Here is a 144,179-nt window from a genome sequence, read left to right as displayed (position 1 = left end):
GATCAATTTTTACATTGTATAATTGAAGTCAAAATCGAAAACCCTCATCATTCAAGCCTTTTAATTATGAATTAACACAGTAGTCACCAAACTGAAGTATTTTTGTATCTAATAATTCATGACTAAGTGTTGTTAGTGAGCACACTTTATGTGTTTGTTAATTAGCTCCCTGTCTGCTGGCTGAGTTGTGTGCAAGGTGAGTTTTGGGCTTTAAGCGGTTTGGACGGACGCCGTGGTCCTTGTTTCCTGGTGTGGGTGTGACATGTGGGGTTGGGCATGGGGGCGAGCAGGGGCTTTGGGGCCTGGCTGGGGGGCAGCACGTGGACTCCTTTACGGGACAGGAGGCCAATCTCTCTCCTGAGGGCCTCAGCCTGCTGCGCTTGTATTTTCACCAGGCCCTGGAGCCTCCGGATCTCCTCCTGGTCCGCATGTCTCCTGTAATCCTGGAACTGTCTGCCCTGGATACACACAAACAGACATCTAGAAAGGCATGCAGTATACAGATGGGAACACACACATTTATGTTCATACACCTCAATATTCACAAATGCTACTTCATTCAGTTGTGTGCACATGAATAAAGGGAAGCAGGCTAAAGTGCTGACATCATATCATGTTTTAACATATTGTTGCTGGGTGCCTGGATAGCTCAATTGGTAGAGCGGGCGCCCATATATAGAGGTGTACTCCTCGACGCAGCGGGCCCGGGTTCGACTCCGACCTGCGGCCCTTTGCTGCATGTCATTCCCCCCTCTCTCTCCCCTTTCATTTCTTCAGCTGTCCTGTCAATAAAGGCCAAAAAATGCCCAAAAAAAAAAAAACATATCGTTGCTGCTGGGTAAACTCCCCCGTTGCTTTTCAGGAAATGAAAAAAGGCAAATTTAAAGATAATTCTTTTGGGGGCTTCTCCCTTTATTATATAGACAGGAAAGGGGGAGAGAGATGTGGGATGACACGCAGCAGGTTGGATTTGAACCCACGCCGCTGCAGAGGACTCAGCCTACGTGGGGCGATTACTGGGTGAGCAATAGGCCGCCCCGAAAAAAAGGCAAATTTAAAAACATTTTATTGAGCTATTTACCTCGGATAACGTCAGATGAAATCGCCTCGTCACTGTTTAAATATTTGTGTCATGTGAAAGGTGTCACATGTAGGACTGAACCTGCAGAGAATTCTCTCTTTTTTTTAAGATTTTTTTTTGGTTCAGTCCCAGCGTTGTCTTTAACCTCAACCAACAGAAGGCAGCTCTAAAAACACTGTACACTAACTGCTCAGCACCAAACAGCAGACACAGACACAGTTAGAGAAAAGCTGGTAAGGAAAATTGAACATTTTAGCAGCTAAGGAGCCAGACATTTTCCTCAGGAGTTGGTGGAGATCAAACTAGAGTTAGAAGAAAAACTTGTGCTCATAGTTATCAGATGGACACAAACACTATTCACATGGATGCTAACGTTGCCCTGTATCTGCTGGATGTGTAAATGGGTTTGCAATAACAACTTAATAAGGTGATATGTCAGAGTGTGTCTGTTGCAGTAGTTTGTCTACCCCATAGAGGCTAAATAATCCACTGTCGCCCTCTGCAGGTAACTGAGATTCTGTGTGAACAGAGGTTTAGCCCTGCTGCTTATCTGAATGAGATTAAAAAAAGATACCCATATACCAACCTGGACCCTATTTTTCCATGTTGTTTTGTCTAAGTACCTAATGGGAACAACATTTCTTTTAAATTAACAAGCTGTATACTTGCAAACTATGTGGGACTGGGGGGGGTGAGGGAGGGGGGAGGGGGGAAAAGGGAAAAAAAATAAGAAAAAAAAGAAAATATAAGCCCTTATATTTGTACTGACATTTCCTGTGAAAATCAATAAAAACAAAATAAAAAAAAATAAAAAAAATTAACAAGCTGCAATGTAACATTATTGGGCAAATGCACACCTTCAATTTACGTCTACTAAATTTCTTTTGCCACTGACATTATGGAAAGGATCCCTACAGAGATAGACCTTTTTGTTAAAGAGTAAGATCTTTTTTGTTTAACCAGAAACCGAAATCGCCAAACTCACCAGACTCCATGTAAATAAGCAATACTTTTTGCGTGTATCGAGGCAGCATATTTCCACAAGTAAATGGGTGTATTAACGGTTTATTTCAACCAAACCAGAGTGGTGATTGTTGGAACAGGGGAGAGACGAACCAAGACAGCTTTTGATGGTTTTATTTGCTTTTTGTCGACTTTAAATTAAGTGTGTTTTACGATGATAAAATTACCGTTTATTTACATGGAGTCTGGTGAGTTTGGCGACAGTGATCTTGGGGATGTTTCATATTAAACAAAAAGGATCTTACTCTTTAACAGAAAGCACAACCTCTGTAGGGATCCTTTCCATAATGTTGTCAGACACTTAGAATAATAATCTGAGCATGTCAGTGGTAAAAACAGCACTTATAGTGGATGGAAATTAAAATGTGCGCAACTGCCATACAACATAACAGCAGCTGTTTGTGCCGACAGCAGCACAACATGGGAAAATAAGGTCCAGTTTGAAAAATACTGAAGTTTCCTTTTAATGTGGATCCCAGCTTTGATCAATATTACATGTAAAATGTAACTGATGCACAGAAATTACCATTTTCTTTTGCCTAGCGTTGAGCTTATGCTCCAGTTCCTTTTTCTGGTCGAAGAGGGTCGTCATGCGGCGGAGACGCTCTGTGTTACACCTGGTCACCTCCATCAGAGCCTGGCGCGCCTCTTCTACCTTCGCCTGAATATCACACACACACACACACACACACACACACACACACACACACAACCACAAAAAGATCAATAATCATAACCAATCTAAATTGTTCTTAAAAATTACTTTTGACGTTTACAGGGAATCAGAACAAAACAAGGCAATGTCACGCCAAAGCGCACACAGATTTGCAAACACACACACACACACACACACACACACACACACAGGTCAGCGTACATCCCACTGTTTGATTTCCTTGGCGTACGCAGCTTCACGGAGGAGTTTTTCCTGCTTGAGCTCCTCCATGGTCCTGTTCCCTGACAGCGTCTGCAGAGCCTCCAGATCCACCGGCCTCCCGAACTTCATCATCATCTGCTCGTTGCACTGCTTCTCCAGCACTACAGCAACACACAGATCAGTATCTAAGAATGTTACCTCCTGGCAATAATCATTCCTGGGGAATTTCAACTTTTACTCTCTCTTCAACTCTCTTTTTACCTGTTTAAATTCCCACTCAGTCTCACAATTGCAACCTATTCGGAACTCAGCCAGATTAGTATATTAACTAAGTCTAGGAGGTTCTTTCATATAACTCCAATTTTAGCATCACTGCACTGGTTTATTTATTATTTATTTATTTCAGGTTTATTTGTCAGGGACAATGCCCACTAATAATAATACATAAAAGTAAAATGTGCCAGAATTAGCCTGGAGGCTATTTTACATCCGCTGCCCCTACGATCAGCTGATCAAAACCTCTTAGAGAGAAGACACACCAGCCCGATAATCGGGCGTCGGGCCGTCTGGCGAGGTCGGTGACTCGAGTCTGTTCTGTGTGTCCCGTGCCGTCGGCCGTCCGAGGAGACGTCGGCATTCATTTGGGCCGACCCGACATGTTCAGTCGGGGGCAGGGCAGTCGGGACTCACCCGGAAATGGGGAGCAGATGAGCCTCTCAAAATCTGACGCAAATCTTTTAAACTGACCTTTGTCAATCTGAAATGAAGACAGATTCAGCAACTGCATGGCCTATTTCTCGCTTAAAATGTTTTCAGAAACACGTTTCGGTGAACTATTTTAGTACAATATGAGATCGTATTCTGAACAAGCCGCCATGACAGTCTGGCTGTGAATTTCCGGAGAAAAAAGAACCACGTGACGAGTTCATCCAATCAGCTGCCGGTCTTCATTTTCTGGTAAATAATCAGACTGTTAATGGAAACAATACAGAGCAGCGCCGCCTGCTGCTATGGAGACGTATTACGTTTCGCGCACGCGCAGAGCGTACGCTCAAGTCGGCGTTGCCTCAGTGTGTTCTGAGGCATTTTTTGGACCTCGGGACCCGACTGATCAGTCCGACTGGCTTTTCTGCCGACGGTCGGCCCGTCTGGTTGGTGTGTCAGGCCCTTAGCTGTTCCACCAACCAGACTGAAAACTAAGGATGAACGGGTGTTTTTGGTTACGGCCCCCCTCGGCTTTGGAACAGCCTTCCTCTCAGTGTGACACCGTCTGACTCCACTGCAGCTTCTACACTAAGAGCCTCCTTAAAACTCATTTTCACAAGATGGCCTACACTTAACCATGTCTTGTATCCAGTGGTAAAATATAACTTAAGTACATTTACTCAACTACTATATATAAGTACACATTTGAGGTACTTGCACTTTGCTTGAGTCTTTTCTTTTCATGCCACTTTCTACTTTCTACTTCGCTACATTTCAGAGCGAAATATTGTGCTTTTTACTCCACTACATTCATCTTACAGCTTTAGTTACTAGTTACTTTACACATTGAGATTTTTGCACACAAAACACATGCAGTTTATAAAATACGATGTTTTATTATCAATTAAACTACCCAGCAATAGCTGATTAAACACTTAGTTGATTGACAGAACTGTTTGGATTGTTTCCAGTTTCTAAAATGTGAGGGTTTTTCTGCATTGAGTACTTTTAATACTTTAAGTACATTTTCCAGATGATAATTACATACTTTTACTTAAGTAACATTTTTGATGCAGGACTTTTACTTATAACAGTATAGTAACAGAGTATTTTGTGTGTATGTGGTATAAGTACTTTTTAAAAAGATTTTTTTAATGGCATTTTAGGCCTTTATTAGATAGAACAGCTTTAGACATGAAAGGGGAGAGAGAGTGGGAGCGACATGCAGCAAAGGGCCGCAGGCCGGAATCAAACCCGCGACCACTGCCTCGAGGACTAAGCCTCTGTACATGGACACACGCTCTACCAGATGAGCTACCCAGGCACACTGGTGTAAGTACTTTTACTTGAGTAAAGGATCAGAATACTTCTTCCACCACTGCTTTTATTCCATTCCATCGCAACACTGCATATTTCCTCTTTTTGCTACTTTTTATTTGAACTTCACTGCATTGGTGGCACCAGGGAGGGGCTAGGGGGTGCTGTAGCTACCCCTAGGATTGCCATAGCACCCCCTTAGCACCCCCAAGAAATTGCTGTGGTTGATTTATAAATAAATAAAAAATCGTTAATGTTTCAATAGTATAATTTATATTTGAAAAATGAATAAATACATTAATAAAACAAACCGATTATTTTTAAGTTAAAAAACACAGGTGATCGTATTCGGCCAAAGGGTGCAGCACACATTGAACTTTTGACCTTACTTCCTCAGTAACTTATTCACAAAGAAGAAGAAGAGCTCGATATTTGGAGCCGTTAGGATTAGAGAAGTGAGTCTAATGCTAGCAATGGATAGTTTTTTACTCCCTCAATGTCAAGGTGTGGAGACTTTATCAAAATCTGTAAATGAGACTGAGAGACATGGTAAACTTGTCACCAACCGGGATGAAGAAAAGCGGCCGGAGGAAGGTGATCGGACCACGGCTGTGATTGCTGCTGAGGATGCTTAACGTCACCCTCATGCACAGCCAGGCCACAGTGGGTGAGTCAGCTGACAGGGGTCCATGCAAGAACTTTACTCTTATCTCTGTCTCATAGAACAACATTACAGTGAACATGTGTTTTACAGAAATGTGAATAAATGGATCACCGTATCTAAAGTTATACATCGCACTGGACATCGGTTTATTTTTAGCCCAGAAAACACATTCGCCCTCAGTGGCTTATTTAGATATATTTAGTCACTACAGATATGACTACATTATTTTGACCATACGTGCAAGTGTGAAAACTGTGTGAGGATACATGCGCGTGTGTGTTTATGTGTGTGCTTGGCTGTGGGTGGTGTATTTGGCCTGCTGCATTAATCTTCTGAGCCACTGTATGAGAGCTGCAGTAATGATTGTTTGAACCCGGCTTGTTGGCTGGTATTTGAAATATGTTTGGTGCGCTAATCAGAGTTCTATGGTGCTGTTGTATCGGCAACTTTAAATCAATCTCTCTCGTTCGCTCGCTTAGTAAACCGAGGCGGAGGTGGGTGGGCATCTGCGCGAATGTGTGTAACGTTAGCCTATTTGTGTCAAGGGAAACAAAAAATTTCAGAGCACCCTCACTGAAACGTCCAGCAACCCCAAAGTACCGGCAAAAGAACATCTCTTGCGCCGTCACTGCTTCACTGGCATTGCGTATTTTCATTATGCTGAATTTGTATTATCATTTTAGTATTTTTAGATGCATTTTGCATACATGTTTCTTTTATTGGCATTCTATATTGCACTGTCACTATTTTATGAAGTGCTGCTTGAAATGTGTGCTCTCATGTTCTAATTTTTGTATGTCATGGGATAAACTTATATGGGTTTCTGATTCCTAATTAATATCCTGTAAATCTTTTAATCTGGAAAGCACTTTGTGCTTAATGCTTGAAAAGTGCTATATAAATAAAATTATTATTATTATAATAATTAATTTCACACGTATCTAACATATCGTCAGAGCTTTCAGGTTAAGCTGGACGGGAGCTGGAGTTCTTCTAGGCCCAGGTTTTGGCCTGTGTGGGTCTTACCCTGGATTTGGGCGTCCATGTCCTTGCGGTCATGGATGAGCCTGACGTGCTGCTGGCGGGCCTGAATGTACAGATCTCTCTGATGGCTCTTCTCCGCCTGCAGCTGCCTGATGCGCTCCTGCAGCCTGTTCAGCTCCTTCATGTCCAGCACCAACGCCGGGCTCAGGTCACACGGCACCGAGCCGTTAGTGATGAACTCAATCTGGTGGACCAATGGAGAGGGTGGAAGGAAGAGAAGACTAATTGCAGGAGAAGATCAAATGAGAGCATTTACCGAGTGACGTCAAACTCCTGTAGTACCTGATAACCCTTGTGTTGTCTTTGGGTCAAATTTGTCCCGTTTTAAAAATTTCTATATCAGAAAAATTAGTTTCTTGTTAACTACCTAATTTTAATTGACCAAAAATAACACGGATGATTCCATGCAACGCGTGTCACAAGTACAACAAATGAGCGGATCTCTACTCTCATTGAATTTTGGGTGTTTTATTCAATTTTTTAGTATTTGAAAAAATAAATTGAAATGTTTTGAAACTGTGTCCCAAATGAACATATACCCGTCCCTTAATATTAGTCTAAATAATTCATAATGTCTGCTTTTTTAACTAAAAAATTAGGGATAATTTCCTATAAATGAGGTTTATCGACCATAATTCCAAAAATAAGTGTAAAAAACTAGTAATAAGTTGGTTAGTGGTGTATATACACATGGTAGTGAAAAGAAGCGCAGATTTTCACCTGGGAGGACGACAAGCAGTACATAACTCTGCCATAATGATAATGAACTTTTTATTTTCAAATTGAAGAAAAAACTAAAGTTAAACTTGAAAATGAAATTGCAATAGAGCTGCGAAACGAACAACAGAAAATTAATTGGCAACTATTTTGATAATCACTTAATTGTTTAAATAATTTTTAAAACAAAAATGCCAAAAAATGACTATTTCCAGCTTCTCAGTTGTGTATATTCGTATATTTTCTTAGTACTCTATGTATTAAACTAAAAAAATCTTTGGCTTTTGGATAGTTTGTCAGGGAAAGCAAACTATTTGATTATGTCAAACTGGGCATATGGAAATTGCAATGGGGCATTTTTTTTAACTATTCTCTGGACCAAACAATTATTTCGTTGAAAACGAGAAAATATGAATCAAAAGTGAAACTAATTGTCAGTTGCAGCTCTAAATTGGAAAATGGAGTTTTATTTAGAATTTTAGTTCTGATTTTAGCTCATTTCTAATGAAAATCAAATGTTCTTCCTTATTGTCAATTTCATAATGGCAGAATTCTTCCAGGCCTCTTAATTGAAATGCTGGGTATTGGGCACCAATCAGAGAAGACAATTCCACCGCTCTTGTTTCTGGCCAGGGTTGCCATGTCTGCCTAATATTAGCAAATGTGGGCTTGTTTTGCTTGGGATATGCCTGAAAGTAAAGGTAGGGTGGTATGGTTGCATCATTTTTACTGTCAATTTACCATGCTTTCTTTGGGCTTGTACTTTGTGTCTGGCTCTCGCACAGGACCACCTCCAATGAAATATAGTGGCTGTTAATGAATGGCTGTTAACGAAATATAATGGCTAAGCAGTTGGTTCAACAACATGCACACTGTGCAAGAGGTTTTAAATGTTCTTAATGATTATAATGATATCAGCAAGTTAAATATTGCTTTATTTCACGTCGTGTTTATCTTGGTCATACTGCGCTGCCAACCCATCAAAGTTACCAAAAATGTGCTTACAAATCTGTTGACTTAGAACTTATTGTTTTGTCACCAGTCAACCTCCACAGTTTTGGTCTGTTTACCTGATGCTAGTCTCGCTTTGCCAGACCTTCCTCCACAGCGCTGCAAAGGAGAGTCTGGCTAGTCCACACAGCATTCCGGGATGGGAGAGAAACTGTGGTTTATTTTTATTTCTTTAAACCAATCACAATCGTCATGGGTGGTGCTAAGCACCGCACAGAGCCACGGTGCCTCTGCAAAATAGCCTCGGGAAGGAACTTGTTTTGGTGGAACGTGTGTACGTTCAAAGGTTGTTTTAGTCGTGCAACAGAAAACTCAGATTGATAGTCTAGCTAGCTGTCTGAATTTACCCTGCAGAGATCTGAGGAGAAGTTAACCATAGCCCTCAGAAATCCACCGGAGTTTAGAATTCCAACTCAAAGAAAGCGGAAGGAAACGGACATCTGGCTGAAAGAGGTGCATCCGGCGGAATTTACGGCAGCAACGGAGCAATCCCCGAAGTGGAACGTCGTGGATATAGACTAACCTGATGCAGTCTAATAGGAACCACCACATCCAGTTCATTCATTTTCTGCTGTTTCTCCCTGTTCACCAACTCCAAGTCGTCCTCTGCTGCCTTCCGACTGCTCTTCACCAACTTCTCCTGCAGAGCCAAGCAGAAACACACACGCACACACACCAGGATGTGAGTGACAAAAACAGCACACGACAGGAAAACAAGTCAGATGAGATGAGGCGAAGATGCAGAAAACAAAAGCAGAGTGTGACCTTCTTGACGAGGGTGTCACACTCTCTCTTCAGAGCTTCAGCACTCTTCTTCTCCTCCACTAGCAGTTCCTCCAGGTCCAGCCGACGCTCACGCAGCTGCACTGTGTTCTCAAACAACTCTGGCTCACAGCCTGAGACACACACACACACACACACACACACACACACACAGTTATAGCCAAAGCTAGAGTCGAAGCCTGTTAAACTTAAAGCACAGTGAAGCACCGCAAAATGCCTCACATCCAGTCTGTCCAGGTCCAAATTATATTCAGTCTATTCAAATAGCGATTTACCCTCTGTCCCAAAAGCTAGCGTAACCACTGTTTTGCGGTAGCTTGTTTCAAGCTAGAGACACATTCGATTAGCATGAAAACATGTCCCAGAGAACGTTTGATTTAAAAACGTCCACCAATCACTGCCTTGTACCCGCTTGGAATGAACCAATGATATGCCTCCTTGCCCCGGTGCTCATACTCTACCCCTCCCGTGTACGAGCCTGAGCTCAATGCGCGTCGTCGCTGCAGGAGTTACTGCAAGTCTACTGGAGAATGGAGGAAAAAACTAAATAAAAGTAACCACTGCCGGGGCGACCTCTAGCTCACCCAGTTAGAGCGTGCGCCCCGTGTAGGCTGAGTCCTCTGCAGCGGCCCAGGGTTCGAGTCCAACCTGTGGCTCTTTGCTGCGTGTCATCCCCCATCGCTCTCCCACCTTTCCTGTCTATCCACTGTCACTTTCAAATAAAGGGATAAGCCCCAAAAAAAGTAACCACTGCGTCATGGTTGACGTCTTCCTGTTGGACAGATACGGGGGAAGGGGGAGGGGGGGTGTATTTGCAGGTCTGTGTGTGGGCGGAGACTCAAGGTCAATGGGAGGGGTTAGACGGAGACCCGAGGAGATGCTACTATCAACTCTAGCTAGCTTTTCAACATTACCAACCCTGCCTTTAATGTAGGGCTGAACGATTTTTGAAAATAATCTAACTGCGATTTTTTTCCCAAATATTGCGATTGCGATTCGATATTCGATTATTTTTTTAAGCTCTTTGTCTTCTGTATTATTCAACAAAGAATAATATAATAATTTATAGTATGAACACACAATTACACACTAGACAGTTAAATAAGTCAAAATATAGTATATATCTATATATATATAGATATATACACACACACACACACACACACACACACACACACACACACACACACACACACACACACAACAGTGTAATTTTTTACAGTGCACAGAGAGGAGCTGCCTCCAGCCCCTCCCCCTCGTGAAGTTGCGTGCTGCCGTGTGCACTTGTTCAGAGAGGCTATCGTTACGTTAGCTAGTTGCTGGTGTTCTTGCCATGGGATTAACTGTACTAATAAAACTGTTGAAACGCCGTGGCCCCGCTGCTGTGAAAGCTCCCCGAACGTCATTTATTAGTCTGATTGTTACCCCTCTCAGTGGCAGCTCCTCCACTCATATCTTTATAACGGAGCTAACCGGAGCTAACCGCTAACCGGAGCTAACCGCTAATCAGAGCTAATCGTTGCCAACCGAGCCTTGAGTTCTGTGTGCCTGTATCCATTAACTGCATGTATAGACTCAAGCCCGAATAAAACCCTTCATTTTATTAAAATGGCTGTAAAAGTTTTAAACTACAACTCAGAGTTGTTTGAATGACAGAAATCAGCTCAAGGTACGTATGCTTTCTCTGCGGAGTGCAGACTGATTTGCATCAGATTTGCAGACTGATTTGGTCATGTGACCAAATCGCAGCCTTTGCGATTAGGAAATCGCGTTTTTCATATCGCGATATTATCGCAAAAGCAATTAATTGTTCAGCCCTACTTTAATGTGGCCAGTAATATATAAAGGTGGTTTTTCCCAAAACATTTATGTTCCAATAAAAAGTATTACTTGGAGAGCTGTCCAAATTAAAAAAGATCCCAGCACAAGACCTACCTGGAGGGCAAACATTGTTGTCCAGAGCAGCTCCTCCCTCCTCTGTGCTGTCATAGTCATCATCATCACCCCATTCATCGTCGTCATCAGAGTCTTCATCGCTGTCCTCCTCTTCTTCTGCAAACACACATTTAGATAATAAAGGAGACATTGATATACGCCCGCCACAGCATCACACAATCACACTTCCTGTCCCGCTCACCGCCACCTTCCGCCTGCTCCTTCTTCTTAACACGTTTGATCTTCTTCTTGAAGACTTTGGTCAGAAAGTCTTCAAACTTGTTTTCTTCGCCAAGCGAAGCGTGGAAGGCGGCGATCAGAGCCTTCTCTCTCTCCTGCAGCTTGGCGATGTCTCCCCGCTTCAGTTCCAGTTGTTCGTTATACTCCTCCAGCTTAGACTGTGAGGAGAGAAAGGGGATGAGGAACGAGTGAGCTCAGAAAGGATCTGTTACGATACGATACGATACGATACAATACGATTCGATACAATACGATACGATACGATACAATACGATTCGATACGATACGACTTTATCGTCAGCCAGGGCTGAAATTCTTTTTGGATGCTTGGGTAGCTCATATAAAAAAAGAGGACATACACATACATACAGACACACATAACATGAATAACACCAAAAAACATACATGAAACATTACCACAAATGACATAAACACCCAAGTAAGGAAACAAAGCATACATGTATAACAATTAATCCTGGACAAGAAACCAAGCATTTTTCATCACTGTCCAATATTACATAAACACAGATTACTCAACTGGGAAAACATGGTCAAATGTTCAAATCTATGTCTTGTCTATAAAATTATTCACGGCTTATCATCCCCTCCTCTCCACCAGTTTGTCAACATCCGAACAGCTGATCACAGCAGAACCAGAGGTGCAGCGAGGGGAGATTGTATCATTCCATTTAGGTGGAAGTGTACTTGGACAAACTGCCTTTTCTGTTCGAGCAGCTACTGAGTGGAACCTCACCCCCATAACCATCAGAAATCTAAACACATATAGTACATTCAAGATCCAGTTAAAGAAATGGCTCATTGATAATCAGAGCTGTCAACATTACCATTAACTTCTTGACCTGCTCTCGCTGCCCCCTGCTGGCTTCTTGCCTTGTGTGTGTGTGTATGTGTTCATGTCTTTGTCTGATGTTTGTCTGATTGTTGGTCTGCTTTGTTTCTATTGTACATTTTAGCTTAATAGTACTTTTTACTAAATGTATTGTAATTGTTATATTGTTATGTAAATATGTAATTTTACTTTCTTTTAGGGAGACTTTTACCATCTGTCTAGGGACTGCAGATGAAAAATAGCCTTCTGGCTAACTCTGGCATATTGACAGAAATGTTTATTAATATGCACTGTCTCTGTAATAAATAAATAAATTAAAAAAAAACACAGTTCATTCTATGTCTGCTTATGCCATGCAACTTCTTTATTGTAAAGCATTTCTTGTATGAAAGGCGCTGTACAAATATTGTTTATAAAAAGTATTATTACTGCTTTTTACACATCATAAATACCTGCAGCCTCTTTTAAATGAGGCTTGGTATTCAGCTGCATGAGTTTGTGATTTAGAAATGTTGTGGCCTGTATCATGATCATATTATTGCTTATATTTTGCAAAAACAGAATTTCTTCCATGCATTTACAGATAATGCTGGAAATAAAGAAATCACACATACTATCTATCTAGTAGATAAAAAGCATAAAGTAAATATTAACTGACATTAGTTTTATTACATTACAATAACAGGCACATAAACTCTCTCCCACCGTGATGCTTTTCTCCTCCTTGATGCGTGCGCTGAGATTCTCCTGCAGCATGTCCTCCCTCCTCTCGAACTCCTTGAGGAGCAGCAGCTCCTGGTAGAGCGTCATCTGGCGGAGGTCGGCCATCTTCAGCTGCCAGTCCAGACGCAGCTTCTGGTGACGCAGCAGCAGCAGCTCGGCGTCAAACTGACACACCCAACTCTCCATCTGAAGATTACAAAAAACACATCCACAGATTATGGGCCCTACGTTGCACCCGGCGCAGCGTAAAGCCCAACTCAAGTGTCTTTGTTAGTTTAAGACCGACGCAGTTGTCAATTTCCCGTCCAGCGCCCGCGTCGTTTAAATAGCAAATGCACCTGCGCCCATCTTTGCGCCCATGGGCGTGCTGGTCTTACAGGGAGGTGTGTTCAGGTGCATTCTTGGCGTATTGCTATCTTGAGGCAGCGGGAAGTGATCACGCCATTGACCAACAAAAACCTGGTCTAAAGTCAATAACGCAGCATTTCATTGTTATTTTAACAGCAAATTAGTAAAATGCGCCTAGGCTCGTGCACAGCACGCGCACACTGTGGTTGTTACACACACAAGGACACAAGCACACACACATGCAAAAGATTACAAATAAAAATATTACGGTGCAAATCTGCCATCATAACAGCAATGCGCCAAGATACAAACGCGCCTGGCTTTTAAAGATAATGGGAGATGACACTCTGATTGGTTTATTGCATGTTACGCCCAAAACACACCTATGAGTTAATGAAGTACAATCCTTCTGAACCATGCACCCGGTGCACGGACCCTTTTTTCCGCCGTAAAACTAGCAAAAGTAGATTTGGACATGCCCTAAACGCCCAAGACGATTGTGATTGGTTCAAAGAAATGTCAATAAACCAGAGCACGTTTTTTCTCCCATCCCGGAATGCTGTGTGGACTAGCCAGACCTTCCTTCGCAGCGCTGTGGAGGAAGGTCTGGCTATGTGAGGCTACCTTTTATTTAATCACAGAGTCATCATTCAATGGAAGACAGACCTGCTCCAGCAGAGAGTCCTGCTCGTGCAGCAGTCTGATCTCCTCCTCCCTCTGGAGCTCCTTCTCCAGCTTGCTCAGCTTTGCTTCTTCCTTCGCTGCGGTTTCTTTTTCTTCTCTGGTTAAATATGAAGCTGACAGATCTGGAGTCCCTTCCTCTCCTCTCTCCTCTTCTTCTTCCTCTTTCCCGTCCTCCCCTTCCATCTCTTTCTCCAGCTGCTCCAATAAACTCGTGGCTCCTTCCTCCTCCTCTTGCTCCATGTTCTTGAACCTGTTTGAAAATTTAAAAAAAGTCAATATATGTCTTTAAAAATATGCCATCAGCAGCTAATCAAAATATTCTGAGGTTCAAGTTTAGTATAAGAACACATTTTTACAGCTCCTTTTATTATTTTCTTAAATAAAATAAAACAGTAACAGTGCAGCAACACATGATGGTAACAATCAATGTCTTAACATTGCGCAGCAGTGTTTTCCCTAGCTTTGTGGAAGACTTAGGTGCATGTATTTGGCGCGGGGTTTAGGCAAGAAAATGTTAAGTTTTTCTTAGTTAGTAAATTGTGGGATTTTGCATCTCTTTTTCACATCATTTTGGACGTTATTATCACCATATCTGTGTCTAAAACGTTCGAAAAACTAGAGCACATAATAACTAAATAACTCTCAAAAAGCTTAAAGCTTTAGTGCGCATGTTTTTTAATCCTCCGTGTCCTCCTTGGCTACAAGCAACTGCGTGGAGGAGGGGTGGGGGTGGTGCGCGATCACGGAAGGCTTGTATCATGTGGACGCGCCAACAGTGTGGTTGTCATTACTTAGAATTCCTCATGGGGCCGAAGAAACTAACGCACTATAGCTTTAAAGACAAAACTTGCTAAAGAAGTCCAACGAAAATCATTAATTACATCTGAGAAAACTCAGTTACATTCATTCGGCTTAGGTGGATCCCAAAACAGCTCGGGTGCTGCACCTAAACCTTACAATGTCAGGAAAAACCATCAGCAGTAACGGCGGTATGGTCTTAAATGAATAACTGGGTTATGCCAGTTCTCCCCGTATACATGGGGCGGGGAAGAATGGGAAGAATGACGGGAGTAAAGCTTGGTTTATGGTAGCCGCTGTGGAGCGTGAGCAGACATGTAACCAAAGCTTACCCGGGTTAAGGTTTATACACGCACATATACCAAAAAAGCCTACATAAAAATAAAGGGTCTGCCAGATTTGTGCATTCATATACATCATTTTGGAAAAATGACCTTTGTTCCCTCAGAAGCCGATATCGCTCCAGGGTAGCGTGGCTGTACCGCAGCCTCTTCTCTGGGGTTTCCTCTGGCAGTGTGGTGGGCAGGGTGGGTGGAGGGCGGTGATGAATGGCTGCCAGACGCTGCTGGACCTTCTGGACCTGCTGAGCCTGAGCACGCAACTGAGACACCAGGCGAACCTTGGAGTCCCGCAAGGTTACGATCCGTCTATTCATCTCAGTCTGCTTCTCACGCATCTAGAGGGAGGGAGTCACGAAATGAATCTGCTATATGCATGTAACTAACGTTCTTTCAATCATAAATTAATCTATTGAGTATTTGTATTAGTCTGTTAAAGGTGCAGTAAGCGATGCTGCTCAAAGATTGTCGATATTTGAACTCAACTGCCAAACAAATACAACACATAAGCTCCGCCACCCAGATTCACGGAAATAACATAATGCAACTCCTGGCCGGGCGGCACATTCACATGCTCTCTCCCTACCATCAACTGACGCCGCCTGTTGCCGATTACCTGGAATAGTGTTTTGTGGCTTGTGCACTTCTTTCTGTTTGTTTTCCATTTACAGAGCCAGGGCTGTGTAGGAACACCAGATTCTTTGTCAGCGCACACAGAAATAGAGCGCTAGGTGACCGTGAGGAGATATTCACTGTATTTGACAAAAAGTGTATTATTGGATTAGCATCACTTACTGCACCTTTAATGCTTTCTGGAAGAAGTGCATGCTGTGAATGAGCTAAGTTGTGTGTGTGTGTGTGTGTGTGTGTGTGTGTGTGTGTTTGCGTGTGTGTGGGAGAGTACATTTTCCTCCAGGCCTATCAGCTGTGCTCTCTTCCTCTCAGCGTTCACCCTCTGGTGTTTCGGCACCGTGAAGTCTTTGGCTGACTTTAGTTTTAAGTCTCCAATGTTCTCTTTGGCTTCGCGGATGGCCAGCACATCCAGCGGATCCTCGCAGTTCTCGTCTGGCTTCTCTGCGTAACTGAGACACAACAGTCCATCACAGTTCAGGTCAACGGCTCGTTTTTGCACCTGAGACCCCTAGCGGGTTACTTTGGCACTGCATTTTCTTTTTTTAAATGACAGGAAACAGACCATAAAACAAAATGGAGAATGCCATGTAAATCTAATTAGAGCCCAGAGGACTGAGGTGAGGTTGTTGGACATGACACTCACAGTTGGGCCCATTCCTTCTTCCTCTTCTCTATCTTGGCTCGAGCTTGTTCAGCTTTCTCTGCAGCCTTTCGGAGCCTCTCGACCTGCCGATCTGCCAGCTTTACCCCCGCTGGACGAGCCGGCAGGGGGCGCAGCACCTCCTCTTCTGGAGAAGACAAACAAGTGCTAGGTTGAACATAGAGACAGAGCGCATTGCGTCATACTCCCACCGGAGAAGAAAACAACTCCCCGCTCTCCATTGACTTGTATTTACGGTTTCTTCAGGTTTGACCAAGTCAAATTTAAAGTGCTCATATTATGCTTTTTGGCTTTTTCCTTTTCCTTTATTGTATTCTATATCTTTTTGTGCACGTTATAGGTTTACAAAGTGAAAAAGCCCAAAGTCCACCCCAGAGGGACTTACCATCTCCAACAGAAAACACTGTTCACAAACTGCTCCAAACAGCTCTATTGTAGTCCAGCCTTTACTTCCGCGACGAATTTACGAATGCATGTTATGAAGTTATAATGCTCGCCTAGCTGCTAGCGTGGCACGCCCTCATACTCTGCTTCTGACTGGCTAGTAGTCCTTACCTAGCTACTGAGCATGTGCAACTCCCAATAAAGATGGAACAGAAGTGAGATGCCTCACTCTGTAGCTAAAACAGAGAGCTCAACACACAGGGTGAAAAGAGGAGCTGCAGCAATTTGCAGTACAACAAAAATATGGTGTTTTCTGAAAATTAAACCACATAAACCTATTCTGATATAACCTCTAAATACAATTATGAACCTGAAAATGAGCATAATATGAGCACTTAAGACCTTATATGGACCATTATGAATGAAATTCAAGACCCATATCACGACATAAAATCAAGTCCGGAAACATCTTCTGAAACCAAAATTTAGATTTTTAAATGTTAGACTTTTTAAGAACCCTCGGAAACCCTGTGTATTGCGTGAGGGTGCCTCATCGTCAATTCCGTCTGCTAGCAAACAGCAGACAAATGCCTTAAAGCTGCTGTGTGGTGATAATAAGCTGCCGACTGGAAAAACTGAGCATTTATTAGGACAAAAGTGAATACAGATGTGAGGAATCATCAGGGAGAGTGGGAAGACTGTGGGACACTTAGCTAACGATATGTTCAACGTTACATTTGCAGCAAGCATTTTGTTACCAAGTCAAATATCAAAATGACAGTGTTAGTAAGGCTCACACACGTAACGTCAAACATTCATTAGGTTAAGAGTTTTGTCTTCATAAAAGCTCAGTTTTTTCGGGTCGGCAGCTTAAAAAAACTAAAGTTATGGTTTCTCTACATTGTTGTTAGTAAACATCACCACACAGCAGCTTTTAGGCATTTTTCTGTTGTTTGCTAGGAGGCAGAATTGACGAGGAGGAACCTTCATGCAATACAAGTCAATTGAGGGCGTAGAGTTGTTTTCCCTTTCAATGGGGGCGGGACTTAAATGCGCCTCTATGGACCCTATTTTAACGATCTAAGCGCACGGCGTGAAGCACCTGGCGCAGGTGCGTTTAGAGCGTGTCCAAATCTACTTTTGCTAGTTTGATGGCAAAAAAAAGGGTCTGTGCGCCGGGCGCATGGTTCAAAAGGGTTGTACTTAGTGTCTTCATTAACTCATAGGTGTGCTTTGGGCGTAACATGCAATAAACCAATCAGAGTGTCATCTCCCATTCCCTTTAAAAGCCAGGCGCGTTTGCACCTTGGCGCATTGCTGTTATGATGGCAGATTTGGTCATATTTTTATTTGTAATCTTTTGCATCTTTGTGTGCTGCTGTACATCCCTGTGTGTGTGTAACAAGCATAGTGTGCACGCGCTGTGCACAAGCCTATGCACATTTTACAAATTTGCTGTTAAAATAACAATGAAATGCTGCGCTATTGACTTTAGACCAGGTTTTTGTTGGTCAATGCCGCGATCACTTCCCGCTGCCTCAAGATAGCAATACGCCAAGAATTCACCTGAACACACCTCCCTGTAAGACCAGCACGCCCATGGGCGCAGGTGCATTTGCTATTTAAACGACGTGGGCGCTGGACGGGAAATTGACAACTGTGTCGGTCTTAAACTAGCAAAGACACTTGCGTCAAGCTTTGTGCTGCGCTACACTTTCCTACCTTCTAATATGCTGCTGTCTTTTGCAGGCTCGGCTCTGGATTTTCTGCGTTCTGGTGCAGCAGCTTCGTCTTCGTCAGGCCAGCCAGGTCTGTGGTGTCTGAGAGCGGTTGAAGGCCTGGTGAGCGCCGGCAGACGGTAGGTGGAGACTCTGTGGTCGGTGCGGATAGCGACCACAGTGACCACGTTGGCCTCCAGAGAGTCCTTGAACCTGAAAACAAACACTAGAGGTGAGGGTTTAAGTCTGGGGGCTGGTTCACTTTACCTCCTAACGTTCTACCCACATGAACAACACGTCTCTAGTGACAGATCTAGTGCACAGATAAAAGTCAGTATAGTCGAGGTCAGACATTTTAGGGGACATAAACATAAGAAAAACTAATAGAGTGGCGAGCATCTTTAGCTAAAACATGTGCAGTAACTAGAGAAAAACTAAAACTTATTTACCAAAGTCTTAATATAGACAAGTTTCAAAATAGCAAAACAGTATCCAAGCATCATTAACAGACAATAATGATCAAATATTATTAACTATTTTGGCAATGATACAGCAAGTATGTTTTTCTAATTATTTGATTAATTAGGTGTGTGTGTGTGTGTGTGTGTGTGTGTGTGTGTGTGTGTGTGTGTGTGTGTGTGTCATCAGTACCAGTCCTGTAGTTTGCGGAGTGCTATGCTGCTGCGCTCCTCCTCCCAGGCCATCTGCTTTCTGACCTCCCTCACCCGCTGGGCCTTCACCCTCTCGGCCTGCTCCCTGAAACGCTGATCCAGCTGCAGCTCCTACACACACACACACACACACACACACACACACACACACACACACACACACACACACACACACACACACACAGTTGAGCACATCCTTCCCTGAAGACTTATCCAAACCCTCATGATATAACAGAGTTTCCCCTAGGTTTGCGGAAGGCTTATGTGACCATATTTGGCGAAGGGGTTACGGGGAAAAAACATATGCAATTTTGGATCATTTTGGACCGTTATTATTAACATATCTGTGTCTAAAACGTTTGAAAAGCTAGAGCAGATAATAAATAAATAACACTGATAAAGCTTAAAGACAAAGCTTTCTAAAGAAGTCCAACTACAACCATTAGATCTGAGAAAAGTCTTTTAGTCACGTTCATTCGGCTTAGGTGCTGCCCAAAACGGCTCGGGTGCGGCACCTAAACCTTACAGTGGTAGGGAAAACGCTGGTATCTGAGGTTTAACTTAAACCTGATGCAGAACTGGTTTAACTAAGGTTCAGTATAACTACTATCATTAGATCTGAGAAAAGTAATTTAGTTAGTTTTGACGCTCACACTGATTTTACATTCATTCGGCTAAGGTGGTGCCCAAAACGGCTTGGGTGCTGCGCCTAAGCCTTATAACGGTAGGGAAAACTCTGGATAATATGCCTAAACCTAACCCTTACCGTCAGCACTTAAGTAACCTAGTTGCAGTTGGCTTTCTACAGTAAACATCATATCAACAAGAAACACATTTCCACAGCTGGGAAAGAGAATTAGCGGAACCTGTTTTCCCCCGCTAGATTTGCAGAGAAGGACAGCTTATGACATGTCAGGATGCCTTCTTTTTTTTTAAATAATTCCATCCACTGCGTATTTAACAAACTATTTGTGCCAATTGAACGGACCAATAGAGGCATATCTGATATTAGTCAGCCTGTGATTTGTGTGACAGTTGCTAAGATAAGCTGGTTCTGAAGGGCAGGACTAGTTCTGTAATCGCAATTCTTTTACGTAATCATCGTTTCTTTGTTTAACCGCAATGAATTGCTAACATTAGCTAAGGCCCTGAAGGGTATGGCTGTTGATCGTAATTGTCGGTTTGATGTTCATTCAAAAACAAAAATACGTTTTATGATAATAAAGAGGCGTGGTTACGCCATAGGCTGTGTACTTGTGTTATATAACAGTGATATAACCAAAAGATGTATTCTGGGGTTGATTTGAAACTTTTAATTTGTTAGCAAAAGTAATACATGAATACATATTTTTTTACTTTTTATTTTATCTGATTGAAACAGATATATTGTTAATCGAAATTATTTCTGGGACAATTAATTGTGCAGTCAAATTTTAACAGCAACATTTTGTTACAGCTCTAGTCAGGACGCTTACCCGCTACTGATGTCTTGTTTCTGGTGTGAATTTTGGCTGCCTCTTTTAGTTTTATGCTAAAACTTAACAGAAGTTGCAATGTCAAACCACATGAACTGTCAAACCAGATGACAGTGGATGACGGAGGTGTGTGTGTGTGTGTGTGTGTGTGTGTGGGTGTCTGTACCACAGGTTTGAGGCGAACTTGCTCCGGCAGACTCTGGTTGACGTTCAGCAGCTGTTTAAACTGCTTTTGGAGCTCAGCCAGCTTCTTCTGCTTTGCCACAATCTTCAGCTCGGCCTCTCGACGCAGACGGTCCTTCTCCAGCTTCTGCTTAGCCGTCTCAATGCTGGAGGCAGACAGGGTCACATAATTAGAGACACAGAAAAAAAGAGAAGTGACAGATACACATAAGACACAAATAGAGTGACAGGGAAAAAGAGTAGGACCAAATTATCCTTAAACAGATTATTCACACTCACCTGTAGGCTGCTGGGTCCTCAATGTCCTGGGCCAACGCCTCATTCTCAAGACCCACCTGTGTAAAACGTGTAAAATAAAAAAAGATATTACTTTTACAAGCAACCATGCATTTGGCTTCCCTGCACCATACCTTCCATAAATAGTTTTTTTGCTCCCAAAAAGTTTCTAAATCATGTGCTAAACACATAAACTTTTTAACAATCAACATCTTACAATCTGTACAACATACAAGACCCTCCATCCTTGGAGCCCCGATTTGGATCTAAAACTAAAACTTTAACAGACAAACAAGACTAAGTCTACAGTCATGCTAGCAACTCTGTGAGGATGTTCTTAGGCACAGCAGTGCTTTGAGCTGAATGCTAATGTCAACATGCTAACATGCCCACAGTGCCATTTGGTAATGTTGTTCGTTTTGCAGATATTTAGTCCCAAAAGAAGTATTGGATGAATTGAAATCTTGACTTGATGACGGCGCAAGATTGAAAGTGAATGCCAATGTGTGTTATGGTGACGCAAGGGGAAAAGTCAGGGGATCACCACAGTCATTAGAATACATCCTCTGGAAACCATGAATGTCATTTTTTTAACCTTTATTTATTCAGGGGAGGTTCACTGAGAGGCAGCCTCTCTTTTGCAGGAACACCCTGATCACATTCACACAGTTGCACACATTCACACCTGGAAGCTGCCCAGCACAACCACAGTCTGATCTGCTGGCCACTGAGCAACTCCACTGGAGCGGTTGGGGTTAAGGGCCTGCTCTCTTCTCTAACCTCTAGGCCACCACTGCCATTCCACAGGCCGTAAGACTTTTGAACTCATGAGCTCATCGCATGTCACTTTACCCTAAGACCGTCACTTTATACTTCATCTTCATTTATATATATCTTCAGGGTGTGATTTGTGAAAAAAGCAGAAGGAGGGATGTTTTTTGATCATGCACAACAAAACAAAACATCCACAACCACGAACGGCGTGTAACCAGTAACCAGTAACATAGCTCAAGCAAGGCGTTCGTCGTTCGACTGATCGTGACTGTTTTCCCAAGATAGCGCCTGCCTGTATACGTGAACGGTACGGTCTTTCTAAACTATCTTTTTAATAAACTGTCTGTACACTTACAAATTTCTCAATGCTTCGGTTAACATTTAGGGACCCTCATTATGCTACCGTGGAAGTGTGGTGCTATTTTGAGCCTTGTTAGTGGTATAGAAATAGTGATTTCTTTTTACTTTACCTGTGCCCTGACGACTAGCGTTATAAGCTAATTAGCGGTTTGAGCTAAAACTGGTCACATTCGATTAGCATGAAAACAAATCCCAGAGAACAGTCAACTCGGTACACATGTTATTAACCCCTAGGTTCATTTTGCGCCGGATTTGTCCTTTAACTCCACCACATGGCCCCTGAAAGGACCGTCGTATGGCGGTGCCTGTACCCAGCTCACAGTCACCTATTGGCGGCTAAACAACTGCCGCTGGTAGCCGGCGTCCCGGAGCTCTGTAGCAGCTAAATCCAACCAGCAACTGCTGCTCGGATTTTATCGTTCTACAGCACTTTAGACTGTTCACGTTACAGCGCTTTACTTAGTTTAACATACTTCTATTTTAGGTATATAATATATGGTCTAACTGTTTTCACCTCTGTATTTACTGTATATATCAAGATATGATATATTACTTCTCATTATGCATATACATGTACTACATTCATGTTTACATTCAGCTTATTTATTTGCAATTTCTGTCCTCCACAAATTTATATTAACTCATTTTACATTTATTATGTTATACTTTATCTCTATATTGCAATTTTTATGTCTTTGATTTTCATTTAGTTTTTTTTTATATTAGCATTAAAAAAATTGATTAGCATTGTTGGAGGGAGCCTGAGACCCAAGGACTTCAGTGACGACGACTGCTTTTGTAATTGTTGTGCATTAATAATAAGAATAGAAACTTGAATAAAAAACTTCAAACTTGCTGGTACCAAATTGTGCCAATCTATCCATTAGATATAGATACATTTTACTGGATACTAGAGGAAGGAGGCACTAGAGGAAATGACAGGGGATCACCAAAGTCGCTAAGATTCATCCTCTGGGGGAACATGAATGTCTACAAAATGTCTGAGTTGGCAGACCGACTGATTGACTTTGTCCTCCATAGAGCCCCGCTGCATAAAGAGTTAATAAATGCTGACTGACCCTGGGTGAAGGAACCCTGGCCCTCGTTCTCTGCAGGCCTTTCTGCAGCTCCTCTGGAGGAAGCAGGCTGAAGGAGAAGATGTTCCCGTCATCTCCCACCGTCAGCACAAAAAGGTCGTCGTGGCTACAGCGGATGTGCCGCAGGGGTCCGTACTGGTTGTCGTGGACACTGAGAGCCCAGTAGGCCTGCATGGAGGTGAGGCTGTGGTCAGCGGGCTGCAGAGGGAAAACCCTGATGGAGCCTGAGTGCATGCCGCAGAGCAGCAGCTGCCTGTTGGAGCTACAAACAACAGGAGGGAAACTTATACAGGGAACATTATTGTGTTTTCTGGCTTTATTTCACACACTGTCTGTATAGAATAAGGGTGTTTGTAGTGTACATATTACTATTATTTTTTCTATTTCTTATAATACTTGTACATTTTTCCTATGTCTATTTAATGTGTATTTGTCTTATTCTGATGTGTATGAATATTTTTGAGCTTCTGTAACAAGGGCATTTCCCCAGTTTGAGATCAATAAAGTCTATCTTAAGTTATATTATCTTGAGGTAAATTTTTGTGTTATTTTTATTTTGAAGATTTTTTCTGTGCTGACTCTTGGTAGATTTAAAGCTGCATGAAATGATTTTTGCACACACTGCAACTCCAAAACAAGCTGGCAGACACACAGCCCTGACCTTATAACGTTATGATGGCTAACATGGTGTTTGGTGTTTTAAGCCCCCAACGTCTCTTGCACTAGGATTAGGCAATGTTTATGGTTAGGGTTAGGGTTAAGGTCAGGGTTAGGTGCCTTGAAGTCAACGGTCGCAGCGCTGCCTTGAAGTTGACGTTGGGGGCTTAAAACACCATCGAGTGGCTAACATTTAAGCACACAACAGCCTTTTTTTACACATCCAGCTGGCACAGAGCAAAATTACTGTTTCATCTGATTGGTGTTGTGTTTGTGTCCAATATCCACTCTCCTTTTAGCTCTGTTTTGGTCTAAACCAACTCCTGTGATAAATATCTGGCTCTTTCTTCACTAGCTATTCAATAACTGTCGTCTGTCTGCTCTTCGGTGCTGAGCACGGGTTGATAAGAGAACCAGCCGGTAAGTGTGCTGTAAAACCCAAACTATGAGCTATAAAAAGGCAAAAAAGCTCAGCAGCGCTCCAGAGTTAGTGAGAATTATCTGTGCGTTCAGCACTACAAACTTCATTTTCACATTGCATTCTGTCATTTGATTCATTGTTGATATAGAGAATACTGATTTGTAAGTTTTCCCTCTGGCTACCTGAAGGCGACGGAGCGAATGGGGTCGTTGTCTGTGCTGCGGACAGGCAGGAAGTCAAAGGGCTCATCCTGCCGCTGGTCCGGATCCTGGTCCTGCTTCTCAGAGAACTTACAGTGGTACAGGAAACCTGAGTCATAGCCACCCTGCACCAGAGAGAAGAGAGAGAAATGGATTCAATCTTTAAGTAAAGAATTGTCCAAATGTCATCTTAGATTGTTTCTGTCATTAAGTATTATGATTAGTCTTGTTTCTAAGTGTTGGGCTGGGTATTGTTTGAGCAATTTCTGATAATAGTTTTGAAACTATACCTGTGTTTTGGTACTGGTACACTGTATGATTCTGGAGTGGATTACAAATAACATTTGGGCTAGACAACTGATCAGACCAAGTACAACTGCATGTGCTCTAGTCTGGAACAGCTGGTGTTGAGTCAGGAAATGCAATCATGCAGCGTGTGGTGTTAAAGGACTCTTAATTGCTTGTCTTTTGATCCAGTCGCACTCTTTGTAGAGTTTCCAGGCCATGTTTCTCTCATCTCTCATCTCTCTAGCCGCTATCTCATCCAAATTGAATGGTATGGGGTGGCAGTAGCTCAGTCAGTTGTTGGGTCAGGAGTTGGGTTGGGAACCGGTTGGTTGCTGTTTCCCATACGGACCAAAGTATGGTGATGGACTGGTAGCTGGAGAGGTGCCAGTTCACTTCCTGGGCACTGCCAAGGTGCTCTTGAGCAAGGCACCGGATCCCCAACTGCTCGGGGCGCCTTTCCATGGGCAGCCCCCTCACTCTGACATCTCTCCATTAGTGCATGTATAGGTACTGAGCATGTGTGTGTAATTCAGGTGTGTAATGTGTGTAATAATAACAGAGTGAAAACATTGTAATTTACCTTGTGGGATTAATAAAGTATAAATTATTATTATTTGTATTATGTTTTTCCTCAGTTTCTTTATCTATTTCTGACTGTGTAATTGTGGCCTACCTAATACTTAGTGTTGCGTCTCTGTATTTAGTCGTTCAATATGTGCAGTCATCGTGTGTGATTTTTATGAAATCAGGAGTTGTTGGATCAAAGAATGAGTGAAAACAATAACATTTGAATACTTTTGATATTGGACATTTATCGGGATGAAAAAAAGTAGTTGTGTTCCATGCCCGGCCATGATGAAGTGCTTTTTTCTATTGATCGATAAACAAATTGACTGCTTCAGTTGACTGTAGGTATTTTGTTTCTTTGAACATCCTACGGTAGTTATTTAGATCTTCTGCCCACATATATAATTGTGTGTGTGTGTGTGTGTGTGTGTGTGTGTGTACCATGGAGAGCCAGAACTGGCCAGGCTGTGAGTAGAAGCCACAGTAGAGAGGACTGGGAGACTCTGGGATGTAGATAGAGGGCAACTCTTCCTCTTCCTCCTCTTCTTCTTCCTCTGGCTCTATGTCCGGATTCTTTGATTGTTTCAACCTCTCTTCTCTTTCTTTCTTCTTCTTCTCCTTTGCGGCTTGACGTCTTGCGATTTCCGCCTCTCTCTGAAATACACAAACACACAAATAAAGGCCCAGATGGTCTGAAACCGACATGGAGTTAGTTATTTACAATGAACATGCAGATATGCTTTTAAATAACCGTTGAGACAGCAGGAAATGAAGGAAAGATAAATACTTAAATGAGAAAAGGCCACAGAGAAAAGTAAGGCTGGGTATTCAATACCGGTAGCGATACCAATACTTTGACTTGGATACCGGTTCCTAAACAATACTTTTTTCGATACCAATTTTAAAAAACAAAAATAAATTACAACATTACACATAACAGCACAAATATTTTTATTTTTTTTTCAGCTTCTACTACGCGAGCCCCGTCTCGATGCGTAACGTAGAGTTTTTCCTGCGTGCCTTTACGACGTGTAACGTTAGACAGCCACTCACCAGAATTATTAGATCTTGGTAGAATCATGCTGCGTGCTTATTGGCTCCCTGACACTGATTTGACTGAGATTTACTGGGCAATTATATCGACATTGATATATGAGGCTAGATATCGTCTTACATTTTGATTATCGTAATATCGTGATATGAAACAAGCGTTGTCTTTTACTGGTTTTAAGGCTGCATTACAGTGAAGTGATGTCATTTTCTGAACTTATCAGACTTACTAGCTGTTCTTTTATTTGCCTTTACCCACTTAGTCATTGCAGCCACGTTATTGATGATTATTTCTCAAAAATCTCATTGTGTTAGTATTTTATGAAAGAACCAATAGTCAAACATACAATATCCAACATCGACATTGATGTATTTGGTCAAAAATATCATGACATTGGATTTTTTTCCATATCGCCCAGCTCTACTAAAAAAGTATGGGATTCGGTAGCCAGCCTTACAGAGAAGACATCAGGAGTAAATATGATGTAGATTACAAACAAAACATGCAGTGTGATGTAATACAGCAGTAAAAGGCTACAAAGTAAAGCTAAGAAAGGGAAAGCCCAGACCTTGATTCGTGATTTGATGCTCCTGAACCTGAAAGATCTGCTGGACAGGTCAGGCAGCTGGAAGGTTTTGGTTGGCCTCTCGGCCTCTGGATCAGGCCTCTGCACTTCGACCACGTGGCCGCTCTGACACAGGATGAGCAGCCTGTTTTCACTCTGGGTAAAATCATAAAAGAAGTCGGTTGAATCAATAAGGTTCCATCGCAGAGAGTATTTTGGGTGCAGGTGGGTGTCGGAGACCAAACATACGTGGGAATGAGGTGACCACTCCAGCGCCTGCACTGGCCCGGGAACGTTGATGAAGCCGATGGGGTTGTATTTTTCCCCGACGGTGAAGAAGAACACAGTGCTGTCAGAGCTCTGAGCAGGAGGGTCCATGTGTGTTTAATGACGTTATGAGATTGAGGGTGAGGCAATAGCAAGAGTTGTAGTTATTGTTTCTGTACCTCGTGAATTATATTTATCATTACCACAGGCTGAGATCACCTGTAGCAACAAAAGCTGTCTAAGGTGGAATACAAACAAAATGGATGTGTGATTGTGCGTAAAAAAAGACTGTAATCTTTTCTCCTGAAAAATAAAGGTTAACTACCTAAGGAAAAACTTCCAGAGTCCAGGCTGACCAAAGCTGCCTTCTTTAACGAAGGAGCAAAATACCAACCTTTCAGAGCCACGTTTCTAGACCACAGGCAGTGTGTTCATACTCAAAACATAGCGACTTGAAAAAAGATAGATTTTTAGGTATTCTTTCAAACATTTAAGCCTATTTAAAAACATACATTTTCCAAAATCAGATGTTTTCTTGGGAAACCTCTTACCCCCGTGGCTAAGATCTCTCCATTTCGCTCATACGCAACAGCAGTTACAGGGGCATTATGGGGTTTGAAGGCCTGTTTGAGGCGTAGCATGGCGTCTCCTTTGGGGCTGCGCCCGCTGACCATGTGCAGCCTCTGAGGGTCGTACAGCTCCAGCAACCGGACCACCCCGTCCTCGAAGCCCGTCACCAGTAAACTACCACTCTGGTTCACCTAAAGACAAACACCAGAGCCTCAGAGCTTCATTTTTCTGTCAGTACACGTAATATGATAGATGATACATGTTTACACTGACACACTTACCAAAGGCGGAGCCCAGCCGAGAGCAGTTCCACCCTGATTGAAGCGAGTGGTGGTCAGCTCTTTTTTTGCCAGGAAGTCAAAAACTCTGACTGAACCTGGAGAGCGGGGCCACACGCAGACAGAGTTACTGTTATGGTGTGTGTGTGTGTGTGTGTGTGTGTGTGTGTGTATGTGTGTGTGTGTGTGTGTGTGTGTGTGTGTGCGTGTATGTGTGTGTTTGTGTGTCCGTGTGTATGTGTGTGTGTCTGTGTGTGTGTGTGTGTGTGTGTGTGTGTGTGTGTGCTCGTTTTACTATATTCGTGGGGTCCAAAAACCGGGGAATACAGTATACTTGTGGGGTCTGCACAGCCTTGTGGGCCCCAAAATGCTGGACCCCACAAGGTTAAAGGGATGTTTGAGGGTTAAGACTTGGTTTTAGGATTAGGGTTAGAATTAGGTTATAGTTAGGGTGAGGGTAAGGGTTAAGGTTAGGCATTTAGTTGTGATGGTTAAGGTTAAGGTAAGGGGCTAGGGAATGCATTATATCAATGACGGGTCCCCACAAAGATAGTGAAACAAATGTGTGTGTGTGTGTGTGTGTGTGTGTGTGTGTGTGTGTGTGTGTGTGTGTGTGTGTGTGTGTGTGTGTGTGTGTGTGTGTGTGCGTGTGTGTGTGTGTGTGTGTGTGATTGTGTGGCACTCACGGTCTAGAGCAGCCGTGGCCATCAGGTGAGATTTCCTGGACGCGTCCATGGCCTGGATCGGCCCAGCATGGAAGGTAAACAGGCACTCTGGATCAGGAGTCTACACACACAGACGACACAACCGCTATTTCACTGGGCCCAATTATTCATGATACAATACGGTTTGCACTATGGTTTTCTATTAGGACTAGACAATGTTACCTAGATCACTATAAACATGTATCCACCTCAATAAGAATACATGTAATAATAACTTTATACCTTTCTCGTCTTGGCTCACCTCTGATTCCAATTAAAGATTCTGGATGTCTGGACAGTGGACCGATTGGCTGACTGAATTATTGGTGAGATGTTATTGGTAGTTAAAGGCATTTTTAGTTTTATTATATGAGAAGCAGGCAATTTATTAATAGATAAGAGTTTCAGTAGTCAGTAAGAGTTTCATTACATTGCTAATTAAATAAATGAGGCTCATTATACAACCCTATTTTCCAGTGGCTTTGTGCAGTGTTTTGTTCAGCACAGAAGACACTGGAAGGGCAGCCAACCTCTGTACTGAGCCAGAGGACAACTGGCTCCAACAGGAAAATGACGTTAAAAAAATAATATATATATACATGGTAGGGTTTTTCCTTCCATTATAAAGGGTTAGGTGCAGCACCCAAGCCGTTTTGGGCACCACCTAAGCCGAATGAATGTAAAAATGAATGTGAGCATCAAAACTAACTAAATGCCTTCTCTCAGATTTAAAGATTGTAGTCCTTCCCCCAGTAGACTTCTTTAGCAAGTTTTGTCTTTAAGCTTTTTCAGTGTTATTTATTTATTATCTGCTCTAGCTTTTCCAACATTTTAGACACAGATATGTTAATAATAATGGTCCAAAATGAGCGGATATTGAATTTTTGTTTTATTGAAAAACTTAACATTTTCTTAAAGGTCCTATGACATGCTGCTATTTGGATGCTTTTATATAGGCCTTAGTGGTCCCCTAATACTGTATCTGAAGTCTCTTTTATATAGGCCTTAGTGGTCCCCTAATACTGTATCTGAAGTCTCTTTTATATAGACCTTAGTGGTCCCCTAATACTGTATCTGAAGTCTCTTTTATATAGACCTTAGTGGTCCCCTAATACTGTATCTGAAGTCTCTTTTATATAGACCTTAGTGGTCCCCTAATACTGTATCTGAAGTCTCTTTCCCGACATTCAGCCTTGGTGCAGAATTACAGCCACTAGAGCCAGTCCCACAATGAGCTTTACTTAGGATGTGCCATTTCTGTGTCTGTAGCTTTAAATGCTATTGAGGAGGAGGGGGGGGGCAAGGTGGAGGGTGGGGGTGTGGCCTTGACCAACGGCCATGCTTCGCTTGTTTTCAAGCCATGATGTCTCTCTCTTTCTCATGGGTGGGCCAAATTCTCTGGGCGGGCAAAGCAGAGAAAGGGGAGGTAACCTTTCCCCTGATGACGTCATAAAGGGAAGATTCCAGATCAGCCCATCTGAGCTTTCATTTTCTCAAAGGCAGAGCAGGATACCCAGGGCTCGGTTTACACCTATCGCCATTTCTAGCCACTGGGGGACCATAGGCAGGCTAGGAGAACTCATATTAATGTTAAAAAACCTCATAAAGTGAAATTTTCATGCCATGGGACCTTTAAAGGGAGGACCCCTAAACCCCCCCGCAAAATATGTGCACCTAAGTTTTCCACAAACCTTGGGAAAACACCGCATGGTATACATTGTTTTTGTTATACCCTAGTCTCACTTTGCCAGACCCTCCTCCAAAAGCGGGCTGAAGGAGAGTCTGGCTAGTCCACATAGCATTCGGGGATGGGAGGGAAATGTGCTCTGGTTTAATGGCATTTCTTTAAACCAATCACAATCGTCATTGGCGGTGCTAAACTCCACACAGACACGCTGCAAAATAGTCGTGCGGGAGAAAACAGATAGTCAGATTGGACAGATAGTCTAGCTAGCTATCTCAATTTACCCTGCAGAGATCTGAGGAGCAGTTAACAATAGTTCTCATAAATCCACCGAATCCGGCGGAATTTCCTGCAGCACCGGAGCAATCCCAGAAGTGAAACGTCAAAGATATAGACTTTTTAAAAAGGTGCAGATCAGTGTAAACTATTTTTAATTTGATTTTTTTTCCTCACACACCAAAAAGATGTTGTGGTCCCGCTGCAGGAAACACTGTTCAGTCAGTTCACAGTAAAAAAAAAAGGTGTTGTTGATCACAGTGGAGAAAAACCCAAAGAAGCTGCTGATTATACATAGTAAGTAAACAACCAAGAATAGATTTCCATCCAGAATAGTTGTATTATTTATTTTTTATCTGATAGTTATCTGATATGTATCTGTATCTTTATATATGGGATGTTTACCCTGCTTTAATGATCAAAATAAACACAGATAAAGTCCTTCGTTTTCAAAGATGATGGACGACGCTCAGGAAAAGCTCATATAAGGACCCTGATTTAACATTTTCTGTCAACAAACTGTGTGTTTTGTCTTTAAAATAATGATAATATTATATCAATAAGTTCTACATAGCTGTATGAAGGTAAAATCAATGATTGTGTATAGAACTTCACTGTGATGTGAAGAGTTTTCTGTTTTACATCAATCACAGAATTATGAAAGTGTTGAGAGTGACACCATAGCTAGCCAAGTATGGAGTACATGGCATCAACGTACACTAGGGCTGCAATCGCAATTTTATCGAAATCGCAATATGGACTTGGACGTGCGATATCCGAATTATCTAGCCTGACGTGGTCATACTCAGATTCTGAGTATGATACTGCTCCATTGGGCTGTGATTATGGGGCGTGTTTCAACCGAACCAGGAAAGAAAATGTCTCTGCACTCAATTGGATAGACCTACAACCAATCAGAGCAACGGAGTATGTGACGTATGTTGAGCGATCGCAGTTCTCTGTTCCTCTTTTAAAATGAATGCGCTGTCGATATCTTCTATAACTGACGCGATGGCGGAATCTACAGCCATCTTTGTTGTAAACGAATTCAACCCGAGCGCTCTTTGGTGACGTGGTTGATTACGTTATTGTTGATCATCTGTCCATCATCGTATAAAGCCCGCCCTGACAATTTGATTGGTCCGAACAGCTCTGGTTGGAGCATAGTTGCTCCACAACGGATCAAATCCAGACCGAACTTCCCGGCTAAATTTGGCTGGCATCCAGGCTACCGAATCGCAGGAGGGGCGCAATATTTGTTAAAGGCAAAATATTGTATGTGTCAAACCATTCTGAATATAATTTTTATATTTGCTGCAGAGACGTCCCGGCCTACAAATCCTATCCTACAGACTAAAAAGAAGAAAAAAACTTTGTTTGGTACAGATTCTCCTTAATTTTGAATATTTTTCAATGAAAATGAGAATAATGATAGAAAGAGGATCATTCCCTCCAATATCGTGAATCATATCGAAATTGCAATATCAGTCAAAATAATCACAATTAGATATTTTCTTCAAATCGTGCAGCCCTAACGTATGTATAACATAAATATAAAAAAGTCAGTGTGAGATACTCACTGTGTAGGTGAATGAGAGATCCAGTTTCCAGATGGCTCCACTGGAATCCTACAAGACGAAAAAACATAACGGAGAGATGCGTTTTGATCGAGGTGAGGCTGGATCACGTGCTACAAATGGTTTTATTTGGTGACCTTTGACCCTTTTGCCCTCTGACCTGAGCAAACCAGATGCAGGAGTCGGGCAGGGAGCTCTTCACCAGAGACGAGAGGCAGACGTTGTGTCCGACCACCATCTCATTCATGGGCTCCAGCTCAAACCTGCTGCTGTCGCTGTTACTGTCGGCGCTGTCGATGCTCTCAAAGTCCCAGCCCTGTGTGGGGGGGGGGATGGGGGTTTACAAAGCCATACTGATGATAAAACTGATTACAGGAAATCTCGATTACGATCATCATTCCTGCTCCATAACGTTTATTAGGAATGCCAACAAGGGTCAATTGAGTTTTCAAAAACTCAAAATAAATTAAAGCTGCAAGCAGCGATGAACGGGCCCTCGCCTTCTTGCAGTCGGGGGTACTGGCAGTACTGGCATCACATGTAGACCACACATTCTAAGTTTCATGTATATCGGAAATAACTTTTGCCAAGATACAACCGTTCATGTTTCAACAGCCACCTACAGGAAGTTGTTCCTCCATAACTTGCGCATTGTTTTAGCTATCAAAATTCTTTTGATAGCTTTCAGTCACGAGGGTCCACCGAATCTATATCCAAGTTTCCGTGCAGATTTGACTCACGGCCCAGGAGGAGTTAGACAAAGTATGTTTCCCATATATCGCGATGTGGCTAATTAATAAAAGAAATGCTAACAGCGCCATCTAATGGCCGATTCACTCTAAATTTGTGATGGATGCTCAAGCCCCTATGTGGAACAACTCTGTCATGTTTGGTGTCAGTCGGAATAAATCTTGGTAAGATACGCAACTTGCTGTTTCGACAGCCCCCTACAGGAAGTTGGTCCTCTGTAACTTGCGCATTGTGTTAGCTATCGAAATTCTTTTGATAACTTTTTGTCATGAGGGTCCACCGAGTCTACATGTACATGTTTGTGCAGATGGGACTCACGCTCTAGGAGGAAGTTAAAAAAAGTAGGTTTTGCTGAAAGCGAATTTGCTAATTAATTAAAAAATTGAAAACAGCGCCATCTAAACGCCGATTGACGCCATATTTGGCACACAGCCTCATTGGCACATGAGGAACAACTGTCTTAAGTTTTGTGTCCATCGGAATAGCCGTGTGCAAGATACAACCATTCCTGTTTCGACACCCACCTACAGGAAGTTGGTCCTCTGTAACTTGCGCATTGTTTTAGCTATTAAAATTCTTTTGATACCTTTTTGTCACGAATCTATATGCCAGTTTTCGTGCCGATGGGACTCACGCCCCAGGAGTAGTTAGACAAAGTAGGTTTCCCATATATATAGATATATATATCTATATATATATATATATATATATCTCTCTCTCTCTCTCTCTCTCTCTCTCTCTCTCTCTCTCTCTATATATATATATATATATATATCTCTCTCTCTCTATATATATATATATCTCTATCTATCTATCTATATATATATATATATATATCTATATATATAATATTTTGCTGATTAATTAAAAACAATTAAAACAGCGCCATCTAATGGCCGATTGACACCAGGTTTGGCATAGATGCTAAATCCGCCATGATGAACAACTTTGTCAAGTTTCGGGGCAATTGGAATAATTATTGCCAAGATAATGCAACTTCCTGTTTAGACAGGAAGTTGCTGTAACTTCTGCATTTTTTTCAACTATCAAAATTCTCTGGATAACTTTTCGTCATGATGGTCAACAGATACTACCTGCAAAGATTCAAGAAGATTGAAATCACGGCCTAGGACGAGTTCGAAAGAATGTAAAACACATGAAAAATGCATAATTAAAAATGGCCGCCTTCCGGTTGGGCGGAGCTAATGAAGGTAAATGGGAAAGATGTCCGCAATGATTAGAGCAATATGGGTATTAAATCTGGTGAAGATCGGAGCAACTATGTCCAAGTTAAGGCCTTCCAGGCATTAGGGGGCGCTATGGAGCCCACTTACAGGTTTGGGCCAAATCGCTGTACAGTCTCGCAAAGCTCCCAGGTGTTTATGTGGGCGCCAATTTTTGTGAGTTTTCGTATATATTGAGGCTGTCAAAAATGTGCCCAAGTGCTAAAACCAATTAGGGGGCGCTATAGAGCAACCATACCACTCCCAAGCCTAAATGTGAATTCAGATGAAAGAGTTTACTATTGTGCACATGGCTGCAAAATCTTGAGAGTTTTCGTGCATCCTAAAGTCCTCAAACAAATGTTCGTAAAATGAAGATTTGAGCCCAATCACTACAGAACTTTGCAATTTTCACCAGTTGTGACATGTGTGCAAATTTTTGTGAGTTTTCGTGCATGCTAACCCCCTCAAAAATGCGACGAGGAATTGGTAAAAATAATAATAATAATAATAATAATAATCTTATGAAAAACAATAGGTTCCTTCGCACTTTCAGTGATCCTAATTAGGGCCCGAGCACGAAAGTGCAAGGCCCCAACGGTGCCTTGCACTTTCGTCCTCGGGCCCTAATTAGGATCTTCAGATTGGAACCTGTTACCAACTCACAGTAAATACATACAAATGCATACATACATACATACATACATACATACATACACATACAAAGAGCAAGTAAAACTTATTTAAGAAGATATTATTAATAATAATAAATCTTTTATAAGTCCTCAAATATGCTTTACATTGTAGGATACAAGTAAACATATGAAGATAAGGATGAATCAGGATGGTGATGTCTATTTTGATATATATATATATATATATATATATATATATATATATATATATATATATATATATATATATATTATATATTAGAGCTGCAAATTAAGATTAATCAATTAGTTGTCAACTTTTAAATTAATCGCCAACTATTTTGATAATTGATTAGTCGGTTTGAGTAATTTTTTTAAGACAAAAGTAAAAATTCTTTGATTCCAGCTTGTTAAATGTGAATATTTTCTAGTTTCTTCTCTCCTCTGTGACAGTAAACTGAATATCTTTTAGTTGTGGACAAAACAAGACATTTGAGGATGTCATCTTGGGCGTTTGGGAAACACTGATCCACATTTTTCAACATTTTCTGACATTTTATAGAACAAACACCTAATCGATTAATCAAGAAAATAATCAACAGATTAATCGACTATGAAAATAATCGTTAGTTGCAGCCCTAATATGCCCAAATATATATATTTTTTCTGACTTTTTAAATCGCCTTTTTAAGATAGCTAATTGTTTTCTTTTCTTTTCGCGTTTCCCTGCTATTTTTCATTTGTAACTGTTCACAAATTTGTCAAATTATCATTGTGTATTTGAAGACAACGGCGTGAGCAGAAACTAACGGTGATCCTATAAACCAGTAAACAATAATCTCACCATATGTGCTCTTACATGTCACCCTCCGTTAATCTCAGAGGTGTGTTTGGACTTAGTCTGGCAATGTGTTTTAATCCAATACTGATGCACCAAATGTGTGTTAATCAGATCTGATGATAGCCGCCAACAAATGCACTTCTTTCTCCTGTTTGAGTAACATTTGCTTAAAACTACTGTGCCCAGCTGTTTTAGGAGATTAATTAGCCTTTTAAAATATGAACTATGAACTTCATGAGAATTTTTTTTAAACATTTGCATCTTCAGTAGGAACCAGTGGGCTCAGGACTACGAGCCACAGACAGTGTATGGAAGTCAGAAATGACGGACTAACGTTACTTTTGGTTCAGTTTTTAATGAAAAGATACAAAAAGTATAGAATATTACCATCTATTAAAGGTGCAGTAGGTAATACTTATAAAACTATAAAACTTTGCTGAAACTGACCCTATGTTCCAGTAGAACTACATGAAGCAGGTCATTTAAAAAAAAATCCGGCTCCTCTGGCTCCACCTACAGCCTGTAGTGCAATTTGCAAAAATCCACAGCTCCCTGTTCAGATGCACCAATCAGGGCCAGGGGGGTGTCTAACTGCGTGTCAATCACTGCTCATGCACACGCATTCATTCTCCCTTGTGGGGGGAGGGGCTTAGGAGACCGTTTTGGGCTTTAGCAGAAAGGGGGGAGGGACTGAGAAGTTGTCGATGTTCATATTTTTTGGCTAAGTCCTGGATCTTCGCAATCCTACCTACAGCACCTTTAATGTGTGTCTGCCACAAAGTAGAGCAAACTATTGCAACTATTCAATGAACATCTGGCGACTGCAATCCCTTTGCAGGAACAGTCATGTCTCAATCTAGGGTCAACCTGTGCGCTATACTGCCGACAAATTAAAGTCTCAGAATATTTCTGGCCACACGTGTTATTATAACGTGACAATGTTTTAGAGAGGAATACTGCTGCCTTCAGAAGATATTTAGATACAAGACATGGTTCAAAATGAAAAGCACCAGTAGCGTGGAAACGATCACCAAACATTTGCACGTCCTCATTGTTCATTTAAAATAAACATCTGGCTACAAACTTGACAGACATTCAGTGGTGGAAGAATTATTCAGATCCTGTACTTAAGTAAAAGTAGTAATACCACACTTAAAAAATACTCTGTTACAAGTAAAAGTCATGCTTTAAAAAAGGTAGTATGAAGTATGTACGTATCACAAGGAAAATGTAATTTAAGTATTAAAAGAAAAAGTACTCAATGCAGAAACATCCTTTTTCACAACCATTTTAGAAACTGGAAAGAATCCAAACATCTGATCATGTCAGCTGGACTTGTTGGCCGTTATATTGTTGGATACTTTAATTTATAATAAAACATCATATTTTATAAACTACATGTGTTTTGTGTGCAAAATTCTTAATTTGTAAAGTAACAGTACAGGTGTCAGATTAAAGCTTTAGTGCGTAACTTTTTGATATAATGAACGTCCGTTACATTTAAGCCATTGCCAAATGAGTTGCTACAAAGCTAATTAAGACTATCAGCTCCACACAACTCTCTCTGTATTTCTCAGTATGGCTGAGACAATGGTGTCGTCCGGTGACTTTTTTTGCGAAGATAATTACCTCTTCTGAAGAGTCCATCATGTTTTTTTTAATCCTCCGTGTCCTCCTTGGCTACAAGTAACTGCGTGGAGGAGTGGGGGGTGGCTGTGCGAGATCACGGAAGGCTTGTATCATGTGGATGCACCAACATGTTGTTGTCATTACTTAGAATTCCTCATGGGGGAGACAGAAACTACACACTATGGCTTTAATGTAGTGGAGTAAAAAGTACCATATTTCTCTCTGAAATGTAGCGGAGTAGAAGTAGAAAGTGGCATGAAAAGAAAAGACTCAAGTAAAGTACAAGTACCTTAAATTTGTACTTAAGTACAGTGCTTAAGTAATGTACTTTGTTACATTCTACCACTGCAGACACATCCTAAAAGTCAAGCATTTTGATGTTATTTTTTTTTAGTTCTATTATTGCCAGTATCTTACCCGGACCGCACCATCAGAGCCAATCGTCATCAGCTGTCCATCCTCCAGGGCAAACGGCTGGACCATCCCAGTGTGGCAGTTTTGCCCCCCCTTACGGCAAATCTCCACCTTGATGGCATTCCCGTCCCACAGCAGCAAGTTGCCCCAGTCTGTGCCGGACACCACCTAACAGGAGGACACAAAGAGTGACGAGGGTCAGAGGTAACTATTCGTTTATTCGAGTCTAACAGAGGATTTTTGGAGATTGAAAGTTTGACTTTGCAAACAGCAGTTGACGAAAACAATCTCACAACAAAGTCCACCCTGTAGCTGTCCTGACCGAAGCTTCCTATCGTATCACACGATCTTTATTCATTTATGCTCAAACAAGCCTGACAGCTCCAGAACAGCTACTGGGTGAGATTGTTTTTGTCAGAAACATAAAAAAAATAAAGAAGACGATGATTATATTGTGTGTTATTTCACTTTTTCCAAACCTTAAAGCCTAGATTTGACTATGACTATGGTCTACGATGTATGTTTGAAGTCATTTTGTTGCCATAAACGCTGTCATGCAACAATCCTTAGGCAGAAAAATCATCATTCATGATGTCAGATTTTTGGAGGGATCAGTCATCGGACTAAACCTGGCTGTAAACTCAAAGTCATGTTCCATACATGTCCAGGCCGTCCTGACCTGTCACAACAGCAGGGAACACACCTTTCCATCAGGAAGTTCCACATAGCCCTCAACATCAGTCGCTGCAGTTTTCCCAAAATGTCCCATCAGCCCTTGCAATTTAAGACCTGTGAATGTGCTGGCCATTTTCCAGAACCTGATAGAAAGAAGGAGAGAAGGTATTTCCACCTTGTTGGAAAAAACAAAATAGAAATATTCAACATCAGTGTAAGGGAATAATTCAACTTCTGATGTCTGAAGTAATTTTAATAACAGTGCTTTAAGTGGGTTAAAGGGTTTTAGGAGGATTGAGTGTAGGGCTGGGTATCGCCAATGCCCAAATCCATTCGATCCCAACTCGATTACATTTTCGATTCGATTCTACATCAATTAGGTTAGGGGAATTTCAGTTACAATAGCAATTTTGCTTGGATATAAAAGAGGTACTCAGAGAACTCATGCTGTAAATTGTACAAGCAAGAAGCAACCCTCAATTATTATTTTTTAAATGCACCAGGTTACTGTAATGTTTACATTAAGAATTGATCCCCTAACAGTACTTTTCACTTATACATCCATGGTGAAAAGGCATTTATTAAAAGATCAATTTCTGAGTTTTATGAATCGATATCAGATCACTCAACAAAGATGGATTTTAATTGGAGAATCGATTATTTGAACCCAGCCCTAATTCAGCGTGTCTAACTTGATGTGTCCAGATCCTGAAGATGTGAGCTGTCCCGGGTTGTACGGGGAGAAGCTGACTCTGTAGACCTCCTGAGAAACGGCCTTGCAGCTCAGCATCACTTCCTCCTTCCTCCAATTCCACAGAGTCAGCATGTAGTCGGGGGCACTCCCCACACTGGCCAGCAGGCTCCCGTCGCGGTTAAAATCCACAAAGCTGTACGCCCGCTCCGTACCGCCTTACAAACATGAAGGTAAAAACATGAGCATCAATAAAAAAAACATCACATTTGAAAAAGGTATAACTCAATGCATCTTGGACCCATTTTACCTCTGAGGATGCTGGACGGTTGTAACGAGGGATATTCATATACTATGATGTTGGGCTGGATTCCCTTCTCTGCTACAACAAAGTACGTCTTGCTAGGGTGTGCCTTCACACACACACACACACACACACACACACACACACACACACACACACACACACACACACACACACACAAGATTATAACAGCACAGCATGGTTTGCTAAATGGTTACCTGTGATAAAATATACATATAAGTTACTCAACTACCACAATTATAAAGCTGCACTTGAGTACAGTGGTGCTCATAAGTTTATGAACCCATGCTAAAGTTGACTAAAAAGAGGCATACAAAAAAATCATCTTTTGGAAATTGATCTTAATGCCTTAATTAAAAAAAAATTGGAAAAATCCAACCTTTAAGGACACCAATTTTCTTTGTGAATGAATAATGTATCGTAAATAAATAAATGTTCTTCCTTAAAATACAGGGGGCATAAGTAAGTACACTCTTATGTTAAATTCCCATAGAGGCAGGCAGATTTTTATTTTTAAAGGCCAGTTATTTCATGGATCCAGGATACTATGCATCCTGATAAAGTTCCCTGGCCTTTGGAATTAAAATAGCCCCACATCATCACATCCCCTTCACCATACCTAGAGATTGGCATGGTTTAATTTCAGTTAGCCTAATAGCTGGTTGCATTGAGAGATGATTTTATGGAAAGTACCCCATGCCAATCTCTAGGTATGGTGAAGGGTATGTGGTGATGTGGGGCTATTTGAGTTCCATCATTATTTATTGGAGTGACCTGACAACAATACATAACATCCAGAAATGTATCTTTTAATATATGCCCTTTCACCATGGATGTATAAGTTAAAAGTACTTTAACTTTTTGGGGATCAATTCTTAATGTAAACATTACAGTAACCTGGTGCATTATAAAAAAATATTTGAGGATTGCAAAATTTGTTCTCTGAGTATCTCTTTTATATCCAAGCAAAATTGGTATTGTAACTGAAATTTCCCTAACCTAATTGATGCAGAATGCGATCGGAAATGTAATCAAATCTGTACCTTGTGAATCTGAATCAAATCTATTGGGGATACCCAGCCCTAGTAGAGTTATCTGTCTGTTTATCCATCTCTCATCAGTGTTTCCTGTACTCAGTCACAGACGGCCTGGAGACTCAAGGGGGACTCTTCACTTACATGACATGTAAGTTGGTCACCTATCTTACCGTGATGGAGCCAATTCCTCCTCCGCTGCAGGAGCGGAGGTATCTCTGCTCCTTGGTGGAAACATCCAGCAGGACGAGCAGGTTACCTGCTATAAAGATCAGAGTTTTGTCATCCAGCAGCTGCAGGTTCCCCCTGCGCCTACTGTCGTAGCCAAAGGAGTGACTGAATGCAGGACGGGTTAAGGATGATCAGATTCCCGTGCTTATTTGCTAAGTATGTATGATGAGAGAAAGTTAGAGATGGTGGTGTTAAAATGTTTCTCGTGAAACACATTTTTACAGAAGGATACGAGAGGAACAGGAGGTTCTCTGGGATTTCAGAGTCGGGTGTGATGTAGGGTCTGGAGTGAATATCCTCATACTTGTAGTACGTGTCTGCAGAGAGCTGCTTGTTTGATCCCTCATCAGCCTGCTGCTGTATCTCAGAGTGTTCACCGTCATGGTCTGTGAGGGAGGAAACATTTGACAGCAGCTTTCAGGCACCAGTGATTTAACTTCAACTGCTTGAACCGCTACACATCAACTGACAGTTTCACTGCTTTCATTTCTTATTCTTTAAATAACGTCAACTGAGAGTGCATCTACTTTAAGAGAGTACACTCTACATGACATCTCAACTTAAAATGCTTAGTTTGCTACACTTCTACTGACATTTCATTCACTTTATTCATAATCTCATAACTAAACTGGACTCATGTCAATTATTGTGTTGCGACTGCATAACCACAGCATTTCATTAACTTAGCTAGCTAACGTTTTTTTTTTTTTAATGCCCTTTTTTGTTGTATTGTAGCTATGCTAATTCATTTTATATGTTAACGTTATGGTCTCCAGAGACTCTGAACCTGAAGGCCTTTAGCTTTACATTACAGTTAACGTTAACGCTTTAACGCTAGCTAGCTAGCTACATCAACTTAATCAAACACTAGCTAACGTTACCTTCGGTGTTTTCCTGTGAAGCTGTCGGTGTGCTCCCAGTCTGTTCACCAACACAAATAGTGTTTTCTTCCGACATTTCTGCTGTTAAATCATCTGCTGCTCTGTTATTTTTTTCATCTGTAAAATAAAGAGGGCATAAATATTCAAAGGTATTTCCAACTTGACCAAACTGACTTTAAACAAAGTAAAATATTTTCACACCATCTAAATTTGGTAATTTTCTGACTCCCCCAAGTCCGTTTTAGTTTGGTGGCGTTGCCATGCAACAAGGAAAGTCACTTGCAACTAGCCTGCTGCTGGTTAATGTAGTTCTAAACCCTTTTTTCGCCTACGTTTTACGGCAGCGAAGGTTCAGTTTGATTGGACGTTTTGTGCCGTAAACCGTGTTGGTTACAGAACGCATGGGAAGAGCAGAGCGTGTGTATCTGAAATGTAAGTTACACCAGTAGAAATGTTTTATACCTTGTTATTGTTTGCGTTAACAGTACGGATAAACTACAGAAGCGCGTGGCGTTATCGATAGTATACCGGTAATCAGATTTGTTGACATTGCTATATATGCTATTAACGTTAGCTTGGTTAACTAACGTTAGCTTCGGCAAAAGTACCCAAACTATTTAACGTTATCTAAGCGAAAGTAGCGACAACACAATCTAAAACTAGGCAGTTTGAAGTAAATGTGCATCATTAAAATGTAAAATTAAGTAACGTAGTACCAGCACAATGTGCTTAAGTATCAAACGTGTGAGTTAGTCGTGAAACACAGTTTTCTTCATAGTTCTGAGTGTTAACGTTAGCTTATTTATTTCTGGGTGACGCTAGTGAGCTAACGTTAGTAACGTTAGACACAGGTATTTTCTTCTTATATACTGTCTATGGTATTTTCTTGTTTGTAACGTTAGTCTGACTCTTTTCCTACTGTCTCTTATTGTAAAAACGTAGTGATATTTCCGTTTAAAATCGGCTAAATGATACTTTTAACGGATTAAAAGAACATTTCCCTCTGAATTGAATGAAACAAATCTTATATGTGGAAAACGTTAGTTAACGTTACTTATAAATACCATAAGTTAGTATTATGTAACGTTACGTGGGCTTATGTGCAGTTTAGTGTCACAAATTATTTTCCAAAAACTGAGTGTCCCAAATAATGAGGGTCTATTTGAGACAGGTTAAGGTTAGGGGTAGGGTTAGGGTAGCACAGGTGGTCTAGCAGGTTCATAATTAATTAAGGACATTGTATGGGGAATTTGGGACACTAAACTGCACGTATAGCCGTTACGTGATGACAGATTTACTTTTGAATCTCACTGCTGTTTTGTGATTTTGGCAGTGTAGAATCTCCACCTACATATACTCAACAAAATTATAAACGCAACGCTCGAAGATCTAAGACTTTTTCTATGTACACAAAGGCCTATTTCTCTCAAATATTGTTTACAGATCTGTCTAAATCTGTGTTAGTGAGCACTTCTCCTTTGCCGAGATAATCCATCCACCTCACAGGTGTGGCATATCAAGATGCTGATTAGACAGCATGATTATTGCGCAGGTGTGCCTTAGGCAGGCCACAATAAAAGGCCACTCTAAAATGTGCAGTTTTACTGTATTGGTGGGGGGGTCTGAAAACCAGTCAGTATCTGTTGTTAGGGTTCATCTGTTAAGAGAACACCTCTCCAAAGTGCCAGACGCCATTGAATGTGAGCATTTGCCCAATCAAGTCGGTTACAAGGACAAACTGCAGTCAGTGAGAGAGAGAGAGAGAGAGAGAGAGATGAACCCTAACCCTACGTTGTGGATATGGACTAAGCCCAACGCAACCCTAATGTTCATCTCGATGCTGAACCTAATACGCGTACATTTAGTATTGCTCTTCTGCACGTACCTGTTGGGAACAGCCCTGTTTTACATCAGTCTAACTCCTTACATACTGGTCAAATCAAATCAAAATTCCCTGCAAGCTTTGTCCAAATCAGACACTGGGGAAAAAAAACCCCGATACTATATGACACACGTGATATGCCTGGAAATATGTGGGACTTTGGTATGTTGCAAAGAAAAACTCCCGCACACTGTCTAACTTGCAAAAAATATGTAACGTTTTAATAATAGGCAACGTTTCGGTACTATGCCATCTTCAGGCAAAAAGATATTTTTCTGTACTTTGCTATGTGACATTTTTTGGAGCCCATATTTCTGATTACTTGTATGTCTCTTGTTCTGCTGTTGTCCTCATCTCCATCTCTCTGGGACGCACGTTAGAATGGAGGCTAAATCCAAAAAACCCTTTTCCCCTAAAGGTGGAAAGAAGTTTACACAGAAAGGAAAAGGTAAGATGCAGTTCACCTTAACCACCCATGTACACCGTTACGTTCAACCAGGTTTGTAATTGGCAAGTCTCACTCTGTCCAGATTCCATAGGGACCAAACTTGGTGGGAAACCAGGCGGTAAGCCAGGTGGGAAAAAGCCCTTCAAATCGTACAACAACGCAGAGAGGAAGGGCAGACCGGAGAAGGGCGGGGATGGCGGCAAGCGAGGACAAAAGTTTGCTTTCTCCAAAGACGGGGAGGGCCCGCAGAAGAGAAAAATGCCATTTAAAGGGAAACATACAGAAGAAGAGGGTGGAGGTGAGAAAACATATGCGAGTCGATTTTTGCCCTCCCAGAAGCTGTCAGATTGTGGTTTTGCATATTGTAGTCTTTTACTTCTCGAATATTTTGACCAGTTAGTGTTCTCACTCACAGTCCCCTTCTTGTGTCTGTTCTCGTCTTGGATTCACAATTGGCCCTCATTAAGTGCTAGATGTTGCACGTCAATAATTAGATTAGATTCAACTTTATTGTCATTGTGCAGAGTACAAGTACAAAGACAACGAAATGCAGTTTGCGTCCAACCAGAAGTGCAAAAACAGCAGAAAAGTGCAATGTGATATTCAAGTATAGACAGGACAAGAAATACATTGCAGTGTTATAAGAGCAGAATAAATATGGCTATTTAATATGAACAATGTATGAACAACATGTACAGATATGTGCAATGTAGTAGCAGTGACATTATACTAGTAGTAAGAATAATATAGATATATGCAGTGTATTAGCAGAATATATAATAAGAAAAACAGAATAAGTACGGATATTCTGTATGAACCATGTAGACAGATATGTACAGCTATGTGCAGTGTGGTAACATAAGAGTAGTGAGAATAAGTGTATGTGCAGGATGAATAGTATGAAGAGCAGTAGAATCTGACTATGTATAGGTGTAATTACAGTATGTACATTTGTAAATAAATAAATAGAACAGTATGGGTTGGGTAGGGTAGTGCAATAAACAGTTCAGGGGCGCCCTGGTAGCTCACCTGGTTGAGCGTGCGCCGGGATTCGAGTCCGACCCGCGGCCCTTTGCTGCATGTCATTCCCTCTCTCTCCCCTTTCCTGCCTTCAGCTGTCCTGTCAAATAAAGGCCAAAAATTGCCACCCAATGAATCAGCGTTGCGATATCAACTTGTGCAATAAACGCATTGCGAAAGGCTTCGACATATCGCGAAAGACACTCGCCCACTGTAAAGGCTGTTTTATACTTCTGCGTAAGATCTAAGCCGTTGCTACGTGTGTAGGTACGTGCAGACACAAACCTACGCCGTAGCCTGACGCGCACCTCTCGAAAAATGTAACTACACGTCGCGGCGACGCACGTCGCTCGGCCGTGGCTTGGTAGTGTTGCATTTCCCCCCTGACTCATTTCCTGGTTCTCCTTCTCCATAAACAACATGAAAGCAAGGAGAGGGTTAACTTTTCCTGCTACAGATCTCCCACCGTGATCAGAAAACACAGGAGAGACACTTTGTTTCTCTCACTATGACTCTAGAGTCGCTACACGCTCCGAAGCTAATCGCCGTCACTCTCTCACTTTCTCCCTCGCTCTACCACACACTCCACATACACACACGCACATACACACACACACACACACGCCGGCTCGACGCACACACCAGCGCACAAGTATAAACACCAGGCCACTTACGTAGGCTACGGCGGAGCCTCCGCAGAACCATTAAACAGCCTTAACTGTCATTCTTTTTTTAGTGGTGCCTTTTTTATATTCAATTCAATGTTCGATTTGTTCAATAATAGAATTTTTTTAAAGATTTCCTTTCGTTTGTTTTAAATTCAACAAAAAATTTGTTGTGGCTATGTTACCAGAATACTGAAAGCAGCAGAAATGAGTACACTTTAATATCTGTTAATTTATCACAAGTGATATCGCGATATTCAACAGCGTTATCGCATGTTTTCCTCACATCGTGCAGCCCTACGACACGGCTAGTTAGTTCAAGTTGCAAGGAACAGTTACAGTCAATACACAGTATACGTGTAGTACAAATACAGCTTGAAATACTATATACACTTGAAAAACATGAACAGGGGCTTGTGATTGGTTGCCTGTTTCGCTGCCCTGCTCAAAGCAGTGGTGTCTGAACTTTACCTCCAGTTCCTCCACCGCCTGGATTCAGCTGGAATCTTTTTCTTGACGAATAACCACTGAAGTGTCAAAACGTGGTCAGGAATTTCTGCATGTGTGCATGTTTGTGCGTGCGATCAGGTCCGGCGGCTAAGAAAATGAAGAAAGGCGAGTTCAAGCCAAAGACGGAGCTGACGGAGGAGGAGCTGAAGAAGAACAGGCAGCAGAGGAAGAAGGATCTGAAGAACAGCAGACAGCAGGCGGAGAGGAAGGACATGTTTCAGATCATCTGTCAGTGCAAACGTGTGTGGGGAGACCTCAGGAGGTACACACACGCACACAAACACACACACACAGTTGAAACCTTAACCCCTTCTTTTAACCCTTGTGTGTTGTTCGGGTCTGTGGGACCCGTTTTCAATGTTTGCTAAAAGAAAAATTATGCTATTTATTATTTCTTCTAACTCAAACTCATTGGCCTTGGCTCATTTTCTGTGAAGAACATAAAAAATAACTTATTTTCAATGACTGCACATGGTACACCCCCCCTACACATAACTATTACATATGAGGTGTTCGGGTCTTCTGGTGTATTTTATTGTAGGTGCCATGAAACTATGTTGTCTTTCTGCACCTGCTATTCCCACACAAAGTTACAGAATTGTTACATTTCAAGCACTTTCACCTGTTCTGATTTAGGTTCTAAGAAATAAGCACCAATAATGATCAAAAATCTTGTTTCTGTTTTTTTACCTTTTTTTATAATTGAATTTCCTTATTTTCTCACAAAAAACGAAAATGATCATATGATCATAAATGCGATCTCACAGGGGTAAATGGCAAATATGAACCATAAATGATGTATATCTCATTGGTAATTGAGCTAAAGTAAACATCTTTTAAGTATTTTTACATAAATTGTTATGGCTGTATTGATTTAAAAGCCTAATAATGTGGTGGGTCCACCAGACCCGGGAACATTGGCTGTGTAACAAAAATATGAACACCACACAAGGGTTAACAAGGCCACTGTGTTGACTGTGGGGGGCAGCCAGGGCCACGTTCAGCCCCGACAAAACGTAGCAACGGGGGTGCGTTGAACCCCATTACCATGAGTTTACATCTCTGCTGATTGGGTAATCACCTGTGACACACCCACCAAACGAGAGAAAACGCATCTCAAAGTCGTTGCACATCTTTTCGCATCGTTGCGAGGAAACGGGGTCGTTCAACCGGGAAACCGCAGCTAAACGGTGCACACCGCTTTGAGATTGAACTTGCCCCTGGTAAAAAAAAGTTGTTGCAGGCTCAACTTTAGCTGCCAAACGTTATCCAAGTAAAAGCAGTACTATAATTTATTATTATTATTTTGGACTGTTTTTTATGCGAGTAAGAGACAGCTGGTTGACTGGAACGATGGCCCACCACACAGTGTAGTTGCGTGCGGATCATTTGTGTTTATTTTAAATAAATGAATATTTTTCATTTGTGTTCCGGGGCCAGTGTAGGAGCCGCTCAGAGCTAAAATCTCTGCTGCAGACAAAGGAGAGATGACACCGGGGCCCTGATGGCAACTCAATTAGGTTGCATCATTTCTTAAACAAGGGGTGTACATAATAATATTACAGCTGTAGAATATCTGTTATGATTCAACACTATAAATAAAATTTGAATTGAATTAAGAAAAAGACATCCAGCAAACACATTGCATTGACCAATCAAACACATGCAAGCCCACATTCCTGGTAGATGTAACATGAAGGTCGCTGCCTGCTCACTGACGTTGATGTTTGTGTGTGTGTGTGTGTGTGTGTGTGTGTGTGTCTGTGTGTCTCTCAACAGGAAGAAATGCGAAAACGACTTAAAGCAGAAACTGATGAAGGAGCTTCATGATCTGATTCGCGGGAAGATCAAACAGGTGAGTCTCAGTCCACGGTCTCGGTTGTTTGTTTGACATAGCACATCAGCTTTGGGAATGTGAGAAGGGTCGTAAACAAGACACTCTTTCCCTCCATCTGGAAGTGGTGCGTACAAAAAAAAAACCACGAGACACGAATGTCTCAAGATTTTCTATGGATGCATTTTTTGAAATCCAGCAGCCATTCAACCAGTGGGCATTTTCACTTACAAATCTGAAAATGTACCCATAGAAAGGGTTTATTTTTATTTGATTAACACTGAGTATCTTATCTTTAAAGAATATTTCTGGTTTATTACAACTTGGGCATTGTTTTCCCAGGTTTGGCCCATCAGTTGTGTCAGTAATATTAATAACATTGGACTCATCAAGTTAGAGTTAGAAGAAGTCTAGAAGATTAGAAGTCTTCATGTTCCGAATCCGACATTGTTGTAATGTTGTACTGAGGGGGTAATATGAGGTGAAAATAGAGATCTAATTTAAGATCTTAATGTTATGAAATCTTGTGGCCTGTCGTTTCTGACTGCTCTCCTGCCTCCAGATGGCGTTTGCTCACGACTCGGTGCGCGTGCTGCAGTGTTTCATCCAGTTCGGCAGCCACGAGCAGAGACAGGAACTGTTGGAGGAGCTCAAAGGTGAGCAGACGTGTTTTGCTTTTTCCATTTGCTGCCTTTGTAACTTTACTGTCACTGTGTCTGTCTACGTGTCTGTGATTCCCATGTGTTCACATCATAAGACAAGTGAAGGTGGTTGTTCTGGTTTAAAAACAAACTGAGGGCTTATGGGTAGATAGAGACATAGAGAATGTGTGAAAGATGGCCAGTATCTTAAAAGGGAAACTTGCTTGTTAGCTGTACACACTGCAGGTAATCTAATGGGTTTTTTAAACTAACCTATCCATATACAGTATCCACTGTAGTGTCTGGTATATTTTGAGGAAAGGGAGCAGGATTTTCATACATGCTGTAATTACTATAATATCCAGAACTAGAAGAGCACCGCCAAGGCCAATAGTCCAGTCTTCTATGACATGCAAATCTGCAACCGCAACCACTATATATGTCTGGATATATTTCCAAAACTATAAGGACCGGTTTTTCCATTGCCAATTTATTTATCCCCCTTCAGGACAGGCTAGCATGACATGCTAGCAATACCTTCTATCAAGCTTCAAAGAGTTGCCCGCTACAGCGAGTTAATGACGGCCGAGAGGGTCTCAGAGGGCTAAGGTTATGGTGTGATCCACTATTTAACTATTTATCAGAGGAACCAGCAGTCAGGCAGCCTGGCTCCGCCCTCCTACGTACTTTCATTTTCCTTCAGTACTCTGTCTATGAGTCTATGATGTCTTTGCAGTATATTCGCGGGTTTTCTCCGGTCAATTTCTTACCGGTCCAATCAGCGAACAGAGGGAGCGGCTGAGAACGATGACGTTGAGGCCGTGCGCTAGAGTTGTAGTTCTGTAATGGCGGTGGAGAAAGATGCGAGCAAAGCCATTCGGTCCGTTGTGGCGACGCTGCCGAATATCCAGAAGTTTAATACCCGAGTAAGAACAATCTTTGCTGAGTTGTGTTGGTGGCCATGATGTTGTGGCCCTCCTCCCCACTGGGTTCGGGAAAAGTTTGATTTTCCAGCTCGCTCCGTTAGTGGTGAAGGAGTTGGCTAAGGCTAACGTTAGCATTGCTAAGCCGACGTCACGACCAAACGTTAGCGATTGGTTATGGCAGATCCAGAGTGGCTCTGGGCAGATCCAATAGTTTTAAACTTCAACAGAGTACCCGCCTTCAGGACCACTATTAAAGCTATAGTGCGTAGTTTCTGTCTCCGCCATGAGGAATTCTTAGTAATGACAACAAAACTGCCGAGGCGTCCACATGATACAAGCCTTCTGTGATCACGCACGGAGACTGCCAAAATGCACAGAGCCACCTGTAAAGCCATAGCCCCACCTAGTGGAAGTCATGCCACGCCAATGCGGCGTCTGGGACATGAATGTGACGGATGGAGGATCCGGAGCTGACCTGTAGTCTTAGCAGCTAATTAACAAGCATTAACTGTTGTTGCTTTGCTGTCTACCACAGATGACATCATCGAGTTGTGTAAGTCGCAGTACGGCAAACACGTGGTGAAAAAAATGCTGATGTACGGGTGAGTAGGCTCCGATTTTCTTCTTTCTGCATACGTCTATATTTAAATCAGACTTGGATCAGATGTGGTCCCGTTACATCACATGGATGTTATTTCGGTCGTGCGTGGACGTGTGTGTGAGATTTGTGTTCATGTCTTTCCTCCGCAGGAACAAGGAGCTGGTGGCGGCGGTGATGCAAACGTTTAAAGGCCACGTGCGGCCGATGCTTCGCCACGCGGCCGCCTCGTCCATCATCGAGTACGCATACAACGACAAAGCTGTGCTCGCACAGAGACTCATGCTCACTGAGGGGCTGTACGGGAACACCTTCACTGTCTGCAAGGTAAACACACACACACACACACACACACACACACACAGAGTTGGGCTGCTTCCAGATATTATACACCATGGTACAGTATAGAGATGTACTGATACCAGCATCCATATCGCCTCCGATACTGCCTAAAACGCTGGTATCAGGAAGTACAGGAGTTTATGCACCGATCAGATACCACATAATAAAGCCCTAAAGAAAATCTACGTTAAAGTAGTTTATTTATGTTCTTTTTCCGTTGTAACTGACTGTCACACTGGATAATAAAAGAAAGTTCTGTGGCGTTCATTGTTTGTGTTTGTTCATGTTTCACAAAGAGTTTAACCTGAGCCAGACTGACAACAAAGATAGAAATAATATCACATCCATACAGGGATAGTAGTATACAGTTGTTAAAACATAATAAAATATATGACACACTGGTATCGGATCAGTACTCGGTATCGGCCGATACGCAAGTTCAGGTATCGGAATCGGTATCGGGAAGCAAAAAATGGTATCGGACCTTCTCTAGTACAGTATATGATAATGTTGATGGTATCAGTGGCGTCCATATTGGATTAACTGTGGTTATGTTTGTGGAATATCTGCGACGGACCGATTGGCTGTTAACATTTCTCTACCTGTGTGTCCAGTCGACAGTGTGCAACACCATCGAAAAAGTTGCCGAGGCGAACCCGGACAAGCTGAAAAACATCATCGACGAGATGAAGCAGATTCTCACCCCCATGGCCCAGAAGTAAGACCAGGAAACCAAATCAGTGATAAGATAAGAACCAAAGAGAGATGAAATATAAGCAGCTGAACGCAAACATAAAACTACAAATAAAACGTTGTTGACCCGTGCAGGGAAATGGTTTTACTTAATTATAAAAATATATTTGATCAGCTTTAGTTTGAGAGTAACCAGAGTCAATGATGAATCTTTAAAGTCATTTATGTAGCAAAACGACAAACGTTATCGGCTCCCAGGTTCTTGAATGAGAGGATTTTCTGCTTTGCTGTGATTCATATCATTGCAAATTAAATCTCTTTGTCAATATTTGATAGAAATAATTAGGGATGTCCAGATCCGATCACGTGGTTTCAGACTCGATTGGAATCGGACGTTACCTCCCGATCAGGACTCTGATATATATGTATATATATTCTCATTATTTTTTAACACATCTATAGTTATGCGGTGGCACAGAGTTAGACCCTTTTGACTCCACACAGAAACAGCAACGCGTGCAGCATGACATCACTTTGTTGCAGAGACGCTATTGGTTAAATGCCGGCAATGTAGAACACGGAAGCAGCTTGAAGCGGAAAGCGCGAGTATGTCTGCGGTCTGGAGGTATTATAAAGTTGATGACAACAACGTTGCCATAGCAAACTGTGAGATATGTAACAGAAGTGCTCGGTTTGTTAACAGAGTTGTTGAATGTTAAAATAAGGTGAATTAAATAAAAAATAAGGAACATCCTGGATCTGTTTTTTTCGCTCTTCTTTATTCTTTTTTTATATATTATAGAAGTATCGGATCGGGACTCGGTATCGGTAGATACTCAAAATCAAATGACTCGGACTCGAGGGCAAAAAAACCTGATCGGGACATCCCTAGAAATAATAATGGTTAGCTACAGCTCTGAATAGGGTAAAGAAATAGAGAACGAAACAATATCATGCTAATTGCAAGCAAATAGCACCAACAAGGAAGAGAAGACAAAATGCCCACAGTAGAGGATAAGAATAATGTAATCCATGTTACTTGAGTTATTTAACATTTACTTTAAGTTTAGAACAAATTTGAAAGCTGTTGGAAAGCTTCGATTGAGTTCATACATTTTTCAAAGTTTTCTTGAGGTTTCTCAGCTGCAAAGTTTAGTTCTGTCTTTGTTGGATGAGTTAAAGGTAATGAGAAACTCTGAATATACAGTATATATGCCGTTTTACTTTATTTACTTCCTTTCCTCCCCCTTTTCCTTATCTAATTTGATGTAATTTGAATTAATATGGTATCTTAATTTATTTTTTCACTTCCTTTGATTGCATTTTATTAATATGTAGAGTTGAAACCTTGTAACGGCAACCTCTGTTCTGTTTCAGAGAACAAGTGATCAAACACTCTCTGGTCCACAAAGTCTTCCTGGACTTCTTCCTGTTTGCGCCGGACAAACCGAGAACGGTAAGCAGCTCGTTGACATCTCACGCAGTGTTGTCAGTATTTGAAAAGCAGCACATTTCTCTATAAATGCTTATAAAAAAATAGTGTGGTGTAAAATAAAAAAAATTAAAATCAAAGAAGTAAAGGAAGCAAAACATCAGCAGCCATTCGAGCTGCGAAGAAGACAAATATTACACGTTCATAGGAGCACAAAATAATAAATAAAAGACCGATTAAAAAGTGTATTTAGTGCTGACTGCATTAACCATTTGTATTTGTTGTGATGTGAGCAGGAGATGATCGAGTCCATCAGAGAGGCGGTTGTCTACATGGCTCACACGCACGACGGAGCCCGAGTGGCGATGCACTGTCTGTGGCACGGGACAGCCAAGGTGAGTTATTAATGTCCAGAACACACAGATTACAGGACTACGTCAACGACAATGAACGCAAGTCTATTGTCAGAAACATGCAAGCAATATAAAATATACAAAAAAAATACCAATATCAAAATTATAAAATAGTCTATCTTGTAATTTTGGAGCCAGCATCTGCACAGTAGCGAGCGGGCGGGGGAGGCGCGGTACCGAAGTCCCGCCCATACACCCGCCTGACCAATCGCGAGTCAGTCACAGCTGGCAATCATGACGTCTCACCCAGTTTTTCAAAACGTCAAATAACTCATAAAAACCAAACTTACTTGTCTATAAATAGACTATTAGTATAGACTTATACAGTCTATGCGTCAACCCGTTTGCTACATACAGTACATTATCATCTGTGTAACATGAAAATGCGTGTCCTAAATACTGCCTTTATACGTATATTTTCTAATGTTACTGGGTCATTTACAGATATTAAACAACAAATTATGGGATGATATGCAGAATATTATGAGAAACCATCAAGCTTTAAGATTTAGAAGATTGGCAGGAAATAAGTGTAAGTAAGTAAAATAAATGTTTTTTTTTGTTTTGTTTTTCATCTTTCAGGACAGAAAGGTCATCATCAAAACCATGAAGACCTACATGGTGAAGTTTGCCACGGTGAGTTCTCAACGCTGCTCCACTCTTTCATTCTAGAAACAAGCTGTCAGTACTTTATTAGCTCGTTGGTTTTAAACAGTCATTATTTACCAGGAGAAAAGGTCTTCACCGAGGTTCAGTGTTTACCTTTGTTGGTGTTCAGACCAGCGGAGAACACATGTAGAAATATCTGATCTCACTCGTCAGTCCAGACCTGATTAGATACCCTGACCTCTTCAAGTCTCTTGTAAACTCCTGTTGTTGCTGCCTCCTCCCACTGACTGGCTGTTTGTCCACAGGGAGAGTTTGGTCACCTGGTCCTTCTGGCCATGTTCGACTGTGTGGACGACACCAAGCTGGTCAAACAGGCTGTGCTCTCGGTGAGTCTGATGCCATGTGCTTTTAGTGATGCTTCACGAGGCTCAATGATAATCCTGATTATTGAAACGGTGACTGCGCTTTAGTCAAACCCAAGTGTGACGTGAACGATAGTTTAAAGAAGCTGCCAGGATGTGATTAACAGTTTGGAGATGCAGAGATGACGTGGTTGTTGTTTAAAAAAATCTCGTCTCACCTGTTTCCCACCTGTGCAGGAGATCCTGTCGTCTCTGGACGAGGTCATCGGTAATAAATACGGTAAGAAGGTGCTGCTGTACCTGCTGAGCCCCAGAGACCCCGCTCACCTGCTGCCTGAGATCATCAAGGTGCTGGAGCAAGGAGACGGGAACGCACACAGGTAACAGCCGCGGGTGGTTGTCAAAATTTTCCCAATGACTTTTATTCATGATGTCACTTTTCCTGACAGTGGAGTTCTCATTAAGCTGCAGTGCAACAAGTGCTACCAAATAAGCCTTTAAACAGCAGACAGTTTGACTTTTCATCGAAGGAAAAGCACTTCTAAAGTGCTAATTTATAACGAACAGCTTCCTGATGGAAGGAAATGAGTTGAATGGATCCATAGCGAGTGATGTAAACGATGAGAAACTATTTGAGGCCGTGATGAACCCCAGTGACATCAGTGCTGTGTTCCTCTCATCAGTAAAAAGGACATGGCACTTCGGAGGAAGGAGCTGCTGGAAGTGGTCTCCCCCCCACTGCTGGAGCATCTCCATGACAACGCTGCCGCCATGGTGATGGACAAGGCGTCCAGCGTCACCGTTAGTGACATCCTGGCATCGGCCTGTGGGGACCTGCGGCCCGCCATGACGGCCGTGGCTCAGCTGGCCAACCAGGAGTTGGTGCCAGGAGGGACCAACGGACAGGTAGAGAGTGTGTGTGTGTGTGTGTGTGTGTGTGTGTGTGTGTGTGTGTGTGTGTGTGTGTGTGTGTGTGTGTGTGTGTGTGTGTGTGTGTGTGTGTGTGTGTGTGTGTGTGTGTGTGTGTGTGTGTGTGTGTGTGTGTGTGTTAGCTAGCGTATTAGCTTCGGAGCGAGTACCGACTCTGGAGTCATAGTGGGAGAAACAATGTGTCTCCTGCAACGCTATTAAGTAGTTACATTTTTCAAGAGATGCACGTCAGGCTACGGGGGAAGGGTCTGGCGTATGGTCGGTATCTCCACGTACCTACGTATGAAGCATAAATCACGCTTTAGTAGGATGGTTACCAGAAGAAGCGATCCTGGCAGCGGGCTTCCTCACAAACATATAATTCAACAACATGGCAGTTCTGCTGTTGTTCATTGTGAGTTTGTGCTTGTGCTGCAGCTTCACATGGCGGAGCATCCAGCAGGACACCTGGTGCTGAAATGGCTCATGGAGCAGGACATGACACTGGCAGAGGCCGGCAAGGAAGGTAAACAATAACTCTCTCACTCACTCTCTCTCACTCACTCTCTCTCACTCACACACACACACACACACACACACACACACACACACACACACACACACACACACACACACACACACACACACACACACACACACACACACACACACACACACACACACACACACACACACACACACACACACACACACACACACACACACACACACACACGACTTCTTGTAATTTGGCTTCAAACTGCTGGGCGAGATGGAGATAATCTGCTTCTTAAAGCACTATACTGGCCATCCATTCATTTCAGGTTGCATAAACTTTAAATCACAGTATCATTTTCTAAAATAATCTTTATTACAGCATGCTATGAAAAAGAATTTATAGAGACTGAAAAACTTCCTTTTGTTGGTCAATTTATTTTCTGGTGCACTGAAGACACTCACAAAAAATAACACCATGTACTTCATGTTGAGCAACTGGGATAGAAAAATCACAAAAACCGAAATAATGGTATAAACAGAGCGTTGCCTGTATGCCTCAGCCTCAAATGTGATTATGTGAGAGTTCAAAATTATGGCCACAGGAGGGCGCCAACTGCACCAAAGACAGTTGACCCAGGACCCAACCTTCTACCAAAATTGCATTGAAATCCGTAAAGTTTAAGACAAAGGGGGGACCATAACTTTCTCGGGCTAAATATAAGTTCAAATATTGATAACTTAAGCATTTTCTTCTGTTCCCCTGTGTCTCTTTCCTTCTCCCTGTTGATGTCCCCCCCACAGAGAGGTTCAGCAGAATACTGGTGGACACTGTGGGAACAGACAAACTGAAGAGCTGGGTCAAAGTCAACAGAGGAGCCATGGTGCTCTGCAGGTCAGTACATATGCGCACACACGCGCGCACACACACACACTCCTGAGGGAACTATCTCTAAGAGAAAAGTTTCAATTGATCATTGATTAAAAGCATTGTTCTCCAAGACGTCTGTTAAAGCTGCAGGAGGCAGAATTTGATTAGCAGAAGCCTCGATTACCGTGTTTACGCTTTCTCTCAGATCTCCGGCGTCTGTTTGGATAGCAGCCTCTGGTCCTCGTAGCTAATGCTGCCATTCAAACAAGGAGACGCCTCAGGCTGTGTGAGAGGAAGTGGAAACCCAAAAAACAAGCTGGTATTTATGCTAGGCTAAAGGCTAACCAAAGCAGATGAGCTCTCCCGACACCAAACTAGATTAAACTATTTATACACAATTTTGTTCCTCTGGGTACCGTATATAGATTGATCACAATAAAGTCTCAGTTGGCTACGGTAAACAGAATATCACTGCATGCACATCTGCATTGGCATAACAGCCAATAGGAAGGATGTCTCTCTCCGAAATGACCTGTGATTGGCCAGTCTCCTGTGACAGCTAGATTTTCTAAAGCCTGAAAACAGAGCCAAGAAGGAGATGCAGAAGTTTTCTTTCATACCACTATTATTACAATATGCTAAAGGATATTGTGAATTTTTTTTGCCCAACAAGAATAAATAAAGGCCCTCCCCGAGCTTCAAATTGTAGTTGATACTGTGTAGAGTAATTAATTAAAATGACAAGTTTGATGGGCACAGAGGTCTGATGCTGGTTGCAGTAATCAGCGGATCCGTCGTGGTTTCGTCAGTAGATACCGTCTGCCTTCAGATGGCTTTAAAGAGAGTCAAATAAGAGGACAGGCCTTCAGTATACGCTACCACAGTAGAATCACCCATTCAACTTTATTCTGCCTCGCTGGCATTAATGCCATAATTGGAATAAAACTTTTTGCTGCGTAGTCACGAGTGGAAAGGTGAACAGAATGATTTTAGAGAGGTGTTTATGGTGTGCCTTCACAAAGAAAGTGACCCCAATAAAAGTCAGTCCCTCTGCAGGAATTCGCAATGTCGCGAACACAACAATTCACGCAAATTCAACCAATCTCCATGAATTTAGCGTGACTCGCAATTTTGTCCAATCACCGCAACTTTACTGCAAATTTGTAGCCTGGATGCCAGCCAAACGTAGCCCCACCCACAACATTTGAGGTTATGTGCTCAAACCAGAGCTGTTTGGACCAATCAATTGTCAGGGCGGGCTTTAGACGATGGCTTCTGCTGGAGAACTGAGATGTGTAGATTCCTCCATCACGTCTGTTATAGAAGATCGACAGCGTATTCATTTTAAAAGAGGAACAAAGAACCACGATCAAGGCATTTGTCGATCGGAAAGATGTTTTTGTCTTATGGAATTCGGCATAAGTTTAATTTATCATACGTCACATACTCCGTTGCTCTGATTGGTTGTAGGTCTATCCAATTGAGTGCAGAAGCATTTTCTTTCCTGGTTCGGTTGAAACACGCCCCATAATCACAGCCCAATGGAGCAGCATCAGGCTAGATAATTTGACCAATAACCTGAGTTTCCCCGCGACTTATGATATGAAGATCACATCTCACATTTGCCAACGAAACGTTCAGCGAAAGACCGCGCAAAACAATCCAGACCGTCCTGCCAACCTGTACACATTTTAACATCACGCTGTAACGATTTCTCCCGCAACAAAAACACAAAAGACATTGCAAATTTTATCGCAATTTTTTTGTTTACAAAAGATGCCGCCAAATCTGACATTTTGGGCCGCAACAATCTTAAAAAAAAAAGTCTGCGAAATCCTGGAGGGACTGAAAATGGAACACAAAGTGTGCTGAGCCGCGTTCTGCACAACATGACCCCAAAATGTGGGTGAACTGACCCTTTAACAACCTAATCAAATTTCTAAGCCATGCCATTATCTGAGCTGCACTGTTTAAAGGTTACAAGGGACATAAAACGATTTTTAAATATGAAAAAAAAAAAAATATCGGCCCCAATCTAACCTTTGTGGAATCTTTCCCTTTTGTTTTTGTGTGCAGCCTCCTGAACAGCTGTGACAAGTCCGTGGCAGCTGAGGTGAAGGCGGCGCTGGAGTCCATCAAATCGGAGCTCAGCAGCATCAGCAACACCAACAAAGGAGCAGAAATCCTGCTGGAGAATCTGAACAAGTAGAGACTTCTGATTTCAGACAGACTGGTGATGTTAAACACATCACTTCCTGTGCAGCAGTGGGCCTTTTTTCCCCCAAAAACGCCTACACGACTGCGAGCGGAAACTTTTTCACAAAATGGATACAACCTGGAGCACCGTTGTCATGGCCGTCACTGGCGGAAACAACGGACGTGAATTTGTGTGGAAATGTTGACAATTGTATCTGTGTATAATGAAATAAAGGTGTTTGGAGGACGAGGCGATGCTTCAAGAAAACAGATGCCCCCTGTGTGCAGGCAGCAACAATGCACATAACGTACATACAACATATACTTACATTTTTAGTCAAGCTGCTGCCAATGAAAGTCAGCATCTCTTTCACATTAAAAGCTTACGTGGTGGAAGAAAAACTACGCCCTTAGAGCCGCTGAAGGCTTTTAAAGTGAAGTTTAAAGTGAGTTTCATTGACATCCAAATGGAAAAAACTACCAAACTGATATCTCAAAACCGTCTCTATGGCAACATACAACCTAAAGGCTTTCTTGTGGTAATTTGAGTGAACCAGGGCCTGCACAGTCAGTGAATACAAACAGCAGCCCCGTTTCTAGATGTCCAGAAGTCCTGAATGTTTGTGCCATCCTGTTTCAGATTTTATTTCTTAAGATTTTTTACCTTGTGATAACTGTACCAGCTGAAAAGAAAGTGTTTGCAAATTAAAGATTATTTGAAGTACTTTATTGTATGATCTCATACTTTAGACCAGATGAGGAGTAATTAAAAACGTTAACGGTTTTCTAACCCAGCAAACATAAGTCCAGGGCTGTCGCTATTACAATGAAATCATGATTAAATCTTTTTTTAATTTTTATTATTCCGCGCACATGGTGTCTGACATTTGATTTAAATGAGAGGATAGAAACCACTATCATATCTGTCAAATATGAAGCTACAGGAGGCCGCTTCATGGGCAATTTTAGACCCTTTTTAGGGGGGCTCAGCCCGTCACGTGGGTCTGGTTTCTCCGGAAATTCAAAGACAGATTGTCATGGCGGCTTGTTCAGAATACAATCTCATATTGTACTAAAATAGTTCACCGAAACGTGTTTCTGAAAACATTTTAAGCGAGAAATAGGCCGTGCAGTTGCTGAATCTGTCTTCATTTCAGATCACCAAAGGTCAGTTTAAAAGATTTTTGTCAGATTTTGAGAGACTAGTCACGCTCATTCCGCTCCCCGTTTCCGGGTTAGCTCTCCACCAATCAGATGGGTCATTTGAGTCCGACTGCCGACAGTGCCCGCCCCGCCGATTATACATGTCAAATCGGCCAAAATGAAGGACGGCGCCCACTTCCGGGTTAGGCCCCGCCCAGTCCGAGTACAGATACAGATACAGATAATTCATATGGTTAACAGATACAGATACAGATAATGCTGTACTCGCTCATCCCTAATTTGGAGTTTTTATTTATTTGTTTAAAATCTGCGTCCACAGATTCCGTGTGGCCCTGGTAAACACACACACACACACACACACACACACACACACACACACACACACACACACACACACACACACACGCTGCAGCTTTATGACGACAAGATAAAGAGACATAGGTTTATTATTAGAGAGAAACGCATGGGGAAGATAAACTGGTCAGATATCCATCGTCCAGATGTCAGGTCTTCAATTTATGATTTATTTCAGTTCCGGTGGCGTTTGCTCCTGAAACCTGGATTACTTGTGAGCTTTAGAGACTAATGGACTAGTGGATGTAGAGGAGTAGAGGTCGGTGACTATGATGGCACGGACAGCTTTAGCCTACAACTACAGTATGTAGATTAAAGAGTGTATAAGATAGCATTTTGGCAAATAAATTAAAAAAGAAAAAATGTACCAACATTAGATTATTTTCAAAGTCGATTAATCTGTCGATTATTTTCTCAATTAATCGATTAGTTTGGTCAAGACGACGTCCTCAAATGTCTTGTTTTGTCCACAACTCAAAGATATTCAGTTTACTGTCACAGATGAGAGAAGAAACTAGAAAATATTCTCATTTAAAGCTATAGTGCGTAGTTTCTGTAGCCTGGGAAAACCCTGACGAACTTCCGGCAAATGTGAGATTTGCTCTGCAAGTCAGTCTGGCCAAGAGTCCATTCAAGCCCATTTCCAAATTTTCCAAATCGAGGCACCAATCACAACCGTTGAGGCGGGCTTTACACGATGACGATGGCGCAGCGATGGCGAGCAGCTTTTTGTTTACATTCAACATGACGGCCACCGAAGCGCAGCAACACGTTGATGCCGCTGTCGCTGCTACGTCACCCGGATCGTTGGTCTGATTGGTTGAAGGACTATCCAATTGCGCCCAGAGGCATTTGAGCGGTGTCTGTTGGTGACGCCCCTTGGGAAATACGCTGTGAATGAACCTTCCCCAGACCCACTCTCAGTTACAACTGAGAAGGGTCTGGTGTCAACCAGGCTAGTGGGGAACGGTTCATAGATATATAATTAAAGCTATAGTGTGTAGTTTCTGTCTCCCCCATGAGGAATTCTATGTAATGACAACCACACTGTCACCGCGTCCACATGATACAAGCCTTCCGTGATAGCGCTTCACCCCCACCCCTCCTCCACGCAGTTGCTAGTAACCAAGGAGGACACGGAGGATTAAAAAAACAGGAAGAACTCTTCAGAAGAGGTCATTATCTTCACTTGAGTTTCTGCACGCGAAAATCGCCGGACGCCACAATCTTCTGAACATAGCCATACTGAGAAATACAGAGAGAGTTGTGTGGAGCTGATAGTCTTCATTAGCTTTGTAGCATTTGGCAACGGCTTGAATGTAACGGTTGTTCATTATTATAAAAAAGTTACGCACTAAAGCTTTCAGAAGCTGAAATCTGAATTTGCAGAATCTTTGTAGCTCTACCCCCAATCTACTCCAAACCCACCCCACTGATTCGGAGGGTGTTTCCCCATGCAGTGCATGCTGAGATAGGCTTAACGGCAATACACAGATATGTAGGATGGATGGATCCGATAGATGAAAGGATGCATATTAAAATTTCTCTTCGGCAGAAATACAGTCCTGACCTTAGAGTTACATTTTTATCTCAAAAGTGTCTTAACTGAGGTCTAGACAGTTTGAGATTTCTCAGCAGGTAATTGGTTCAAACCTCCATGTCTCCTACAGTCTCATTCTGCCACAGGGTTTAAATAGTCTTTGCTGAATGTGCCAGGTTCACATCTTACTGTAGAATTGGAGATCTACAACCCGGCTCACTGCAGGCGGGATGTCCTCGGCTGAGCGGCGTCCTCGCAGCACTCGGCCAACTTCTTGGCCGCTCTCCTGGCGAAGTGCACCTTCCCGCGGGCCTTGGTGACAGTGGTGTACTCATGGGACTTGAGCTTGGTGTAATAGTCGGAGAACTTGTTGTAGAGGATGGAGATGGGCATGCCGTTGAGGATGACGCCGAAGGAGATGCAGGCGAAGGCGAAGATACGGCCCAGGTTGGTCTCAGGGAGCATGTCGCCGTAGCCCACGGTGGAAATACTCACCTGAAGGAGGAAAGACACACCGAGGAAGACAGAGTAAACCACAAAATTCGAAATATAAAGACTTGAGATGTTGACGATGTGATCATTTCTCTCTATCAAATATAAATCCTATTCTGATTCAGTCAAAGGACATGCAAAGTATTTGTTACCACAGTTCATCTCAAATTTCACTTTATGACATTTAACATTAACATTAACATGAGTTCCCCCAGCCTGCCTATGGTCCCCCAGTGGCTTGAAATGGCGATAGGTGTAAACTGAGCCCTGGGTATCCTGCTCTGCCTTTGAGAAAATGAAAGCTCAGATGGGCTGATCTGGAATCTGCTCCTTATGAGGTCATAAGGAGGAAGGTTACCTCCCCTTTCTCTGCTTTCCCCGCCCAGAGAATTTGGCCCACCCATGAGAGAGAGACATCACGGCTTTCAAACGAGCAAAGTGGCAGTTGGTCAAGGCCACACCCCCCACCCTCCACCTTGCCCCCCCCTCTCTCCTCAATAGCATTTAAAGCTACAGACACAGAAATGGCACATCCTAAGGAAAGCTCATTGTGGGACTGGCTCTAGTGGCTGTAATTCTGCACCAAGGCTGAATGTCGGGAAAGAGACTTCAGATACAGTATTAGGGGACCACTAAGGCCTATATAAAAGAGACTTCAGATACAGTATTAGGGGACCACTAAGGTCTATATAAAAGAGACTTCAGATACAGTATTAGGGGACCACTAAGGTCTATATAAAGAGACTTCAGATACAGTATTAGGGGACCACTAAGGTCTATAAAAGAGACTTCAGATACAGTATTAGGGGACCACTAAGGTCTATATAAAAGAGACTTCAGATACAGTATTAGGGGACCACTAAGGTCTATATAAAAGAGACTTCAGATACAGTATTAGGGGACCACTAAGGTCTATATAAAAGCATCCAAAGAGCACCATGTCATGGGACCTTTAATACCGTACTTGCTGTTACCACCAGTGACTCATCACTTGACCCATCCTGTGGCGGTGTCTGTATCTGCAAAGACCCTGCTCTCTGCCTGTATTTTCTTTCTTCTTGTTTTCCTGTGTGCGGGACGTTTATGGGCGTCAGCAAAGAACCTTTGGGCCCCACATGGGTGTGTAATAGAGGTCTGATCGGGCCGAATTTTTCCGTCCGAACCCGGCCCGAGCCCGACAGAGCCGTGACCGAACCCGGCCCGAGCCCGTCAGGCATTATCATATTTATGTCCGAGCCCGACCCAAGCCCGACACAGTTAAAATCTCGTTTTTTTTTCTCATACTAATGACACATGTACGTTTGTTTGTGTGGAAAGCCAACTGTAGGAAGGCATTCGGAAATGTCAACAGATGAGCGCATCAGTGCACACGGGGGAACAAGCGCACGTTAATAAGCTGTTTAGTTTTAAATGTTCAATGTGTTAACCTTTCCTGCTTGCTTCGATTCCGACCGTGATCAGAAAACCAGGGGAGACTCGTTACCTCCAGGGCCGACGTTATATAACGTCGGGGTTAAAATCCCGTTTCTGGTGAGCAGATGAATGAACTTGGCTTTCAGTCTGGGGTTTATCTCGGACACCGCACACACTGTGTACAAAACTTAAACTTATTCCACCAACTCTGCTCCGGTCGCATCTACACGTCTGCTTCCTCTTTCTCTATCTCTCTTCTGCCCACTTTACACACACACTGAGCTCTCTTAAAGGAGCCACAGCACCATTTTACAACAAATGCCTTATCGCGCTGATGTGACCGAGCCCGACCCAAACCCGACCATCATTTCTAAATATCTGTCCGGGACCGGGTCGGGTATCTATGCCTTAGTGTGTAACCCTCAGCCAATAACAGCACACAAGACAAGTCCCTATGGACTGAGCTACTGCCACCCCCAGACTCCTTAAGTTAAAATAAGGGCTGTCAAACGATTAAATTTTCTTAAACGCGATTAATCGTTGAATTTCTATAGTTAATCGCGATTAATCGCATGTTTTATCACATGATTAAAATTCTATTATTTTGCATTTCAGAACAGTTTTTAAGTACATATTAACAATGGAAAGCAATTCTTACCAGTGTATCTTGATTGGGAATCAAATGAATGCAAAGAAAATGACTTTATGAACTTGATTTTAAGATTTGTATTTGTTTATCATTTATTTAATCTAGTCACACATTTGAATCTAGTCAATATTAGGGTTGGGTATTGTTTGGTTTGGATACCGGTGCTAAAGCGGTACTTTTAAAACGGTACCGGTGCCTTAACGGTGCCTGAACCGATACTTTTTAAGAAAGTTAAAAAAAAGAAACAGTTGGCGACATTAAAGAATGGCTTGTTTATTGCTAAGGCCATATCGTCAAAATTAAATGTTTAATAATAATGTAATCACTATAACAATAACTTATTTCACTAGTAAATAGCTGTTGAATGACAAAAACAAGCACCAGATGGGAAAAGGGCATTTAACAACAACTTTGAATGCACCACGAGGCTGTAAATTACCAGTTTCATTGAACACACCGTCAGTGTTTTTCCGACAACAGCAGCTGCTTGAATCCTCTACAGTGAAATACAGTCACACTTTACACTGTTTAGCGTTAGCTGTCAGCATTGTAACTGTGTTTAATCCAGCTACTAGCTAGCGGTAGGCTAACGTTAGCTGCTGTTGAGTGTAGTGTTAACTGCAGCGATGTTCCTGTTGCCTGTAACGTCTGTTTCAGAGCATCAGAGAGAAGTGCAGACATATCAGTGGTACCAGAATGAGGCACCGAAATCCACGTTGCTATTCCTGCAGCAGCAGGATGTGTTACGAGGAAGTACGGCAAAATAGTAGCCTGTTAGGTACGACGCAAAGCAGAGTGAAGTGAAAATAAATAAATAAATGGTGGCATGCGATTAATATGATTAAAAAAAATTAACGCATTATGCTCGGCCCTTAGTCACATCGCGATAGCCCTAGTTAAAATCTCAGGTTCTTATTTTGATTATGCTTAAAGCCGGCAAGGACACCTCACCTCAAGCTACAGACCTATCAGCCTGATTAATTGTGATCTTAGGATACTAGCCAACATTAGAATCAGTCATATCCCATGTAATTTACCTGGACCAAATAGGTTTCACAAAGGGCCGATATTGCAATGCTTATTCAGTCCATTCTGAAACAGTCTGGACCTGCAACTGGTCGTCCCTCTTCCAAGGGTCTGGGGGTGGCCCAAGGCAGATACAGTGGTCCTGTAACATCATGGAACCATACAGCCTGACATCTGCCCGGTACTGTGCCGGTCCCCCGTTAGCTGCAGCAGTAAATCTCAATATTAACAGAAAGTAACCTCCTTGGGTTATGTTTATGTTGAGAAAAATCTGAAGGCAGATATTGGTGTTAGTCAGGGATGATTTAACACTGATCTGCCTCCCCAGGAACACACAGCAAGTAGACAAGTTGCTGCTCACGTCGCAGCTACTTGTCTGTGTGTTTCCTAAACTGAGTATACTGTATTTTGGAAAACCCCACTGGCTGAAGGTGATGGGTGCAGAGAACAGGTAGAAAACAGACAGAAAGCAGGTTTAATAACAGTTTGTTTGACTCACAGCAGCCCACCACCATGCGTGTGGGATGGAGGTGAAGTTGGTGTTGTAAACGTCATGCTCCACAGTGTACACCATGGCTGAAAACACGAAGATGCCCATGCCGATGAAGAGCAGTAAACAGCCCACCTGCACACACAAACACATTCTATTTTGTAGAACTGTGAGGCGTCTTAGATTCATTAGTATCTATCCATACACACAGTTTTTTCAGGCATTTAAACACTTTCTTCATCGCTCCTCCTACAAATTTCATCTAATTCTTACTAGATTTGGTGACTTCTTGAACCAGAGACGGTTTAGAATCAAGAAGCCCTAAATCAGAGTAGTTTCCTGTATCTGTGTCACATGGGTTTCTCCACGGCTACGCCTCATTAGTAGAGTAGCGGCAGGTCCTGAGTGAATTGATTCCAATTGGAGAAGTGAACGTGAACACAGATTATTATCAATTCTTTTGACCCATAGTCACGAAATTAAATATTGGACCCACAAACCTGCCAACATTCTGACACTAAACTAAACTAACGCTAGCCTACCGCTAGCTAGTAGCTGGATTAAACACGGTTAAAATGCTGACGGCTAACGCCAAACGCTAAACTACAGCCTCGTGGTACATTTGAAGTTATTGTAAATGTCCTTTTCCCATCTGGTGGTTGTTTTTGTCGTTCAACAGCAATTTACTAGTGAAGTAAGTTATTGTTATACATTATTATTAAATCATTTAATTTTGACCATATGGCCTTAGCAATACACAAGCCGTTCTTTAATGTCACCGACTGTTGTTTAGTACCCTTTTTTTTTCTTTTCTTTTTTTACTTTCTTAAAAAGTATCGGTTCAGGCACCGTTAATTATGTATGCGATTAATTTTGATTAATTAATCACAGAGTATGTAATTAATTAGATTACATTTTTTAATCGATTGACAGCCCTAAAAATAAGTCCTCCAGAGGCCATCCTCCGTTTCACCTCCTCAGCATCCATTTTCACGCTAATCGGAACGCACCTGACCGCTCATTTACCGCGCAACCCGGAGCGCCCGTGTAAAATGATAGAAAATAAGACCGAACCCGAACCGAAACCGTCGGGTCCCGTCGGGTTCGGGCAAAGATCTTCAGCTCTAGTCAGACCTGCTGGTAGCACTGTCTCAGTGTGAAGCCGAACGCTCTGAGGCCGGTCGAGTGACGAGCCAGCTTCAAGATCCTGAAGATTCGCATCAGACGCATGATCTTCAGAACCTGACCCACCTACAGAAAAGACAAAAACACAGAAGAAAAAAACAGTGGATGTGGGTGAGACAAAACCAATCCAATCATCTCATGCTAACCTCTCCCATCAGCCCCCTCTCTTACCTTCCCGACACGCGCCACGGTCTCAATGTCCCCCGAGTGCAGGTGCATGTCCTGGTCCTCGAAGCACTCCAGCACCATCTGCAGGTAGTGCGGCAGGATGGCCACCAGGTCGACCGTGTTCAGCATGCTGCGTCCAAAACACTTGAGGTCGGGGGTGGACGCCAGGCGCAGCAGGTACTCCAGGGTGAAGAAGGTGATGCAGAACGTCTCAACGTACTCGCCATAGAATTTGCCGCTGAGCTGGCCCGACGGCGTCTGGAAGAAAAAATAATAGGAATTATAAAAAAAAAAAAAAGTGGACTGTTTGCTGAATGAACTACTTGCTTTCTTGTAATGTTTATTTTCTTTAACATTTATGGTATGATTAGTGAGATGTCCTTAACTGTATTTGGAATATCCAGATTTTAACTGGGACTGTTTATGTTGTCTTCTTCTCTCCTTTTTTTAATCTTTTATGTTTTTACACATTTGCTTTGGATTTCTTTGTTATATCAAATGCAAATGAATCTACGAATATAGCAGACATTCTAAAAATAAAAATAAATCCCGTGTAAGTTTGCTTGCATTTAATGCTGTACTGCTCCGATCGCATTTGCTCTCTTACCCTGTGATGTGGAAATTCTAATACACAGGGTGAGATCTAAAATAAGGCTTCAGTCAACAAAGTTTTTTTTGATTTATTCTTTGCGCAAAGAAGGTTCAGTGCATCAGGAGAGTCTGAGAGAAAAATACAAATAGTTTTGGGAGAGCAGCATCCTTATGTAGTTTCTACAAGGCTGTATGAGGGTGAGGGTAGGGGTGAAAGCTGGTCTGAACCAGTTCTGAAATTTTGCAATTTTCTATCACACCTGCACACCTACACTCACACACCAACCCACCCATCCATCCATCCACCCACCCACCGACACACACACACACACACACACACACACACACACACACACAAAGGTTTGTTTCACTATCTTTGTGGGGACCCGTCATTGACATAATCCATTCCCTAGCTCCTTACCCTAACCTTAACCATCACCACTAAATGCCTAACCTTAACCCTTACCCTCACCATAACCTAATTCTAACCCTAATCCTAAAACCAAGTCTTAACCCTCAAACAGCCCTTTAAAGTTGTGGGGTCCAGCATTTTGGCCCCACAAAGCTGTCCGGACCCCACGAATATAGTAGAACACACACACACTCTCACTCACACACACACACACACACACACACACACACACCTTGTATTGCATCTCCTCCACGGTGTTTAGCGTCATGGCGACCAGCGAGACCAGCACGAAAATGGAGGAGGCGACGCCCATCAGCTTAGCGCTGACCGAGGAGAACGGCTTCTCCATCAGGTTCCAGATCATCTTTCGGGACGTCCCGAAGGCCAAGCCATCAAATAACACCTCGTTCTCCTCCCTCTCCAGCTGGATGACACGGGGCAGAAATACATCCCAGTCACAGAACAGAAACAGGAGAAACATTATTGTTCATGGCAACAAAAAATACATTTTAAAAAGTGGACAACTATGGAAATGAAAGGATTGATTTTTTTTCTAAAATATGTAAACTTTTATTTAGGATAAAACACAAAAACTAAACAGAATACTTTAAGTGTAAAATGATACAGTAGTCTATGTAAAAAAAAAGTATGTATTTAAGCAATGAATAAGAGTTAAAGGTTTATAAAAAAATTCTCATTTTAAATGAAGACAGAGCAAAACAAACTAAAACCAATTGAATTCATTGCTCGTAGGAAATTGTTGGATCTCTGTAAATTATAGAGTGTGGTCTAGACCTACTCTATCTGTAAAGTGTCCTGAGATAACTCCTGTTGTGATTTAACATTATAAATAACATTTAATTGAATAGAAGTAAAAACTAACACAACGGGGGAAAAAATTGGTACAACAAGCTGCATCAGAGTGGGACCTCTGTGACGGAAACATCTGTCTAATAGCCTAGAAATCTAGACTCACCCTAGTGGCAGCAGGGTCGTCCAGCAACTCTCCGTTGCCTTGCGAGCTGGAAAAACCAAACTCTAGTCAGGCCAATCACATCGTGTATAGAGTCGGTGGGCGGGCTTAACATAATGACGGCAGAGTTGCGACGGTTCCGCGTGAATTCCCTGCTACTTGAAAACAAAGAAGATGGCTGCTGCTGCTGGCGAACAGTGGCCTTTTGAATCGGCTTTTGGCCGTGACTCTGGAAGACTTGGAGTTAAGCTTTTCTTTGAGAAAAGAACAAAGAATGGCACTGAAGTCATTCTTAAAAAAGGAAGATGTGTTCGGAGTTTTGCCGACCAGATACGGCAAAAGTTTAATCTATCAACTAGCTTTGCTCTGGTTGGTTGTAGTGCTATCAGTCTTGTACCTTTGACTTCTTGGGGATTTTCTGTTCGTTTTTTTACTCGAAATGATACGTTGTATGCTTATGAGTCACGTCCCATCTGGTTAGCCTAAGGCATGGTTTAAAACTCTTTATATACGGATTTTCCCAGACGTCAATGAGAGAAATGAATGGGAAATTTACTTCCGGAACCCAAGGTTTCTCAGAGGAGGTGCGAGACTGTTGAGCTCTATTGTGAGTTCCCAGACCCAACATCTTGATGTGGGTCTAGCTTGTCAGGCTGTCTGTCTAAATCTGTGCCAAGGAAAAGCTTATTCTCTGCTCTCCATCTGTTAAGATTGCGATGCGGAGCAGTGGTTTATAATGTAGGTCAGCCAGCAGATTACTAACTTAATCTCACAGGTACAAAACCCCCCAGAAATTATCTTGCGACCCCCTTGAGAAGAACCACTACTAGCTAACTTATTAGCTGCTGTTTAATCCTGCTCAGCAACACTCTCACGTTTAACTAAATGTGTTGTGATAATGTGAGGAAAAATACATTTGAACAGGAGCAGGATTGTTAGATGTGTATGTTAGCTAATGTAGCTAGCTAATAAGCATATCAAACAAGCATATGTCTTTGTTAGCCTGTGTTTGACATGGATGTATTAAAAGAACAGTGTTGGCCAATACTACATGATAACCTACATCTTTTAGAAACCAACACTAGAGCCCACAGCCATGCTAGCTGCTCTGTGAGGCTGTACTAAGACACAGCGGTGCTTTGAACTAAATGCTAAAATTAGCATGCTACCTTGCTCACAATGACATGCTAACATGCTTATGCTTAGCAGGTACTGTATGTTTACCATGTTCACCATCTTAGTTAAGTGTTTCAGCATGCAACGTTTCAAAGTTTTAGCCATTACGTTTGCTTTTTAGCATTTAACACAAAGTACAGCTGATGATGATGGGAATGTCATTAGCTTTGCAGGTATTTATAAAAGGCCATGGTATTTGGTCATAAACCAAAGTGGTCGAAAAACTTACATTTGGACCTGATGAAAATTGTAGATACACATAATAGAATAAATAATGGAAAGATAAAAAAGTCAATCACCAAAATGATTTATTCCTATTCATCTTAGGGGACCATTTATGTACTACATTTTGTGACATGACCGTCCCACTGACATTACTATCTATTCCAGTCTGCAGGATTTCTTTTCAACCAAGGACTCCACCCACTGATTAGCATTAGTTGACATCTGGCCATCAGTGGGAATGAAAACCTGCAGACTGTTGGCCCTCCATTGCACATGGTTGGTCACCCTTGCTCTATTGTAGTTTCATATCTATGGTTTAGCTATGGTTTAGTATCATGATCACTGATAAAAAGCAGTGAGTAGACCGTTGACTGTAACTAATGCTGAGTTTAAGATGTCACTATCTGATAATGTCACAAACTTTATTGCTTCACAAAAAGGCTCTCCACCTGGGAGACAGCCATTCACCAGAACACCACTTGAGTTTTTGCTGACAAATGTGGACATGTCAACAAATGATTCAGAGATCTGGAACCAGGCTATCTTCAGATAGTCTCCAGAGGTACAGGTACAGGCTCCTCTACGTCCCTTACAAAACAATGTGAACACACACTGCCAACCCACCTCTGCTATGAGCTGCTTCTGTATTTTCAGTTGTTCGTTCAGCTCGTCCTGCCTCTCTTCAAAGGAGATGCGGCAGCAGCGTTGGCTGTTTTTGATTCTGACGCCCCAGTAGTTTATCTCCTCTAGGAAGCTGTGGGGACACAGCTCGTCTTTAATGCACAACACTCCAGTTCTGATGGAGAGGACAGAGATAGGAGGAAGGGGTCCGGAATTATTTCAAGAAGTCATAAAGAAGAGGGAATCTCATTTCTTCTTTCGTTTTGCAATGTATGTTTATGTAACCTGTAGAAGTTGAAGATGTTATGGAAGACTTTAGGGTCCCGATCGAAGAAGAACTCGTTGCTCTGGACGATGTAGTCGTCACAGAGATCCATCTTCCTCCTGTGGTCTGTGTACGTGGCCAACTGGCCGATCCTTGTCTTCGGATACCTGGCAGCTAACCTATAGGGCAAGTGGTACACCTGGGGAAGAGGAAAACAGAAGACAAGAAAGTTAAATATATAGTGCCTGACAAAAGTCTTGTCGCTTATCTAAGTTGTAGGAACAACAAATAATAACTTGACTTGATCAATTGGAATCAGAAATGGTTTATATGAAAGGCAAAGGCTTCTGGATTATGCTTATTATACCAAAATAAAGTTTTGTATCATTCATTGAGTTTTATCATTGAATTAGGACAGAAAGGTCAGATTTGGCTTGGACAAAAGTCTTGTCGTGTCTTTATATGATTCAACCAATCACAGATTAGAGTTTCACCTGTGACAAATACTGTAATTAACACATTCCTGGGTGTGTATAAAAAGAACTCCAGCACACCAGACCTTCATGTGAAGTGCAACCTGACCTCTCACAATATGCCAAAGATTCAACCACAGACCAAAGTGCTGATCATCAAGAGCCTGAAGACCAAGTCTGCTGCTGAGGTCGCAGACATCTTCAATGTATCCAAACGTCAAGTGGAGAGGATAAGAAAAAGATTTGAAGAAACTGGTGAAGTTCATGACAAGTCCAGGTCAGGCAGACCCCGTAAGACAACTGTTCGAGAGGACCGTTTGTTGCTTCGACAGTCCAGAGCCAGCCCTTTTTCTGGGCTGGCCACCAGAAACCCCTGTATCTATAACAGTTTGTCGAATTCTCTCACGCAGTGGTCTCCGTGGCCGAATTAGTGCTCACAAACCCGCATTAAACAGAAGACAACTAAAAAAGTGTGTTGCATTTGCAAAGGCCCACAGCTTGGTGAAAGGATGGACAGTGGAAAAGTGGCAGAAGGTTGATTTTTCTGATGAATCATCCATTGAACTGCATCCCAATTGCTGCAAATACTGCAGAAGATTCACCCAGAAAACAGTCAAGTTTGGTGGAGGAAAAATCATGGTTTGGGGTTACATGCAGTATGGGGGTGTGCGAGAGATCTGCAGAGTGGATGGCAACATCAACAGCCTGAAGTATCAACAAATTATTGCTGCCCATTACATTCCAAACCACAAGAGAGGGCAAATTCTTCAGCAGGATGGCGCTCCTTGTCATACTTCAGCCTCCACATCAAAGTTCCTGAAAGCGAAGAAGGTCAAGGTGCTCCAGGATTGGCCAGCCCAGTCACCAGACATGAACATTATTGAGCATGTCTGGGGTAAGATAAAGGAGGAGGCTTGGAAGATGAAACCAACGAATCTTGATGAACTCTGGGAGTCCTGCAAGACTGCTTTCTTTGCTATTCCAGATGACTTCATCAATACGTTATTTGAGTCATTGCCGAGACGTATGGATGTAGTCCTCCAAGCTCATTTTCTTTTTCCCAAGGCACCATGACTTTACGTATGCTCTGATGTTATTGTAGCATGTTTGTGTATTCACAATAAAGTATAATTTCTACCGTACATTACTGTATTTTTGTATGCGACAAGACTTTTGTCCAAGCCAAATCTGACCTTTCTGTCCTAATTCAATGATAAAACTCAATGAATGATACAAAACTTTATTTTGGTATAATAAGCATAATCCAGAAGCCTTTGCCTTTCATATAAACCATTTCTGATTCCAATTGATCAACTACAAGTCAAGTTATTATTTGTTGTTCCTACAACTTAGATAAGCGACAAGACTTTTGTCAGGCACTGTAGTATAAGGTAAACCAAAAAATTTAACCATTTTGAGAGTGAACACACTAGAACGCTTTTAAAATGTTTATCGACAAATTTCTCTATGGGGACAATGTCATGCAACAGAAAACTCAGATTGGACAGATAGTCTAGCTAGCTGTCTGGATTTACCCTGCAGAGATCTGAGGAGCAGTTAACCATAGTCCTCAGAAATCCACCAGAGTTTAGAACAGCAACACAAAGTAAGCGGAAGGCGATGGCCATCCGGCCCGAAAAGAGTATAATCCGGCGGAATTTCTGTCGGCACCGGAGCAATCTCGGAAGTGGAATGTTGTGGATATAGACTACAATAAAAGGTGGTATCAGTCTGGTTTTCAACATATCTAATTAAGCAGTATGTTCATGGTAGAGATGAGTAAAGTTACCGTTCCTCCAACGTTGATGTTGAGAGTAAAGTGTTTGGTTGGAGAGAGCAGCAGGTGGGAAGGAGACACCGGGAGTCGATCTTCATCCTCCTCAATTTCATACTCAGCATAAATATCATAGATGTCTCTGCTCAGATCCTTCAATAATAACACAAAAATTTTTATGTTGATGATGAATTGAGCATTTTTAAGGTGACCCATTATGCTAATTCAGGTTCATACTTGTATTTTGTGTTTCTACTAGAACATGTTTACATGCTTTAATATTCAAAAAACACTTTTTTCTAATACTGCCCATGGCTTCTACACCTGTATCACTCTCTGTCTGAGATGCTCTGTTGGTCTCTTTTAGTCAATTTTAACTTGACAAAGGGACGTGATTTTCCCCTCTCAGATCAGAAAACAAAATTCTGTCTAGTGAAGAGCAGAGGAATTTAGAGAAAGACTAGAACAAATGAAAAGAAACAACATAAAAGTATGAGTTAATAAAGTGTCTGACCTGCATCGAGTTCCATGGCTTGACAAAGGTGTTCGTAAAGTCCAGATAGTCGGCCGGTTCTTGGACGGCTTCGGTCCAGCTGCCGATCTTGTAGCTGGGGAACAAACTCCTGCTACGGGCTCTGAGGTGGGTCAGCATGGTCCTGGTGTATGCGTATTTGAACCAAAAATCAGTTAACCTGCAAATAGAGACATGCTGGCAGCACTAACACCACCTACATCTCAACAACACACTGGAACAGCTGGAATCTTGCACGTGCCTTGACCTTCATCTCTCTCACTCACTCTCTCACACACACGACGTAGAAAGTGACTCTCGTCCTTTAATGCAGCTGACTGAGATGATCTGGGTGCTTAAAGTTTTAAATACCGTTATCCTCTTTTCATTTCATTCATCTCTCTCTCTCTCTCTCTCTCTCTCGGTTCCGGACTGAACAACATAGTTGCAAGCAATGTCTAATATATCAAAATTATGTTTGATAATGTTTTTTCCTGCATCACATCCCAGACAGGTCATGAAATAAAGGAACAATACTAAGAGTCTACAGCCATGGTAGAGAGTCTGTACTGGCAGAATGGTGCTTTAAGCTAAATACTAATGTCAGCATGCCTTAACAGGTAATGACTGTTTGTTTGATATGGCCACAATAAATTGGTGAAATTGAGATTAGTCCACTTTGTCCTGAATATCTGTGTGTGTGCTCCCATTTTACTTTTGGTTATTCAACGTTAGAACTCCTTTGGTTTAGTGCCACTAACAAATACTGGAAAGGTCCTAAAAGACATGTCCATGTAAGGTCCTATGTTGTATCACGTTACGCATGTATACCATGCTGCTCTTTTATTATTTCTATTTTAATGCATTATTATCTCATGCAGTATTTGTGATTGCTGTCATGTGTGTATTTTTTTTTAAAATTTCCTTTATGTTCAAAAAACCTAATATGTTGATTTAAAAAAAAGAAAATACTGGAAAGGTTCATGCTCTCAAATACATATACACTATAATACTATATAATACCATTCAAATGAAATTTGTTTTTTTAATAGAGGAAGACTGACCGCTCTAATATAAAAGTGTATATACACACACACTTTTTTATACATACACACATGCATGTGCATACACATACGTACACGTACTGTAAACAAACGGCTCTATGAGGATTGTAAACAGCAAGACAATGGGGAAATGCAGAAGTGCTAATGGTGCTGGAATATTATGTTAGTAATGTAACAGGTTGCCTGTATCCGAGGTAGGTGATATGGAGTTTACATGTTGAAATGATGTGTTTAACACTATTAAATATATGATTTACTGAATGGTGGCTGCATGGTGTTACAGGGTTATTGAACACATTGATCCTGACACTAGTGACAGCCTGTGGGAAGAAACTGTTCCTGTGTCGGAGCGTTCTGTGGCATCTACCTTCAGGAGAGAAGCTGAAACAGGTTGTGTCCAGGGTGTGATGGGTCTGAAGTGTAGGTCCTGCCTGTTCCCTGACTCTGGAGGAGTATAAGTCCTGAATGGAGGGCAGATAGGCGGATTATCAGTTTACGGTTAGGTAACTTCTGGCTTTGTTTGTGTATGTAAAACAATACTGGAAAGCCAGCAAGGCACTTCCCGTGAAATGTATGCATTTTACATATAACAATTATTAAAGACTGGGGTATATAGCTGCATTTATTTTGGTTAAATGTGACATCAAGTGGTTCAATCTTGCTTTTATTGCTGTTAAAAGCATTTTTTAAATGGAAATGAGGCAGACTGCTGCAGTCCTCTTTCTATGTAACTTAGACCCACACATCTGACGTCTGTCTTAATCCAAGTGCGTGTTTGACGTATATGTCCCAATGATAACTCAAGCATTCAGATAAGTGGAGATTAATCCTTGCTGCAGTTAAACTGGGATAATGAACTGATGGAGCCCAACTCGTTCCAAATAAAAACGACTTACCAGCTCTCCTACCGTCTCAACCCACTTCACAAACACTCCTGTTCATCCTTCAGCTGACTGACCCGACCATGACCGTGACGAGTCAGGAGCAGGGATTTTTTTCCCTGCAGATTCAGAGGAGGTTTCAGCTGTATTAGCTACATGAGTTTGATACCCGACAGTGGCTTTTGTTTCATGTCTTGCTCTATCCTGCTCTCTGAAACAGATCCTTGAGAAGCGGGGTGCATCTTGTTTGAATTGGTTGAATTTTTCCTCCGACTCGTCCTTGCCAGTCTCTGATCCTCAATCACACTTCTTTACAACTTAAGACTCCATATTGTAAACAGTCTTGATTAAAAAGCAGATTTAGGTGCTATATAAATACTGTGATCTGAAGGCTCATAACCCATATTCAGAAACTGTGCCTTTAAAAACGAGCCGTCAGGACTTTTGTGCAGTTGTGATGTCACAATTATATAAATCAGTCAACATTTATTCATATAGCACTTTACAGCAACCAGCAGGCATCCAAAACGCTTTACATCAAGAACCAAGAATACAACATGCAATAAAAATACACACGCATACCTTTATCTACATACTGTATACATCTATATCAAGATCTAACCATATACAAAATAGATCAAAGTAGGTCCACGTTGACGGGCTACAACAGTAAAATATTTGCTTTTATACTTCATGTACATTTTGCGGATAATATTTCTGTACTTTTACTTTGAAATGTAGGACTTTTACTTGTAATTTTAGATTGCTGTATTGGTTCCCTTTTTATTAAGTAAAGAACCTGTGTACTTCACCTATGAGAGCATTGTCATGTTGAAGTTGGAATTACTATTGTCTAAATATCGCTGATTCTGTACATTTAAGACTTCTCTTCATTGGAACCAAGGGGCCTTAGACCATGACAACAGTCCCAGACTAAAGCTACATGTTCTAGTATGTAGACACCCCTGTTCATAGTGGATCCTCGCATGCATTCTAGAAAAGACAGGACGCTGTGTTTTGAACAACGTTGTGGACTAGGTTTTATTTCTCAAGTGGTCCAATCAGTTTCTTCACAGATACAGAGCTTTAGTTGTAATAGTATCCCCTCACTGTACAAGGCTAGAAAAAGTTCACAGCAACAGCACACAAACATACAAAATAGTTTTACCAAATTGAGTTGCGTTTTACTTCCCGTTTTCAGCTTTTCTTTCTTGTTAAATACTTCTGATCTTTAACCCTGGTACGATGCCCAACAATAGCAAAAATGTATTTCAAGTCAAATGTATACAATCTTATTTACACGAGGAACATTTGATCAAAGTGCATTGAAGAGAGTCCTGATTGACAGTCATGTCTGAGGGCTGATGGGTAAATATATACAATGTTTACAAATGCTGTCACCATAACTATCCTTACACAGCAATATTATAATAATAATAATAATAATAATAATAATAATAATAATAATAATTATAACAACAACAACAACAATAACGACAATAATAATAATGCACTGGCTGAAAAAAAAATGCTTGTAAGAATGCACTCCAGAAGGTACCATTGCAAAGAAAACAAAATGAAATAAGCAAATAAAAAAAATTTCATCTTAGATATTGCTGCCCAAAACATGATCGTACATAAATATTAACACATCTGAGCCTGTGGGATCAGAGGAGGCAAGACAAAGTTTGGTTTATATTTTGCCGATGAACGCCTCACTTCCTGATGACCCTTGACCCCTCTGTACTCTGAATAATAATCTGAAAAGTAGTCTCTCACGCTGTCTTTAGCACGTCACTCAGATCCAGTTTTAAATCCTGTCCAGCAGAGTCGATCCGTTTGGAGAGAAACGTACGCTGTCCTCTTGTCAGTTTGAACACAGAAAGCCCAGTAAGAGGTGATCAAATTGAGGAAATTCGCTGCGTTTCTTTCCTCTTGTGAAAAGATGGCGGACTCCTTTAGAGGGGCGGGGCAAAAAAGACAAAAAGCTGTGGTCCGAAAATAATAAGGACCAAATGGAAAAGAAATCCTGAACACTTTGGACGTACCAAGTGAAAACCGTTATGGACACACAATTCATTGTAGTATTCACATAATAACATTTCCTCAAGTCATCCTCTCTAAAAAGGTAATGACATAATGCACTTCAGAAGGCATGTGGTCGTACTGTAAGGGCTGCTGCTACGGACAACCGTCGGCATGGGAACAACGTGGCGCCAAGCAACACTCCGGCAATCATAAATCGTCATCTGTGCTCACTATCGAAATCTGGAGACAGAGAGAGGGAGGGGGAGGAGAGAAAGAGCTTTTATTTTGAGTTGAGTGAAGACTGGAGGCAGGGAGAAACCGCTAGCCTGGCTCCGTCCAACGTGAAAACACAGCTACCAACGCCGCCAACGTTCATTTATCAACGCGTTGCATCTCCTTTGTTACACATGCAAACAAAAAGGGACATAAAAAAATGCGTTCTTTGCGTTGTGTTTGCTGCAGCTGGGGGTTTAACGGCAGTGGTGGGTGTCCTCTGGCCGGGTTTAGGTTAATCTCTTTAATCTGTGTACAGAGAGATGGGCTCTGGGGACGGCCCGCAATGCACCAGGGATTACCAAAGGCCACAAGGTCAGGGTCAGAGGAGAGCTCATTGACATTCAGTCTCCATCCCGTGTCAGGATGAAATTAATTTAAACTGCATGGCTGCTCAAACTCTACAGCACCAGATTGTTTTTTTATCCTTTTATCGTTTAAGAGGGCTCTAAAGGTGCCATGTGTAGCACTTTGTGCATTCCAGTTCACATATTCTCTACTGAGAATTATTGATGGGAGATGCGCTTTGGGATGAGTACAGCCAGCCTCTGAGGTCGTTCGCCGACCATTCTTACCCATGATGCTCCATGCTCAGAGGCGGTTTGGTTGTTTACTCACCGCAGGGTAGGTGTGACCCACGTTGGCGCCGTGCCGGGTGATGTCGATGTTGAGGTCTTCCTCTGTGGTCTTCAGGTAGACGGGGTTGTCAAAGTTCATGCTCTTCTGGTTCCTCAGCTGCCAGTTTCTCCACATCAGGTAGCCGCCAGCCGCCGCCATCGCCAGCAGCACTGAGCGGGGGGGGGGACACAAACCGTCAGATTATCCAGTATCAGGGCAGAGGGGCTGTAGTTCCCACACATGTATTGAGGTGTACTTGTGTGAGTTTCTATGCAGCCCATTAAATATCTTGGGGGTAACCTTTAAAAATAAAATAAAAAATCCTTGCCTAAAATTCATAGTTTCTGCCCTTGAATTACAAATCATTTCCTTAAATTAATTTATTCCCTAAGTTTAGTCACCCTGTTTTTTGTTTTACATTCTTGCTTCATTCATACTTGCTCAAAAAATATTGTCACAGCTTAACTGCCATTTTAGCATTACATATAACTAAAAGAAACCGTGGATCCAGTTATATTATTTCAAGCTTGGACGTTAGTACAACTACAACATTTACTGTATGTGATAGTGGTGTTCGGAATATATGACAGGCACACACAGATACTCTTAAAACCCTGGGTTCCTAAAGATATTTTTCCAGTGAAAGGAAGATTTTAGCGAGAATTCCCACTCAACCCTATTTTCAAGGACACAAATAACTGTTTAAAGCAAACTTAAGTCTATTGAATGCACATATAGTATGATGAACTTTAGACAGATATTACTTATTTGAGGTAACAAAGCCATGGCCGATGGATCTGTGAGTGAGTGAGTGATACGTACAGACAGGAAGTATGGCCCAGGCAGCAGCAGACCCTCTGGCTGTGGAGTTCACCTGGATGGATGTGCTCATGGCTTCTGAAAAACAAACCAAACCACAGGTCAACACTTTAAACCCAACACACATGTACTTGTTTAGTTTGAGAATGCACACGTATTTCAACATGTTAAAAAAGGGAAGAAGGTTTAGTCACAAGTTTGACTGGCATATGGTCCTGGGACGGGCCTGAGAGGCATGGAGGCCAGGGAGGAGAGTGGGGTTGGGCGGGTCAAGAAGATGACTGGTTTGGGTGCTGGAGCATTACTACGAAGTGTGGATCTAAAATGCCTCAAGGCAAGGGACGTCTCTATTGAGGTATACTGGGGGGGGAAAGGGCCACAATGATCGCAAGCTATCTAAACTGATTCAAACTAAAATGCCAACAAACGGTGTTAAAATGATTGACAAAAAAAAGAGAGCAAACACTGGGTACAAACACTGAATGGTTTCATTCTGGGAAAATGTCAGCTGCTGTAAATCTGATCTAAACTCATTTTTACATCCTGCCAGGATATTGAAGTTGTGAATTTGACATTGGCTCCAAACTTAAACTTTGGTACAGCACTGTGTGTGTCTGAGACAGCATCATCATCAAGTCTCAGGGTGTTCATGCAGCAGGCTGCAGGGTTTTGGTGTCAGCGACGAGTGAGTGACATGACTGACAAACAGCTTGGCTGAAATCAGCAGCAGAGACTTCAGGACAAAAAAACGGTTTGTTAAGTCGTATTCTTGCTGCCAGTCAGTCTGCTCTGCTGCCAAAAGGCTTGGCGATGTAATCGACATGCCTCTCAGCCAAGAAAAGGATCGAGACAGAGGAGCTGGCCAAACGATGTCAACAATTAACTGTACAAATACACCATACATTCTACACCGAGACCCCTGATGTTCTTTGCCGAGTTCACAGACTTGGCATCAGCAAGTCTCACAGTAATACAACTATCACACTTTCCTTTAACTAGAGCCATAGTGGACCTCACTGATCCAGAATGGTTTTGGTGATTTGGGACACTTTCTTGTTGCTACCACTAGGTGCTGCTCCTGGGCTGCGCTTGCAGACAAACATCTGCCAGCACAGAGTTGGATGCTAAACTGTGGTTTGATATGCAGATAACCTTTCCTCATCAGCTCATCCTAAAGTAACTAAAGATCAAAACACAAAATGGTCAACACCCTGTGGAGATGCATCCTCTACAGCGTTCCATGTGTGGGGAGAAGTGAGCAGACCGCTTTTACCAACATTCTGGTATCAACACAAAACCGAGGGTCCAACTAACTGAATAAAAGTCATGAGAACAAGTGCTATAATCGGACACAAACAAGATCCCATCAGCAAACTTTGTCTGTGCTCCTTGGGTTGCTGATTAGAGTCCCTGTGGAACTCCTTCACCAACTGCATTTTTCAGAGGATTAGGACAAAGTGAAGGAGCAAACACTTCATTCTAGCATACGTGTACTAATCACATTTAGTGAGACCTTGTGAGTCAGAGGTTAATCAACATGCAGCTGAAGTAGAGCCAGAAATATGACCTAAGACAGACGCAAAGCACATACATGGTTTAGGCCCAACTAAACTAAATACCATGCACAAAATCAATCATTAATGAAAATGTGGTATCAGCCCTCATGTTTAGATTCTGGTCTCACCTCAGTAGCTCAACAGGTGTGATAAAAGCAAAAAAGACCTGAAATGTACTGGATTCACAATATAGAATACAGAACTATACTGCGATCACAGCGCACAGCCTGTGTTCATTTGATCTTTGGAAACATTAAAACATGAATTGTGATTAAATCCAATGAGAAACATGTAGAAAGTAAGTTTTTAAGAAATTAAATCTCAAAACCCCACCACAAAAAAAACAAAAACGGGAGAAACTGTAGCCTCTGCAAACAATCCGGCTACTACAGCTCCCATCATTCTTTGAGCGATGAAATCAGGAAGTATAATGTTTAGTGGCGCCATTTGTTGCCTAAATAATAGACCAGAGAACAGCTAGAATAGAATTACCGATTGAAAACTTCAGGCTACTTATCAGAAGTGCACCAAGGCCTATAACATCTGAATGGAACCATCAACCAACACCAAAGCACAGCCAGAAGCCATCATTAAAGATACGTTGGACAAAAAAAATCTCGATAAGGCACCGTGGACACAAGTGATTTTACAGTTTAATTTAGGCAGTAGATTTAAAAAGGAAAGAGGAATGATTAAAGAACACATGTGGCAAAGCAAAAGCCAAATAAACCGCAACTAAGGCTGCAGCCAAAAACAAAAGCCAGATGTCCAGTTTAACAATTAAAATGGAAAAGCACCTCCTGAATCCACAGTAAGGGAGGAAAACGGTAAATGTTATTTCATTTTTGAACAAAGCCCAACATGCTTTAGAGAGTCAGCAGAGATGGCAGTGGCGCAGGCAACAGCTGATGGTTTTACCTGGGGGTGGCTGTATCAAGGCTTTTCCATCATCCTTTGAGGGACCTTTGGTAGAATGTTCTGTCACAGAGAGGACCAAGAGTCATCCTTATGAAAACAACAGGCTACAGAAGTTGTCCCATTTTTAAACTGCACACACGGAAGTAGGCCTTCTTTGAAAATAGACCAGATCTCAGGAGACTAAACTAGTAAATAAACGCTTGATGAAAGCAGGATCCATTTTGTATAGTTGGAAAGAAGCAATAACTAAGCCAAGAGACAAGACAAAACAAACAAACAAACAAACAAACAAACAAACAAACACTCATTGACACCATTGGCAACATACACAAACAGCAGCAGCAGCGTTACAGATTGACATGAAGACAATCCTTACAGTTCCTCACAGTTAAAAATCAAGCCAGATGTACACAAAAGCTGGACAAGAGAACGACATCCCGAAACAACTCAAAACGTTTAAAAGCCACATCGCACAGTAAACTGTATTGATCACATCGCCTCTATCAGTTTCTGTACAACCAGGACAGACGGCTGCAGCAACAATAAAATCCTTTCAGGCGAATCAATGCAGCGTTGATTAGCAGAGGCAGCGGAGTGAGGCTGTGTTTACTGTTAAATCCAAGGGCCGTTAGGTCTCCTGCGTAGGAGTTGAAAATGCTTACTGCTACAGGTAAGTACCTCCTGCCAAACAAAACAGTAAGCACAGTCTAACTCGGACTAAAACAGTTTCCAAAGCCTTCACCTACAGGACACTATTGTGCGTCATTGCACTCCTATAACATTGTCGGACGCACACTGGACTGTTTTGAGGAAAAAAAAAAAAAAAAAGATCAAAATGATGCAGCAGAAGCAATAATTTAACTCATAACTTAACAACGGTTAACTAACAGTTCAGGGACATCACTTGAGGCAATTTATCAGACTTCACCAGGTCCTGTGGAGCCACAAAGTGCTTTAAATTGTTTTTTTTTTACATACACAGTAGTGCTCCCCTTAACTTCAATTTGAAGTTATTTTTTATACCAACACTGAGAATCTGACACCTTACAGTTTGTATGTTTTTCTTGTGCCTGCGCGTTTCCTTCCGGGTGCTCTAGATCGCTCACAGTCCAAACACGTGCAGGTTTGGTGTGAATGTGTCCTTCTCTATGGGTCAGCCCTGTGATTGACTGGTGACGGAGGGCGTACCACCCGATGTCAGCGGGGGAATCAGCTCCACCCCCCCTCCCCCAAACTCGGGTTGTCAGAAACACAAGCTGACAATGAGAGTGTGAGACAACGGCCAAGGTTTGAAGCCCTCTTTTCTCATTCTTCTCATAATCTATTTGTCATTTTTCATCCATATAGCCTTTGAGAACAGAAAATTATTCGATTAGCATTTGAGTCAGAATTGAGTTTTGATAAAACATGGACAAACCCTCACTGTAAAACCCTTAATCTAAAACTATGACAGGTCAGACTAATGATAATACATAATAAAACAAACTGGAGTCCCAACAGCATCCTGTATTTCAGCCTGAGATTGTTTAGCCTGAAGTAAAAACTCTCTCCAGTTGCCTCTAAAGGCTGTTATATAAATCCCTCACTGGTAGTTTCAGGTTCAACCCTGAAGTGAAAGCATTGCTTATTACTTTCTTTTACTAACGAGATTAGAGCCGGTCAAAGCTGCAACTGCACAATGCTCTACAGTTCTATTTGTTTCAGCTGCAATGGCTGTAAAATGGGATAAATATGTTAGCTCGAGGTTTAGTAAAGGGCTGCGAGTCTTTTGGCTACAGCCCAACTCGGAGGAAGGTGGAGGAGCATTCAGCGAGTGACAGGCATCCCTCTTTAACCCCTCCCACACCATTCTCACATTTAAACACTACCAGACACACAGACAGGCGTGGAAACAGTTGAGACACACACACACACACACACACACACACACACACACGATAGAAACGAGTTTGCATTAATCCACATGCTCAGAAACACACCTTGGAACTGCATGCATGCACTCACACACAGAAGACACATACACACACAAGCTGCATGAAATTGTGCAGAGAAAAAAATAAAACCGTCTGGGTGGTACATTCAGTCATCCCAGCGGCTGGAAAGAGCCTGGAGGCAGCTCCAGATTCCCAAACAGGCCGTAAGGAGGCTGCAGGGACGTTCACGATATAAAGGCCATTACATTTCTGTAGACGAGGCAGGCTGTAAAACCTGATACAGAGCTGGCAGACTTTTATTGGAGCACAGAGTTCATCTCATCCTACCATATAATCTACTGGTTCCACACCTCTATCGCCACCCAGACTGTATCTGGGAATCTTTCAATGATTCAAATAGAACTGGTGTTGTGGTAAAATAAAAATGGAGATTTGGGAAATTCGATGCCAGGGGCAAACAGCAGAACCCTCTTAAAGCTTTCCAAATACACTTTTACATTAAACCACTGGTCACAGAGTTAGTTAGTTATGTTGTATTTCTGTGTCATGCCAAACATTTTGGCCCATCCCACATGGGATTACAAGACACCACAAATTTACTTATTTAACAAACATTTTCCTGTCGCATATACAAATCATTCGGAGAAATACATGAATACAAATATATATATATATACATACACATACATACACATACACACACACACCACACACAAACAACAAATTCTCATCTACAATTCATCTTGATAAAGAGCTTTTTTCCTCCTCTCCCAAGAGACTAAACAAAAGCAAACAAAAGTTAGCATCCTGGATTAGCTATTGCAGCAAACTGCATAGGGTTCTACTCTCAGGTAACCTTCACCATTTGTTTCTTTTGAGCCATGTAAAATACAAACTTGGATCTATTTGTAAAGGACAAGAGTATGTCACCTCAAGTGAGAATTTGATTAGTATAAACCTGGTCAAACTAAAGCATCAGCTAACTGTACAGCTCTACTTTATAATTCAGGACAAAGGGACAAAGAGGTGGGCGGTTTGTTTTTTTTCCCCTCAGTAAAACCTTGGCTACTGCAAAATAAGCCCCAGGTTATAAGTAGTTGTAATGATACTTTAAATAAGTACTGCCAGAATTTTCCCTGTACATCAGGATAGTCCAAATTAATTTACAAAAGAGAAACACTCGGAAATGACTTATTCCACCAATATGCAACATGAGTCAGACAAACACATTTGAGGCAGATATAAATGGAGCAGGGAAAACAAGAAAAGAGACAGGCTGCACAAACGGTCAAGAAACTCTGGAAACAGACCCTCAGTTCTCATTTGGAAATCGAGGAAAGTAAAGAACAGAAGTCTTAAAGAAAACTGAACAGGCTAACCAGGCAGACTTTCATTCAGGCGGGCAGGAGGACGGAGCAGAGAGTTGCTTGGGAGATGTTCCAGTACTTTGTGTACACCAGTGTCTCGGTCTAAAGTTTGAGTCCAATTAGGAGAGTATGTGCACAGAATTCAGCTGTCAGGTTCCTAGCCGATGCTGCTTGAGTATGAAAAGGCTAATCTGTGGGAGCAGAAAGGAGCTGGGCTGCTAAAGACAAAAAAACAACTGGAGCAGAGTAGATCCGATTCCCCAACAACCTTTTCACAGGAAAGAAAGGCTGATGGAGGGCAGAGTTGCAGTTTGGTGCAAAATAATGGCGAAGACATGTCCCCAAATATTGAAAATGTTTAAACTTAAGAAATTATTTGCACTTCTCCTCAAGCTGAAACGAAAGAGTCAAACAGCTTGAGGGGAAGTGCAAATAATTTCTTCAGTTTAAACATTTTCAATATTGTCAGACATGTCTTTGCCATAACTTTTCACCACCTCGAGCTAATTTTGACGAGAGGGAAAAAAAAAAAAAAGAGACTCTGGAAGAATATACCAGAACATGAGTTTCTGGTAGGTTAGAGAACTAATTTGACATGTGGCGTTCCCCCAAGGGTTCATTCTTGGCGACAAAGATTTACAAGACATCCCCTATGGACTATGATCCCATACAATCACTAAGCAAGTGGATTAAATGCATTGACTGGATGGGCCAACATTTTATCCAGTTAATCAGGATAACATTGAAATAATTGGTTTTGCTGCCAAAGAGGACACCACCGTCGTCACACTCTGTACTTTTGGTCTAGGGCTGTTTCCCATGGTTTGGGTTCAGTGGAAGGAAATATTTATGCTACGGCATGTAACTATATTTGGACAAAAGTGTGCTTCTAACTTTGTGACATAAGTTTGGGGAAGGCCCTTTCCCATTTCAACATGACACTGTCACTGTACACAAAGCCAGGTCCATTTAGAAATGGTTTTCTCCCAGTTTGGTGTGGAAGAACTTGACTATCCTGAACAGAGCCCTGACCTCAATCATCCAACACCTTTGGGATGACCTGGAGAGCCGACTGTGAGCCAGGCCAGCTACAGGGAGCAAGTCCCTGCAGCCAGGTTAAAAAATATTGTGGAAAGCCTTGCCAGAATGTGGACCTGTCAGGCAGCAGATGAATAGCCATGGTTTGGGAATTCCATGATCAACTATCACATGTAGGTGTTCAGCTGCATAATCTCAGCTGCTATGGTACTAACCGTCACATCCGACTCATGAGTATGAGATTGGAGGCTGTTCAGACTAGGACTGAACCCAACAGGCAAAAATAAGGCAGAGGGCAGCGCTGACCTGAGCCATTACAAAGAGTTGAAGAAGGATCAACCTCGGGACCTCGGGGACTCAGCTGTCAGGATGAGACCACAAAGACACTTTCAAACAAAGAGGGAGGAGACAGAGCTGCAGCTGAGATGTGCAGCAGCACGGTGCTGAGGCTTGCCAAAGAGACTGGGGGGAAAAAAAAAAAAAAAAAACTGGATCAAAACACTAACTGACTCAGCTACTGTTCAGCTGTCAGACTACTAACACAAACAGACAGCTGGGTTTGTGGCTGGCATGGATACAGATAGTCAAGACTCGCAGAGGGAACACTAACACCAAGTAAACATGCTTGAGTGGCTGAGAAGCAGAGGAAAAAGGGAGGGAGTGACAAAACTCTTTAAAAGCCAGTTCCACCCAAAGAATTAAAATTAATTAATTTGGTTTCTTAGAATTGATTCCGTTTTGGCGGGATCCCCTGTGAAAGCCCAGCTCTCTTTAGCCTTTTCTTTTTAATCAATTCTTTAAGAAGAGGCCCATTTAAGGCAGGCAGCACAGTAAAGGGAAGATGAAGTAGGGAGGAATGCACAGGATGGCCTTGCAGTATGTGTCCAGCAGTTGAAATGCACATTAACACGATTGACAGCTACAGGTTTACCATTCGTTTGGTGGTTTAACCTGACCCATTTGTGTAAAAATGTGTCCAGATTTGCCCATATATACGGTCATAATTCTCTATGGATTATTAATGTTTCAGCTAAAAATAGCCAAACAAGCAAGATGACACAGGATCCACAGAAGAACATGTAGTAGTGTATACTGAACGATTACGACATCGATTTGAGCTGGCTCCATTTTAAAGCTAGAGGAAAGATAACACTATCATGTGAAAAAAAAAAGACTACCTAATGCAACCATTGGTACCAACCATGTCTTTTTTTTTCTGGTCAACCGATACAGACTGCGAAGTCTGCAGAGTTGCACTTCATTTTGTTGACAGCGGTAGTGCGTTTGTGTTTATGTTAAATTTAAAAAAAAGTACATTTAATTGTTTGGGATCAATTCTTAATGTAAACATTTTTGGTAACACGTTACTCGAAGGTATCGACATAATCATGTCATGACACTGTCATAACTATGACATGACACTGTCTTGAACGTGTCATAAACGTTATAAACAAGTCCTTAACGTTTAGGAAGTGTCATTCGGTTTTTGTCATGACAAGTTGCCATTGTTTGGGTTGTCTTGATTATGACAACTTGACATTAAACAGGAAGACATTATGTCAAGTTGTCATGACAAATACATCTTCTGGTAATGTCATCCTGGTTAATGTCAAGTTGTCATTACAAAGACATCCCAAACAAATTGAATGTCAACTTGTCATGACCAAGACAAGTTCTGGTAATGTCACTTTGATTAATGTCAAGTTGTCATAATTAAGACAACCCAAACAATGGCAACTTGTCATGACAAAAACCGAATGACACTTAACAGAAGTCATAAACGTTTAGGACTTGTTTATAACATTTATGACTAGTTCATGACAGTGTCATGTCACGATTATGTCGATACCTTCAAGTGTTACTGAAAATAGTAATGTTCACATTAAGAATTGACCCCAAAAAATTAAATGTACTTTTTTTTAATGTCAATACCTTCAAGTAAAGGGTTACCCTATTTTTAATAACGTTAAAAGGACTCTTTGTAAAAAATTACAACATTAGTTCTGAGAATCTTATTCATATCCAAGAAAAAAAATATTGTAAATAAAACATACCCAACTAAATCGATTAAATGGGATGAGAAATGATGTCGTACTGAAAATTGTAGCTTGCATGTGGCAAATGTGTGCTCCTAGTTCAGGTGTAAACATGACAGACATAAATATATGCAAGTAAATAAGTGAATAAGAAAGTGGGTTTCACCACTGTGGTGCTGTGACTCACCAGGTCCGCAGCGTAAGCCGTCAGCAGCCAGCTCCTGTCCCTCTGGACACACACAGGTGTATTTGGGGGAGTGTTTGTTGATTTGCGGCGCAGGCAGACACATGTAGCTACAGCCTCCATTTGCACCTTTCTCTGCACACCAGTTAGGACCTGCACACCAGAGTCAGTAGCTATGAGGACTTTGACAAACACATATAGAAAATGTGCAATCAAGTTGCAGCACAGAAATCATTCATCACATCTAACTATAAATCAAGGAATGTATGTGTGTGTGTGTGTGTGTGTGTGTGTGTGTGTGTGTGTGTGTGTGTGTGTGTGGAGAGACTAGAACGACTCAGTCTGTCAGTGTCCAAATGTCCAATTCTCTATGACCTCTCATCTGAGGGCTGCGTGGAGAAAAGTTGCCCAGGATGTTGATATGTCAGGTCGGTTAAATGTGATATAGCGGTATAATACAGTAGTTCGATGTCTGTTGCTAACCAACTTAGCCATAGCAGGTATCCTATGCATTGTTTCTGCACGGAATAACTTTTCTCATACTCAAATGAATCGGTTACATGACAACATATCGTTATGAAATCATTATTTTATTAAAAGTTAAGAATTTAAATTTGTTTATCGGTACCATAGCAACGCTAACTTCCGCTCGGATTGTCTGAATCGGATGACCAATGGACAACTTTTTCCCGCACCGCACTCATTCGCATCAGTTCGGACCCATTCGCATGCGGTCTGCCAATCTCCATAGGAAATGAATGACTTCTGGTCGTTTCGCAGGCCTATCTACTGTGCCAATGTGAAGGCGGCGTCACTTGTAGATTTCGGTCTCCCCTTGAGGGTGAGCAACTGGACCAGTGACAGGATGTCATCACTGGCGAAGTCATGGCAACCAAATAAACAACAGCGCGAGTATAGTAGCAGTTTCTCCTCAGGCAGAGTGGCATACAGCTACGGAAACCTCAGCAGCCGATTTACCACGAAAGCCCTGTGAAATATGACAGCTACAGTAGTTTGGAAAATAGCGTAATGGGCACTGACTTTAATGGATTTACTGTTGATCAGACCCCAGCTGAGACACAAAGCTAACGTAAGAGAACGCTGCGGTCCCTCTGCCTTGGACTCCCTGCTGAAGGAGACGTATTCCCGACACGCTGTATTAACAATACTGTTTAAAATGTTTATCAGGTTAGTGCGGATGCATACCACTCAAAACCAAAATGAAAAAACATAGTAATGTTCAATGAGTATTTCGTTTTGTGGTTTAACTATGTAACATGAGCGTTGCCGTTAAATCACCTGTTTCTCGTAACATTGTTCTAAGGTACCGTCTATGTACTGGAGCAGTGGTTAGCTAGCAAATAAGCCCACTGACGTTATGGTTCATATTTTGGCACGATGTTTATTAATGATAAAGTAGTGGTCATAGTCTGTGAAAAAGTGATCCAAGATGCACATCGCAAAATGCGTTATGTATCTGTGTATGTATTCGTTTCGTTTATTTCACACGTCATCATTGTATCATAAAACACAATTTCAGAAGGTACAATGATCATACGTAGGCCGCGTGAAATGGGGAACCCCAAATAAGCTACTAAAAGCTTTTCGGAGGGGGCACGATAATGTATAACTGTTCATTAGCTCTGTGTGATATCAGTAACTTTAAAGCTGAACAGACTTACAGTAGTCAAACTGATTTTATTCTGATCCAAATGCTTTATAAATCCTAGAGAAAACACTAGGTGTGTGCGTGAGAGAGAAAGAGAATGTTAAGATTTTCCTTAAGTCCTTGTAAAATACACATGCATGAGTATTGTAGATCGAGTTGTATTATTTTTCACATGGAGGCAATGAAAGTGGCTGGTAGATTTCGGAATCCACCAGCCACAGTAGCAGGTGAACAAAAAAAATAATTTCTATCCCCGCTACCTGGATGTGTGACGGCTGGACGAAAAAAAAAAAAAAAAAAAAGGGACATGCCGAATCTCTAGATGAGCCACAGCCGAGCTTGTGCTGTAGTTAAATAGCACACATTACTGTACATTGCCAAGAGCACAGCAGTTGTCAGCGGTTACATCAGCTATCTGGCTATGAATAGTGTGCGAGGGGCTGAGTGGGTTTTTGCTTCGATAGAGATTAATGCAGCGCTATAGAGATGGAGAGGGTCGATGTGTTGATAGCCCATCAGCAATAACAAAAAGATGCAGACGCTGTTGGGCGGCGGACTTGCCAGTTATTGTATTCCTAAAATGCCTGGAGGTGCTAGTGTTAAGTCAGCGCTGAACAGGCTAATCTCATCACAATGCACGATAACGTCCTCACCAACCTCTTCTGCTTTGTTTGTCAGACATTTGTTGACACGTACACACAAACATTTTAAATTGGGCAGTCAGACCGACATGCAGGACTTTAAGATATGTGATCAGGTCTAGACCACCATGTGTTGTTGCTATCCAAAATAAAGAAAAACAAAGTGAAACTAAAAGATTTCAAGGGCATAGGAAGGAGCTCAACATTGAAATGTGTAAGAAAGAAGCTGTGTTTGAAAGTCCACTTTAACCTTGGAAACAGCAGATTCACAATTAAAAAGGTCCACTTGCTAGCTTGTGTTCAATCGTATCACACAGCCTTTTGCTCAGTTGGTATGAAATTGTAAATGCTAAAACTCAAAAGCTTAAAAGTTGAACTTTCACGTTTAAAATCAGCAAACTCCAACTGATGAACAGCTAGCGGACAACATTGTTTTGTCAAAAAGCAAAAAACTATTTGCCCTTTCCTTCCATAAATCAGTGGCTAGTAGACCGGTGTAAATTATGGCTGCATGATTAAAGCTAAAATGATAATCATCATTAGTACTCCCTGTACCTGAATCATGTGTAATTACAGTCATTTCTGATTAACTCTCTCCATTAACCTTCATTAACTAACTGCAGTTACTTTATAAAACTAAACTAAAAAAAAAAAAAAAAAAGTCTGCACCGTCAGCTTTAACTTGAGTTTGCCGTGATGTCATTTAACCTACGGGGCTGATGAATAGGATTTTCTGGCTCAACAACCATTCCACAACAATGTCCATCCTTTCCTCTTGCCTCTCTGCTCGCTTCACCCCCCCCCCCCAGCAGCTTCTTACCCGACAGCTGGATCAGCTCATGGTACACTATGATGTCCTGGGGGTCATTCAGGTTGCTGGCCAGCGTCACCACGTCCGAGCCTGAGAACTTGTTTGCGCCAAAGATGGCTTGATTTTCGCCATCCGTCCAGAAGACTCGATCCTGGCGAGGACAGAAAAAAAGATACAGCTTATTTTCCCATTAATAGCTAAAAGCTTGACTAACTACAATGCTGAAGCCGTCTCTATATAAAAAAAAAAAAAAAAATGACAAGGCCAAAGTGCAGAATGCCACTAGGGCTGCCCCCTCTTAATTAGTTGAGTAATTGGCCATTTTGGTGTTAAGTCAACTAAGATTTATTTTGTCAGATAGTCATTTTCTTATGCTTTTTCATGGTGAATGACATTATTGTGCGTCACATCCAGCATTGCCTCGGCAGGCAACGGTCACTCGCCTGTATTCACGTATGTGTGACCATGCTTTAAATCAGAAGTATTGTTGCTGTGGTAACTTGTAGCAGCAGTATCCTGATTAAAAATTTTGCAACTGCAACCTAGTCAAAAACGTGAAGTTTCAGTGGTATTTATTATATTATGCAAATACAATATAATCAATTCTTTCTTCAGTAATAAATACTTTCAAAGACATTGATCTTACACTGCCTCACATAGCCATTCCCTGCTAATTATAGTTCATACCTGAACAACAGAGTGAGGAGGAGATTGAGCAGAGGTTCACCAATATTGTCTTTTTCTCTCTGTTTTGGCCTCTTCAGCCTTGGTGGCTTTCACTGCTCATGCTAATATCTTAATCCTGTCCTTCTCATGGTTATCCCCAAAAACACGGAACTTCACGTGCAGCAGAGGATTTTTCCTATGAAGGAGCTCCGGGGTTGCATGTGATGAGAGCACTGAACCTTAAACGCTTCATGGACTGATTAGTTAGATCATACTTCTATCATTTGTTGTTACAACCGTATACTGTTACCGACATTGTGCACTACGCAGTGTTCAGACACGAGCTGCATCTTAAGCACAAGTGTCTGCATGTGAATAAATGTCATCCGTCTGAGTGAGAGCGAGTTAGCAGTTGTGTGAGTGGGTGTAGGTGAGAGAGACAGCGAGAGAGCCACATGTCCACGATTCTATAATCCAGATAGATTACATGTAAGAAAGACAGATATAACAGACAGAAAGATATACATGCATATACTATATGAAGACTACGCGTTTTAACCAGCAGATATCATTGTTGATACTTGATATTAGGAAACTATAGTTTTCAGATAGAAGGCATGATCCACTAGCCTGGATGCCAGCCAAACTTAGCCCCGCCCACAACATTTGAGGGCGGGAAGTTCGGTCTGGACTTGATCCGTTGTGGAGCAACTGTGCTCAAACCAGAGCTGTTTAGACCAATCAAATTGTCAGGGCGGGCTTTATACGATGATGGACAGATGATCAACAGTAATGTAATCAACCACATCACCAAAGAGCGCTTGGGTTGAATTTGTTAAAGATGGCCTCTGCTGGAGAATTGAGATGTGTAGATTCCGCCATTGCATCTGTTATAGAAGATATCGACAGCGCATTCATTTTAAAAGAGGAACAGAGAACGGAAAGATGTTTTTGCCGTCCTCCTTACGGGATTCGGCAAAAGTTTAATTTATCATACATCACATACTCCGTTGCTCTGATTGGTTGGAGGTCTATCCAATTGAGTGCAGAGGCATTTTCTTTCCTGGTTCGGTTGAAACACGCCCCATAATCACAGCCCAATGGAGCAGAATCAGACTCAGATTCTGACTAGAATCTGAGTATGACCACGTCAGGCTAGTGATCCACCAAGTGTACCTGCTTTCCATGAGTTACTCCCCTCACTAGAAAACAGCTAATATAAACTAAACATGCTTTAACTAGCTGTGTACTCACTAGAATGCAAACTGCAAGCTATTCTTAACGTTTTCATTTTCCATCAACGTAGATTGCTGGTCACGGCAGCCAGAAAGGAGCACATATTGGACGAGTAAATACAGACAACACAACGGACGACACGTAGACGGATTAGCGTCGCATTTGCAAGGCAGCCAACAAAATCCAGCAAAACACACTTTGCCTATGAGTGTACCAACACAAAACTATTAATCCAAAAAGTTAGCTGTGCTTAATTATACTGCAATCTCTGCAGAAAAGTCAAAGATACGAACAGAAAACATTTTGGATTAAAAAAGGGGGAGGGAGGATGGTCAACATGAAAGTGAGGCGAATTCAAAGTGAGCTGTGAATGTGCACAAAAATTTAGCTCAGCCCCGATTCAGGACAGGCCATGGTACTAGAGACATAGAATGATGGTCCTCCATCAGGGCTACTGTTTTGTGTTTTACATACGTTGAGGGTCCTGATTCCGGTCCTAAGAAACAAATACAATAATTATAATGATCAGACGACAATTAAACAACCCCTTGTCTATATCGACGACGATTCATTTGTTGTTCCGGTGCTGCCGTATGTCCGTCACCTTCCGCTTCCTTTGTGTTGGCGTTCTAAACTCCGGTGGATTTCTGAGGACTATGGTTAACTGCTCCTCAGATCTCTGCAGGGTAAATCCAGACAGCTAGCTAGACTATCTGTCCAATCTGAGTTTTCTGTTGCACGACTTAAAACCTTTGAACGTAAACATGTTCCACCAAAACAAGTTTCTTCCCGAGGCTATTTTGCAGAGGCACCGTGGCTCTGTCTAGCCCAAGACGATTGGGATTGGTTTAAAGAAATGCTAATAAACCAGAGCACGTTTTTCTCCGCAGCGCTGCAGAGGAAGGTCTTGCACTGCGAGACTAGACAACCCTAAACGATTTCATCTCCAGACTGTCAACACCAACTGACCCAGACTGCGGTTTCCATCCAACTTGTTTCAATGAGTCAAGACCAAATGACAATCATAACCTGTGTGCCACCTTTAGTTGGTCAGAAAAAAAAATGGAGTTATGCGTGAAAATGAGAATATAACAGCCAGCAGTACCTCAAAAACTGTGAGAGCGAAGGGATGAGCCAGGTATTCCAGAGACTGGAGAACTTTCTTCCTGTTGTCTCCGTTCAGGTCAACACTACAGAGCATGTGCAGCTTAGAGTCAACCCAGTACAACCGGCCTTTGATCAGATCTGGGGGGAGAGAAGAAACAGGAGAGGATGAGAAGAGGTGAGAAATTGGAGATGGAAGAAATAACAGAAGAATGGATAATACATGAGAGAAAAGAAAAAAGTGGAAACAAAAGGAAAGGAGTGATACAAGGGAGAAAAATAAAAGTGTTGACAGAAGAAATGAGAACAGGGAGTTAAGGAATAGGGGGATGAAAGAATGCAGAAGAGTACAGAAAGAAGATGAGGCATGGCAGGATGAGACAAGGAGAGAAAAGAAATTGAAATCAATACAACATTTCATTAAGGACAAATCGATGGCTTTTCCACAGTGTGGGGGATGCAAACACAGGAAGAGAAAAGAGACCGAACAAAGGAGAGCATTTCATTATAAAATATGATCTGGTCAGGTGTTGAATAAAAAGAAAAAAATTCAACTTTATTTCAGGAGCGGAGTTATTTTAATAACATAAGGCATCTGGGGAGAAACCCACAACATTTAATTGGCAGATTAAATGTAAACACTGCAACAAAATGAGTTTGTGTATAAGCTGAAAGACAAGAAGAAGAAAAAACGAACAGAGTGTGTGCGTGTGTGCGTGCGTGTGAGATCCTACCCAGGGAGATTCCATTAGGCCACTGGATGTCCGTCGCCACCAGAACCTGTCTGTCCACTCCGTTCATACCAGATTTCTCAATCTTGGCTGGCTCGCCCCAGTCAGACCAGTACAGGAACCTACAGGACCAACAAACACACACAGACTGACCTGTAAATGTATTGTCAAATGGGAATGAAAGGTTTTCACCTGAAATCAAAACGAGCTTGCCACCCACCCAGACAGCGGATCTACAGCGATGGATGCCGGTTCTTTGAGGCCTCTGTTGAACAGAACTTTCTGCTTGGTTCCGTTGAAGTTGGCTACAGAAATGGTTTTGGTGCCGAGATCAGACCAGTACAAGTGCTTATAGATCCAGTCCACGGCGATTCCCACAGGAGTCTGGACGTTGTCTATCACTTTGCTGTGGATGCCGACGTCCCCTCGTTTGTCCAGCACAGTGCTGAGGAGGAAAAAAAAGAGCAGACCATGTCACTAAAATTTAAGATTCATATCATCTATCAAGACCTCGACAATTAAACAATCAGTTGAATCTTCACATGGCCACATTAGTTTAAATACAATTTTTCAGAAAACAATGCAGGGCAAAGTCTTAACTAACCTCGCCTCAAAAAGTCTGATATAAAAAAAAAAGTCTGATATAAAAAAGTTGGAGATGTCTAACTTTGCTATCACAAACAGTTCCTGTAAATCTCAGGCAAATATGGATGTCTTACTTCAGGCAAAGTTAGTGGTTCAGATAAATATACCCAAACTTGAGCTTAATGCTAACATCTTAGTTTAAATATTAGCATGCTAACATTTGCTAATCAGCACTAAACACAGAGTCCAGCTGAGGATGATGGTAATGTCATTAGTTTTGCAGGTATTTGGCAAATTAAAATGACCTGATGATGGCACTAGATGAAAAGTGATTACAATTCATCCTGAGAGGGCCACGGATGTGTGTACCAAATTTCATGACAAGCTCTAAAATTGTATGTTGAGACCTGCTGGTGGCATTACAGGAAATGTCAGGGGATCACCAAGGCCAGTAGGAATCCTCTCTCTCTGCAGACAATGGATTTAAAAATAGCATCTCAATCCATCCAGTAGTTGTTGAGTAGTTTCAGGCTGGACCAAAGCGTCGTAGTGACCCATCCAACAGGTAGAGATGTTTTACTCTGAACTTAGCGATGCACTTTTCAACTAACAAAATTGACATCTGTGGAACCACACCACAAATATGGCTATAAGACAGCTAAATGGTTTTCGTTTGTAAAAAGTAAAAAAAAAAAATAAAATAAAATAAAAAGAAAGAAAGCCTTCAAAAAGACGCCAAGGTTAGATGCACTTTGAAAGAATGATCACCTTGGGTTGTTTTGAAGTTGCTCAGAGGTAACAGGTCTTTATACTGACAATTATGTTTCACTGCTTTCATGCAGCCACCATGTTTCCATCATGTTTGAAACTGTGAAAATCTACTTAAACTTGAATGACAAAGTGGAATCGTCGTATTGAAATGTCAAATCAGATGAGACTCTGCAGCTTCTTTGTGTTAGTGGTGTTCCTTCACATGCTTCTGTGTGGTGCGTGTAATCTACCTATAAATGGCCCTCTGGCCCAGGTCAGCCCAGAAGATCATCTGCTGGTTATAGTCAGCATCCAGAGCCACTGTGTTCCTCTGCTGCTCCACAATCTGAGTGTACTCCTTCCTCTCCAGACCCAGGCGACGGATGTCACGGCGGTTGGTGAAGATCAGGGAGGGCTCCTTACCTGAGGACAGGGAAGGCTTGGTTTATAGCGCACGTCTTCACAATGTACCTCCGGTTGCTCTGTTCCACCTGCTGATGCTGGATCATTTCAAAGCCTTTTAAACACGGGGGATCTCTAAATAAAAGGTTTTATCAAATGGTCAAAACTTGTTAAAGAGTGTGGGCTCTTCTTTTTGAGTCTTTCATGTCACTCAGAATCTGAACAGAGCAACCAAATGACTGAAGATTATTATAGTGTGATAGAAGAGGAATTATATTATAAATAACAGTTTATAGGATTGGATGACAAATCAATAGGAAAAAACTACTTTCAGATTGAAGGATACAATGATGGTCTTTGTCAACAGGCAACACAATAAAGTCCTTTTACTGCAGAAACAAATCAGACTGCATGTGATCACCAGACTAAAGAATGGCATCCCCACCTCTCTGATGATATTTGAATGGTTATCATTTATTGATAACTTTAACGTATAGTTTAAGTTCATTTTTTTTTTTTACAAATTAAGATTCTTCTGGCATCTTGTTTTCACCTACCCAGCTCTCGCTGAACAAGTGTGACTTTTTGTTCACTTTACTCATGTACTTGCCCACGTTTACAAAGCTGCTTTTTATGATTGTATCTATTAATGCTCAGGTTAAAAAAAAAAAAAAAAAAAAAAAAACTGATTTCAGTGTGCATCCGGACAGTGGTTCTCAACCTGCCGGGTGGGTTAAAAATAGCATTAAAAAAAAAAAAAAAAAAAAAGTTCTACCACACAAATGATTTGCCTTTTCCATTACTCAAATTCTTTCATAAAATGCTAATGACTGCCTCTGCAGGTCCTTTAATAGTTATCCACTTTTTTTTTTTACAACCTAGAAACCCTGTCATCTTAGGTGATCTTTAAGAGACATAAAAGCAGGTCAGCCTACGTTCTTAATGAGACCAGTGGGGTATCCAAGAACAGGATATTGTTCTTTGAAATCTTAATTTTGGCAGATTCAGAATATCTGGATTTTCATTTCAAATGGAGCCTGTTTAAGTATTGAACTGCAAGACGACCCACCACCATTTAAACTTTACTTCATCTCTGACCAGAGCTGTAATTTAATCTTAACACAAACAGACTTTGGGAGCTTGTGAGTCATGTGACAGAGCATTGCCAGATTAGTAAAATAGCGCAACAATTCTACGACAACCCATCATTTTCCAGGGCATTTTGGTTAATTGGGTTTTGTTCCCACGACGTGTTCATGACTAGAAAGCTGCATTATACCGTACACTCAAAAGCCCATTTAGAGAATTCACCCATCTATGTGGAGTAATACAACAGCCAAGGTCAAAATGTTCAGTTCATATTCAACCACTTTATATTTTATCTGCCCACATAAATGGGTGGACAAAATATTGGTGACACCTCTCAGTACAACCCGCTACAATGCAACAGCCTTTTATCTCTAAACGCAGTCAAGCCAAACAGCCTGACAGTAGCCTGGTATGGTGGGGCTCACTGAGTTTTCTTGAGCAGAAATTAAGTATAAAAGCCTGAGACCTAAAGAAAAAACACTTGGTGTAATACTTCCCCACTGTGCATCAAAGATGAGAGCTGTTGTATTTCAGCGAGTTGCACTGTATTCCCAGCTGTTGACTCACCAACAGCCTTGCAGACGCCGGTGGTCGGATCCATCTGGTAGCCGTTGTGGCATTCACACTTGTATCCACCCTTCAGGTTGATGCAGATCTGACTGCAGATGCCGGGGTTCACACACTCATTGATGTCTGCACACAGAGACAGACGAAGAGAAGAGGGAGGGATGAGGAAGAGAACACAGAACACAGGGGGAATACAGCTGGTATGTGACATGTTTAATTCATCAAGCCTGCTCAATGCTTCAATTTGGGTAATCAGACGTTTGCACACGGCTCTGCTACAAACAAAAATACGGAACTTTTTTTTTTTCACAATTTTTTTTTTTTTTTTTTTTTTACAACAATTACTTTTCCCTTGATTGCTATTGCATGAGATTATAAACCGATGTAAGCTTGGGATACACAAAGTGAAAATTATACCCAACTATAATTGCTGTTGCCATTTTGCCAGAATGCTCTTTAGCCAGATGCTCATCACAATCAAATGTAAATACAATGATTTTCAGGAGTTTAGTGGTTTATACCTGAGAGTAGATTAAGCGCCTGTGCAACTAGTGGGGTGCATTCCAGATGGGATTATACACATTTCTCAATGTCCAAAGTGGTGCTTGAGGCCAAGATTGGCTCAATAATGAAAGTGTGTCGGATCGGTACCTCCCCAACATAACCAAGAGGATTGCTACTTTTAGAAAAAAATAAATACAACACATCCAATCCCATTACACACTGAACCCTTCAGGAGGCCAGAAGTGCACAATAGGAACACTGAGCAGCCATAAAGCAAACATCTCCGAGTCACAACACCAGCCTACAGTATGTCTGACCCGGCCCGTTGGATTAGGGCTTTCTAAGAAAGACAAATGCAGTAACGCATCTTCAGTCTGACAGTCTCTGCAGTCTTGAGGTTTTATTTTCAAACCATCCAGGACAATAGCCTGACAAGGACATTGCGATTTGGGATTAATTTCGAGCCCCATTATGTTTAAAGCCGACAGTTCTGTCTGATCTACTGTTCAAACAATTGAGGTGCATGGCTGCCAAGAAACAAAAGTATGTCAGGGAACAACAATAAGTGGTGGTGTTTATTTTGTCTCCTGAAAATAAATGTAATGGAGCCAGCGTCCTAAATACATATGGTAATGTTGAAAATGCTGCCAATGTTTAGCTTACACTAAACTGACTAAACTGGGTTCACTGAATCACATGTCTATGATCAAATAGACTTACAACCTGTAGGAAACTACATTTAACTGGAAAAGACAAAGCTAATCTGTGTGTATTTACGATTAATGCTACCTAAAACAACAACAACGCTATACAAGTGTTTTGACAGTACAATAAAAAAAATAAGCGATTTACCAATGCAAATATTTTGTCAAATGGCTCGAATGTAAAGGTCACCTACCTCCGCAGGTCTTGTGGTCTATGAGCTGAAGTCCCGGCGTGCAGTCACACTCAAAGCCGATCACCATGTCTTTGCAGATGTGAGAGCAGCCGCCGTTGTTCATGAGACACTCGTTTAGATCTGAAGCACAGGAAGGAAACGGGGCTTTGTTGAAGCTATGAGAGCACAGTTCAATCATGCAAGCAAGGCACGCAAACCGTAGATACCAGTCTAAATAGTAATCCTGTCACGCTCGCATCAGTTAATGGCTATAAAAACAAAATCTTGGTATCATCCAGGCATCGATAGTTTAGACAGAAAGCAACAAGAGAGCAACAAGAGAGAGGGATGATACAAAGATCAGTCTTGATTCAAACTGGTGCTACTGAGGATGTTGTGGTTCAATATGCATACTTTAACCATGAAATATGATTAAAAAAAAAAATTACATTTTGTAATGTTAGTTTGTGTGCCTGGTTAAGTCTGTAAGGTCAAAACAAAAACATTTTTTTGACAACGTAGCAGTGAGTTCTTTGATTTCTTTACAAAATATACCATTTCTTTTGATCGCCATGTTCTTTGATAAAAACCTGGGAAAAACACACGTTCTCTTCCCTTATTCAACAAAGCAGACAGTGCACCAATGCTTGAAACAAGATTATCCAGCTCATTAACAACTGTACAACATTACACTTGAAAGAATAATTGAGTTATTTTATCCATTAAATTGACCATTAACATGATATGCCAATCTTTTTCTATGATTGAAGTGTAGTACAATTCAGACTTTAGTATTCAGATTGTGGAGAGCATATTCACTTTTGCCGAGTTCTTTGATCCATGAAAGAGAATTATTTAGGAGGCACTATTCATTCGCTCACGCTGAAATGCAGGACTCATTAAAGCTGCACAAGGCGGGATTTCATACAAAAACCCACATATTATCAGCATAAATCAATGTGCAACAGAGAGGAACATCATGTAGTTTTACCGTGTTTGCCCAAATTAAAATCTTTTAGGTATGGACACTTTCCTGCCCACAGGAAAAGACATCTGAACTTACTGAAAAGCAATTTGTGACTGAGAGACCTGTCCAGTGCAATCTAAATGTTGGACCTTCTGTTATCGCTTTGGTTTGGGTAAAGCGTGTAGAGAATCAGCATTCTGGGAACTCAAGTTCAAATATTTCTAGTTCAAACACTTTCATGTCGCTGACATTGAAAGCGGCCAGCTGGGGAAGCACTACGAGACTTGATAAAAGTGACATTTGCAAATTACAGGAGACAAACACTGTGGGTTGATCACAGCTCGAACTACAAGATCATTCATATTTACGAAGATTCTAGTGCAAACGTAATATACAAAAATCAAACATGTTGATCAGTCTACATTTGTTCTGCCACTCCGTTGGGAAGGCTGGGGAAATATTTGAATAATCATCTGTCAAGTGTCATCTACATCCATTTGGCTTAGAGGTCCCATGGCATGAAAATTTCACTTTGAGGTTGTTTTTTTTTTAAAACATTAACATGAGTTCCCCCAGCCTGCCTATGGTCCCTCAGTGGCTAGAAATGGCGATAGATGTAAACCAAGCCCTGGGTATCCTGCTCTGCCTTTGAGAAAATGAAAGCTCAGATGGGCTGATCTGGAATCTTCCCTTTATGACGTCATAAGGGGAAAGGTTACCTCCCCTTTCTCTGCTTTGCCCGCCCAGAATATTTGGCCCGCCCATGAGAAAGAGAGAGACATCACGGCTTTCAAACGAGCAAAGTGGCAGTTGGTCAAGGCCACACCCCCACCCTCCACCTTGCCCCCCCTCTCTCCTCCTCAATAGCATTTAAAGCTACAGACACAGAAATGGCACATCCTAAGTAAAGCTCATTGTGGGACTGGCTCTAGTGGCTGTAATTCTGCACCAAGGCTGAATGTCGGGAAAGAGACTTCAGATACAGTATTAGGGGACCACTAAGGTCTATATAAAAGAGACTTCAGATACAGTATTAGGGGACCACTAAGGTCTATATAAAAGAGACTTCAGATACAGTATTAGGGGACCACTAAGGTCTATATAAAAGAGACTTCAGATACAGTATTAGGGGACCACTAAGGTCTATATAAAAGAGACTTCAGATACAGTATTAGGGAACCACTAAGGTCTATATAAAAGAGACTTCAGATACAGTATTAGGGAACCACTAAGGTCTATATAAAAGCATCCAAAGAGCACCATGTCATGGGACCTAGGGCTGCTCCCTCTTAGTCGATTAATCGGTCGTTTTGGTCTTAGTAAACTTAGATTTCTCTAGTCGATTAGTCATGTTTTATGCTTTTTTCATGCTGAATGACTTATTTCCAAGAAACGTACGAGCACATCTCTGGTAAACACAAGAATTAAAGTGGTGCTTTTGCATGACTCTTTGCAGAGAAACTCAGATTTACAGATCTGTCGATTAAATCAACTAATCGATTAGTCGATACAATTGAATGAGCGTTAGTCGACCAAGAATTTCTTTAAATCGAGCACAGCCCTAATAGGACCTTTAAAACAAAGCTTTTGTGTGAAGGCACACCACTCTGCATCTCTTCATTTGTTCCTCATTAATGTAGGCACAAGGAAAATATCCTAAATAACTAAACTTCAAATCAGAAAATCGCCACAAATTGTGATGTCAGGCACAACGTTACTAAACCTGATAACCTGACCGTGACTACAAAACTCCAGGAAGCTGCAGACAGTCCCGACTCGGGGGAAGACGAGCTTTGGTTTTGTGTACACGAGTTGTGTCTGCTGCTGTGATTCTGAGCCTGAGCTCATCGTTTAAGTGAAAAGTTCTGTCGGATGAACCATCAGCTCATTTTTCACATAAAAATCGAATGCTCTATAAAACATCTTTAACATTTACAAAAACAGCTGAAAATAACTACATTTTGTCAAGATCAAATTTGGGGAGACCTAGGCCGTATTCCAAACTGCCTATTACATACTACCAACGAACGCAGTATGCAGACAGACCGTTACTGATTGGGAAAATAAACTCTCCATTATGCATTGGACCATCCAGGTATTTGGTTGGGCCAAAACCATACATATTGCTGGTATAGTAGTAGTAGTAGTAGTAGTAGTAGTAGTAGTAGTAGTAGTAGTAGTAGTAGTAATAATAATAATAATAATAATAATAATAATAATAATAAAGTGTATTTATCACAGAACAGACAAAAATCTGTAGAACCTTGAAAATAAAAAAATCGACAAATGTAGAGTGTTTCTGGCCTTAGATAAGCGTTAATTAGATTTTTTGAAGATGTTGATTTTCTTTGTTCTCTACTTACTGCATTCCTTGATGGGTTCGTCGCTCCAGTCGGGACAGTCTCGGACCTTGTTGCACACTTTGCTCATCTCGATACACTCCCCGCTGCGACACTTGAACTTCTCTGGTCCGTTACACTGAGTCACTGTGGAGAGATGCACACAATTTTACACGTCCCGCTTACACACAACATTCTTTATTCCTTACACAATGCATTCCTTTAAAAATTCAATTACATGAAAAGCCATCATATCATTATGCTTCATTGCATATGGATTTAACTTTCTCTTTTACAGTCTCCTGTATGTGGAACAGCCAAGCTAGTGGTTGCCCGCTGCGACCAGTCCTATGCTAAACTAGGCACTTTCCTAATCTATCGTCATACTCCAAAGACGTGTGTAGTATCAATCTTCTCATCACACTCAACTTTCTTGCAAATAGCCACAATTCCAAATATGTTCAACTATTCCTTTAAGGTTGACATTCATTAAAGCGTCACAACTTTTCAACTCCATATGAACTTCAGGAAGCGAGACTGCAGACTACCTACAGGCTTGAATGTGTGAGAAAATGTCTTTGAGTTTTGAGCTTCACCAACATGCATTCTGTTTTGGAACAGTTGAAGCTCTTCTCAGTCCTTCAAGATCAGGATTGTTCCGCACACACACACACACACACACACACACACACACACACACACACACACACACACACACCCCCCCTGAGGTGGAATGTTAAAATATAAAACAAAAAAAATGTGGTAGAAAAATTCCGTTAAGGTATAAAATGTATGCATTTCTGCATCGTCATTGTTAACTGCCCTGACTTTGAGTGCATCTACACTGCCTAGTCCGAAAGATTGAGAACTTTGTCTCAAATTCTTGACATGCTAATGGAGACAGGGTTCTGCATTCTTAGACTGATAGGTCAGAAGTGCTACACAGGCCTCCATGTGTGACCTTGTTCTTATGAGTACTAGACTAGACTAGTTTGTCATGCAAACTCCATGCCACAACTGTTGTTTGGGGTCTGTTTTCTGGTACCAGTATTGTAAATAAATACATTCATTTTAAGACTACATTTTTCCATTTACCAAAATAGAGACTGACCTGAAAGTTCACTTCTTTACTTGACAATTTCCTCAGGATAATTAAAAAAAACAGTCATTGGTAAAGCTGCAAACACAAAGAGCACATACAGTTTTTGCAGTTGACTTCATCTGATCCATCGGCGCAGTCTCTGACGCCGTTACACTGTCTGCTGCCCAGGATACAGTTTCCATCATCACATTTGAACTGATCCGGAACACACGAGCGTACAGCTACCAAGGACACACAGACACACACACATAAACCTGAGTTACACATGATTCGTGCCAATCACTGGCTCATTCACTTATGGACATTGGACAATCTTTAGTATATTCGTGAAAGGACGATTACCACATTTAAATAGTTAAAAAATTCCAATTTGCCGTGGTACCAAAAATAAATGCCATTAGGATCTTAAATGCTAAATTGTTAATGTGTTGACAGCTGGTCAGTACATACGACAGTTGGCTTCGTCGCTGCCGTCCTTGCAATCTGGGTCTCCGTCACACCTCCACTTCTTGTGAATACACTCTCCTGAGCGACACTGCATCTCGCTGGATGAACACTTGGCAGGTGGAGTCGGGTGACGGCCGCAACGAGACGGAGACTCATCTGACTGGTCCTGCAGTGGAAAGAGACGAGAATTTGATCATGCATCGTCTGAAAAACTACAATTAAGAGTTATCCCTTTTATATGTATTGGTTTGGATGAGGGAAACAGATGCCATTTTCTAATTTTTAAGAAAATATAGTCATGTTATAGAGTTTGCCAGTTTTGCTCTGTGTTTTAGCCAACATTCAGCAGTTCACTCGCTGCTCTGAGACCAGTTTGAGTAAAAACTAAGAGCAATTTTGAACACTGGAAGTGTGACGTTTAGATCTGGTATGGCCCTCTGAATGAAGAGAAATGTGTGGGACAGAACATAAAACCTACAGATACAGAGTAAATCTCATTATTTTCAAAAGGGGTTTACTTTGATTATACAAGAATCAGAGTTCACTAAGAGTAAGCTAGCTACAGGCCTTTTGTTAGTGTTTCAGCCCTTGGTTGCATATTGTGGCGCTGAGTGTTTTCCCCTCAGTTGGGCGTGGAGTATGATGCAATGCGCTCTGACTCTATGATACACCCACGTTGTTTGATTGACAGGTGATCTGGGGGATGTGCAGGGCAGAAATGCCACAGCTTCAGGACTCTGCTCTCACAGATGTTTATCCCTTTAATTAGAATCAAGCAAGAGAGTGAATAACAGTGACCTTCCCATTGAACACAGTACTTTATACATTTGTGGATGGAAGAGTTGGCATCAGTTTTTCATTTTGCTGCGAGGCCGTCACAGTGATAACCACACAGCCAATTAACAAGGAACAGGCAAATTGCCGACTCAGTGGAACTTGTTCTGCCATGAAACGTGTTAGGAGTGTCAAAGTCCGTGTGTGTGTGTGTGTGTGTGTGTGTGTGTGTGAGAGAGAGAGAGAGAAAGGCAGGTCAATAACCGCAGGGTGTTGTGAAAATTTAACTTGCAGAACCGGTGTGCGTAATGTGTGTGCCCAGGGATATCATACCGGACCGTTTATTATAGTGAGGAAAAAAAAAATCTGCTTAAAAACGAAGGAGTTTTGTGTGTAAACATTTTTTGCGACAGAGGTAAATCTTTACCGTGGATTTCCACAGGATGCAGAACGTCTGCGGACTGGCTCCGCTGTGGAACGGCTGCGTGCTCCGCCGTCCGTCAATACCCACCAGGTCCGGATTTGTTGCGTAACGGCTGCGGCCAGCCGACCACGAGATCTCGCGAGTTCATGCATATTCGCGCGATATAACAGGATGTAGTTTCTATAAACAGAACCACAAAACCAACAACCGTTTGTTTCCCTCCAGAGTAGAGGAGAAACAACTCTGTGCTGTGTTTTCAAGGTGTAGTGCAGGAAAATGTGACCTGCCGTGAGCACGGTGTATTTTATTTTGAAAAGTAACCGGATGTTTTATTTTGTTTCTGTGCTCAACTTTCTGTCCCGCACAATCTGAATTGTGCTGAATTGCTGCAGAGCTCTCCGTCGTCCGTCAAAAATAGAAGCTCTGCGTATCTGCTCCGGAGGGCTGCGGACTGACAGAACTGGGACGGAGTCGGGACGCAGACGTTCTGCAGTCAGTGGAAATACACACATTGACTTTAATGGAAACCTAATGACTCCGGAGACGTTCCGCAGACTTTCCGCATCCAGTGGAAATTGCCGGTAAGACCAGAAAGATTGTGAAAATTAACACATTGATTAAAGGCGCTGGTCCACTACATGACATACCCGTAGGCCTGTTGCTGCTCCTCTGAAGGCTTCATGGCGTCTTTTAAAACAAGTTGCTAGATTTGTCACTAGTCGCTTTTTTGAACCCGCCCCACTACGGTTTTTGCGCAAGCAGGATCGTTTGAAAGACACACGCATGCACAGAGGTTCCTCAATTTATAGTTGGAAAAACAAACAAATTAAACTCAAGAAACTCATTACATGAAAGACAAGAGAAGAAGCAGGTCGATGCTGAATAAGTGTAGTATAAAGTAGAGAGGTGGCGTATCGGGACAGGGAATTTAATTTCGTGATTACCGACATTTGGGCAATTTTAAAACGTGCGCTAATGAGAATGACGCAAGTCCACACTGGTCACAGGCCAGGTTTACTGATGAGAACATCTTGTTTTAATTTGGAGAGTTGCAATATTTTGAATTGCAGCAATCCATGCCTACCATGCATTATACAGCAGAGGAGTGGACTTATTTATGTTCCTTTCCACAGCTCATCAGCGACATCCACTCCCACATCATCTTGCCATGCCACTCTAATCAGTGGTTACTGTCAACCATCCAATCAGGATTGTCAGACTATGTCCAAATATGCTGCCATTAATAATTGCATGATTCAAAGGGCATTCAAAAAGGGTATGACTAGAATTCATAAGGACAATTATCCAGACCAGGTAAAAATGACTTGCCAAACTCCTGCTAAGTCTTCTGGTGGTGCAGGAATAAAAATCTCTCCAAATATTTTTTGTCCACAACTTGTAATCCGTTTTTTCAGAATGCGTGCGTATGTGGCATTGTGTTGTGTTCATCTCACCTGGCAGTCAACGTCGTCGTCACACACCCAGCTGGCCGGGATGCACGAGGAGTTTCCACACTGGAACTCACTGGGGCCGCAGGAGGACGGTGCACACTCCACCTCATCTGAGCCGTCGCCACAGTCGTCCTCGCCATTGCACACAAAGTTCCGGGAGATGCAGCGGCCACTGGCGCACGTGAACTCATTTGGAGCACAGGTGATGTTACCTGGAGGCAGTTGGAGGGGACAGGAAGCAAATAGGAGAGCGCTGTGAGGATTAACAGCTCAGTCGCTAAAAGCAACATGATTACGTGCACAGCAAGCATTTTTTCACTAAATTCAAGATCTAAATGTCCATATCAGGCTAACTATATTTATATTTAAATTGTATTCATAAGTGAAGCTAAAGCATGTTGACAGTGTGCCACTTGTGTTCTAGTGGAAGGTGGATAAATCAGAAAGCTCTGCAGTGCCTTAGCTTGCTAACACATAGCCAACAGTGTACTAACAGCTAACTAGTCCACTCTGGTAGACATACAGTAGGTTGCTAAAATAATCATTTGACATGCTTAAAAATAGGATTTATTAACTAGCACAAGGTCAAACAAGCCATTTTACAAGATCATTTAAGTCTTGATTGTTTATTCTGACTGTATTAGCAATTTCCAGAAATAACTTTAAGTCTAGATAATTCATCCTGTATACAGGTTACAATTTACCCATTTCCAGGACTCGAGTCATCCACTGTAATTACATTTTTAGGCTGATTTTTACACAAGTGTCACTTTCCAGATAGAAGGCAGGTCATCACGAAACAGAACTTGATACTCATGATTTAGACAGTTGGGCTGTATCTCCAGCACATGCCTTTAACTGCGGTCGCTCATTGGATTTTTTTTTAGATGTCCCTGTGTCCTATAACACTACCCATACATTATTATTAAAAAGGGGACATAAGGTTGGTATCACTGTGTGGCAAAATGTATATGACACCGTCATCTAATTAGTGGGTTCAGCCATACTCTTTACTAATACTAACAGGTGGATACAGTCATGTAGACATCCTGCAATCTTCATTGACAAACATTTGCAGTAGAATGGGTCACATCGACGCTCAGTAACGTGATGCCGTCATAGGATACAGCATTTCAAATAAGTCAGTCAATTTCTTGCCTGACCATTGCTGGTAGTGTAGAAAATGGTCCTACGTTGCATGGCCTAGCAGTGACACACAAGCCTGAGATTACCATGCATGCACAGGCCCAAGAATAAATAACGCAAAGCACATTTCAGTTGGATGGTCAAGTATTGGAAACGTGTTCACCATTTGACAATCTGAGGAATGAACTGGGTTGTGCCAACCTGCCTAAAGTGCCAACTGTAAATAATGGTAGGAGGAAAAATAATGCTCTGGAACTATGGAGTCCAAACTATGGAAAACTGCTCCAATTAAGGGAAATCAAATGCAACAGCATGCAATTACATAGACAAAAGTGCACTTCTAACTTTGTGGCAGCAGCTTGTGTCGGACCCTTTTCTGTTTCAACATGACAGAACACCATGCACAAAGCCAGGTCAATGAATCGTTTTCCCACTTTGGTGTGGGATAACTTAACTGGTCTGCACAGAGCCCTGACCTCAACCCCCATACAACCCCGGGAACACCGACTGTGAGCCAGACCTTATCACCAAACATCAGTGTTGGACCTCACTAATGCATCTCCTTCCTTAAAATTTTTGTATTTCAAATGCAGCATTGTTCACATCCATGTTTTACCCGCATGCATGTGCGTCCTTGTGCACGACTCAAGAGTCCGACCCAGGGCCCTTTGTTGCACGTCATCCCCCCTCTCTCCCCACTTTCCCTCAATGTCTTGAGATTTTGATTTACGTGGGCCTGTGGCAGCTCACTTTAAGAGGCGTGTGTGTGTGATTTACTACACTGCAGTAAAACATACTGGTATAAATAGAGATTACATGAAAAAAAAAACAAGACAAATAAAAAATGTCTTCTACTAAGTAGCCGATTTCACTGATGCTAATCAGCTCCCAGGACCCACTCAATACTGGGACGGTATAGAGTAAACATCATATTCATTGGAGTGATTAACATCTTCCATCGTCAGCAGTAATGTCAAGTGTAGAAATCCAATTTTAATCATTACTCAACTTATTGTCTGTCAATTTGGTTTGGCAGATAAGTCTACTTAAATTAGACATTTTTCTTCAATTAAAAAAAAAAAAAAAAAATTCTACTGGTATTTCTCATCCACGCTTGGGGATGCCTCAAGATCCCCCAGGAAGAGCCGCCTTGCTCAGTCTGCTGCCACAGCAACGCGGCCTCTGATAAGCGGGAGAAACTGGACTGATGTATAAAATGTACCAGCATGCTACAGGCTGCTTTAGAGTTTGTCAGATCCAATTATTGTAGTTTATAGTTTGTCCAGGCAGAGCATCATGCTCTGCGCAAAAGGCCGTTAGCGCGTTTATGCTGCACAGTGTTTAGGATAAACAGCTGGAGGATGAGAAGTAATTGATACACACATCCATTAAAAACAGCTGTTACTATTTGAATCCCTTCTGAAAAGCTGCATCACTGCACTTCTTCAGGTCGCAGCAGTCTTGTTTATACCAATCAGGCAGTTGTCTGTCCATGGACAATACGAATCAGACAGAAGGGTATACAGCTCAGCTACAAGGAGGCTATGGTTTAAGCATCTTGGGACCACATCGTAGGTCGTAGGTCTTTGAGTCCAAGCGCTGATCAATTAATCAAAATGCAGGACATGATCCGGACAAATGAACAAACCACAGCATAACGCAAGTAAATGAGAGCCAGGCATAATTCAGATAAATCAAAGCTCGATGAATATAAACTGTAAGTGACATAACCCCTGCTGTAAACATGGGAAATCATGAGCTTTCCCACTGCATTTACCATGTTGTCATTTGACAGCAACTACCTGCTAATAAACTTGGAAGTCTAACTTTACTTAACCCTAAAAAAAAGCATTCAGGTCCTCATCAACTTAAAGTTTCACCATTTGGGGAGAAGGTGAAGGTCTATTCCTTGTGTTTTAATACACCTACAGTATATGGGCCCTGGATCCAACGCATGGACAATTAAGTACTGTGGGAAAAATAACGCCCGTTGTTCACATCACTCCTTTCAGCTAAAAGATATGCAACATTCCCCACTCACCGACTACAAAATCAACAAATGTTTAAGTCTAAATCCAGGGATTATCTAAAGTGAGTTAGAAAAGTTAAATTCTACCATGTTGTGTACTCCAACAAAAAAAAAAAAAAATTGTCCTAAATGCTGTGTCCACTTACCACAGTTGACCTCGTCCTCTCCACTGTCACAGTCCTTCTCTCCGTCACATTTCCAGAAGACGGGGATACACTGAGTGGAGCCCGCTCCGCAGCTAAACTCGTTCACACGACATGTCCTTGTGTCTGCATGGACAAAAACACCAAACACCGTTAGAAAATGTATCATTTCATTCGTTTTCTTTGATTCATACCAAAAACAAATACATTTAAGAGACGCATATATTTATTAAATGACATATTACATAAGTGCAAAATGGAGTGGACTTTGGATATTATGTTGCAGCCAAAAACTGGCCACCAATGTTTTTTGGTTCAGATTGGTCCCTTACCTCACAAGTCTTTGCTGGGAATTGATACATTCAAATTCATGTAGCTATATAAATCTCACTGTGACCTCCACATTGTTTGTGGAGGATGTCTGTCAGTCTGCTTCTGAGAAAACACTTTATTCTATGCAGAGTTTGAAGTACAAACTGTGTAAATGGAAAAAAAAATAATCTGTGCAAAATAACTTCAAAATTCTTACTGTACTGTATCAAATAGTTCAGTTTAACAAGTGTTTACAGTGGGATGGCCTCTAGCTCAATCTGTAGAGAGCGCGCCCCATGTAGGCTGCATCCTTGGCAGCAGGCCGGGTTCGATTCCGACCTGCGGCCCTTCTCTCTCCCCACTTTCCTGTCTATCTGATCTAATAAAGGCCTGAAAACCCCCAAAAAAATCTTAATACACATTTCTAATCATCAGGTTTTTATTTTACAAGGACCGTTCATCTGCATATTTGGGACTTCAAGGCCATGTTCAAGCCTTACCAATTCAGATTTACAGCTAAGATCTATCTTGGGATTTCTTGTTCACATGTGCTTAGAAACATATCCTAGGGCAATTTTACAACGGCCACAACGACCATGGCTGCTGTGCCTCCTCAGTTTAGCCTTATGGCCCTCAAAAAATGATATGCCCTGCGGCCACAGTGGCCTTGAGCTGCTGGCACTACTATAGCCGATTTCGCGTTAACACCTCTGCCTCCTTCCGGTCAATACCGTTTAGTATCTTTTGTCAAGACAGAAATACGCATATGCATCCTTTTCGTCAGATTTATAAAAAAGGTACAGTATCATGTACGCGGTCATCACAGCTGCAGTGGCTACTTGTTGCCTACATGACAGCAAGGCAAAAAATAAAGTGACAGAACAATAACTGACTTATTTTGTGTTGGAACTAGTGAGCCCATCTTGTCTGTAATTTCATTCATCAGTCAGCTGGAGGTTAAACTCCAGATCTTCCTGCATCATTAATATCCACTTTTTTATCTCCGCATACACATTTACTCCAAACTGCTTGTTTCCATAAAATTTCAGCTTGAAGACCCAGCTTATCTCTTCAATCTTCCACTGTGGAGGGAGATAACAAGCAGTGTGGCACAGAAAAATCGGACTGTACTGTGATAAGAGCTGCTCAGTGGAGCAGTAGATGAAGGTGAATTGAAAAGTGGCTCGTACAGCTGCGTGAATTATTGACTACGAGGATGTAGTTTTGTTGATAAGCCAGGTAACAATATGCTGCCATATTTCTGAATCCAGTTTTGTTTGTTATGCATTTCTCAGCATCACCTTCAGGTCAATGTATGCCAATTAGGTTGTTAATCATATTAAACGCAAATTCGTTTCACAGATTTTAGTCCAATAAAAAAAAAAAAAAATCATGTTCCTTTATGATTGATCATGAAGCCCAGTACTGTACAGTTGGGATTTATCAGTGAAGTGTATAACCACCCTGAGCAGGTCCAACAGGGTTGAACGTGCTTCGGCAGGTCCACGTTATAAACATCTGCTGTATGAAATGTCTGCATCCTCACTGCATTTAACTATAAAGCAATATCCCCAGAACCATTCATCTGAACTATACATTTAGTGGAGTATTGCTGGGGTCCCAGTGGCAGGCTTTGTGTTGACTTTGGTGCAGTTTGGACACGTTCAACACATTAATAAACTGAATAACCAAGCAAACAGCTGTACAACAGCGGGGGCTGCACTTCACAGCTCAGGCAGACTATGGCCCTGACACGCCCCACAAAAACTAGGGCAATGGACGCTCTTTTTTACATCGTAGGAAAACACATTGCTAATGCCAGATGAGTCACAACTTTGTTTGGTTCATTTTCTGTAACCAGCGTAGAGAAAGGCATACTGGGTGTAAGTAGCAAGCTACCGCAGGGTAACTTCTTTGCCCGGAGAACCGATGGCGATGACGGCCCGGGAGATGGACAGTGTAGTTAGCCACCTCCCGATGTCCACTGTTGTCCCGGCGGGGGAGGGGGTGAAGTGAAGCAGAGGGATCGTAGGCTCTGTTCGGTACTGCTGCTGCTGCTGATTCGGGCAAACGCTGTTTAGTTGTAGGTATCAAAGCAATGTTTGTATTGGGTTTTCCTTTTTTTTGAAGGACACATACATTACAGCCCCCTGCTGGCATGGAGAGATTTTTTCTCCTGCAGGCGCAGAACATACGTGGTAGTTAGCCGTTGGCTAGCGTTGTGGTCAAGTACAATTTTTGGGCCAAAGGTGACGTGACGCCACCGTCGGCCTTTGTCCCCACTAGATTCTCAGGACTCAATGCAGCGCAGTGAGAGCGTAAAGTTGTTTGTACGAGTGGTTTTGCAAGCAGCAATACCACAGTCTAAGCAATGTGTTTTCAATGGACACTGCACTAGGTTTTATAGAAATATGACAAGTGAATTCAGTTCAGACAGTGCAAATTAATAAAATGCATGGTATAACAAAAAGGTTAAAAATGCCAAAATTAGCCAAATGGCACATCTAGTAACTATGGTTTTCCTTTTGTAATTTTTCTTCATTTTAAGCGAAAACTGGGCGTAACAAATCAACAGTGTGAGTCTGTGTAAGCTAAAACCCAGGCTGTAGTTTGAGTTAATGGAGAACTGAAATCCTACTTTTTTTTTTAAATCAACGATCAAGTTAATAGAAGCTGCAGCTCACTTCCTTAATTCATCACTGATGCAATATAACTGACGTAAACATAACCACAGCACCTTTACAGAGAAACTGACAGACGTTTGCACACACCCTTTAGATTCCATTCCCAGCTGCCAAGTCATGTGTAACAGCTGGTCAAACAGTACAGTGATATAACAGCTATAGTAGAACAGCACGTACAGCACTGCGGCTATTACTGGAACTTAACACAACCCTTTTAAAAAACACACACACACACAATATATATGGACTACAAACTGGAATGCTATTGATGACCTTTTGTTGACCGACAGAAAAACATGCAGACAGGTTGTCCACAATTTACATAAGGCCCATTTGAACTTGATAAATCACCAAAACAATTGATTGTTGAAAATGAAAGAAAATAAGAGCATTCATACATTTGAATACAAAAAGAATACTATGTTTGTAATATTTTCAAACTGTTATTTAAAACAGTTTAAAGTATAAATAATTCAATAATTATTAAATAGTGTATGGTTAAGGTTAATCTATTTTCATTGTCCAACACCGGGTTGCACAGTTCAGACCAAAGATTCACCAAACAGTTTTTAGAACATTGCAGCCAGGCGCGTTTGTACCTTGGCGCATTGCTATTATGATGGCGGATTTGCTAAGCAGGAAGGAGAGAAGAAACTGATCTGCTCGTGCGTGAAGTCAAAGCACGCATTCAGATAGTACCATTTAACATTGTAATTTTTTATTTTTAATAATGTTTGTGTGCTGCTGCGCGTGCTTCCCTGTGTGTAACAAGCATAGTGTGCACACGTTGTGCACAAGCTTAGGTGCATTTTAGTAATGCACTGTTAAAATAACAATGAAATGCTGCTTTATTGACTTTAGACCAGGTTTTTGTTGGTCAATGGCGCGATCACTTCCCGCTGCCTCAAGGTAGCAATACGCCAAGAATGCACCTGAACACACCTCCCTGTAAGACCAGCATGCCCATGGGCGCATTTGCTATTTAAACGACGTGGGCGCTGGACAGTCTTAAACTGTCCTGCTTTGCGCTGGCCCGTCACTGGTGCCTTCCGAAAAAGTAAATACCTTCAAATTGCAAGAAATAATCCATTCCATTGTTCTAGTCAATGTCATTTGTTGTATATAGTCCAAAATCCCAAATCACATTTGTCTTTACAATTTCTCTTACATAAAACTTATTTTATCCTGAAACCCTCAATTCTGACACAAAAATCCCTTTGATGCATGTTTCTAAAACATGTGTTAATGTGTTATTGATTACATTTTGTTGTCTTTTCTTCCGTTTCTGAGACACTGCTCATAGATTATCCTTTAAATTTTATTGGATATGATAACCATTGTCACCAGTTTTATCTCTTAGTATGTGTATCCAGGGTTTTTCCTGCATAGAGGAATTTCCCTCCCCTCCCAAAGAGGTTTGAGCCAGCCCCAAAGGAAAATCACCAGCACCAAAATGATAAGAATTGAGAATAAAAATAGCAATTCAAATCCTCACTAAATGTGTTTAAGAGCAATTTACCAAACAACCGTTTGAACAAGCAGAACATAAACGTGAATATGAGCACTAATCTCAGTTTTATCTCCAGAGTCCGGCTGATTTATTTAAATATCACATGTTAACTAAAGTTAGATTTCTGTCAAATTAAGGTAACAGACTCACTGCTTTTGCTGTACACGGACCATCATGCTTACTGCCGTGTGTACTGTGTAGTCACCCCCCAAAGACCCATTCTGATCCAGGAAAAACCCTGTGCATCTATTTGCTCACCATCACTTGTTTAATAAAACTGCCTGATGAACATGATTGCACTGACGCTTAACACACCTTTCTGTAAACAGGTGTGCAAAGATGACTTTTCTTTTGATCATTTTGTACAAACAGCAAGCATTTCTTGTTTAGTTTCAAATTGCTGTCGACTCATTCCGCTGTGTTGCACTGGCACACAGTAAAGTTAAAGCATCTAAGAAATAGAACACTTATTACTGACATGGGTTTAATAAACGGCTGCTGACCGTTTCTTTTCTACTGCTAAGGTATATTCAAGAAGTGCTCACCGTCTCATCAACCCTCCAGCGAGTTTCATCGAGGTACTTTGTGCTTGAAGTCGGGAATAGACCCGAGGTTCAGCATTTACATGCAGTACCATGGATGAAAGACACTCGCTTTATTTATTTGACTTTGAGTGAAAAATGCTTTAAGTATTCAGGAAGCAGTAAATATCAAGCCAACATGCACTGGATGAAGTGCCTTCATTTTTCCTGTGATGTTTATCTCTGTAGCTGTGAAAAGCTATAGTCCATCGGTTTTTTACAACAGCACAGTAAATGCAGTGCAGACGAGATATTTTCATTAAAAGATGACATTCAGTATAAACGCTTTCCATCTTTGATTTCAACAAGCACCTCGGCAAGACTCGCATCACAGTTATACCGTACAAAGCTAAGCAGCTCTCAGTTCCATTTAAACAACTTGTTTGTTTGACAGGGCTGCTCCCGGGGGCCCCCCCCTTCCCCTCTCCCCCCACCACACACTGCTTTTAAGTGCAACTGAATTTCTGCAACAGTGAGATAAGAGCTAAAAACAGCAAGAAATCTCTACTATGCACTTGGATTCAGGGAATGTAATTCTTTTGGAACTAACGGAGAAAGCATACACGCCTGCAAGTGTTCTAGTCTGTCATAAAGGCTAAAAAAGAAGAACGCCTAACAGAACACAAGAACAGTGAATGTCTCTTCATCTCCATGCACACCGACAGTAGGCCTCTGGCTTTACGGCACATCTACAGCAAGGGCTTGTTCAACTGGAACTCCCAAAACCACAAGCAGGTCTACGAAAGCTAACAATAGCTAACGCCAGTGCTTGTTATAGCAGCCCTCTGCCATACCAACACAAGTTAACTTCATCCTGCCAGGCTCTATGTGAAAAAACGACGGCAGAGAGAAACAGACCTAACTTAACACAGATGCTGTTCGGGAGTTCCAGGTGAACTCATTAAGACATTACTGTATGCTAGCTGTGTGGTGATGGCAGGTTCTGTGGCTGTGGGTCCAGACCCTTACTTTAAACGTCCACTTACTAGCCCTTTCAGTAGCTTTCAACCGCATTTCTTGGTTTTCATCAGCGAATAGAAAGCCATGACCAAAGAACTGCAGTTCCAAAAGCTACTGTAGAAAGGGAATCTTTGAAAAGATTACTGCAACAGGATCATCAAGAAAGAATTTGCATAGGCCGTTCTAACTGTACAGCAAATATTGATGCATGGTTAACATTGAACCAAAGACTGTCCACTTCAGTCTGTCGGGCTTATTCAAGACAAACACTATGAGCTAATCTAATGAGATTCATGACAGCCTAGGTATTTATATACTACCCACCACTAGTAATACGTGTGGAGCCTTCTGTATAAAGGCTCATTGTGTCTGTTGCATCTTTGGCATCATCATAGCAGTAGCAAGCAAACACCCAATTGTCAGCTCAAAGCAATTAAACATTTTTTCTTACCATGATATTTACTTCAAATGGATTGGATAAACTGCTTTTAGATCAGTATGACTAGCCATGTATTGCTGAGAGTGCAGTAATGAACACTGTCTGACCACATGTGGGACACGTGCACAAGTCCTAATTTCATACTTTCATTTCATAATGTTCATTATGAACTGCCTTGTTGTTAATCTGCAATTATGCGTTTGCTCCTCTGAATACACCCATGGGAGAACCTGCCCTTGGTGCACAGTTACCTGAGCTCTGACTGAGTGTTGTGTCTACAAGAACACACACACACACACACACTTTTAGAGGTTAATTACTAGGCCCATGTTTGACGCCTTCAAAAGATAGACACTTGTTGAAGTTAGAAAAATGATGTTTACTATAGTTTTTTTGCTTCATTTTAGTGTTAAAACTATTTGCATGAAGTCTGTGTGCAACCATTTCTGTTTCTCATGATAATCCTAATTATCACTGACCTTGTGGAAAGCACAGAACACCCCTGAGGGCAGGGCATGTGGAGGAGACGTCAAGCCTGACCAGAGACTAGAAAGTTTCTCTTTGTGTGATATTACTCCGTTTTCCCTATAAAAAGCTACTGTTAAAGACTATCGACAGTCATTTTCTGTACTTATGCTGAAGTGCTGTAAACTGATTCTACTTGCTGCAAGTAAACTAACTTTTAAGAGAACTCCAGTGATTGTGTCCATTCTATGATAAATAATTATCCTAACAGTTGATGATTTGAAAAGGCTAATATTTAAGATATTCTATATTGTTCTCACTGTCACAAATCCAATGAAAACACAAAACAATGTATGTATGTATGTATGTATGTATGTATGTATGTATGTATGTATGTATGTATGTATGTATGTATGTATGTAAAAACGAAAAAGGCAATATATTCAACCTGCTGCTGATGACATTCGTACCATTACCCAAAAGCATACTGTATCCTAAATTTTTTAGAAGCAAGGAAAAACGAGGTATGAAAACTGACTTGGAAAATAAAATTGACAAAATAGTTTTTTTGCACAATAGTCTAGGATGGAATTGATAATAGAATAGGAATTGAATAGCTTTTCACATAAAATAAAAAAGGTTCCTGTGATATCTCCCAACCACAAACGCAGTAATAAAGTATCTGATTCGTGATATCGTGTTACTGCAGAACAATAATTTCAACCAAGATTAAGCAGACAAAAAAGGCCTGAAGTGACCTCTCAAGCATGTTTCAAGTTCCTAACAAGTAGTCTATATCCACGACGTTCAACTTCTGGGATTGCATACCATAATTTGCATCATACTGAAATAAATAAAACTCAGTGACTGCCTGAAAGATATAGGAAATCACTGCAAAACCTAAGTTTACCTTAACAATACAATGCATATCATCAGTTTCCATTATCAAAAACTCTGAACAAAATCTGACTTGAAACCTGTGTGAGATTTGTTGGAGAGGAAACTTCCTACTCACGGCAGATTTCTACGCTTTCGTCGGACCCATCCTCGCAGTCAGGCTCCCCATCACAGTGCCACCGCTTTGGGACACATTGGCCGTTGCGACACACAAAGTCCACCTCGACACAAGTCTTTCTAACTGGAGAGGGAGAGAAAAGAGAGGAATTCATTATACATTTAAGAGGAGACAGAGACGGGCTCCTTTAATGAAACCTGTCATATCAAAGAAATAGAATTACACAAATAGGTGGAGAAGGAAAAAAAAAAAAAAAAAAAAAATGCAATAAATCGCACACCTCATGAATATGAATTGCAGTATACCTAAGCCTCTTTCTTTATCAGGTGAAAAGGTCACAAGTTTACCATTTGTTGCCTTCGGATTAAACAAAGCTCAAACTCCACATTTGCATTGAAAATGCATTCAAAACTATCCTCTGGAGATTTGAGCGATACATTCATTTTCCATCAAAGGAGGAAGATGGAAAACACACCTTAGAGATAAAGGGAAATTAAACTCCAGTCCTAACCACGAGGCAGATACATTTCATGGGAATTCTTGCTTTACAAAAGGACGCTGCGTCGAGGAGTAAACCTCTATATATGGGCATCCGCTCTACCAGGTGAGCGGACCAGGAGCCCCCATATTGCATTTTAAAATAATATTGTTTCTACATAAATACAATTTGATAAAATAATGCATATGCACATTGTTGAGCACCTCCCAGGTTTATAGGACTATAGAAAAAATGACCAAGTTAGCAAATTTGATATACTTTACATTACTCTAGATTAGGGTTGCAAAGGGGCGGACATTTTCCAGTAAATTTCCAGAAACTTTCAATGGAAAGTTAAGCTGGGGAATTTTGGTAACATTCCAATTTGGAATTAATGGAAATGATGAGAATTTGGATGGGATGTAGTCCTTGGGCTCAAGTGCAGTACTGTCTTCAATCTGCTGTAGAATGTTGGATTCTAGAAATGATCTGTGCAGTGGGTATGGCCTCAATAGCCCTGCACTAGGCTAAGTAGTAGTCCAAACCATTGACCTTTAGCTTAACATATGAAGGTAGCTAGCATGCTGCCTTTGATTTACCATGGTTATGGTTATATGCGTGCTAAGCTAACCATCAGTGCTGGTTATTGTTTCCAGCTTATCAAGAACAAGTGGGCTATACAATTAACACACATAGGTTAATAGCAATGGGTTATGTATTATTACACCCCCCCCACAAAAAAAAAAAAAAAAAAAAAACTCCTGTATTTTAAAAACTAAATGTTGGCAAGTATGTAGTAGCCTATGCTGATTACTGCATGCGTGCATGTCATTGACGAATATAGGGAGGACATTCAACTGAAGTTGCATTAAATCAGGTTTTAACCAAGGTTATGCTGCAAGATGGGGTTTTTTCCACTACATTTAAGTTCCCTGTTATAGACTAACAGTATTATAACAAGCAATATTAAAAATATTTAGTTTATTCCCATTAACTCCCGTTAAGTCCCATGGAAAGTTTCCAACTTTGAAAATTCCCAGAATTTTGCAACACTGTAATCATGGAATTATATGTTGAAAACAGCTACATTGCAGTCTGTTTACAGCCGGCTTTCCCAAGTTGAAGATGTCAACTAGCTGTGACCAGTTAGCCAAAGAATCTGTCCTTTGATTGATTTATTTAGAATTTTAGAACCAACAATGATTTGACTGGCTGTGGATGTAAACTCATCTTCCTCCATGTTTACCTTGTCTGGATAAAAGTAGTATGATGTATATTTTTTTCACAGCACGAACAAAAGTGCATAATCCCTCCCATTTCTGGCAGGCTTTTATTTTGAAAATCAGCAGTGTTGAGCTTGTTGTGTTGAACTGCTGTGAAAATGTACATTATATTGAATATAGTATGTGAGCCATTAGAGTACAGGGAATGCATCTGTTACCAACTTCAATTTCAGGATATTACATGTATTAATATCTTAGGGGGTCTTCTGGTTATTTGGATTTTTTTCCCTTATAGCGCCCTCCAGTACGATCAGCTGTTCTTTTTCTCCCCTCCTTCCCTTGCTTTCCCTCACTTGTTCTGTCCTCCCTCCCAGTCTCATATGACCCAGATAGATGAGAAATATAAGAAAATGGAAAGAGCTGAAATGTATTGGACACACACACACATACCTCTGTCGTATGACTCGTATCCATATTTAGCTCTGCTCTATCTGCAACCTTCACATCACCAGGTCACTCTGTCCCAAGGGACACTGGGAAGTCTCTGGTGGGGCCAAACTAACATGGAGGGGTTTGAATGTCATGTGACATCTACTCTATGTGCATAAATGTGCAATAGTGAGAACATGCAATCTATTCTATACTGTCTGTTGGCACTTTACACTAAAATAAATGATTATGTTGTGCTTGACTATCAGCTGTCTGTGAACCATCTACAGTATGCGTGTGATTAAAGCAATGAACATGTGTGCATCAGACTCATGCAGGGTGTATTAGTGCATTATATAGACACTTTTCTGAGGTAATAAGTGAGAACAAGCAAGGTGTTTTTAAAGTTTTCAGAAGGTTTCTAAGTGATGTAATCTACAGGAAGCCATACTAAAAGTCCTCAAAATCATTTAGTGCTGCTTCAACACCAGAAAAGCCTTTGCATCAGTTAGTAAATATGTTATAAATGAAATTGCATGTGCAAACACCCACCCAAAAACAAATCCCCAACAACTGAATCTCTTTTGGTTCTACTGTTGGTCAGACAAAAGAAGCTATTTAAACATATCATTTTTCTGAAACTCATTTGCAATAACCTACTGTAACTGACAGACAAAATGAAGGAAAAATACTCTAGATTAATAATAGATTTTCCAGGCCAGATGTACAGAGCAGTCATAGCCAACTGCAGCAGTATTCATCATAAAATTTGATCAAAAAAAAAAAAGAAAAAAAAGAAAAAAACAAACAATTGGTTAACATTGTGTTCTCAGTAGGGCTGTAACAATATGCGATATGAAAACGCGACACTCTGATCCACGAACCTGTGAGAAGGCAGAATTAACTCCCAGTTATCCTTCCCGTCCAGATCATATCGCAAGTTGCGTTTTAAGCTCCTCTTTTTTTCTGCTTGTGGAGAGCTACGTGACACATGAAATTATATTGATGAGGACTGGTGAGTTAAATCGGCCGTCAGCGTATACCAGGCAGGCCCACAACCAACGACCTGCAGGTGGAGGCGCTGGAGACCGGCTCGGACTTACACGCCGCGGGCCGCTGTGGACTTGTGTCAGTCCCGCAAGCGGTTTCAGGAAAGTGGCTGCATGTGTCCGATAGAGGTGCAACGATGAATCGATTAATCGATTAGTTGTCAACTATTAAATTAATTGCCAACTATTTTGATAATCGATTAATCGTTTGAGTCATTTTATTAAAAAAAAAAAAAAAGACTTCTGATTCCAGCTTGTTAAATGTGAATATCTTCTAGTTTCTTCTCTCCTTTGTGACAGTAAACTGAATATCTTTGAGTTTTGGACAAAACAAGACATTTGAGGACATCATCTTAGGCTTTGGGAAACACTGATCCACATTTTTCACCATGTTTTGACATTTTTATAGATCAAACAACTAATCGATTAACACTAGAAGTGCCGGAATTCCATAACTACTAGAACTGCTGTGAGCGGCCATTTTGACCGCCAGATTCCAAACTCTATAATCTCTCATGATAAATACCTAATTGCGATATTGTATTATGTATTGTGTAAGGCTATCTTTTATTGTATTAGGATATCTTTAGAAAAACTTAATAACACCGAAATGTACATTTTAACGAGTTTAATTATACATTTGAGTAGTAATACGTGTTTCAATAATTCATATCATGGCATAGTAAACAGTAATTAGCCTATTTCATACCTTTATATCCCGAAAAATGTGGTGTGGAAATTCATTCAGCTTAACTCATAACAGCCAAATAACAATTATAAGTATCTTATTTGAACATTTAGCTATAACCTAACCTGGCACTGCCTCCGTTTTGGCGTCTGCTGCGGTGCGCTGCTGCTCGGACCGTGAGCCGCTGCCCTTTTTTCCTCCATAAACTCCGCTCTCAGCTCCTCTGCCAGTTGCTGCATGAACTTCCTCCGGACAATTTTACTGCTGGTGCAGTCCTTGGAGAGGATGTGTGCAACGATTCCACCCAGTTCGAGGATGTATAAAGTTATATGAACACGTAAGACAGCCACCGGCCATCTACGTGTTCCGCGCCTTTCACAGAGCGAGCGCCCGGTGCTTTTCTTCTGATTCAGAACCGAGTCCATCCACGCCGTAGTAGCCTACGTTACCGACTCTGGCTTTGCCTTCGGCCCAACGGTGATGCCCACACTTGTTACTTGAGACCGCTAGTTACGTTGCTCTGACAGAGACTATGGTAGTTACTAAGCAACCAAGATGCATCTTCAACCGCCCGAAAAATTAAAAACAATACCGCGAAAATCTGAGCGGTCAATATGACCGTGTATGGCCGAAATAGGTAAAAGTGATTGTATTTTCTTTGCCTTTTGTGTAATGTATATAAAAACAATTTTAAATTAAAATACAGACTCTTTTAGGAAAAGTCAGGCAGCAGCAGGATTGTATTTTTTTATTCAGCAAAGTTATTACACATATAAATTTCAAAACGGTCAAAATGACCGTCATGGCCGTTCTAGTGTTAATCAAGAAAATAATCGACAGATTAATCGAAGCCCTAGTGTCCGACAATGCACAGAACATCAACAAGCCTGACAGCTGTCCCCAGACACGGAGTGCGGAAAATGTGTCAGAGACTCCGTTTCCTGTGCTCTCTTTTGGAAGGCTGTGTGCCAAAAAAAAAAATCACACCTTACTAGCTAATTAATTAGCCTGAGTTAAACACTAGCTATCAGTAAACAGAAGGTAGTGGCTGGTGGCTGGTGTGTGCGCCAGTGTTTTGCGTTTGTGTGTCAACCACCCCCACATTTGCCGACTGGCGAGTGTTAATTTCGGACCCTGCGCAGTCCTGTAAAACAGGAGCCATTTCATTTACTATATAAATGTAAGCAAAGTTGATTGAAGAAGAATTTTTAACATGCTCGAATCATCTCCACAATGGAGTTGAGTTCTGTTTGTTTTTCAACAGTATTTTGTTACAAAGAAAACAGAAGTGTTACAGCTTTGGCCATTTATTTATTTTATTTACTTAGGTATATTGTTAATAATTTGCATAGTTAATATTGTTCTTTGGTGTTCAGTTTATACAGGTTTTTCAAATGTTATTTAATAAAAATCCCCCTTTTTTCTCTCTCCTCCAAGTTGAGGACAAGTGAGAAAAGGCATTTACGATGAAAGTTAAAGAATAAGACTGGTGTAATTTATTTATTTTTTTTATATATTGTCAAAAGAATCCCATGAGATGACCCCAACAATGTGTTTGCCCCTCTCTCAATACTTTGACTTTCCCCTGCCTGTGGCTCTCAGCCCATCGGTTCCAACTAAAGATGTAAATCTTTAAAAACTGCTAACAAATGTATTGTTTAGGGGTGCAACGGATCATGAAACGTGGTCATAGTAATGCAGTTATCTGTGCTCAGAGTGTGTGTGTGTGTGTGTGTGTGTGTGTGTGTATTTGTTCGCTTATGTATGTGTGTGTGTTGGGAAACACGCACCGTGTCCTGTGAGGTTCGCTAACGTTGCCGAGCTGTACACCTGTCTCGGCTGCTCCTTGAGGGAATGACCGTGCTTGGCTACACCTTGTGTGTGTGTGTGTGGTGCCTTAGCACTGTGTGTTTAGCATCTCACCACAGGAGTTCTCGTCACTGCCGTCGGTGCAGTCCTGGTCTCCGTCGCACTGCCAGACGGACGGGATGCAGCGACCGTTTCCACACTGAAACTGGCTGGCCTCACATTCCGTCTTAGTACCTACAGAGGAAGAGAGACACAGAGGGGGTATGAGGAAAAACTGAAGTGATTACGGTCCCTTAAATCATTTGTTGAGCTACAATTTGCTTTTTGTTTAGTCCTAGCAGCATTCCCTGCCGTGCTGAAATTTAGAAACAAATTGCATTGAAATTCCAGCAGAACTAGCTGGCACGCAGCAGATCCCAGCAGCCACTTAGCCACTGTGGAGATATGCCAGCTCCACATGTTGGATTTCCACAGAAAGTTGAGTTCTTCTTGCTTCTTGACCAACTTGCTTCACATTTTTAACAACTGTACCTCTGCTACTAGGGCTGGGTAATGTAGAATAATGTTCTTACCATTTGCAGATAAATGTAAGAATGTAAAAAAGGTTTCCATAAGAGACCAAATGTGTTTTAGTGTATGCTTCTTGCACAGAGTTGTGCTGTCAGAGACGGTGGTTCCCCAAACAAAGGAAACTGACACAGAGATGGTTCAACTTAAGCGGTAAATATAAGATAGCTAGGGTCACAGTGGCAACAACAACAAATGATGACGAGAGATAATACAGTGGCCCCCACCCTAGCGTGTGTTGTGTGAAGACAGCAGTCCCGGTGTGGAAGAAGAGGGGGCCCAAGAAAGTATAAGAGATGAGGGGAAGAACAGATCGGGACTCACGAGGTCTGACCGTCTAGAGATACGTGGACCTAGGGCTGGACGATATGCAGAAAATCAGATATCACAATATTTTTGACCAAGTACCTCAATGTCGATGCTGTGATGATATTGTAGGGTTGACAATTGGTGCTTTAACAAAATAACTTAACAATAATAAATAAAATAATCTAACACAATTAGATTTTAGATAAATAATCATCAATAATGTTGATATAATGACTAAGTGGGTAAAGGCAAATAATAGAACAGCTAGAACAGTCTGGTAAGTTCAGAAAATGACTTTACTGTAATGCAGCCTTTAAAACCAGCAAAAGACAGAACTTGACGATATCTAGTCTCATATCACGATATCGATATAACATCAATATATTGCCCAGCTCTACGTGGACCTGGATTTTGTCTGTTGCTAGGGAAATTTAGTCTCTACGTGGCTTGTGATCCCACAAATCTAATGAAACTCAGATGATTGACTGATTAAACAAATGTATCTGACTTTATCTTATCGTCTTATTCGGCTCTTGCTTAGGATCACCGTAATTCCAGTTTAAAAAATGTGCGGGGGATATATAGGTCTTTTGTTTGGAGTCAGACACCTTGTCCCAAAAGGGGGGGGGGGGGGGGGGGGGACACAGAGGAGGAAATCCTCAACAGTACTGAATTCAATACTTTTTAGGCACCGACCAAATTGCCTCTAACGTATCGAGTACCGAAAAATGCCTTGTCATTCAATACCCAATTTTAATACCTAAGGAGTAAATCTCATCAGCGTCAGTGTGCCAGTAAGCATGCGGCATGCTTCTACCAAGATCTAATAATGTCTGCAATGGGCTTTCTAACATTACACGTCGTAGAGACACACAGGAAAAACTACGTTACGCACAGAGATACGGGGCTCACGTAGTAGGAACTGAAATATAACAAAATATTTGTGCCGTAATGTGTAATGTTGTAATTTATTTTTGTTTTATTAAATTGGTATCGAAAAGTATCGTTAAGGAACCGGTATTGAAGTCACGTATTGGTACAGAATATTTTTAAAACGATAGCCAGCCCTTACTGCTACACCTCGACATTCAGGAATTGCGGTGAAACGTTCCATCCAGCTCCACTTGTGCAAGTCACTATTCATACAGTCTGTTAATCTAAACAGCTCTATAAACAGGAGAGAAAACCCTTCCTCCAATAATATTGGGTTTGAGCACTTGAGACGCACACTGCTGATGTCTGCACTGAAACCCTGTGTTTGCATTTGCAACTGATGATGAAGTGACATCAATATTTTAGTGAAATATGCCTCAGTGTCCTAAATGTCCTGAATGTCTACGGGGTAACATCTGTTCAACAGTCGTCTGAAGGACATCAGATGTACAGAAACTGAGGTAGAGGAAAAAGACGGAACCTAGGAGGATTGTTTTTTTGTCCATTATTCATAACTAGGTAAAACCAAATGCGTGACTTTTAATTTGATTAAATAATAATGGCTCACTGACTTTAGAAAGAACGGTACCAACAACAGCAATCTAACAGACACTAGAGTAGAGCTGGGAGATATGGAGAAAATCAAATATCACGATATTTTTGACCAAATACATCAAGGTTGATATTGTGGCGATATTGAAGGGTTGACTATTGGTGCTTTCACAAATATTTACACAATGAGAGTTTTGATAAATAAAATCACCAATAATGTGGATACCATGGCAAATTATAAAACCGCAAGTAAGTCTGGTAAGTCCATAAAATGACATCACTTCACTGTAATGCAGCCTTTAAAACCAGGAAAAGACAACACGTGTGTCATATCACGATATCCAAAATGTAAGACGATCTCTAGCCTCATACATCTATGTCGATATAATATAGATATTGCCCAGCCCTACTCTATAGCGTTTCTTAAAATAGGCCAAAAGCCGAATTGATGTTCTAATCCGTTTAGGTGAACTATATTATCAAAAGCTGCAGTAAGATCCAGTCCCAGAAGCACCGAGGTGGAATCTTAGCAAATATTTACCACTTAATCACTTTTAAAGATTTGTCTTTGCCTTGTATTTAATAGGACAGGTATACATAAAACAGGAAAGGGAGAAGAGAGAGAGAGGGGATAACATGCAGCAAAGGGCCGTGAGTTGCAATCAAACCTGCTTTAGTAGGTCTACCATACCATAGCTCTTAGTTGTGTAACGGACCATAGTTGATTCGTGTTCCTTAAGGATCAACATTAAACGATTCGGAATGCATGTAAACCGCAGATTAATTGCAAAGTTTAACCATAATAATAGTGTAACAAATGTTTACTGTTGCTATTACTTAAAAGTAGGCTGCTAAATCTCTATGGAGGGAATGTGAAAAGACATTACAGGCAAAGCAATTTTCATGTTAAAACTGACTTGATAGAGACCGTCATGGCTACTCGAGCAGTGTAAGAACTCGAAAAACCGTGACGCCGTCTACCGAGCTTTGTTGCATCAGCGGCGGTTGGTGGTTTAGTTACCCAAGAATAGGGGGCTTTGAGCCAGGTACATGGCACCACGTGCTGCCGGCCGTTAACTTTAGGCACCAAAACGACGCTAATGGCTTTAGCAGGTGAGCTACCCTGCACCCCAGATCTTTTACCACTTAAGTAAGTGCAGTTTCAGTGGAGCAATAGGCCTTGAAAGCAGATTGAAAATGTTAAAAATTACTTTTGAATGTTGACTGAAAGTTGCTGCAACCCTTTAATACTTTTGAAAAGAATGGAAGGTTAGAAACTGGCTAATAATTACTTAGAAACCTTGAATCAAGGTGTGTTTCTTTTTTTTTTTTTAAGTAGAGATTTAACCACAGCATTCTTAAAGCTAGTGGAGACAGCACCAGTCGTGAGTCATAAATTGACAAATGTTCAGCATTGTAGGTCCACAGATGGCCAGAGATCTTTAAAAAGTGTAGCTAGTTGGTGGTCAAGGAGGAAGGTAGTTGGTTTACAAGCAAACTGCAGCTTAGACGTTTTAAGAATCCCTAAATGTGTAAGAACAGAGCCTTTTGAAAAATCATCAGGGAGGACAGAGGACTGGATGAATGACTGGCATGAAGAATAGTTGTTTTGACATTTTAGATGTTTCCAGTGAGACATTCATGAGTTTATATAGCGACTTGTTTTAAAAAAATATGCATTCATCAACCACCAGAACCGGACCAAGTACAGAGACTGACCCACATTGGACTGGCAAAGATGGGAGTCAACCGTACGGAGGAAGGCCGCTCAGCTCCGAGATGACATTTTTTGCGGCCTGCTTAAGTTGTGAATTGACAGCTCACAGCAACTTCATATGATATTTTGGCTGGCTTTTGTTTTATCTGTGTCTGCAACAAAATGCCTTTTTAGTGAGTTTCCCGTTAGCGGAATGCTCAGAGTGAATTTCTGATGGGCTTTTATTGTGAAGGGTAAACGCGGGAGAGCCAGCGTTATGGCAGCGTTTTTTTTTTTCTCAACCTTTATTGTGTGGCAGTTTAGTTTTAGAGTTCATTAATGTCCAATATCCAATGCTGTCCAAACAGAATTCCAAACACCAAGTTCATAGGGTACCTACGAAAACCAAGTGTGAAGTAGATCGGAACGGTTCATGAGATATTTGAAAGACAAAAAGCGTCGCAGCAGAATCATGCACTTAAGTCGAAGTGTATCTGCATTTGATTCTCATTTGGTAAACACTGAAAGCAGTTCATATTTTCTGTTCTCATGTGGAAATAAGTGAAACTACAGTGGAAACAAAAACTGTCAAAGATTCAATTCCACGTAGTAGAAAGCAGTGTTTGCAGTGCAGTCTGTGGTAGTGGAGACAGGGAAGGCTCCAGGCCTTTAAATAACACTGTCTGACCTTGACGACTGCTTTAGTCTGGACTGTGGGGAAATGGAGCACAGAAGGACGCACGTATCGCTTTGCCACTGAGTGGTCAACTACTTTTCATTAAAAGAGGGTCAAAAGTTTCCCATTTACATTTACAACATTTAGGGCGATTGCCAAAATCCTTTTCGGGCCAAAAGGATTGCAGGGATTTGTCAGAATGGAAGAAGAAAAAAAAAAAAAAAAAAAAGTCTCCAAGAACTGCATTTAGTCACTGAAACGCCATTATGAAGGGAACCGTTTTAAGTGGGTCAGCAGCTCCTTAAGGGAGAGAGAAACATCGCTGTTTGATTGGAACCTGAGGAGCTTCAGGCCTTTAACAAAGACCTGCATGACTGAAGCTGTGCCAACGTTACCAAATCTATGGTTCTACAGACTATGTAGTAGGGCCGCACAATTAAAATCGCAATCAATTACGTTTGAAATCGATTCCAAACTTTGAACACTTGTGGTTTTCTCCAGCCTGGCTCTTCTTAGCCCCTCACCATTTACGCTCTCTCATTTTGTAAACCGCTCCGTCAGTTTCATGGCGTGTGTCGCCAGCAGCGTCAGACTGCTGTGAGACCGTAACAATCATCCGCGCGGAAACACCGTGAGCGATACGTTTCTAACATTGTTTGAACGAAGCTTCGAGGCAAATCAGTTTTGCATCGAGGATTTAAAGTAAAATCGAATTATTCGAGTTACTCGAGGAATCGTTTCAGCCCTAGATATTTTCCTAATATCGTGCAGCCCTACTATGTAGCTTTGGCCAGTTATGGAACCTACAGTCAAGAGAATTCATCTTTAACAATTTTTTTATAATCCATTAAATTGTTTAAGTCATTCATCAAGCATAAACATCTGGTTTCAGCTTCACAAATGTGAGGATTTGCTTCCTTTGATTAAACACCACTGTAAACAGAACATATTTGGCACGCCTGATACGAGTCCACTAAGTCCTCAGCACAGGAGGAGGTCAATAAACAGCCAACAGCCTACAGACTTCCATTCAACAAGACTACAGCTGTACTCACACCAGTCACGTTACAGAACAGAGACTACGCCGACGACCTTTCGTCCACAGTAGCATTTCAATCACCACAATCAAAGCTTAATGGATCACAGCGTACCTACCTGATCATCAACCCATCACACAAATAACCACTGCCATACAGACAGATAACAGGGAGACAGACAGAACATTTCTTCAAGTACCTCCACAGGGCGCTGCAACTATTTGATTAGCGATCAATCTGTCGATTGTTACTTCAAAAGTAACAGACAAATACCTTCCGTCTGTTTTTTTCTCTCCGTTTTGTGATGGTCATCTTCACATCTTCTAGCTTCACAGCAAAGTGTTCAGGTCTAATCAAAACTGAGCAGCTTAGCTGGCTTATCAGCGCCAGCCGTGAGTGTAAAATATAGCGGCTGTGGATGAGAGGGAGGCGGACTGCTGAAAAAAACAAAGAAAAAAAAACCAGACCTTTTCGCGCTTGTGATTTTCCGGTGGCGCTGAGCGTTTCTTTCCACACAAATGCATAAAAACATGGCCAGTCTACAAATTGCATGCAATTTCATAACAAAATTATCCATTCACATTGGTGACCTTGCGCAGCGGTCACTATCATGGTTTACTTTTGAAAACCACTTACTCAAACTATGCTGCAAAAGCACAAACTCTAAAATACCACAGAAAAGCCAAAGTGTAGCCAACACGCACCAGTCATCATCATGAGCTGCTACATCAGGGAAATATTTCACAACAAGTCCTGACTCATCCATCAGCCTGACCTAGTGATTACTGCGGACGTACATTTAATGCTGACGGAGCGAGAATGATCATATGGAGAGGGCCTCAGGCGCCCGGTGACGGCTCAGTCCTGTGTCGATCAAAAACAACATCACCACGTGAAGCGCAGACGTATCATAAAAAGGCGCAGCAGGGTTTTCAAGATAAAACAAAATCTCAGATATTCAGCAGTTCATTTTTGCTGAGTCCATCCATCAATGTTCCCCCATGTTTGTTTTTGTAATTCACAAGGGCGGCTACAGCGCTGTGCTAATAAAACCACAGTTTTGGGACCAATACCAAAGCCATGTACTGCATGGTAAGATGGCAGGTTAGTGTTACTCTGTTCAGTACCTACTGTAATCATCAGGGCTGCACGATACGAGGAAAATATGCGATACCGTTGAATAGCGCAATAACGATATTACTTGCGATAAACAGATGTTAAAGTGTACTCAGTTCTGTATTTCTACTGCTTTCAGTATTCTGCTACAATACAACAAATTGCTTGTTGAATTTAAGACAAAAAGAACATAATTTAACATTTTATTCAACTGGAGCATTAAATGGAATGTAAAAAAGGCAGTTTTCTACTGATATTTTTATTCAACTAACAATATGGTTATTGCGCCAGTTGATATCGCAATAAATAAGTGATGTATTGTGCAGCCCCAGTACTAGGACACCCTGTACAAAATGGTTTGCTGTAGTGTAAAGCAAATGTGAGATGAAGTTAACATGATGCAACATGCAAAGCCACTGTAACCAAGCACCCCAGTTGCAGAGAATGATATATGCCTGCATCTTGGTTCTTTAAGGGTGTTTTCTCTGGGGGTTACTATTCTAGCGTCTCTTTGACTTAGTCAGGAAAACTGCACACCCTGCACTTTGATCCAATCAGCACAATAACAGATTCCGATAGTAACCTGAAGTATACAAACCCGTACAAGAGTATTCTCCTTTTCCCCGCGGTGTCAGACTCAATTTTTAGCTGACATCTGAAGTCGAAACACTCCAAACTGTACACCGATAGTGCTGCCACGTAACGGCTGAGAAAGCTTTCAGCACTTTTTCTTGCAAAAGGCATGAAAAAAAAGGTCACTGCTTCTATTCCTTCAAAGATCCTTTGTGTGCCTTTTTTGTTGTCGTTTTGCATACATTCTTGCAAGATTAGTTCACGAGGACCAAGAACACATCAGCTAACTAAAAGGATTTTGGAAAGCTAGATGCAGCAATATATTGTAATAGCTGCACAGTACCATTTCAATAACACATTTCTAAAAAAGTTCAAACCTCAAGAAACATGAACTAGATAGAATTTGGTGAATCCAGAACCACGTAGAAAACAGGTTTGTGTACTTTATGTGGAGGATGTTTGACTCCATTTTGGTCATACAGCAAGACCGTGACGTGTGATCACAGAACAGCTTCAGAATCACTCTCAAAATATTGGGAATTTATTGTGAAAGTATTACAACTTGCAATGTTGTGACTTTCCAAAACATTTCTCATATTAAGCATAACAATTCTTAAAATCTGATTTTTGTCCTAACAACTACTATAGTAGGGCTGCTCAATTATTGGAAAAAAAAAATGATTTAACAGTATAACTGACTTTTGGAAAGATGTTGCATATATTGAAATAAAAATAAAAAAAACAGTGAAAAGGTTAAAACAGTCAAAACACCTAGAACTGTGAAATTTCCCTTTATAAAACAGGTTTTTATTCAGAACATAAGACAAAATAAGAGTTTACACGCAAAACGTAGTTTCTCAATTATTTCGTTTTTGTGATCATTAGGAGCCCAAATCGTAACCGCGATTAAAATTCCAATAAATTGCACAGCCCTAGACCACCATCTTAAATGTGGAAGTCAGTGTTATTGCATGCACGTGTTGATCATACTGTAGGTCTATATTAACCCGAAAGAGCAAACTCTCTCCTTCACTAAAAGGCTCGAGTTTGAAATGACAGATTATTCCACATGCTAATTATCCACCTGCTTGTACTCCCCGTGGATTTCAAATCATAGATTCAACAGGCGTGGGGCTGAGTGAACCGTCTACCTCCCAAAATAATAGATCATTGTGCGCTTTATAAAAACGCTGTCACGCTGGAGGTCATGGTAATGCAATTTTCCCCAGTAACAGAAACTGGTTGCAGTGTACTACTCCTCCTCCCTCTGGCCACCACTCCGCCCACTTCAAGAACCAACACACACAGCCCCCCCCCTCCCCTCATATAGCTGCAGATCTGGGTCTAGCATGGTATCACAGTAACCGTGGAGGAAAAATACATCCATTTTAATCAGGCCAGCGTTGTTGCTGCTGCTGCTGCTGCTGTTGTTCTTGCCGCTATCCAATTTGCGTTACGTCTTGTTCAAACAGGCTCACACAATCTCAATCCGTGTGTGCGTACATGTGTGTTTGGGTTTGGTTTCCCGCTGAGAATGAGAAAGAGGTGGTGGGTGTATGCATGTTATGGGGGAGTGTGTGCACATTATAAGGACTAGTTTTGATTCACCGTCTCAAAGGCCATTTTCCACAGTAGGTAGGAATTCGAGAGACTGATCTGTGTAAGACGCAGGCAGCCAACACAGCTTTCTGCCTCTCTGAGCAGTTACATAATTTAGCCTGCACGAAAAATACTGCTGAAATATGATTTAGCCTGCGTGCAAACTACTGCTGAAATGAGTGTAACTGCATTAATAAAAACTATGTACCTGGGGTAAGAAAGGTCCCACAGTTCTATTTCCAACTCAGATAGCAAAATCCTCGGATTGTAGCCAATCTTCTAAGCAGCCCATAAGGTGGGAACAAACATTAGGCAAGTGCAAAGTAACTACATATCACAATTTAACTTAACCAAGAAGGGTCTCTTCAATTGTAGGGTTTACACTATACCACTATAAGGCTTAGATGCAGCACCGAAGCCGTTTTGGGCACCACCTAAGCTGAATAAATGTAACCTAAATACTTTTCTCACATCTAATGATTGTAGTTTGTCCCCAGTGGACTTATTTAGCAAGTTTTGTCTTTAAGCTTTTTGAGTGTTCATTTGTATTATCTGTCTGTGTCACAGTTTTAGAAACAGATATGGTGATAACAATGGTCCAAAATGTGAAATTGCATTTTTAGATTTAAAAAAAACGAAATATTTTCTTGAGGGAGGACCCCTAAACCCCCTGCCAAATAAGTTCCCTAATAGGGAAAAACACTGGTAAATACAAATTATTTAAACTAACAAACTATATAAAATATTTTTCACTAAGCGATAGATATTCTTGGATCAGGGCTGGTTGGCAACATATTTAATATAACATTTAGGATGTGAATTAGTGCAATTAATTAGTTGATCAAGTAAAAACATTTTTATATAACTAAATCATCAAGCTAAAGCACCCAACATTTGCTGCTTTCAGAATCCCAAATGTGAATATATAGGCCCTCATTGGGTTCACCTGCGGTCGGTAATTGGCCGGTCACTCCTCACCTGCTGCCCCCCTACCGGGACTGCGGTGCTGCTTCATACCCCGTTTTTATCGCTATACATCAGTCCACTGTAACCCCTTTATCCTTCTCCCTGCCACCCCACTCCCGCTGTCGGTTTCCACTTAGGAGTAAATAAATAAATTACCAACCTCGCTGGGGGTGGTGAAGGCAGAAGAAAAATCCCACAGCGGAAGTGAATGAGAAATCAGGACACGCACAACCACCAAAACAGTACAATACCCAGGCGTTTATTCGGAAGGACTGTGTGTTTTCAGGGCGGAAAATTAACGTTAATTGACCGCAGGGCTAATTGGCCAGGAATGAGCGGCGACAAGCAGTGCTGTACAGCAGGCAACACAAACCACACGGGCCTCTCCATCCACCCGCCCCCTTTTCCCTTTCATTTCCAGAGACAGATATTGAGCTGAAACACTCAAGCTACATACATTACTAATTTAAGGACGAACACATTCCTTATAAATACATGTAAAGCACGCACAAGGCAGAACATGATTAATTTAAGCCCCCAAATTATGTTACCTAAGAGGTTTCTATGCTAAAAAGAGGAAGAAGAGCCAGGTTGATTAGCCCAAGGTGTAGCCAAGCACGGTCATTCCCTCAAGGAGCAGCCGAGACAGGTGTACAGCTCGGCAACGTTAGCTAACCTCACAGGACACGGTGCGTGTTTCCCAACACACACACACACACATACATAAGCGAACAAATACACACACACACACACACACACAGAGAGAGAGAGAGGACTCGAGACTTACCATGGACGTTAATGCAGTGCTGGAGACATATTAGCATGGGCAGCAGGAAGATCCCCGGTGTGGACGTGACCATCTCTTGCAGTGTACGCACGGTGGCTAGCTGAGCGCTCGCGGGCTGCATCTCTGCCCTGCCTGCCTGCCTTTCTTGCTGGCTCGCGCTGGCCTGCTTCTACTTTGATTCTGCCGGTTCACGCGCAAATCACACATACAGACAACAGACACGAGCGCTCATGTACACCGAGCAGAACAGAACCGAACAGCCGCTCCTGCCGAAGCCACCGACCGATCAGCAGCACAGAACTGCGTCCGAAGAGGAGCAGTGAGAAATAAAACGGAGGCGGCCGCAGCGCAAAGACCACGCGCCTTTATGAGCTCGTTCTACACACACGCGCAGTGGGGGCCGTTCGGGCTCCCGTTCACTCCTCTCGAGCTGATATCCATTTCCCTAAAGTTGACGGTAGCGAGCGGCCCCGGTAACCGGTTTGATAGTGGTGCTACACAGTCCGTCACAGCTGAGGAGGATTTCTCTTCCTCTCTCAGGAGTTCTTGGAACATTGTTAACCCTTCACTATCCGCATAAATGATAGATAAAAAGTAGATCCTATTTACACACAAATCTCAATAAAATTAGACTATGTATAATCAGTGTTACGCAATTCTATCTATATTTCGTGGTTATTTATTTTTCAATCAATAGATAGATAGAGTATCTATCTATTAGATAGATAAAATTAGACTATGTATAATCAGTGTTACGCAATTCTCAATCAATAGATAGATAGAGTATCTATCTATCTCTCTCTCTCTCTCTCTCTCTCTCTCTCTCTCACTATCTATCTATCTATCTATCTACTATCTATCTATCAACTTACAGTTTATTTATCAATTACTCTGGACCAGTTGCAAAATATAACCAGGGAATTATTAACGTGTGTTCGACCCAGCACATTTCTTTAGTTCCAGATTTTCCTTCTAGCTATCACTACAGTCTAATTTAAAAAAATATATATATCACTCCTTCACCTTCAGCCACAAAGGGGCAACGAGTGCAATCCCTTGGTTTGTGTTGATTGGCTCATATGGAAATCTGTAGCAGCAATAGGCTACTGTACTGCAATTGCACACTAAAGCTCCACCGGTAGAAAAGTAGTTTGCTGAACATGTCTTTACTAAACAGTGGCCACTATGACCACAATTGTTAATTATAGGACAATGTCCCATTTCATTTCCATACATTTCCCAAGATTCTCTGACTTTCCTGTCCGACAGGACTTTAGGCCACATACTCGGGGGGACCTTGACACTTGGCATACTTTGTGTGAGGAGGTTCACTCTGTCTGTTGATAAGCTGAAGACCCTTGGAGATGCCTCATCCTCACAATAAGCATGGATGAGAACTGGTCTTGGCCGTCACAGACACTGGTCTGCCCCTCAGACGTGATTTATTTAAGGCGTAGGTATCATATAAAGTTGAGACAAGTTTAAGAAGAATTGAAGTTTTTTTGGTGGAGACTACCAATGTGTGCTGTCCATACTTCACGCTTCTCTGATGTCAGATTTGTGTTGTTAAAATAAATATGTATTACAGTAAGGACAACTGAGGTTGATTGAGTTTTATTCTATTATTCATCAAAGTGAAGATTAGACAAAAGTTTTCTTCGTCATGTATTATATTTATTTTTAACCAAATAGGAAAAAAATCACAATTACCTAAGCTCATCATTTATCTCATCATATTTCAGGGGTGGCACCGGCCACCCCTGAAATATGATTGCCCCCCCCCAGCCCGGTACCCCACCCAATCCATTGGGCTAGAGTGCTGTCAATCTAACAATTGTGGTTTCCATTGGATCAGAGTGCTGTCACTTGGCTGCCTGTTCTGCCAATTTTCCCCAGCCCTTGTCACACGACCAATTCAATGTTTCCATGATGGCTATCCAAAATTCTGATACCATTGAACAGCACTCAAATATTTCTTCTTTTAAAAGTGGCAGACTAAGTCTATACAACACGTGTATTGTATTCTGATATACAATTTATTTAAAATGAAAGCAAGTGTAACTAATAATGAATGTGATGTTATATTTAGCAGAATTGCATTATGTTCTATCCTTTCCAATATGTCCTATATTTCTAAGCAGATTTTCTATGCTATATTGTGATAAAATGCAGCTACCAGTGAAAAAAAAAAAAAAAACATGTTTAGTTTGGTATTGTTGAGTAGAAAAGCAACATTCACTCCGCTTGCTTTGTCTCCTTTGTGGAGAAGGGAATTAAATAACCCCGGAAGATCCATTTCCAGAAGAACAAAGAACATTCCCACACACTTGTCACCTCTGCATCGGTTTATTCGGTCGACGTTTCGGTCACGAGGATCTTTCTCAAGACAAATGTTCTTGTGACTGAAACGTCAACCCACTAAACCAACGCAGAGGTGAACAAAAATGTGTGCGGGAAATAGTTTTGGTTTTTATTGCCAATCATTTTGTAAGAGCAGATGTCTCATAGAGTGAATACCAAATCTTGGCACCAAATTCAGCTCTTACATGTTCTTCCCTCCGTCTGTCTGATGCTATTTCTCCCCATTTTCATCACCAGGCCTTTGGATTTTCCAGAGGGCTGCGTGCTGCCAGCTTTCATAGGCACTCACCAGTTCTTATCAGAGGATTGAACCTCATCTTCAGTGATGGCTGATGGCTGATAATACACCCCAAGGCTCATTCTGTCCCAGATTTTTACATGCCCTGAAAAAAAAATAAAAATAAACACAAACCACTGTACAAATCGGTATAAGGAAGTGTCTCCGTCTCTCTACGACTGTCAGCTTCTCTTTCTTGCAGTTACCTCCAAACACACACTAACACACAACCACACAATTGCAGATCAAACGGTTGAAAAATCCAGTCTCTTATGAAAATCAACTGTGGAAAATCATTATTTGAAGGCTCCCAAGCAGGAACTTAACAAAAACAACTAAATCCATCACCTCTTATTTCACTTAATAATTTGCTCTATAACTGCTGGAAATAATTAGAGCTTTGAAGACACAATAAGTTGAGTTTTTATCTTCCCGTGGCAGAGAATTGTCACAATATATTTGCAGAGGCGATGCGGCTGTTGATCAGATACAGTAAAACACACCAGAATTTAGTGAAATCAACCAATCTTTTGTCATTAAATAACAAAAAGAGCACTGTGTGGGTGTGTGTTGCTACAGGTAAACACAGGGGCGTAGCACAACATTCTGGGCCCTGTAGAAAGGCATTTTCTATGGGCCCCTCCCTGCATCCACACCTATTCATTCTAGCATCTTTTTGGGCCCTCCTCACATGAGGGCCCTGGGTACTTAGTCCCCGTTTTCCCCCAGTCCGATGCCCCTGGGATAAAAGGAGACAATGAAATACAATCCAAAACGTTTTTCTGTCATAGATCCATAAGTTTGAAGGCCAATCAGACACCAACACCCTGCAAAGTGGTTAATAATGCTGTTTATAATGACAGAATTTTACAACTCTGAAAAGTTATAACAGAAGCAATTATTTTTATTCTCCTTGGTTGTGATTGGCAGGTATACAGTAAAGGTACCGTTACAAAGTAATCTACCAGGAACATGTGTTTGCACATGTACCTGGTAGTAGCAGTGTAGTAGCAGTGCATTGCACAGTGGATTCAATAAAATAAATAATATTAGGCTATTGCATGTTTTATGCAGCGCTAATGTTAATCTGAATATGGCCTGGTGTTGCAATGCACATTTTTAAAGGTTTGGACATAGCCAGGCTAGCTGTTTCCAATCTTTGTGCCAAGCTAAGCTAATCACCTGCTAGCTCTAGCTTCATATTTAGTGTACATACATGAGAGTGGTATGAAAGCAAATGAGCATTTTTTTTCAAAGTGCCAAACTATTTCTTAAATGTAAATGCTATGAAAAAAAAATCACGTCACAATTGTTTTGTGGTTCATATAGTCTCACAGGAGGAACACACATACACGTATGATGTTCGTCAGTTTAAAAGATAATTCTGCAAGTCAAGAAAGTCTCAGTTTATTGTTAAACAGTTGAAGTATAAGACTGTGAAAATACGTAATTAGAACACTTCAAAGTCGCATGGATGACGTCTTGCTGAAGCTACGATGTCTGTGTGTATCGTACCGGGGATGTAACGTTACTCACACGAGCAGAGGATCTTGCTCGTTTTTACGCTTCTCTGCTGATAACACGTCACTGGATCAAACACATCAGGTACGATAGCGTTACATGTGTCGCGGAACAGTGCTAAGCTACCTAGCTAGCTAGCTAGCTAGCAAGGTGACGTAAATTGTGGTGGACGAGAGATGTGGTTCACTGAGCGGTTTCACACAAAACTAACTGGTCATAACCTACGACAAACTGAGACTTTCTTCGGTTGAAAAATGTATCTTTAAATTGGCGAACATCATATTTGTAATCCATGGCTCAATTCAAACGGGATCAAAAAATAATTTGCCTCTCCCCGTTCACTACCATGCGTATTTTTTTTCCAAATTAAGGTCCCATAAGGTCCACCGGAAGGGGAGGGACTTTGCCTCTCTATAGCCCTGGGCTTGGGTTAACCCTGGGTTAACAATGTGTGTGGGGACTGCAGTAAGTTACCCCAGGGTCAACTAAGGATAGCCCTGGGTTAAGAATATGCAATGTGAAACCGCCTAGAGTGGCTTAAACTAACCAAAAGGACACACTGGCTGAAAAGAGGCACCTGGCCTCTGACTTTAGGGTCCTGTTAGAGTACAGAGATACCATGGTTTAAAAATGCTTTCAAATAAAAACAAAACTAAACTGTTCACGCCACTGTGACTGTAGCCAGTCTGCGTTGGCTGCAAGCTGATTGGTTGCTTCTGAGAAGCTTAACTCTTGTGTTGCCTTCCCGTCGACCATGAACTAGTTTTCCTTCCGGGGACAAAATTGAAAATGATCTTTTTTTGGCGCTTTTTCCAAATTTGTTGGCGCTTCTTTCAAACGTTTTTGTCCCTCTTTTCAACTTTCTTTTTTAAATAATGGTCAATAAACCTAATTTACATGTCATTATACCAAATTTTTGAGTTTATAAAAAAGCAGATATTAGGAATTATAATAGTTGAGATCAGAGGATGTTGAGTGAATCACAGACTGGTTTATGTCAACATTTAGTCAGGATGCTGTTTGAAAACCATTTTAACATTTTTTTTTTTTTCAAATGCAATGAAATTGAATAAAACAACCAAAATTCAATGGAGGTAATCATTAATTTTACCTGCGAAGAATGTTGTATGGGTTGCATACAAACGTACATGCATGCATCCAAGTTATTTTGGGGCATTTTAGTTGAAAGAAACCCATATAGGACAACACAAGGGTTAATGATTTTCTGAGCAGTCAAACATCTCTAATTAAACATGGCAGATTGATGTCACTGCATAGTGTCAACATGCACAAAACCCAAGGTGAACATTTACAGTACCAGATGGCTCCATTTAAGCCACTTCACCCCCCCCCCCACATCCATGTTAACCTGTAAATGTTGTGGCAGTTTTCCAAGGTTTTCCCTAGAAAAAATATACATATCGTATGACTGTGTTATGCAGTCAGCAAGGGGTTCCTGTCTTTGCAAATGACCAGTGCAACATATATGAGAGTTAAGGCTTTACCTGAAATGACTTAGACACATTACATTTAGTTAAACTTGTCCTTGCAGAGTTGCTCACAGCAGGACCGCAGAGAAATGTTAGGTTAGTGCCCAGCAGGCCAATGAAACAGCAACTTTACAGTTGGTTATATAAAAACAAGCTAAACAGAGATTCATCTAGAACAGAAGGGGGATAAAAATTGAAGGAACTCAGCTCCAGATGGTTAAAAAAAAAAAAAACTCAGGCAGGGTTTTTGTTTTTCAAAAAAAAAAAATGTCTCTGTATGTTCAAATCCAGCTGAGAAGCGACATTTATAAGGCAGAGAATTGCACACAGCCTACAGATATCAACACTGACTCAGACCAAACAGTTTTATCCTCATCTCACCAGGAAGCTCTTAGCACCGGCTGAAAGCAGATAATAATCGTGCCCAAATCTGGGCCAGGATTCTGAAGAGGTTTGTAGCCAAAGGGAGAGTTACTTTATCCCTCTGCGAAGGAGAGCTGGTAGACCACTCTCTTCGGTATTTTTATTTCCTCTACTTCTTAGCCCTTTGAGAAAGTGGCAGGGAAGGGAGAGGAGGTTCCGCTGTGAATTAGTACCACCAAAATGAGCTATAACCTTGTGAAAAATGATTACACTGATTGGTACACCAAAAAAAGTCACAGTTATAAAAAAACACAGTGAGCGTGGAATGAAGCATGATAAAAATGTCACAAAAAGAAATTAAAATAGAATGTGTAGCTGTGAAGATATCTATGAAGTTGAAACTTATTTCATGGATGGGTGGATCACAGTTAGTTTGCTTAGTCATTCATTACACTGTTTACTGGTCAGTTTGGAGCCATGATCTCCGTGTGCCCTCATTGGTACATAAGGGTGGTTCAGCACCACAGACAGCGACCCAAGTCTTTACGTGACAGTGAGAGAGATGTCGACGTGATTATGTTCACATGATCACTAATCAGCTGGTATTAATTAGGGGCGTAGAAATGAATCGCCGCATCGATGCATCGCCATGCGGACCTGGACGATTCTGCATCGACGCAGTGACAGACCGTAGTCGGTTATCGCCTACGGATGTTGCTTGTTGATTTTTCCGCTCGCTGCTTTTTTTTGTATCTGCCTTTTGTCCTTTTGTGTTCAGACTCGGCTACATTCAGGAAGTGTCTTTCTCAAGAGCAGATACGATTAAAAAGGGTTTTCATTTTCATTTCATATATGTCCGACTGCTTGAATTTGTCCATGAAAACCATGTGTAGTAATATACAGTCCTTCCAGAAAAACACGATTATGCGATCACGTAATTTAATGCATAATCAGCCAAAGTCGCATTTTTCAATTTTTTCAAATACGCCACACTTTCGGCGCATAAATTGCCGATTTCCGCGCAGAATATGCGGGGCTTGCATGATTTCATAATCCCTGCATTTTCGTTGCAAAAAAGTCACATATATCTTAGCAGAAAGTTGAAAAATGTTGCGTTTACTATCACACAAGAGCAGCCATTTTCCCCTGTTGCCATGGGAACGTTATGAAGTGACGTAATTACGCGACGTGAACATCATCGAAAAGCTGCAAACCCCGCCATGAAGTTCCCGCAATTTCATCGCATAAAATTGCATAAATATCCCGCATATTCCATCGCATTTTTTAAGAAAACGTGCCGCATAATCAAGGATTTTTGCCCGCAACAATCACAAAAAAACTCCACATTTTTCTGGAAGGACTGAATATAATAATATTGAGGTGACGCATCGTGATGCATCATGATATTGAATCGATTTGAATCGTTGACAGGATCATCGTAATCAAATTGAATCGTGAGACCAGTGAAGGTTCACACCCCTTGTATTTATCAGCTGTTGTTTCCTGACTGTAGGGATGCATCTTGGTCTTGCCCCGTGCCAATTCAGATCCCTCAACTCAGATTATCCGCATGTCAGTTAAACGTACGTCCCGACCCAGAGCGTCAAAAAGGGACTCCAAGAGTCCTGTCCAACAACGTCTGTATGAGGAGACTTTTTGCGTCAATAAGAAAACACCAAAGGCACCCGACCAAGCGTTGCTTTTTGACGCGACGGGAGTGAGAATGTGTTGACATGACGCAAGCCTTCGGTGCACCGAAAAAAACAAACATGATGGAAGCTTTAGAAGAGGTAATTATTTTCACTCGAGCTTCTGCATGCAAATGTCGCCAGATTACACCAGTTTCTGACAACACAGTCTCACGGCAGTTCGTGAAATGGTCACGTAATTTTTAATCTATTGATTCGTGTACAAGAACACGTTTATCTAATATTTTAGAGGTTGGGTTTAGGAAAAGAAGAACGGGGGAAGCAAACGTCACACCCCGGGACACGATCCGCGGTCTCTGGGGGACACGCAACGACAACAACGGGATGGCGGAGGTTGTGTTTAGGAAAAGAAGAACGGACAAAGGACACGTCACACGCCGGGAGACGGCCGCGGTCTCTGGAGGAGGCGCGACAATAACGGGACGGTTGCGTTTAGGGAAAACAACAACGGGGACATGAAACGCCACACGCGGGCCACGATCCCTGGTCTCCGGGGTGAAAGTCCTGTGTTATTTGACCCATCCACCACCCCAACCAACTTCCTTACGCGGATTTTCAGCATTTGATACTACTCGCTACCGTAGTTGTGCTGTGATCACGAAATATGCTTGCCATTGAAATACATTAGTTTACATTTTCGTGCTGGCCACCACGAAAAAAAATGA

The 144,179-nt window shown here is 41.5% G+C and overlaps 4 protein-coding genes and 1 long non-coding RNA gene across 9 annotated transcripts; 2 read left to right on the top strand and 3 right to left on the bottom strand.

Annotated features, from left to right (window-relative positions):
• Positions 1 to 46: 46 nt before the first annotated feature.
• Positions 47 to 42,115, bottom strand: LOC116034747 (cilia- and flagella-associated protein 44). Of its 2 annotated transcripts, XM_031277462.2 has the most exons (35): positions 42,024 to 42,115; positions 41,823 to 41,939; positions 41,174 to 41,327; positions 40,884 to 41,046; positions 39,662 to 39,764; positions 39,353 to 39,569; positions 38,689 to 38,803; positions 37,989 to 38,153; positions 32,636 to 32,791; positions 32,479 to 32,526; positions 28,921 to 29,020; positions 28,238 to 28,332; positions 27,938 to 28,147; positions 27,369 to 27,479; positions 27,123 to 27,275; positions 25,945 to 26,157; positions 24,631 to 24,773; positions 23,353 to 23,632; positions 21,143 to 21,198; positions 20,847 to 21,009; positions 19,186 to 19,316; positions 18,539 to 18,747; positions 16,415 to 16,559; positions 16,043 to 16,220; positions 15,235 to 15,476; positions 13,985 to 14,252; positions 12,953 to 13,156; positions 11,360 to 11,555; positions 11,158 to 11,274; positions 9,205 to 9,335; positions 8,963 to 9,079; positions 6,694 to 6,895; positions 2,982 to 3,142; positions 2,631 to 2,765; positions 47 to 458 (listed from the first exon to the last, which is right to left on the bottom strand). In XM_031277462.2, exons 2-35 carry the CDS (start codon positions 41,896 to 41,898, stop codon positions 162 to 164), a joined length of 5,454 nt encoding a protein of 1,817 aa, XP_031133322.2. In that variant the 5' UTR covers positions 41,899 to 41,939; positions 42,024 to 42,115; the 3' UTR covers positions 47 to 161. The 2 variants fall into 2 exon arrangements, with proteins under 2 accessions (XP_031133322.2, XP_035847361.1); XM_035991468.1 differs by lacking the exon at positions 42,024 to 42,115 and having other exon boundaries at positions 41,823 to 42,014.
• Positions 2,018 to 9,281, top strand: LOC116034750. The gene is made up of 3 exons (XR_004101196.1): positions 2,018 to 2,296; positions 8,278 to 8,283; positions 9,271 to 9,281. It is a non-coding gene; the product is annotated as an uncharacterized LOC116034750 (long non-coding RNA).
• Positions 42,116 to 42,160: 45 nt separating the features above from the next.
• pum3 (pumilio RNA-binding family member 3) lies at positions 42,161 to 59,392 on the top strand. Of its 2 annotated transcripts, none has more exons than XM_031277464.2 (18): positions 42,161 to 42,254; positions 44,085 to 44,152; positions 44,235 to 44,450; positions 46,426 to 46,609; positions 48,127 to 48,202; positions 48,744 to 48,837; positions 50,284 to 50,350; positions 50,499 to 50,673; positions 51,303 to 51,406; positions 52,759 to 52,837; positions 53,110 to 53,208; positions 53,809 to 53,862; positions 54,141 to 54,221; positions 54,435 to 54,577; positions 54,881 to 55,103; positions 55,545 to 55,632; positions 56,406 to 56,496; positions 58,549 to 59,392. In XM_031277464.2, exons 2-18 carry the CDS (start codon positions 44,086 to 44,088, stop codon positions 58,679 to 58,681), a joined length of 1,974 nt encoding a protein of 657 aa, XP_031133324.1. In that variant the 5' UTR covers positions 42,161 to 42,254; position 44,085; the 3' UTR covers positions 58,682 to 59,392. The 2 variants fall into 2 exon arrangements, with proteins under 2 accessions (XP_031133324.1, XP_031133325.1); XM_031277465.2 differs by lacking the exon at positions 42,161 to 42,254 and adding an exon at positions 42,334 to 42,352.
• A 2,512-nt stretch (positions 59,393 to 61,904) lies between these two features.
• Positions 61,905 to 75,691, bottom strand: kcnv2a (potassium channel, subfamily V, member 2a). The gene is made up of 10 exons (XM_031277466.2): positions 75,602 to 75,691; positions 74,174 to 74,351; positions 73,675 to 73,812; positions 71,433 to 71,611; positions 71,151 to 71,322; positions 68,385 to 68,576; positions 67,153 to 67,407; positions 66,931 to 67,047; positions 65,806 to 65,931; positions 61,905 to 62,221 (listed from the first exon to the last, which is right to left on the bottom strand). The coding sequence occupies exons 2-10, from the start codon at positions 74,309 to 74,311 to the stop codon at positions 61,943 to 61,945; spliced, it is 1,596 nt and encodes a 531-aa protein (XP_031133326.2). The 5' UTR covers positions 74,312 to 74,351; positions 75,602 to 75,691; the 3' UTR covers positions 61,905 to 61,942.
• Positions 75,692 to 77,628: 1,937 nt separating this feature from the next.
• Positions 77,629 to 136,296, bottom strand: vldlr (very low density lipoprotein receptor). Of its 3 annotated transcripts, XM_031277500.2 has the most exons (20): positions 135,794 to 136,296; positions 125,097 to 125,216; positions 119,307 to 119,429; positions 111,344 to 111,466; positions 108,026 to 108,234; positions 105,377 to 105,539; positions 105,025 to 105,147; positions 103,849 to 103,971; positions 100,540 to 100,659; positions 99,138 to 99,263; positions 97,331 to 97,502; positions 95,965 to 96,189; positions 95,748 to 95,866; positions 95,015 to 95,154; positions 92,017 to 92,158; positions 88,890 to 89,039; positions 82,328 to 82,387; positions 79,857 to 79,931; positions 79,035 to 79,204; positions 77,629 to 78,383 (listed from the first exon to the last, which is right to left on the bottom strand). In XM_031277500.2, the coding sequence occupies exons 1-20, from the start codon at positions 135,912 to 135,914 to the stop codon at positions 78,351 to 78,353; spliced, it is 2,637 nt and encodes an 878-aa protein (XP_031133360.1). In that variant the 5' UTR covers positions 135,915 to 136,296; the 3' UTR covers positions 77,629 to 78,350. The 3 variants fall into 3 exon arrangements, with proteins under 3 accessions (XP_031133360.1, XP_031133362.1, XP_031133361.1); XM_031277502.2 differs by lacking the exon at positions 82,328 to 82,387 and having other exon boundaries at positions 79,857 to 79,928; positions 135,794 to 136,295; XM_031277501.2 differs by lacking the exon at positions 82,328 to 82,387 and having other exon boundaries at positions 135,794 to 136,294.
• Between the last annotated feature and the right edge of the window lie 7,883 nt (positions 136,297 to 144,179).

This window comes from Sander lucioperca, chromosome 14 (assembly GCF_008315115.2).
Source record: "Sander lucioperca isolate FBNREF2018 chromosome 14, SLUC_FBN_1.2, whole genome shotgun sequence".
NCBI classification, from domain to species: Eukaryota; Metazoa; Chordata; class Actinopteri; order Perciformes; family Percidae; genus Sander; species Sander lucioperca.
The sequence above is the reverse complement of the archived record's forward strand: the minus strand, read 5'-3'. Positions and strand labels throughout refer to the sequence as shown.

Excerpts from the sequence above, each read along its gene's own strand:
- LOC116034747 (XM_031277462.2), bottom strand. The coding sequence starts at position 41,898 with ATGTCGGAAGAAAACACTATTTGTGTTGGTGAACAGACTGGGAGCACA. Across the intron at positions 29,021-32,478 it reads ATCTCTCATTCACCTACACA|ACTCCTGATCCAGAGTGCCT; the intron begins GTGAGTATCTCA and ends CTGTGTGTGTAG. Across the intron at positions 2,766-2,981 it reads AGGAAATCAAACAGTGGGAT|GCGAAGGTAGAAGAGGCGCG; the intron begins GTACGCTGACCT and ends TGTGATATTCAG.
- pum3 (XM_031277464.2), top strand. The coding sequence starts at position 44,086 with ATGGAGGCTAAATCCAAAAAACCCTTTTCCCCTAAAGGTGGAAAGAAG. Across the intron at positions 46,610-48,126 it reads GTGTGGGGAGACCTCAGGAG|GAAGAAATGCGAAAACGACT; the intron begins GTACACACACGC and ends GTCTCTCAACAG. Across the intron at positions 51,407-52,758 it reads CTCACCCCCATGGCCCAGAA|AGAACAAGTGATCAAACACT; the intron begins GTAAGACCAGGA and ends GTTCTGTTTCAG.
- kcnv2a (XM_031277466.2), bottom strand. The coding sequence starts at position 74,311 with ATGCTGACCCACCTCAGAGCCCGTAGCAGGAGTTTGTTCCCCAGCTAC. Across the intron at positions 73,813-74,173 it reads AGCCATGGAACTCGATGCAG|GATCTGAGCAGAGACATCTA; the intron begins GTCAGACACTTT and ends TTATTATTGAAG. Across the intron at positions 67,408-68,384 it reads TGGAGGAGATGCAATACAAG|ACGCCGTCGGGCCAGCTCAG; the intron begins GTGTGTGTGTGT and ends TTTTTCTTCCAG.
- vldlr (XM_031277500.2), bottom strand. The coding sequence starts at position 135,914 with ATGCAGCCCGCGAGCGCTCAGCTAGCCACCGTGCGTACACTGCAAGAG. Across the intron at positions 95,867-95,964 it reads GCTGTAGATCCGCTGTCTGG|GTTCCTGTACTGGTCTGACT; the intron begins GTGGGTGGCAAG and ends TTGGTCCTGTAG. Across the intron at positions 79,932-82,327 it reads CTTGATACAGCCACCCCCAG|AAGCCATGAGCACATCCATC; the intron begins GTAAAACCATCA and ends TTTGTTTTTCAG.